This window comes from Sander vitreus, chromosome 14 (assembly GCF_031162955.1).
Source record: "Sander vitreus isolate 19-12246 chromosome 14, sanVit1, whole genome shotgun sequence".
In the NCBI taxonomy this organism is placed as follows: domain Eukaryota; kingdom Metazoa; phylum Chordata; class Actinopteri; order Perciformes; family Percidae; genus Sander; species Sander vitreus.
This window is the reverse complement of record NC_135868.1, coordinates 11,249,338-11,393,516: the sequence shown is the minus strand read 5'-3', so window position 1 is coordinate 11,393,516 and position 144,179 is coordinate 11,249,338. Positions and strand designations below refer to the sequence as shown.

The following is a 144,179-nucleotide window of genomic DNA, read 5'->3' as shown; positions in this document are numbered from 1 at the left end:
GAATGCTGCACATGTGTTGTCAAATTAATGAAGTTGTTTTCTTAATTTGCTTGTGTATTGTCTATTTGTGTGTGTTTTCTTAAGTTGCAGGGCATTTGCCCCTGTCGGCCACCATATGAAACAAATTGAAATTACTTTAGTCAGTTTATTGACTTACACTGCAATAATGTGATGCAATAAGCCCAAATATTGCCTAATTACAGGTAGGTAGCATTGCCAGAGGGGGAAGGTACAACATTACAACAAATCTAACTTACACTACAAGTTCTGCATTCAAAATCCTACTCAAGTCCAAGTAAAGAAGTATTATCAGCATACTTAAAGTATCAAAAGAAAAAGTATTTGTTTCACAGAAGAATGGCGCATATCCATAGGCGTAATTTACAGGGGGGATGGGGGGTTACGACCCCAAAATAATGAAAACTGGCCAGTGCAACCCACCCCAAACACCTATTATAATTTCCTTTACATAAATAAAGACATTAGCACCCTAAATTGATGCAGAAGCAAAGGCATTGATTGTTGATTAGATTGTTAATACTGATGCAACAATTACAGAGATGACAATGAAGATACAAAAAAAAAAACTAAAGGTTTGCTTCAAAAATTTGTTTTGATTTTTTTGATTTTTCTTTAGTTTTTGTTCAATATTGGATGATTGTGCATCTTTCTGACTTAAACTGTTATTTAAATGAAACCATTTGAGATGATTAGAGAGGAAGTCTCTTTGGTGGAAGTGTGAAAAACTCACAGACATCTGAAATGTCATAAAGAGACCCAACTACACACTGCCAGAAAGGTTGCACTGGTATTATCTGTAACAATGCATTGTGTTTATTAGACTGTAAATCTTAATCTAAAGAGTAACTATAGCTGTCAAATAAATTTAGGGTAGTAAAAAGTACCTCAAAATTGTATTTGAGTACAGTTACTTGAGTAAATGTCATTTGTTACTTTCCACCCCTGGGCATAGCTGACCCTGATTTCCACATTTATCTTGCTCTATCACTTACGTACAGTACATGACGGCTTCATTTGAATTGCATCACTGCATTTGTCTTACTTTGCAATTATAAGCATAAAAGTGGATACTACAAGTAGGTTGTCCATTGTTACAAGAGGTAGCAGAGTTTACAGCAAAGTGGTGAATGACTAAGGTGTTTTTCACCGGGAATGACTAAAGCAAAGCTAACAAATAATAATTTAATTAATGAACCTTGGTCTTGCCAAACAGACTGCAGTGGAAGGACATAAGGAAACACATAAAAAAAATGTTTGTTGTTGCATCACATCCATGGCAACTAACTGGGATTGTCCATTTCTTGAAGTGTTCTTTTCTGCATGTGAACGTAGGAGAAGACTTTTTCGGGGATCACCTGTGGACGTGCAGATTTTGTCAGATGGTAATATGTGCTGGGCTCTGAGCGGGGAACAGGAAATCCCTTTATCGCCATGACAACGCTGTGCACCTGCGTCGGAATGGCGTCAACCGAGTCCCTTCGTCTCACAGCAATATTTTTTTCCCAGTAAAAAAATCAAAGGAACGCTTGCCCTTAAGCTTGAGTCATCTAATAAACTTAGTGTCAGGAACAGGATGTGACACAGTACTTGGTGCTCTGATTAGACCACTTATCGGCAGTTGTACAATGACTGTGCCCTGGCATTTTCCAAGCTCCTGATGCAATCCTAATCAATAGCAAATAACACTCTGGCCAGCTTTTCAGTTTTAATTTCCAGAGTTGTCAGAATCCTTTATGGACTAACCCTGGAAAAGTCAGTTATATTTTCTCTTAATTCCTTAATCACTTTTAAAGTAATTTATTCCTGATGATCTACAATAGGCAAAATGTGTGGAAGTTAAAGTGAGGGAACGTGGATTTATGGGAGATGGTGATTTTCCACCAACTTCCTTCATTATCCATTAAATCGGTTCTCCCCCTGCTTACTCACTTTACTTTGTGGACAGTGACTGTTTACAGTATGCAGCGCCTGGGTAAAAAATGAAACTTGAACAGATCAGACTGATCAGAGACTGTTTACTCTTAAATGAGTTTTGGTCACTGACAATAGAGTCTCAGGGAGTCTAAGGTGGACAAGAGCCTCTGAGATACCTTTGGCTCCGTAAGCTCGGTCCTCGAATGGGTCCCTATTAATTAGACTCAGTGATGGCACAAAGAGACATCAACTTTTATCATCTTTGTACTTTGAAATTCATGCTAATCCCAACAAATTGAAAATGGAAATGAAACGAAAATCTACTAAGATACAACACAAAGGACATCCAAGACACTTTAATCATCATCTTCCTTTGAGAAATGTAGCTCAGTGTAAATTCTTTCAGGGAGACTTCAATAACTTTATCACTTCTCTCCTAAACTGATCAGCTGTTTTCGAGGGAGTCACTTTTCAGTTAAACCAATCAGAATCTGCCATGTATTTCCCAAGCCAATCACAGAATGACATCCATGTTTTAAATCTGTTCTCTCCTCTGTGGCTGTCAGTTGTCATTTCAGGAAAGAGTGCGACCCTCCTCCTCCGCTTCCACCTCCAGGCATCTTTACCCGCGGCACTCTCGGTCTTATTCCGGCTGACTGCTCCTTCAATCTGGTCTTCGTGCCCCTTTATCGCCACCACCAGTGTCTAGACTCCATCGGGGGATATGTCTGGGTTTTTTAACCCTTTAATTGAGTCTAATCTCCAAAGACTATGTACAATTCATATTTTGCATATGTAACTTACAAATAAATCTTACATATTTGCAACAAAGTCTCTCCTGATTGAAATGCTTGGACCTTTGAATGTCATGCAAGACAATTTCTAGATAATGTCAAGACAAGGGGGGGGGTGTCTCTTTCACAGTAACATCTGGACACTCCCACAAGACCTTCACACTCTGCCGGGTGACTAGAGCCATACGGCATATTCAGGAAACTCACCCTTCACACTCACTTGTAGAAGCAACACCCTTCCCACCCTTAGACTAACACTTAAAACTCACAGTTCAGGTCCCCTCATTCTAAACAGTAGATGTTTGCAAATGTGATCATCTGTCATAGTCCCTTCATTTCTACACCTCATGTCATGTCTGACTCGCTTGACCTCCGCTGTTTCATCATTCTCTGCCTTTCAAACATGCATACACACACACTCACACTCATGAACACAGTGTTTCCAAGGCCTGTTTACTTTTCAACCTTTGATAATGACTGAAGCTCATCGCAAAGTCTGCTCAGACTGTCAGGGTTTTGGTAGAGATGAACAGAGAGCAGATGGCTCAAGTAGAATATGAGAATCTCTCAGGCAACATGGTAAGCTGGTGGTAAACAAGCTCAGTTGGAGTACAGTATTGAAATATTAGATAAGAACTGGGAAGTGCAGTATGTGATGATTGACGTGGGAAAACCTTTTAACTTTGGTGAAAGTGTAAAAACCCTATGAGTGACCGAGGTAGAGATGGAGTGACCCTGCCCGGTGGAAGCCCGGGGCCCCTGTCTGGAGCCAGGCCCAGATGGAGGGCTCGTCAGCGAGTGTCTGGTGGCCGGGTTTGCCACGGAGCCCGGTCGGGCACAGCCCGAAAAAGCTACGTGGCACCTATCTCTCCATCCCATGGGCCCACCACCTGTGGGAGGAACCGCTGGGGTCGGGTGCGCTGCCATATGGGTGGCAGTGAAGGTCAGGGGCCTCGACGGACCAGACCTGGGCAGCAGACGCTGGCTCTGGGGACGTGGAATGTCACCTCTCTGTGGGGGAAGGAGCCAGAACTTGTGCGGGAGGTGGAGCGCTACCGGTTAGATCTGGTGGGGCTTACCTCTACGCACAGTCTCGGTTCTGGAACCATACTCCTGGATAGGGGTTGGACTCTTTTCTTCTCCGGAGTTGCACAGGGTGTGAGGCGCCGGGCGGGTGTGGGGATACTCACAAGCCCCCGGCTGAGCGCCGCTACGTTGGAGTTTAACCCTGGTGGACGAGAGGGTCGCCTCCCTACGCCTGCGGGTTGTGGGGGAGGAAAACTCTGACTGTTGTTTGTGCATATGCACCAAACAAGAGTTCGGAGTATTCGGCCTTCTTGGAGACCTTGAGTGGAGTCCTGCATGGGGCTCCAGTCGGGGACTCCATAGTTCTGCTGGGGGGGGGGACTTCAACGCGCACGTGGGCAATGATGGAGACACATGGAGAGGCGTGATTGGGAGGAACGGCCTCCCTGATCTAAACCAGAGTGGTTGTTTGTTGTTGGACTTCTGTGCTAGTCATGGATTGTCTATAACGAACACCATGTTCGAACATAGGGATGCTCATAAGTGTACTTGGTACCAGAGCACCCTAGGCCAAAGGTCAATGATCGATTTTATAATCGTTTCATCTGATCTGAGGCCGTATGTTTTTGGACACTCGGGTGAAGAGAGGGGCGGAGCTGTCAACCGATCACCATCTGGTGGTGAGTTGGGTCAAGGGGGTGGGGGAAGACTCTGGACAGACCTGGTAAGCCCAAACGGGTAGTGCGGGTAAATTGGGAACGTCTGGAGGAGGCCCCTGTCCGACAGACTTTCAACTCACACCTCCGGCGGAGCTTTTTCGTGCATCCCTGTGGAGGCTGGGGGCATTGAACCCGAGTGGACAATGTTCAAAGTTTCCATTGCTGAAGCTGCGGTGAGGAGCTGTGGTCTTAGGGTCTTAGGTGCCTCAAGGTGCGGTAACCCACGAACACCGTGGTGGACACCGGTGGTCAGGGAAGCCGTCCGACTGAAGAAGGAGTCTTTCCGGGATATGTTATCCCAGAGGACTCCGGAGGCAGTTGCAATGTGACCGAAGGGCCCGAAGGGCTGCAGCCTCTACCATGAAAGAGGCAAAGCAGCGGGTGTGGGAGAAGTTCGGAGAAGACATGGAGAAGGACTTTCGGTCGGCACCAAGGTGCTTCTGGAAAACCGTTCGCCACCTCAGGAGGGGGAAGCGGGGAACCATCCAAGCTGTGTACAGTAAGGATGGGACGCTGTTGACTTCAACTGAGGAGGTAATAGGGCGGTGGAAGGAGCACTTTGAGGAACTCCTAAATCCGACTAATACGCCCTGTATGGTAGAGGCAGAGCTGGAGAATGATGGGGGATTGTCGTCAATTTCCCTGGTGGAGGTTGCTGAGGTAGTTAAACAACTCCACAGTGGCAAAGCCCCAGGAATTGATGAGATCCGTCCAGAAATGCTTAAGGCTCTGGGTATGGAGGGGTTGTCTTGGTTGACACACCTTTTCAACATTGCGTGGAAGTCTGGGACGGTGCCTAAGGAGTGGCAGACCGGGGTGGTGGTTCCCCTTTTTAAAAAGGGGGACCAGAGGGTGTGTGCCAATTACAGGGATATCACACACTTCTCAGCCTCCCCGGTAAAGTCTACTCCAAGGTGCTGGAAAAGAGGGTTCGGTCGATAGTCGAACCTCAGGTTGAAGAGGAACAATGCGGATTCCGTCCTGGACGTGGAACAACGGACCAGATCTTTACTCTCACAAGGATCCTGGAGGGAGCCTGGGAGTATGCCCAACCGTTCTACATGTGTTTTGTGGATCTGGAGAAGGCGTATGAATGGGTGACCCGGGAGATACTGTGGGAGGTGCTGCGGGAGTACGGGGTGAGGGGGTTCCTTCTCAGGGCCATCCAATCTCTGTACGACCAAAGCGAGAGCTGTGTCCGGGTTCTCGGCAGTAAGTCGGACTCGTTTCAGGTGAGAGTTGGCCTCCGCCAGGGCTGCGCTTTGTCACCAATCCTGTTTGTAGTATTTATGGACAGGATATCGAGGTGTAGTCGGGGTGGAGAGAGGTTGCAGTTCGGTGGGCTGGGGATCTCATCGCTGCTTTTTGCAGATGATGTGGTCCTGATGGCATCATCGGCCTGTGACCTTCAGCACTCACTGAATCGGTTCGCAGCCGAGTGTGAAGCGGCTGGGATGAGGATCAGCACCTCTAAATCGGAGGCCATGGTTCTCAGCAGGAAACCGATGGAGTGCCTTCTCAAGGTAGGGAATGAGTCCTTACCCCAAGTGAAGGAGTTCAAGTACCTTGGGGTCTTGTTCGCGAGTGAGGGAACAATGGAGCGGGAGATTGGTCGGAGAATCGGCACAGCGGGTGCGGTATTACATTCAATTTACCGCACCGTTGTGACGAAAAGAGACCTGAGCCAGAAGGCAAAGCTCTCAATCTACCGGTCAGTTTTTGTTCCTACCCTCACCTATGGTCATGAAGGCTGGGTCATGACCAAGATCCAGGGTACAAGCGGCCGAAATGGGTTTCCTCAGGAGGGTAGCTGGCGTCTCCCTTAGAGATAGGGTGAGAACCTTAGTTATCCGTGAGGAGCTCGGAGTAGAGCCGCTGCTCCTTCGCGTCGAAAGGAGCCAGTTGAGGTGGTTCGGGCATCTGGTAAGGATGCCCCCTGGGCGCCTTCCTAGGGAGGTGTTCCAGGCACGTCCAGCTGGGAGGAGGCCCCGGGGAAGACCCAGGACTAGGTGGAGGGATTATATCTCCAACCTGGCCTGGGAACGCCTCGGGATCACCCAGTCGGAGCTGGTTAATGTGGCTCGGGAAATCTAGGAAACCCATTTACTGACATTATCCAAGTCTTTCCTTTATAATTGCCAACGCAGCCATTTCAACCCTGAATCACAGAGATGCCGATTCGCACGGGACTAATGTTATCATTGTTATGTTTGCTGAAATATGATAGGTCATTTGCGGCAACATTTATTTATTTTTTTTATAAATTGCAGACATGTCAGATTTCACAGGATTAAGATCACAGACGACCTCTGCAATTATTACAAATCTCTAGAGGTCCCCAGGTAATACTAGTCCCGTGCGAATAGGGCTTTAGTTAGTAAAGTGCTTTGAAAAAAGATTCAGATGTCAAATAAAAACAAGTCTAAAATTGTCAGCAGGAAGTCAGTCAGAACAGACAAATGTCTCATCAAATCAGCAAGCAAGCAGCAGGCCACAGGCAGAAAAGAGGCACACACACTAAAGCAACTTAGCCACATAATGAGCAAAGTAATCTGTGAGGAGCAGCTGGGCATTCAGGTGACTGGGTCAGGTGAACTCTAGAAAAGGAAAAACTCAGCAAGGGCTCTGTTGTTTCACCATTATTCTTTAATCTTTTGTCCATTTCCAATAATTATTCATACATTTATAGAATTTACAAAAATGCAACATCATCAAACTGTCAAATTGTGTTTTGTTATCATGACAACCAATATCCACTCCTCCCAGTCTTCAATAAATCTAAACAATCACAAGCTTGGGTGTAAATTATTGTTTGACAAGTTTATTATCACTAAAAACATTTTCACACAGCTTCATTTAACATTATATTAAGTCATTTTCTGGTGATATCTTGCCTAAATTTAAGAAAATTAAGCAGCTATCACCATTTTACAAAATGAGAAACAACTGTTTGATGACATTTCTGATTTGAATGTTGCAAGTACAATGGCAATCAGACAACTGGATTTCAGCTAAGTGGAGATACAGCTGAGTGTAAACGCAATGGGGTCAAATCATATCAGGATTCAGACACAAGTTGCATAAAATAAATGACTAAAAGCAAAATGGTGCCAAACTTGTGCCTCAACAGCTTTCAGTTTACACACAACAGCACATTCAGACTGCAGAGGTGAGCACATTAGATCCCATTGAAATGGAAAAGAGTTTGTTAAAGGAGTTAGATGACGCATGGATCACAAAGACCAGGTTCAATGTCCGACGCCCCTTCCCTTTTACATACTCACTGGCCTGACAAAACAAAACATTAGACAACCTTTGTCTTCTTGTCATTAATATGTGTGTGTGGTCAGCAAATGCAGTGTGTGGGATAGATGGGCTACCTTAATGTCTTTCACTGCAATTTATATTCATTATGCCATTTTTCCTGCCTAATTATTATTGTGACAAAGGGGGCACAGAGTGACTAACACTTTGTCTTAATATCCATCTCTTCCTCTCCTGTCCTTTCAAATCTAAGTGATGTATTTTTCTACCAATCTTTTTGGATCCCTCTTTCTCTCTCTGCCTCTTTTTGTTGGTCTCTCTCATTATCACTTGCTGCCCAGCTTGCTGTACCAAGGCCTCACCCAGAGGGACCCATCGGTAATGTCGCTGCCTTAGGGTCAGCCTCAGAGTAGGCAGCCATGTGGACTTTGTTGATCCTTCGCTTGACAGACACTTCATATGCATACTCCCTACTCGTAAGCGGGGGGAACAAAGTGCCCTCAATGTGGGTGAAGTGGACAGAGTGGAGGAAGGGGACAAGAAGGGCTGCAAGATCAAACACTGGGAAGGTGATACCGAGATCAAAGCACTAGAGTCTGAATGGTTGGCACATGTGTGGAGTACAGAGGTAATATAATACCCATAGCCATGTCTACAGTATGTCTTGGACTGTTCCTTTGCACTGTATCTGAGGGGCTGCTGTCCTTGTGTCAATGTCAAAATCAATGTCTTCTACTTCTTGTCTACTCTTATACTTGGTTAAAGGAATAGTTTGACTTTCTTGCAGAGAATTAGATGACAAGATCAATACACTCTCATGTCTGTATGCTAACTATGTAGCTACAGCCAGCAGCTGGTTAAAGACTTAAAACAGGGGAAAACAGCTAGTCTGGCTCCGTCCAAAGTTTACACAGTCTACCTACTAGCATCTCTAAAGCTCACTAATCAACATGGTGTATCTGGTTGCCTGGCAACCTCACTGTTCCTGGCCAAGAAATAGTCCTGCACATAACCACCTGTAAAACCACAACTTTTCATTAAAGCTTCATCAAGCATTCATGCTCAGCAGAGATTGTGTTGTAAGATACCTTCCCCTCAAAGGATCATATTAATGATTGTGCATATTTTAGTTCAATGATTACAAATCACAATTGCTTTATATTACTACCAATGATTTTCCAAAGGTTGCAATAATGTAGGTTTTCAGAATAACCTCCCACCTTCCAGGCATCTGTTGGTTTCCATTTATTTTAGTTTGCCAGGAAAGTCAACATGACATGTGGTACTTTATCACAATGAACAGTTTGTAATAATACGGATTCCTTTTACCAGCACTTCACTGCAAAGTGTCACTCTGCAGGAAGTCACACTTGCAACTGTGTATTAAAAGGGAGCGTATGAATAAACAGGTAAACTGTGGGGTGCACTCAACATTATCCAACTCAAGCAGGAAGCATTCGTCACCATGGATACTGATTGATGTGTTTTTTTTTTTTTTAAATGCACAGCATAATTTGTTAAAAAATGCTGATACACTTGATTGCATATTTAGACTTTATTCATGAAACAAAAATGGCAGCCAGATTTACTTTACTAGATTTACAACTTATTAGTTAATATGGTTCAAAGCAGCTCTCAAACTGAACATGTTTTGATCATTTGTTATAATTATATGTATAATAATACAATTATTTACATTTTATTCTTATTCTTTTGGTAATCAAATTTTATAGTTTTATATATACAGTATAGGCACAGCTTGAAGTACATGTGCAATCTAATAACTGACATGACATACCAAGTTAATTATGTCCAAAAAGATGCATTATGGATTAATTTCTGGGGATTAGACTAGATTTTTCAATGTGTTGGATTTCTTTTTGAACATGATACACAGATCAAAGAAGGTTTTTTTGAATGAAAGGGGAAGAATAATGCAAGCATCTGGCACATATTCCCATCCTGTGTTGCAATGAATAGAAACTGATAGCTGCTGGGGGAGTTATTCTCCTAAGTATAACTGTGGTATGCTTTATACAATTTGTCGTTTATGGGTCAGAACAGAGATTTCCTAAAATAAAGCCTGGTGCAGACCACAATAATCCTGGTAAGTATTGATGGTATGACTGATATAGTTTCAATGTCTGGTTCAGAGAGAATCATGACAGTCCTTAACCCCTGACACATCCACCTCGGTTTGTTCCTTGATTTAGGAATTTAAGAATATTTTATTGTCTCACACATTTTACGTCACTCTGGATGAGGGTGTCAGGTACATGCTTCATGTGTTATTCTGTTAAACTTATTCTTCTGAGCTATATAAAGCTGACAGTAAATGATGGAGTGCAGTTCCAGTTACAAGATTTGTAAAATGAATAATCGTCTGACAGCATTTTTGTGTATCATCTACCAACCTTATGATCCATCCTATTTACTACTTAATGTCTCTTTCAAATACCAGCCAAGAGGATATTGGCTTCAACCAAGAACAGCACGTAACATTGTAGCACACATTTTTATATCATCTCCCTTAAACCTTCACACATACGCACTTTGTCTGAGTTTGGCGACTGGAAATAGCGTCAAATTTTAAAATCTGGCTACCACTTACAGCCTAGGAACCATCAGCCTGCCAACACCCTACTGCTCTATAGAGCTTACATGCGTCATAGAGAGTACTGGCATGCATCTAAGCGATATTCATAGTCCAATGGGAATGAAAAAGATAAGTGAGACAATAACAAATCATTTTTTAAATAAGTCGTGTTTAAATTAAATCTATATTTCTTTTGCTATTGCTTATAACTGTTGCTAATAAAGAGCACTTTACAATAAATCATACTGTACTTATAAATTGTTTATATGCTCCTAAGGACACCTTTATTAATGTTAAGATTATTAAGTCAACAGCATTGGTTGCTTTTTAAAACAGTCTAAAATAATCCATAAGGGACCGTTCGGTATTTATGGAATGGACCACCGGAGGAAACTAGGGGAGGGTCATGTCTTTTTATTCTTTGTTGATGGGAGGGTCACCCAACTTTTGTATTCATGAGAACAGCAACATTTCAAAGTGGCTTGTTTGGTGCATATTTATCCATGTAGCTCCATGTAACTCTCTCAGTTTCGGCCCCTATCGCTAGCAGATGGATCCCTCCTTGTTTAGTCAGCCAGACAATTTGAGCTGTAGCTTTAGAGACCGTCGGATTTCACAAACTGAATAAATCCCGCTTGCACATATAAACACAAAACTGCTTTGCTAGCTCCATCATATTGTAACTAAGACATCTGCTGAAAAAATAATTGTATTCATTAGCATGATTGCCGTACAGCACCAGCCGGGAATGCATTAGACGGAAGGTCTCCAGGCTGCAGCCATACCCGACTCAAATATCCTTTCAGTCCCGGTGATTATTTGTGAAATTGTGCAAACGACAGCCTTTTCAAGGCATTTGAAAAGGAAGGAGTGGTAGCATGCAAGCTCCCAAATTGACGCTCATCTGAGAAATGGAGTTTTGGATAATGTTCAGCTTCGGCAGCTTTACCTATGCTAAAATATACAATGACGATGATGAGGAAGCCTAGTGACGAGTCCATAGCAACCAGTGTTTTATTGTGTCTTATTACCCAGTGTGCTTTGTTGTAACTTATTATTTGAAATAATGCAGTAATGCAGAAAGTGTGCATTTAGTTTCCATGCTTATTGTGTTTCCACAACAATGTTAGTGAGTAAATCTACTGAAATGGCCACCACACCATAACAGAGGAGTGTGATGTGTAAGATGAGAAAGCAGAGGTTAAGGCATGTATGTCATTGCTGTAGAAAAACAGTGGGCATCTGTACATCTTTGGCAAGTGCAAACCTGTACAGAAGGCATCGATACATTGTTGGGAAGGGTCATCCAAAATTTATTGCAGGTGAAGAGAGGGTCAGGTCTATTTTGACTAAAGATCCCAAAGCTCCTCCGGTGGCCTGTGAAATAAATAACAAACAGTCCCTAATTACATTTTCTTGACAAATAACCTTGCAGCACAGCGAATAGTCAAGTCAATAGTATTCTCTAAAGAAAAACGACATAATTGGCCACTTTGTTAGATTGAGTAGTAGACTCATTATTAGGCTCACACTATATATTTTCCTAGAATGTTTGTCTACTTGCCTAAACTTGAAAAAAGTACTGCTGGTGTGTCTTCATTACATGAATATGGGACCAGATCAGCAAATTCCTATTATGTCAAACAAGCCAATTTTGTTTAGTTCAAAGGCTATTACTGTAGGTCATGTATGATCCATATCAATGACCAACAACAAGAGTTGCAACAAACAAGAGTTGCAACAAATCAGCAGCATTTTCTCCTTCTACACAGCACCAACCTGTCTCATCTCTCACATTAGTTTAAACGACAGTGGACTATGATTGACATCTTAAATCCCATTTGCTGTATCAGTTTTAGCGTCTGGCTGAAATGCCAGTGAATGGGGAACTTTCGTTTCAAGAGAGAGATTTCACTGCAATATGAGTTTTGACAGCTAATGATGTGTATAAATAATTAATAATCAGGGTGCGATTTGCCGGGGGGAATGTGTGGGACTTTCTGGTCTATATATCCCTGCCTCTGCTGAATTATTTTTATCCCCTCAAAGTGATCAATGCTACTTCACCAACAGACCATATTTTATATACCTACAATAGAAGTATTTTAAACCAAGTAAAGCGCTGTAATGTGAACAGTCTATAGTAATGTGAACAGTCTATAGTGCGATAGAAGGATAAAATCCGAGCGGCAGTTGATGGTCGTATTTAGCCGCTACAGAGCTCTGGGAAACCAGCTACAAGCGGCAGTTGTTCTGCCGCCAATAGGTGACTGCGAGCCGGCTACAGGCACTGCCTTTCAAGGCCATGGTAGCTGAGTTTAGCTAGAAAAAGTGAGCATCATGCAGCGATTGGAGTTAAGTTTAGGCACCAAAACGACAAGTTAAGTTTAGGAAAAAAGATTGGTCAAGGTTTGGATTAAAACAATCCCGAGGAACGAACAAGCGTTTCCTGGGTGAAAGTATTTGGTTTTTGCTGCGAAGTGAACGCTCCGGCTCGAAAGCGCTGTATTTTCCATTGAATATTGATTTAAGTGTTACGGCATACCTGGCTGAGTGGCACTATACCCATGGTATTGCAAGGGAGATTTAATTATTGCATGTTTTCTTTTTCAAGCCCGGTCAGAGTTGTTTAAAAAGGCTTTCATGTTTGCTGCACCTTCTACTTGGAATGACCTACAGAAAACACTCAAACTACAGTGTCTAATTTCTTTAAATGATTTTAAAGGTTATGTTAAAACCATAGAACATGAGTCCATCCACACGTGCAAATGTTTTAACTAATGGTACTTTTATTTAATTGAAATGCACTTGAGATGTCTTTGCCTCTTTTGTGATTGTTTTGTGATTGTAAATTGTTTTTATATGTAACAAACTTGTTCTGCTATCTTGGCCAGGTCTCTCTTGAAAAAGAGATTTTATATCTCAATGAGACTAACCTGGTTAAATAAAAAAAATAAAAAAATAATGCATGATCAAAAAACATCCCCCCCCCTTTTTTCACAGATCGCACCCTGTTAATAATATAAAAATGTTCACTTATCTGACATGCCCATGAAAGTGCACAACACACTAAATTGTGCGCAGTAAACATGCTAGACAATAACAAGCTTTCACTACTATTTTTTGTCACTGACATCGAGGGACATCATATAGAAAATATTAATAAAGTAATAAGGATAACTTAAAGATAAAGTAATTAAAACGGCTTGATACAATGCTCCGGGTAGAGACTGACACATGCTTGCAGTTCTAGTCATGCCTCTTGAGTTGTAACTGATTTGAGAACTAAATTATCCAAGAGTTCCATACTGTTTTGTAATCTATTTTCATTAACATAATCCCTGCAGAGTCTGCCATGTCTCATTTTTCAGCCGGATACCTTTAGCTGTGTTCCTTCCCATCACAAATAAAGGTTGCATATTTTAGAGAAAAGCATCTTTTTTGTGTGCAATATATTCAAAATAGCTCAGTGGAGCATTACCACCACGTTTAATGGGATTACTCCCTCATAAATATGCATAAATAAGCATGAATCACTTAGGGAGTGGGATATGGTAGATTTTCCCATTGTCATGGCTTCTAAAATAACATAGGAAGGAATAAATGTCGATGACACTGTGGAATTTCAGCAATGCAGCCTCTAAAACGTCACCTTCTGTCACGTCTTGTCTCGGTCAAGTTTCTGTGTTTAGCTGGTTTCATGTTTTGTTAGTTTTCCATTTCCTGTCTTTATTTTGAAGGTTCTCAGTTCTCCCTTGTGTTGTTTTATTTTACTTCCTGTCTTGTGTTTTCCCACCTGTTTGATTGTTCTGCCCCGCCCTTATGTGTTTCACCTGTTGTATCAGCTGTCTCTTGTTAGTCCTCGTTACCCTGTTCTGTCTTTGTCTTTTGTCGGATTCTTAATTTCTGTTGGTGTGGTTCATGTTGTGTTGTGTACTACCCTGTGGACGATTCTCATGGCAAGTGTTTTTCCTGGTTGGAATAAATCTTGTTGAACCTCATTTTAGTCCAAGCCTCCTCTCCCCCCCCACCAAGATGGACCCAGCAGTTGTCAAGTTTGTGCTGTTTTTTTCATCCTCTGGACTCTGTCTGTTTCATTCTCTGGAGAATTGTTGGTGGAATTTTTTGCTCCCTGCATGAGGAGGACCCCGCCTTTTCTAGGCACCTTATGGAGGTGCGTTGGCAGGCTACGGCGCAGGAGTTTGGCTTCCCTGTCTCTACGCCTATTTTTCATCCTGAGCCTCAGCAGTAGCAGCAGTAGTGTGGCGCCTCAAAGACTGTGCCGTTCCCCGGTGTCCCACAGGCTCCTGTCCCCAGTGTTTTGTCAGCAGTCAGGCCGACTCCTGCCTCCCGTGGCCTGTCAGTGGACTCGCGGACTCCTGATCTTGTTGCCTGTTACCTTGTTGGCCGGTCTCCAGCCCTGCTGACCCGTCGCCGGTCTCCAGCCCTGCTGACCCGTCGCCGGTCTCCAGCCCTGCTGACCCGTCGCCGGTCTCCTGTCCAGCTGACCCGTCGCCGGTCTCCTGTCCAGCTGACCCGTCGCCGGTTTCTCGTTAAATGAGTTGGTGAGTTATGCGGAAATATTTCTTAACTGAAATCATGTTGTGTTCTCTGGAACACTTTTTAAAAATAAACTTAACATGAATGAGCAAAAAGGGCAGATCTCTAACATCCCACAATGTTAACGAAAGTAAATTTGAATCTGCCAGTGATTCAGATCCACTCCTAAATGTAATGGGTTCTTCCTGGGCCCATGCTACACCCTTCGATTTCATGACAATCGGGCCAGTAGTGTGGTTTTTTTCTTTTCGTAATCCTGTTGACAGACAAACTGAACCGAAAACATAACCTGTTTAGCAGAGGTAACAAATGTGTTGCATAAAGGAACTGAAGTCTGCCACTGCAGACTTTTGGACCACTGTGCAGGATTGAGTGTTCTGGGGAGGATAAGGCCATTTGTGTCAGAATTAGCTGCATATCCAGACATGCTCAGTCTGCTGCATATCAAGTTAAAATATTGTACTGATCAGCTCATACATACTGTACTTCCATACTACATTCTCTACTCCTTTTCCACAGTAGGTGTGTGCAGTCCTTTGCTGGAGTGGCTTTATATTACAGCAGTGCATCTAATCAAAATTCTAATCGTGAGTCCAATTTTGGCTACTTATGATCAGAAAAACGGAATAACTGAAACAATTATTTTGCACGCTACATTTTGCAGATAAACTTGTGTGCTGAATGAAACAGAAATTCAAACGGAAAGAGTTAACGGAAATGTCAGTTCAAGGTGTTTTCAATGTTGATTTTTTTTTTAAGTGTTTCACTCAGTTGCAACATCTTTCCAAAAGTCAATGAGTAATCGTTAAATTGTGATTTCAATATTGACCAAAATAATCGTGATTTTTTTCCATAATCGAGCAGCCCTATTGAGTTCCACAGCTGATTTTAATATCCTGTTTGTTTTTAAGATGTTAAATAGTTTAGGCCCCTCTTACATCGCAAAATTCCTGTTCCTCTTGATCTCAGAAACTTTCATGAACAAAAGGTTACAATTTTGTCAAACATGCACTGCTATAGTGGGGATAATGGTGTATGTGAAAGTGCAAATGTATGTGTGGGAAGGTATAATTTATCCAGTAGCTTGAACATTGATGTGAGTGAGAGTATGATTGTACATGTACTGTAAGTAGAGTGTGTGTGTGTGGGGGTGTGTAGCGAGATTATGATGGTGTATGTGAGACCAAGTATGAGCCGCTCATGTGTGAACATTCACATGTGCAGACCTACACGTGCACACACACACCCCTCTAACCCAATCTGCTCCCAGTGAGTAACTCTTTGCAGCTCTCAGGCTGTACTCTGCCTTCCTTATTTGTAAAAGTTCAGATGGACCATATGCGAAAAGTCTTGACTGCTTACTACGCCTTCTGTTCTGAATCACATACTTGTGGTTCTATTTAGCAAATATTCCCTGCTACACCAACAAGTACAACTTTGATCCATAAAGATGACATGCAAGATCACAAGATGAATCCCAAGTTTAAATCCTCTACAAAAAAACAATACTAGAACTGCAAAGATTAATCAATTAGTTGTCAACTATTCAATTAATTGCCAACTATTTTGATAATCGATTAATCGGTTTGAGTAATTGTTTATAATAAAAGAAAGTAAAAATTCTCTGATTCCAGCTTCTTAAATGTGAATATTTTCTAGTTTCTTCACTCCTCTGACAGTAAACTGAATATCTTTGAGTTGTGGACAAAACAAGACATTTAAGAATGTCACCTTGGGCTTTAGAAAACACTTAACATTTTTCACTATTTTCTGACATTTTATAGACCAAACAACTAATCGATTAATCAAGAAAATGATCATCAGATTAATTGACAGTGAAAATAATCATTTGCAGCTCTAAACAATGCACAGTTAACTCCTGACACACAGAACAAGAGAACCTTGAGTTTACAAAAGGTCAAAACAGCTTGTTTATCAGTTGATTATTCATATTCAAACAGCAGCCTCAATCATCTTGTCAAAGGTTGCATTTAGTCAGACTGCCAGCCTACTCTACAGTACATGTGAGCAGAGACAACAGAGACAAAAAGATATTTGACATTTGAATAAGCAAACCTTCAGTCTTAGCTAAGCCAGTACCATTTCAACAGGACATTGTTTACACAATCTACCAGACCTTGTTCACACGTGGACTTGGTTGCCACTGCCAGTGAGAAAAACAGAAATTAATGGATTTTGCACATATTCCACTCCAATCTGAAAAGTGTTTTTTGGAAGAAAAAACAAAACAGTTAGAAATTGTAACTTTAAAAGTTACCTTTAAAGTGGAATATATTTACAGTACCCAACAATCTGATACAACAATCAATCTGTATCTGTTTTACAGTAAGTCACTTATTGCCAGAAATTGCATTACATACACAGTTCCTATTACTGTAGATACACAAACACTTCTACTCAAGGCAATATGTCAAAAACTGTATATGCAATGCCTTACTGTCAATATAAAAGTACCAGGGGGCAGATGTTTCTAAAAAGGCAACTTTGGGACTGATCAATAAGTAAAGGCAGCGTCACAGATTCACAATAACCCTGGAAATTGTGTTGCTTTCTGTATCCACTTATTCCAACTATTTAACTTTTTCCCCTAACAAAGCAAAAATAGTATACAATGCTATGAAAAGCAAAACTACTATGACATTTTAAAAACATTTCTTCTGTTAGACATGCTCACCAGGGAGGAAATGTTTAATATTTGCAAGCTATTCTGGTGAGCTGTATATATTCACTTTGAGTAAACACACTACAATTTCTCAGATAAATTAATATGGAAACCAGTTTTAATATCACAGGTATGAATAAAGCTATACTCAAATGAAAAACACAGTTGATCACTTGTAGCTACTAACTTTATTAACAACATTTAGGTTATCAACTCATGAATTTTACCTAATGTAGGCTACCAGGGGTGTGGCGAGACACTCCGCTCACAAGACGAGACACGATATTGGGTTCAGAAGAATGAGACAAGTGTTTTTAAAGAAAACTTAAATGAAGAAATATGACTTGAAAAATAGTCTTTCAATCGAAAGTCACAACATGAAAAATGAGCACTGTGAAAGTTTTTGCAACAAACCTCTTCAGACCTTATAATACACCCTCTCCTCCCAAACCCATCCCTACAACATATTAAAATCAAATAATTATGTATTTCCTACACTGCGTTGTAACTTTTATTCTTGTATTTGTATCTTATTCTATTTTAGCCTTTTATTTTCATGACCGGTCTGTCTCGGAAGTGTAGCCTAACATTAACTGCACGGCGATCTCGCCATTATACTATATTGCAGCAAATGCTGTCTGTGTGAAGTTTTGAAAACTAACCGCAGTGTATCCACTTTACCGGCATTTCAGTGACTCACTGTGACTTTAACAATGTTAACACAAAAAGGCGACCTCTTGCGTGTGTGTTGGAGCTGAGCCCCGCTCTCTGTGAAACAGAGAAGCTCATGCTTACGCGCTCTCTGGTACCGACATTTGTCACTGATTGACACCTCTATGTCGTCATCATTATTTTATATATATATATATATATATATATATATATATATATATATATATATAGACAGACAAGTGATTGACGGTAGGATTTTTAGGTTCACAGTCAGAATTTTTTTTATCACAAGCTTAACAGTCAACTTTCATTCACAAGCTACACTGATTTGTTTTATCATTACATATCCATAAGCAGCACTTCCAGAGATCCACACAGGGACTAAATAACTTTGAATGTAACTGCAATACGTCACTGAAAGTGAAGAGGTGTTCTGAGACTCAACTTATTATAAAATTATGGCCCATGTTCAGGCCAAAAGTAATTATAGCCAATGGGATGAAATATCTGATGAGTGAAATTGTTGTGGGTGTTTGTGTTACAGCCGAGTTGTAAATCTTCCAGTTTTAGTATTTTTTCTCAAGGTGGAACAGAGTCAACAGGAAAAGATTTTGTGGGGAGAGGGTGTAAACCCTTTGCGAAAAGGCCTGCATAGTTACAAGGGGAATAACTGGGGTATAAATACAGTTTATATATATATGGGCTATAAGTACAGTTTGTTTAGCTCATTAGGTGGTCAGTGTTAGTAATATCAATAAAAAAAAAAAGTAAAGCTTCAATTGATAAAAAAAGTAGTTTTTTTGCTCATTGCCTGTGTTTGGCCTTTCATCTAGGAATGATTGATACCACAAGATGATGTAGTCTCTGTATCCGATATTGTGTAAAGTGTTACCAAAATGTGTGTCTTCTCTGAACTAATAAGGTGATTGCTGTACTAAGAAGTTGTCACGGGATACAGGAAATGGAAGACCCAAATGCAGTTATATGGAATAAAGAATTTAATGGCAAAACTTACAAAAGGTGTCCAGAGGTTGGCAGGCAAATACAAAAACAGGTACAGGAAAAACATAGAACAGCAGCAAGCAATCCACTGACAAGGATAAACACCGAACAGAACACACAGCAACAGAATACAAGCAACAGAACATACAATGATCCAACAAGAGACAAAGACAGAACAGGAACTAAATACACCAGGTAACAAGGATTAACACTGGACAGGTGACACAACAGGTGAAACAAATCAGGGTGGGGCAGAACAATCAAAAAAGGTGGGAAACAAACAAAGACAGGAAGTAATCTAGACAAGACAAGGGAGACAAGACAGACTACAAAATAAAACAGGAAACAGAACATAACAGAAAAACAAGACTACCACAATAAGACGGAACAAAATACCAAAACCCTGACAGAAGTATGTTTACAGGCCCAAAAAGATATCTAACGTCACAGTCTTGTCAGAAGATGACATTACATTTGCAAAGACAGTTTTTCTCTTTGATTAGGCTAAATAAATATGCGCCCAACATATTTATTATTTTGTATCACTGTATTGGACACTGGTATTGATACTTGTAATTGTTGCAATTACATTATAATAATGTATAATTTGTTTTCAACCAATGTCATAATTTAGAATTATATAAATTGCATTTAGTATTATTTAGTGATTTTATTTGGTAAGAGTAAAGTGCTTTTATTTTGAAATCTCCGCGCAAGGCCTTTTGGGATGCTTGTGAGTGAGAGAGTCGGCGAGCTAACAGCAAGCAAAGCAGCAATTTAATGCTCCGATAAAGTTTTAAAATCGTTCGATGTCAACGATCTAAGGAAACCTCAATTCCCTTGTGTACAGCATGCAGCCAATGAGGTATGTTGTTTTGTGTCTGTATTTTACTTTACATGCTGTGCATGTCATTGTATGTTCATATTAAGCTAATGTGGTATTTATTTTCTTGTTATACTGTGTGTTTAGTTTTCACGGTGGATTTGGAGAAGAAGCTTCAAAGAAATCTGTAGCAAGAAAACCACTTGTGTCTGCCAGTGCTTCGAGGGAATTATAATACTTAAAAAACAAAACTTAGTATTGGTGATATCAATATTTTAGATATTGAATCAATCCCATCCCTATGTTGAGCAGGACATGAGAGGCAGCAAGCTATTTGGGATTCTGTCTGATACATTTTTTATTGAGATTTAAGATATGCATTGAAACAAATGACAACAATTAATTAGCAGTAAACATAACTTAAAGTGCTCATATAATGCTTTTTGGCTTTTTCCCCTTTCCTTTATTGTGTTTTATATCTTTTTGTGCATGTAATAGGTTTACAAAGTGAAAAATCCCAAAGTCCACCCCAATGGGACTTACCATCGCCAACAGAAAACAAACTGCTCCAAACAGCTCTATTATATAGATATCTCCCAACAAAGATGAAGAAGTGAGATGCCTCACTCGATAGCTAAAACCGAGAGCTCAACACACAGGGTGAAAAGAGGAGCTGCAGCAATGTGCAGTAGGGCTGACAAGGCCCGAGCCCGACAGAATTCGGCCCGAGCCTGACAAGTATATTTTGATTGACAGCTTTTTAAAAGCCCAAACCCGTTTACACAACTATTTTGCCTTTTGTCATGAATGAGTCATTTATTCATTTTTTTAACATAATTTATTCATAACTAGTGTAAGCTATAGGCCACTTGGAAGTTGGAACAAAGAAATAAAATAAGTCCTCCAGAGGCCAGCCTCCGTTTCACCTCCTCAGCATCCATTTTTGCACTAATTGAAACGCATCACCTGACCGCTCATTTACAGCGCAAGCCCGAGCCCGTGTAAAATAAAATAAATTAAGACCGAACCCCACCGAAGATCTTCAGCTCTAATGTGCAGTACAACAGAAATATAGTGTTTTTTGAAAATTAAACCATGTAAACATATTCTGATATAACCTCTAAATACAATTATGAACCTGAAAATGAGCATAATATGAGCACTTTAAATAAAAATAAATAGCTAACTAAAAAAAGAAGAAAAAAAAAAGAACTACTGACTACTTCTACCCATTAGCACTGGACTGTATTTCGTATGATACTTTGGAAATGAAGTGATGAGTCAACCAAATTATCCTGCTTGTTTAAACACATTATTTCATCAATGTATTCCTTAGGTGTGCGGGCTAGTTGGACAGAAATAGAGGTGTAAATCTTACTGACGTCAGCTGGGCTCAGTTTTCCACTCGTGAACACTCACAGAGACAGAATGTGGGTTTTGTTCTCGAAGAGAAAGTGGGGAGCGACAGAAGACATACAGTACACAACGATCACTGACTCATCTTCAGATGCTTTCTCAAAATAGTTATTTATCCCCCCTTTAGTCAGAGAGAATGTAAAGCATAACATATAAATACGGAAATATGGTGTCATTCATTTACTCTCCTCTCCTACATTTCATACTGTACGGAAGCTATTCATAACTTAAACAAGCCAACAAGTAGCTCCATTATACCCATTCAGCTCATGTGATCTCTTCTGATCCTTCTTTTCCCCATTTAGCAGCTTGGGGAAGTGGCTTGGGAGGTGCAACTGTGTTATACACACCTTGTTGAGATCCATTAGGACATCTCTTCTGAAAATAGCGCAGAGTAGGGATACAGGGGAGTGGCCTTACAAGTAGATGTATTTGAATGAAAAGCACTAAAGACTGGAGGTGATGGAACACAAATGTCTGGGGGTAATATGTCTATATAACCCACTACTAGTCCACTTGAGTTATGGTTGGGACTTTTTTTTCTTATTTTAATATTCATATACTATGTAGCTGACATAACAATGCTGTCCCAACACAAATAAATCCATTTCTTTTTACTCCTGCTAGCCATCGTATTTTGCCTGAATGAACTAAAATATTTGCACTCTATAATTTTAAAATATTTCTTTCAACATATAATAAATGTTTTCTATTCCTTTTAAATTTTGCAACATTCATATGATGGTGATGCATTAAGGTGAAATTCATCCAGCAGACATGTTAACCAGACAAGCCAGATGGTTTGTTATACAGAACTAGCTGAGAAGCCGTCATTGGAAACTGTTTGGAAAAGGGCAGGCACTTTCAAAACAATTCCTGGCAGGTGATTGGATGAACCATCGATCTATCACGTCCGTTGTTTTGAAGGAACAAACACCATCAACAAAATCCGTCAAACACCTAAACCACAGTCGCAGCTGCAAGCAGCTCCTCACCGGATGCTGATTGGTCCGGTAAGCTGGTAGTTCAGACACAAACGCATTACTTGAAGCCTGACTAAATGGATTTTTGTGTGTGATCTCACGTGATCAAGTGATATTGCGAGAATCAAGCTGTCGTGCAAGTGACTGTTCGTTATTTATTTAAGGGGCTACCAGAGGAGTTTTGGGATCTTTAGTCAAAATAGACTTGACCCTCCCTTCACCAGCAATACAATTTTCTATGACCCTCCAAAATGATTGGGAAAAGAGCCATGACCCCCAACCCCCAACAACTTATTGATGCCTTCTGTACTGGTTTGTGCTTTGCAAAGATGTACAGATAGCCACTGTATTTTTACGACAATGACATACATGCCTTAACCTCTGCTTTCTCATCTTACGCATCACACTCCTCTGTTATGGTGTGGTGGACATTTCAGTAGATTTAGTCACTAACATTGTTGTGGAAACACTATAAGCATGGAAACTAAATGCACACTTCCTGCATTACTGCATTACTTCAAATACTAAGTTACTCCTCTAGTAAACTAGTATTCACATGAAATAAAACAATAAAACATTGAGACCATTCAGCAAAGCACACTGGGTAATAACAAATTCAACACATGAACTGGTTGCTATGGACTCATCACTAGGCTTCCTCAGTCATTGTATATTTTAGCACATAGGTAAAGTTGCCGAAGCTGAACATTATCCAAAACTCCATTTCTCAGACGAGCGTCAATTTGGGAGCTTGCATGCTACCACTCCTTCCTTCTCAAATGCCTTGAAAAGGCTGTCGTTTGCACAATTTCACAAAAAATCACCGGGACCGAAAGGATATTTGAGTCAGGTATGGCTGCAGCCTGGAGACCTCCCGTCTCATGCCCTCCCGGCTGGTGCTGTCCTCGAGCTTCGACTTTTCAAAATAAAAGCTTGCGTCTGGTCCGCTATGTTTTTGTACTTTGGTGTTTTGGGTGTTTTGGAACTAAACAGTACGGCAATTATACTAATGAATACAGTTACTGTATTTTTTCAGCAGATGTGTTAGTTACAACACGATGGAGCTAGCAAAGCTAATGACTGCTCGGGCAGGATTTATTCAGTTTGGTAAATCCCATGGTCTCTACAAAGCTACAGCTCAAATTGTCTGGCTGACTAAACAGGGAGGGACCCATCTGCTTGCGATGGGGGGCCGAGACTGAGAGCTACATGGAAAAATATGCACCAAACAAGCCACTTTGAAATTTTGCTGTTTTCATAAATACAAAAGTTGGATGGGTTAGGGTTAGTGTTGACTGTATTATGATATTTTTCAGACACTCTATTCCACTCTATTGAAAGCTGCACCCAATAGCCAATAGTTTGTATCACTGTCTGCAATTAGCAGAGAATAAAGTGGGAATGGGAGGCCAAACTGTTAATTTTGCAGGATTATGCAACACAATTTCAAACTGTAACTTGCAGGATTGATTTAGATCATATATGTATTTTTGATACTATTCCCCCACATCTGTTTTATTCTTTATTAGAATCCAAATTAGTGGAAACTTAAGGACTTTATGTCAGAAAAACCCTCTGCAAACACAAACCATCATTGTGATCTGTAGTGTTGTCCAGTATGCATGTGCATGGCACGTGCAGGGATGAAAAGAGTACTACAACATTGTACTCTAGTAAAGTACTTGAGTTAAAATGTACTTAGATAAAAGTTAAAAGTAGGTCAGTTAAAATGTACTTCTTTGCCCTTATACTGTATGTCCAAACCAATAGTAAATTCCTTTAGACTGCCCTTTGCAGCCTGTTCATTCTACTAATTATCAGTATACAACCACATTCCTCACTATTGACACCAACTTCTTAAATGTGAATATTTTCTAGTTTCTTCACTCCTCTATGACAGTAAACTTTTGGGCTTTCTTTTTACCATTTTCTGACATTTTATCTGATCATTTTATAGACCAAACAACAAAATAATCGTTACTTGCAGCCCTAATAGAATCAGTAGAATAAAACATCACCAAAAGAGCTGCACAGTTTTCACACACACACACACACACACACACACACACACACACACACACACACACACACTTAATGAGTTTGTTGTACTAACCTGTTTGAGTTTTGTGCACCGCGAAGTTGACCTCAATCTGCTCCAGATTTTACTCTGCTTGTTCATTCTCAAAGCACAATGTACCAGTCCACTCGGCCTCTCTGTCCCAGTATAACCAGTCCACTCGGCCTCTCTGTCCCAATACAACCAGTCCACTCGGCCTCACTGCCCCACTGCGCTACTCAAATTCAAAATGTTTTGAGCTGAATGAGGCTCAGTCACATCAGGAATTAATTCCAAACAAAGTTTCATGATGTTGTGGTTGTAATGCAAGGGTTTGGGGTTTAACCTTAAGCCCTTTCACTCGTAGGGGTTTGGGTTTGAGTATCAGGTTGACCAAAAAGAAAGGTTTTGAACAACTCACTTTAGCATTGTTTTCCCCCTCGTCACCATCTTGCCAGTGAAGCAGTGAGTTGTTCAAAACCTTTCTTTTTAGTAAACTATGTGTACATGTGACAAGTTGTATATAACAATGTATTAATACATACAATTTATTTTGAGTTAAACATATTTCATTTAAAAAAGCTAATTTCAGTTTGATATTATCACAGTACTATACTATCTATTTTCAAAATATGTATTTTCATATATGGTAGTTAGGGTTAGGGTTAATGTAAATGTATATGAAGACTAAGCAACTAGTGAGTAACACCAAGAAGAGGAATAGCTAATTCAGATCTTTAACTGTGTGGTTTAATGGTTCGTCGATCTGTTGGTAATGCCTAGGGGCTCCAGTAGGGGGATCGCACTCCTCTTCCTCATTCAATACAGACGAGTGAAGGAAAGAGCTGCGTGTGTGTTTTCCTCATCCTTCTCCCGTTACTATTCCCCTTTTTAAGGGCACAACATACACAAACAATGTTCTCAATGCTGAGTTCATGTGTAGAGACCGTGTGCCGAGGCCATTTGACCCGAAAACGAGAATACATAAAATCTTAAAAGTAGCGCTTCCGTCCTAAATATGCTTTTAAACGAAAGTTTGACTCGGGTACATTCACAAAATGGACTGCATATATATATATATATATTGCACTTTGCATATATATTGTGCTTTGTTTAAAGGAGAATTCCGGCCAATTTTTACGTTATTCTTGATCACTATAGCTATGCGAGTACTTTCGATATTAAAAAACCCGACCTGAATCAGTGCAGGCAACACGGAGAAGCTGCAACTACATGTACAAGAGTCCCCTGAGCTAAAACGGCAGTTGTCGGGGCAAGTTTTAGAGTGCCTTTGTGCCTCTTAACAGACACAAAATGCAATTAATATGTCTGTGCCACAAGAACAGGGTCCTTATGTGTCAACAAGATGCGTTTTCAACTCAGACATTGTTTAAATTCACCTACCCTGTCTTGATCCTGCCGGTGGGTAGCTTGGCCTGTTAGCTGTTAGCTGTTAGCTGCTATCTGCCGTCCATGATAAATGTGTTCAGCCAGGCTTTTGTAAAAAATCAGCACACAGCAGTTCCGTGTGTATTTGTAGCTCATCCATTTTGTTTGTGGTCGATGTGGTGTTGGTGAGTAGGAGGCTTGTCAGTGTCGATCTGTGTGGTAGTTCCCTTAGCCAGGCAAGCAGCCTTCGTCCCCCTCCCGCAGCCGACAAAAATCCCCAGCTCGCCCGCTTGTCTGGTGGATGTCCTGCAGAGGATGCCTTCACAGCGAAAAGTTTAGTTTATTTCCCCCTCAAAAATAGGTAATTGAGCACTGTAGTGGTTATGACCATATCAGTGACTATGTAACTGCATGGAAACGGGATAAACGATGTCTGTGGCTTGCACAGTAATAGCGTTACTGAAGCTTAACTGTAGCATTGCACTGTCTCCTGGGAATTCAGTTGTAGCAGGAAAAGGTAAACAATAGTGTGCAGATCGGAGTGTAGTGTGTGAAGAGTGAAGAGCGGAGTTGTTTACAAGGGAAGAAGCTTGGAGTAACGTAACTATGGAGAATATAGCAGATATACAACACACGTAAACAGTAAAAATGAGGATGATAGCAGTTAGCAGCTGACCTGATGACAGCAAGGGTCACAGGTTAAGCGGTAACTTTGCTTCATTTTGACTTCTACTCTAGCGGCCTCCCAGAAAAACTTCCCCACGCTGACTGCAGCAGGAGGACCCCCCAGTATTTTTTGTATATTATGTGCCTATATGTATATTGTTGTCTCTATTGTACAGTATGTGTCTATATGGCCAATAAAACTGATTCTGATTATTATATTTAATTTTTTGGTACCATGATTCTTAAAGTTAAGTTACAACGCTAGGGGAACGTTAGCGGAACGTTCCATAAAGACTACAACGTTAGGGGAACGTTCCCTAAAGGTTGCAACGTTCACAGAACGTTCCGGAACGTTCGATGTAACCAACGTTAAGAAAACTTTCCATGGGAACCAAACCTAACCAAAACCATAACCTTCAGAGAACGTTCCTGCAACGTTCTGGGAACCATAAATTGTTAGCTGGGTTATCGTCCCAAACAGAAGCATGTTAGCATAGCAAAGCATGTAGCCTACCTGAGGACGTCTCATCGTGGGTGGGTTTGATTTGGGTCACCTAGCATGCTGTCCGGGTGGTGCATTAAATGATCAGTTAAGGTAGATGCAACTTTTCTTTTAACTACAGTGGTGTGAAAAAAGTGTTTGCCCCCTTCCTCATTTCCTGTTCCTTTGCATGTTTGTCACACTTAAGTGTTTCGGAACATCAAACCAATTTAAACAATAGTCAAGGACAACACAAGTAAACACAAAATGCAATTTGTAAATGAAGGTGTTAATTATTAAAGGTGAAAAAAAAATCCAAACCATCATGGCCCTGTGTGAAAAAGTGATTGCCCCCCTAAACCTAATAACTGGTTGGGCCACCCTTAGCAGCAACAACTGCAACCAAGCGTTTGCGATAACGTGCAATGAGGCTTTTACAGCGTCCTGGAGGAATTTTGGCCCACTCATCTTTGCAGAAATGTCCTAATTCAGTTACATTAGAGGGTTTTCGAGCATGAATGGCCTTTTTAAAAGGTCATACCACCACATCTCAATAGGATTCAGGTCAGGACTTTGGCTAGGCCACTCCAAAGTCTTCATTTAGTTTTTCTTCAGCCATTCGGTGGTGGACTTGCTGGTGTGTTTAGGATCATTGTCCTGCTGCAGAACCCAAGTTCGTTTCAGCTTGAGTACACGAACAGATGGTCGGACATTCTCCTTCAGGATCTCTTGGTAGACAGCAGAATTCATAGTTCCTTTTATCACGGCAAGTCTTCCAGGTCCTGAAGCAGCAAAACAGCCCCAGACCATCACACTACCACCACCATATTTTACAGTTGGTATAATGTTCTTTTTATGAAATGCAGTGTTCCTTCTCGCCAGATATACTTGGACACACACCTTCCAAAGAGTTCCACTTTTGTCTCATCGGTCCACAGAATGTTGTCCCAAAAGTCTTGGGGATCATCAAGATGTGTTCTGGAGAAATTGAGACAAGCTTTGATGTTCTTTTTGCTCAGCAGTGGTTTTCTCCTTGGAACTCTGCCATGCAGGCCATTTTTGCCCAGTCTTTTCCTGATGGTGGAGGCATGAGCGCTGACCTTAACTGAGGCAAGTGAGGCCTGCAGTTCTTTGGACGTTGTTGTGGGGTCTTTTGTGACCTCTTGGATGAGTCGTCGCTGCGCTCTTGGGGGTAATTTTGGGCGGCCGGCCACTCCTGGGAAAGGTTCACCACTGTTCCATGTCTTCGCCATTTGTGGATAATGGCTCTCACTGTGGTTCGCTGGATTCCCAAAGCTTTGGAAATGGCTTTATAACCCTTTCCAGACTGATAGATCTCAATTACTTTCTTTCTCAATTGTTCCTGAATTTCTTTGGGTCTCGGCATGATGTGTAGCTTTTAAGGATCTTCTGGTGGACCTTACTGTGTCAAGCAGCTCCTATTTAAGTGATGCCTTGATTGTGAACAGGTGTGGCAATAATCAGGCCTGGGTGTGGCTAGAGAAATTGAACTCAGGTGTGGACAACCACAGTTATAGTATGTTTTAACAAGGGGGCAATCACTTTTTCACACAGGGCCATGATGGTTTGGATTTTTTTTCTCCTTTAATAATAAACACCTTCATTTACAAATTGCATTTTGTGTTTACTTGTGTTGTCCTTGACTTTTGTTTAAATTGGTTTGATGTTCCGAAACACTTAAGTGTGACAAACATGCAAAGGAACAGGAAATGAGGAAGGGGGCAAACACTTTTTCACACCACTGTATGCCGGCGGTACAAGTACTAATGCTGCTGCTTACCATACACCATAAGGACGAGAACCATTTGATTGCATTGTTTAATTAATTAATTATTTGTACTGTTCACTAAGTGCTAGCCCCGGCCCAGCGAGACTGCTGTTGACAGTTGGCCAGTGAACGTAAACATTTAGCAAGGACTAGCCTGCTCGTGCTATTCTAGTAGGTATAGACCACCATGGGTGAAGTGAAAGTGGTGAATGCAGTGTGGAAGACAGCAGGCAATCTGCTGTAAAGCTGCAGTTCTCTGATAGCTACCATTTACAGACTCCAAAAAAAGTCACCTGCTGCACAAGATTCTATCAAAAATCTCTAAATGCAAAGTCAGTTTTTTTATTGCACAAATTTTAATAAATAAATTCTTCGAAGGGTTGTCTGCTTTTTTATTTTGAGAATTATTGTTATTGATATAAAAACTTGGGATATGTAGGCTATGCTTGATTGGCACATCTTAGTTTTGTGGCTGCAGTAGCTGTAAAGATAGTGGCAAATTGAGATAGCGTGCTTTATTGTTGAATGTAATATAATTTTCAGATGATGATCTGCTGTTTTTCTGTCAGTGTCTGTCTGGCTGAAAGCAATCAGTGTTGACCTGAATACAGCTTGATAGTCACTGTGGCCTGAGGGAAGAAGGTTTCTCATGTAAATATTTCCAATGGAGAGACTGTGAAAAGGGACTGAGAGACAGTGGAAAGGAAAGCCTCAGAGATAGAATGGTAAGCAAGGCCAATATCAAAGAGAAATGGTAAAGCAGAAAGAAATGGATTTCAGCTGTGGGTAGAAACACAACAGCCTCACATTATGCTGACGTGAACCTGGCTGTGAGCGAAGAGCCAAAGCAAAAAGAGAAAGATGCAGGGAGAAAGGGAGGGAGGGAGGGAGGGAGAGTAACCGGGAGCGAGCGGAAGTGGTGGGCGAGACAAAGGCACACAATATGTTGAGTTTGTGCAAGACTGATAGAAAAGTAGTGATACGAGTAAAGTTGCTGCAGAGGAGGAGGGAGCAACATGCAGAGATAGAAAGCTATGTAGTGAGAGGTGATGAGAATTTGGTGTCTGGGGATCAAAACAAAGAGCTCATCAAGGTTGAGAGAGCAGCTCACTGGCAGAGAGGTCAGTCTCTGTAACAGATGTATTATGCCCGGACATCAATTGAATAAAGACGAGATGGGGAGGGAATGTTATGTTTTGCAGGCGTGAAAGTCTCTAAACCTATTTAAGGGTGATTTTGATGTTGCCAAATTACATTATATGTGGTTGAAGGAATATTTATTCACTGTGTAGAGATGACACTTGTGTCTACCTGCCATTGTAGAAGTAGTCGTTGAGTCTGACAATGAACAATTGATTAAATGACTGTAATGTCAAACAAGACTCCACAGCGAATTATCACTCAACGCTGCAGTTCCCTTTAGTTCTATGGAGTAATACAATACTGTTTTAGTTCACTCTTATCAGACTCATTTGCCAGTAGAGCAAGCAGCTGTATTTAGCAAAAAGGCTCCGATAAACCCACTGTACACTACAAGCTCAGCACCAAACAACAAACAGACTAAAGTTAGCGACTAGCTAGTGAACACAGTGGAGCAGCTGGAGAGCCAGATCTTTCCCTCAGGAGGTGGTGGAGACCAAAACAGAGATAAAAGGAGAGTTGATAATGGACTTATAGAAACATGACTCCAAGTAAATTTTAATGTTGCACAGTGTCTGCAAATGTTTGCTTAGATATTCGCCATAACAACTTCATCTGGTGATATTATGTCAGTGTTGTGTTTACAGCTTAGTGTGCAGCCAAAAGGGCTAACAAAATCTATCAATGTAATTTTTACTTTTAAATTTAGGCAGAAAAAAATTAAATAAATAATAACACCCATGGTGTACATAATGGTACATTTTTTTAGTATAATACAAAGTACATTGCTATTTTATCCAGACTTTACAATTACAGTGTGGCACATATCATTCATCTCCTTTAAAACACAAACTTAATTTTTTTTTTTACACAAATCTAATCAAAAGGTAGAGATGGAGGAGTTTTCATAAAACACAGACACTAATGCATTACTTCCTTCTAATTAGTCAAATACAATAAACCATGCGTTCATCATTCTTTTCACTCAATACTGTAACAGTCTGAATTGATGATAATTGAATTAAAGCATGTCTGTGCTCTCCTCACATCCCATAAACACCTTCACCTTTCTCCATCTACCTCTCTTTCATCCTCTTCGTCTTGCACACTGTCTGTTTCTGTCACTCTCTCAGCTGATTAGGTTTCCATCGAGACAGAAAATCATTCAGGCGGCAGGTGGTGAATTCTCGAGGACTTGTATTAGCAGTGGATTTTCCACTTCCGACAGGTTAATCGGATCTCACAGGAAATAAAAAAAGACAAAAGAGAGAAATTCAAAGAAAGTTCGAGCTGGAAACAGCTGTGTCAGTCAACTACTTACATTAAAGGAGAACTCCAGGCAATTTTTACGTTAATCTTGATCGCTATAAGTATGTGAGTTCTGTCGATAACAAAAAAAAAAGAGCCGAATCGGTGCTAGCAATATGGAGCTGCTGCAGCTAATGCCGAGAGCTCCCACTTAGCTAAAATGGCAGTTTTGGGGGCATATCATAAAGAGTGCCTTTGTGCCTCTTTAACAGACACAAAATGCAATTAAAATGTCTGTGAAACATAAACAGGGCCCTTACTTGACAACAAGATGCATTTTCAACTCAGACGTTTAAATTCACTTACCCTGTTAGCTGCTAGCTGCCGTCTGGGATGAGTGAGTGTGTTCAGCCAGGCTTCAATAATTATTATCACGCAGCAGTTCTGTGTGTATTTGTAGCATATATATCCATTTTGTGTACGATCCATCTGGCGTTGGTGACTCTGCAGTGGCGAATTGTGTGTTAGTTGCCTTAGCCAGGCTAGCAGGCCCGACCGGCATCCTTCTACTTCCTCCCCGCCTTCCCCGCCTGCCGCGGCCCGACAACAATCCACAGGCGCCCGCTGGTCTGGTGGATGTCCTCCAGAGGACAGTTCATGCTTTCGTGACGAAATTTTTTAAATTTTTTGAAAAAAAGTTTATTTCCCCCTCAAAAAAAGGGAATTGAGCACTATAGTGGTTGATCATGGTATGATCACATCATTGACTATGTAACTACACCGAAACGGGCCAAATGATGCCTGTTTCTTGTACAGTAATAGCATTACAGAAGGCTAGGTCTAGCTCCATAGTTACGTTACTCCAAGCTTCTTCCCTTGTGAACACCTCCGCACTTCACTCTTCACACACTACCCTCCGATCTGCACACTGCTGTTTACCTTTTCCTGGACTTCAGCGCAAGACTACAGCCAGCCTCCTGTAATGCTAAGGAAGTAGAAGGATGCCGGTCGAGCCTTGTTAGTGAGGACTAGTGTAGGACTGTATTTAAAGCTGATTCTGGTTTCCAACTTCGCCCTAGGTGTGTCTGTTAAAACACGGACTGAGACAACTTCTCTCTTTTGACGCTTTATTACATAAAGCAACAGTACAAACATGGGCGTGGTTAGCTCTGTTATGGCTGTGTGGTTGTGTGTGGTTCTGCAAAGAAATAAATAACACTGTAAAGGCCACCATTCACAATGCATAGGAACTATACATATAGGCTAGCAAACAACAACAACAAACTCACTATTAATCACACTATATAAATGCAATGTAACTACTGCAGCATAATACAATACAATAATAATACAATAATGTAGCTAAATACAAACATGAGCAAGGGCTTCCAACAATCGGCATTATAAATCAACAGCCACGTGCAAACTAGCTAACAGGTGAATAACACAAACATCGAAATCACCAGCTAACTGACTTTAAATTTGCAAGAACTACAGACAATACAACAACAGGTTCAAATGAACTGACAACATAAGTTATGGGACTTTCAGTTCTCAAAGACGCACACATGAGAGCTCAACAGATTATCCTCTGGACGCACACAGTCTCTTTTTTCCTTCTCTCACTTTTTTCTCCGTGTGGCGCGTGCGCCCGCTCGCGGAGTTATGTGCGTGTCCGCACTATCCTCTGACATGCACTCACAATCACTCCTCATAGACGGCCTTTTGTACAGGCTTGCTAGCCTGGCTAAGGCAACTAAGACACAGTTCGCCACTGCAGAGACTACTATTCACCAACGATAGATGGATCGCACACAAAATGGATATATATGCTACAAATACACACAGAACTGCTGCGTGATGATTATTACTGAAGCCTGGCTGAACACATTCACTCATCCCAGAAGGCAGCTAGCAGCTAACAGGGTAGGTGAATTTAAACAATGTCTGAGTTGAAAACGCATCTTGTTGTCATGTAAGGGCCCTGTTCATAGTGCACAGACATTTTAATTGGATTTTGTGTCTGTTAAAGAGGCACAAAGGCACTCTTTATGATATGCCCCCAAAACTGCTGTTTTAGCTAAGTGGGAGCTCTCGGCATTAGATGCAGCAGCTCCATATTGCTAGCACCGATTTGGCTCGGTTTTTTTGCTATCGACAGTACTCACATACTTATAGTGATCAAGATTAACGTAAAAATTACCCGGAGTTCTCCTTTAATGTATGCTGTGCTGCATCTCATCGCTCTAACGCTAATAGCTCAAGTAAATGTGCACTGCTGTCTCTGCTTGGTCCATGGCATCTGTGAGGGACTTAATTATGCAATCAGTTACTACAAGTTGGTTAAAGGACCAGCTCATCAGTAACCAGTTAATGCAGACATGCATTTTTGTGTCTAACCTTTGTGTTTTGGCTTTACTTCCTAATTGTTTCCTCATCGTCACAGACTCCAATACTGTATGTATGATAACAATAATAATAACTGCAAAATCAACAAGTTTTCCTTTGAAATGTTTGTTCTTTTCTTCTGACCTTATTAAATTCCAATATGAAGAAGAGTATTGAAATGATGGCCATTTTCTAGCTAATGCCAGTTGGGTTCATAAAAAAAGAAGAGAACCAAAAAGTAAACTGATCCAAAGCTGGAGCTCTGTCCTTTCTGCACTTTTCTCTGCATTTTTTTAAGCCTGTAAAGAAAAAATGTTGGTGTTCGATACTCAACAGCAAATCCAATACCTACTGTGAGAAAGTATTGACCTTTATTGTCAAGCTAGTAGCTTTTTTATGTCTCTGGGTCCATTGACTCACACTAACAAAGTGCAACCTACAGTACGTATTTATGTGAAAGGGTAATAACTCCTATTACAATTCTTCAGTGGTGCTGTAAATGTCTGGCTATTATAATATCCAAATGTCTGCACTTCACTCTATCAGAACCAAACTAGAGAGAGTGCCCCTCCTGGTTAAAGGAAGGACACAAAATCAACCTATTTGACATTGCAAACAACACCAAATTGCTCTCAATGGTTATGGTTATATCCAAGTGTTGGATAAATGCACCTGCCTTATAATGATGGTGATATTTATGCATCTTTGAAGATGGAAAATGAGCCATGTGGCGCTATAATCTTAGAAAGCAGAGAAACATGTTTCACCCCCTCAAAAGTACAGTCTCTAAAGCTTTGGAGCCATGTTGATCAAGAATGCTGCTTTGAAGTAAGCAACTGCAGAGATCCAAGAAACACTTATGCAAATGTCAAATTAAAGGATACACTAAAGAGCACGTTACATGACAGCTCTGCAGAACCTCACACCAGTCATTTCACCTTTTGCCTCTCATGCTCTCTCTCTCTCTCTCTCTCTCTCTCTCTCTCTCTCTCTCTCTCTCTCGCAGAAGAAGTTAAAGAAGTATTTCTTGAGGTGTTTTGACACAAGAATTTGGCTAAGGCTGCATCCAGCTGGCTCTTGGGCCTTTTCTTCTGAACAATTCCTATTGGGTCTTTCCCATTTGTGCCACACCAATGGTCCACAAAGTCTCTGTGACTCATAGTGCTCATTTTGCTACTATGTATCCACCAGCAAATTACACTTTGATCCTGATGTGATACTCAAGGCATCACAGAAAAATTTGCCTCCATGTAATTTGTGCCGGATTTAGTCCAAATCTAGCGGCTTTGATCAGATTCCTGAGAAGAAAAAAAAGATGGTTGTTTGCTTTTAATGGGAACCAGAGCATGCTTGCACAGGAAATGTCTGAACTGTCTATCACTAAACTCTATTCTTGGATGACACAAAATGATCTTGCTTGATGAGGACAGTCATCGATTTTCACTGCCAATCTTGTACCATAGTGGCAACGGAGCAAAAAATAGAGTTCATTTACCAAACCAGGTTTTATAGGAGAGGGATTTAAAATTCATGACATCCAATTAACTCTCAACAAAGGGACCTCTTATTTGAAGAAAATAGTCTGTTGCATATATATCACCCAAATTTGACTTTAAAAAAACAGATTGATTGAGCCACTTTTAGAAGCACTAGCCTGACTGAGATCTGTAATTATTTTCATGGAGCATCGAACAATCTCAGCCAAGATAGATGTAACATAATTGATTGTGCTCTGAAAATTGAAATACAAAGTGCTGCCCATAATATGAAAGCTATTTTTGCTTGCATGACCAATTTCAACATAACACCAGAAAAACAAGACAACGGCGAGTGTTTGGAACAATTTATAGTTGCCGCAAATAGACATCAATTTGAACTCAAATTAGTTATTTTTTCTTTATGTAATATGTAAGAGTTAATGTATTTATATGAGAGCGTTTTGTTTATTTTGCTCACATGATGCTTGTTATTCAACCCAAACATGTATTACAGTAAAACAATACTGTTGTTAGGTCTACATGGAGCACAACAGATATTGACTGCAGCTGATAGGACTTGAATTGAGGGAAATATATTTATAAGTACTTTTTAAAGCAGCATTAATTGATTTATGTCACTTGGAGGCAGCAGAACAAGCTGTAAACACAACACTGACATATAATGAATGACCTTATAAAGTTGCCAATGTCTTTGCAGACAGTTGCGTATTTACACATCCAGCAGATACAGAGCTACATCAGCATTTATTTGTAGTCGTGTTTCTGGGCACCTGATGAATGTAAGTCTCATTTTAGCTATGTTTTGGTCTCCACCAAAACCAAATCAATGAACTAAAACATGTAATAAAGCAAACAGGAATTGCAGAGTCAGGCAACAATTCTCTGTGGGTTAATCACTACAGGTGACTCCCTTCACTTACACGTAGTTATTTGATCCATGGTTAATATTAAATATTGACAAGTGCAGCTTTTAATACTAGATTTAATTAAGAAATAATATGTATTTGTTTTTACAGTACTGATACAAACATCTGTTAGAGCCAACATGAAAGATTTCACCAAAAAAGGAATAAGTTCTGAACACAGACAGACAGAACCATTCGGCTAATTTTAGCTGTCAGGACCCATGTAAACTGAAACATGTTTGTTTATTCAAGCTTAAACATATGCTTCATGAACGTATGACTCCCATATGTTATAGAAACATATGGGGCATCCTGCCATTCCTAAATATATGTACAGATACAGTATACTGTATATATAACAGGATATTTATAGAGATGTTTTGAGATTATAGCTTTAACATCATGCCTGGATCGAGAGGAAAAGCATTAGGGTATTCAGTAATGTTCAACATAATTTATTATAAAACATTGTCGTGAGGCTAAGTGAGCAGTGACCCTTCAGAGAGATGAATGTGATGGGTTGTCCATCACCCCTTTTGCTTAGCGTCTGGCACGGATAGTATATCTCACAGATGTCTTGGAGGAGTTATAAACCATCTGTTCCCATATTGAGCATGCCTCCAGGCACACGTGTGTGTGTGTGTGTGTGTGTGTGTGTGTGTGTGTGTGTGTGTGTGTGTGTGTGTTTATCTTCAGGCTTATTTCACATTATGTCATGACAGAGAACCAGTATGAAATAAAAGTTGTTATGTGTTCCTCTTGTGTGTATAAATCAGTTTTCAACATGTATCTAATCCAGATCTGTCAAGACAACCATATGCACACTTACCTCAATGTGAAGTGTGTTCTTTTATGCTTTACTGCCAATAAACATGAACATTTTAAACAAGACACTTCAACTGATCTACTGTATCTTAGTTGTACATATTGCAATATTCATACAAGACAAAATGGAAAGGATTAGTAGATAGTTGGCTATCTATAGTTGGCTTACCTAAACATATTTGATTGCATTTTAAATTGCATGTAAACTAATTTTAAAAGTCATACATTACTTGAGATTTACAACCTCATTCCTCACATACAGTACTGTACATATGACAAAACAATGCCACACACAATGTCCTGTGTAATTAGGTAGCTGTTGTGTAGTTTCCAATGATTCAATTCAATTCAATTCAATTTTATTTATAGTATCAAATCATAACAAGAGTTATCTTAAGACACTTTACAGATAGAGTACGTCTAGACCACACTATAATTTACCAATATTTCCCCCAAGAGCAAGCATTTAGTGCAACAGTAGCAAGGAAAAACTTCCTTTGAGAAAGAAACCTTGGACAGACCCAGGCTCTTGGTTGGCGGTTGTCTGATGGTGCCGGTTGGCAGTATGATGAACAGTGGCAATTATAGTCACCATAAAGATAATGGAACTATGACTAGAAATAGTAGTCGTAGTAGTTAATACTGTAGCAGGGCACTGCAGGGCGTAGCAGGGTGTAGCAGGGCGCAGAGCAGGACCATGGCGGCAGCAGCAACCATGATTTAGGTGCCACACTAATCCACGAAAAACCGCGAGGCTAGAAAATATAAGGACTGGGGGGAATAAGCTCCCCAGAGCGAAGTTAGTAACAAGCATTTCTGGGGCATGAGTGCACACAGATGGAAATAGAGAGGAGAGAGGAGCTCAGTGTGTCAAAGGAAGTCCTCCGGCAGTCTAAATCTATAACAGCATAACTAAAGCTATGTTCACACGATCCGATTTTTTTTTTGGCTGTTCACATTACCTTTTAAAAGCAAGGGTTATTGAGGTAAAAGTCGCATCAAATCCGCCTTGGTTGTTCACACTGCGGCCGCATTGAAAAAAATCTGATCTGGGCTAGAGTGTTGACACTACTTCTGAAGAAGGATTTGGGCCACTTTTGCCAGCAGTCTAAATGTAGCCTAAGAGCTGGTCCAAGGCAAACCTGAGCCAGCTCCAAAAGGGTTGGTAGATGAATCTGATGATGAAGAGAAGCTGAGAAGAGAAGGGGTTCCGTGTCTGTGGCTATACACCCTCCCCCGTTGGTCGATTATGTGCTTTTATGTTATAATTAAAAGCTCAAAACAGCTGCCAGTTAACGTTGTCAACTACTTTTTCCAAAGTCAAAAATAAACGTTCAATCTCAGCTTTTAATGCAGCATGGACGAGGAGTCCTTAAAGTGCACAGAAAACTGGAAATTCTATAATTTCATGACATTTATGATTGAAACGTCCACAACAGCTGCTAAATGGACCTTGAGCTGAGATTGTTTTGTCGCATGTACAATACTGCGATTTTTGCGATTTTTTGTGTTCCCCTGCTCCTTGATCGCCCTCTTTTTATGAGGCTGTAATGCCACTCTGCAAGGAAATGCTCGTTACCTCAGCGTTTGCTTCTGTGAGGTTCTAGCACTGTTAAGTAATACTCAGTACCAACTGTAACAATGTGCCAAAACACCAGACAGTTTAAACCATACGTTGCCACGATTAACACAAACATTACCACTACCACCAGCCTACTGTGTGATATCTAACTGCTAATGATATCATAGCAGGAGATGAACACAGTTAGTAAAATAAGACAACCAGAAGTCATGTTTCTATTTGATTATTTATCCACCACTATAAATCCTAGAATGAGTAACCACTGACACAACATCCACTCCCACCCCAAGCCCTGGTGTAGGCTGTGGAATGGGCAGGTCTGAAGCACAAGGCTCCTGGGCTGAAAATGAGTCCCACATGCTGCCCAACCAACAAAAAACTGTCACACCCCCCCACACACAAAGACTGAGCAGCCTTGCACACTCACCACCATCACACACTCACTCCCCCACACTGTTACCGCCCTCTTAAGTTAAAACCAGCTTTGTTTATCTGCAGGGAAAGAGGCCTATGTTACCAAAAGAGTGTAACAGTTCAGGTATTTTACATTAACTGGCAGATATCTGCAAAGATAAAATTAAATAAATTCAGATCAATGCAGTAAAAGTTTAAGTTTTATTCAAGTGATTATTATATTTAAACAAGTTAGATGAACTGCTTGAGCATACAGTACCACAGTATTGGAGAGGGTATTGAAAGCTGAAAGAAAGCCTTTTATCTAGTTTTCACTTCTGTTCTGATTATTGAGAAGCCCTTAATGTGATGAATCACTGTCAGACCAGAATGTGACTTAAAGGTATTGATGTCATCCTCAATATGGAGAGATATGTGTCTTGGTATGAATGTTTTACTCAGAAGCATCTGTCATGAAGTGTGTTTGCACATGTCCTTACATACAGCCCATGTGCAAATGAAGACAAAATACATATGTACACTGCATGAAAAAGTTCTCACTCTCACTTACTAAACTGCATTACTTAGACTTAAAGCCATGTTGCACTGTCTCAGTGTCTGCTTAATTACAGGCTGACAGTCGCCTCTGTTATATGAGAGTTTAGAGAAACCTGAGGAAACTCAGTCTAGAATCAATGCATGAATTGTATTTATATGACTAAACAGCTGAGATGTCCTGTAGTAACCTACACAACCTATACTTTTCTCAGTCAGTGTGCTCAGAGAGGTCATCTCCAGCTCTCTTCTACCCCTCTCAGGCTGAACTTGGAGTAGCAACACTTCCGGTTATCCTCATGTTTTGTATTCCTCTGGTGGTGCAGTCCTCCTCCCTCTCTCAATTTCCCAGCTTTCTATTAAAGAGACATCTGCACACACAGGCACATAGATACTTGGTTATATTGTGTGACTTGAATGTTGGTTAAGAAAGAAGGCATATTTTGTATAGATTTACATTTTAGGGACTTCAGAGCTAAATAAGCAAAACAGTAAAATAATCTTACTTGATTACCAAAGTCATACATTTGTGTGTGCACATGGAAATGCAGCTGTCATAGCAGAATGAAAGTTAATATTGTATTACTCTCCCTCTGGAAGATCATATAGAAATTGAAAAGGTCACAAAAGCCTCTGACAGCAGCAGCAGGATCACTGGATTTACTAAGGCAGACAAATGAGAATGACTATATATGCATTTTTATAAACAGTCCATTGGATTTAAAGGATGTTAAAAATGTGCTATCCACATCTATATGTACAGTGCATGCAGTCCCATTATGCATAGAAACTCAGCATTAAGTAAATAAACGTTAATAATAAGAGAATATAAAGTATATATATATATATATATATATGTAAAACATCCATAGTATAACTCATCCATGCTGAGGCTGTCTGTACAGGAAGTGTTACACAATCTACATCACAAATGAATACTTAAAGCACTCCATGTTGCACCTTGAGGGGAATAACACCAAGTCTGATGATGAGATCTTTAACTGCAGCTTCAGCTTAGCTTAGTGGGCGGAAGGTGTTTTCTAAGATGGAGTTTACTTTCCTCCCTTCTGTGCTGTGGATGTTTCCAGGCTCAGCACAGTGACAGAGCAGCCTCCATGCCTGCCCCACTCTCATGCTGCATCCATAAGCAGACTTCTGTAAACACAACAGACATCATGTCAAGCACAACAGCTTGATGTTGTTGTGTATAAAATAAACAAGAGGACCTGGGAGGAAAAAGTTGAAGAAAAGTTTATTCTGCTCTGACTTGTGAATCCCTCTGGTATACTTAGCTGCTTACATATGTGCATCCCCAGGTACTGGTAGCTCCTGCATCATCTCCACCTCCTTAGCCCTGGATGTTGACAGTTGTCAGCAGCGTCTTGCTGTGTTGGGAATCCACAACCAGCTCCTTCATTGTCTTAAACTGCACAAGTTGAAGCTATCCACAGGATCATGACATCCCTCCTCCCCTCCCTAGCTGATATACGTATACTTCAACAGATAAATTGTGCAAGAAAGGTGACTGTAGTGGGTGGATGGTGTTGCAATTCACTGGAGAATAAAAGAAAATGAAGTAATGAGACGGACAGACAAAGAGAGGAAGAAAGACAGAGAAATAGTAGGAATAACATGACTATAATGAAATATCAGATACATTCACCTATGTTACTTAAGTTAAATATGATACGTTAAATATTGTTGATATTCATACTAATATTGAAGTTCAAGTAAGTTACAAGGCTATTGTGCTCACACTCTGCCAAGTAATTCAATCATGTCAAGTTGTAGCAGTGTTTAATTGTAAGATTAGACTCCCTGCCTCTGTGGAGATAATGCTATCAGCACATGGCTGGTGGTTTTAAAATAAGAAAGAATTTTTTTTTTAAATGAAATATCTCAACAACTGTTGGATTAAATGCCCTGAAATGTGTTACAGACATTCATGTCCCCCTCAGGATGAGATCACTTTGGTGTTACTCTAACTTTTTATGTAGCGCCATCATCAGGTCAAATTCGTCCAATACCAATAACATTTCTATCAGCCACATCTGTATTCATCTTAATGCAACTAGATGTTTGCATGCTCTAAAACACTCTACGCTAAGATGGTGAACATGGTAAATATTATACATGCTAAACTTCAGCATGTTGGCATTGTGATTGTGAGAATGTTAGCATGCCGATTTTAGTATTTAGCTCAAAGCACTGCCGTGACTAAGCACAGCCTCACAGAGCCAGTAGCTGTGAACTCACTTTTTTTAAAACATGGCTTTAAACTGTAGGATATTTGTAATGTTTAAAATCTTGAGCCTGCTGGCGCACCCTGGTGGTTCAAGGATTAAGGCATTGACCATAAACCACAACTTCAAGTTAGGCCAGTTGCATGTCATTTCCCATCTCTCTTTCTTGTTATCTCTCCACTGTTAGATGTCTAAAGGTGTTAATACCTAAGATCTCCTTCAAATACATTCAGTGTATGAGAGGTTGGACCTACATGTAATCCCAAAAAGAAACCCCAAATGCATTTGTTCCTTAGTTGAACTCTCCATGCGCCACCAATACTTATGGAGTTGGCCCATATTTTATCAATGATGAGAGAGTCAATATTTAACTAATATGTTTAGCCTGGGAGAAGAAAATTGATTCATTTAGGCTTTCACTGACTGGTTAAATGCAAAACAAAAGTCATGTGGCGACACAAATTTTTCTTTTATTGAATATAATAATTTTGAACACCAGCAAACACAGTAAGGATAAACAGCTGATGGTATTCAGTAGTAATCCTGTCAACAAATAACAAATAATAGTATCATTTTGTGCTCTGAAGCAGAAGAATTCCCACTAATTGACACTTTAATTAGTAGGAAATTATCATATTTGTACAGTATACAGTGTTCATTGTTGAGCTGATTTTATCACGTGCAGAAATGTCAAAAGGGACAGCTGTAATGGCTGATAGGTACACAGAAATGATGTGCTTTTATCTTTTTCTTTTCATTTCTTTTTTCACTTTTATGTGTTATTGTTTTTATTCATCCATCTGTAGCACAAATACAACAAACACTAAATAGATACCCCACTCAAAATCGTCTTTGCAAAGGCTCACCCCCTGCAGATTTGAAAGGTGGTTGTGTAAGGTAACGGTTTCCTCTTTTACAAAGAAGAGCGACTGTAGTTATCTTGAATTCAAGTCATTACACTGCACTTCACGCTTTCACAGCTGAACAAAAGTATAAAGAGGCGATAGAAACAGCTGCTGCTTAATTCTGTTTTCTGCTGCCAATCAAGTTTGCGCAGTTTTCTTTTTTTGCCAAATTTACTGCTACTATGCATCTTGTTTGGTGCTGTATCTTGACTCTTGAACTTGCAAAAAGGTTTGAAATTACAGCTTTCTGTATTTGTTGATAATCTCCCTGGCTACCAAATAAATGTATGATGTGAGAATAAATGACAGAATGCAGTTTTTTTTTAGTTTTTTTTTTTTACTTCAGATCTCTTTCTGTGCTCTTTCAAAAAGAAAAGAAAATTTTATTTCCATAGACGTGGTTCTAATCGGTTAAGGATCAAAACTTGCTTCCCTCAGAGTATCAAAGTTGGTGTTGGACCCAAAAGCAGGCAAGACAGCAACAGACAGGGCACAGGAACTGAAGAGCAAACTATTTAATTCTCCAAAATGATAAACAAACTGGAAAACTAAAATAGACTGAACACAAGGAGCAACACAGGGAAACATGACAAAGAAACTGGCAAAAACCGACAAAGAACTCAAAGTTACACATGTAAAAATACACATGGAGCTAATCACAAGACAAGGCACAGCTGGAGTGGGCAGGGAACAGGAATAACGAGGGAAACACTGATTGGGTAAAAAGACAACAAGCACTGGCAACATAAAGGCAGGCTGGCAAGGCTAGACTCAAAACAGGTATTTAGGGTGCAAGATACAAGGGAACAGCAAGTACAAGGGAAGACATGCAGGGGCTACAGACAACACACAGGCCAGGCACAGAAAACTCAAAATAACACAATGAAGGAAACAAGGAACATGAACAGAAAACCCCAAACCCTTAAGAAATAGATACTCGAATAAAGGCAACTAAAGACATACTATCATACTGACACAAAAAAGTCTAAAACCACTTGGCACAAAGTAGGACTGTGACAGAAAGGCCTATTGCTTTGATTGCCTGGTCACTTGCAGAAAGGCTTTGCAGAAGAATTTCTTAAATAAGGGATCTTCTAGACGACTGACAAGCATCAAATATTCTTCATCCTCAAGGGTCCTTTGTACATCATTCATCTTTGGCACACCAACTTGTTTCTCCTTTAATGACCATAAACTTAAACAGAAGTCAGCAACCACTGCAAACATTATTAAATTATTGTTATAACTATTTCCCCCCCTCAGGTTGTATCACTACGCCTTGCTGAACACTTACAGCTGCAGGCAACAGTATGTATATAAGAATAAGGGCATTTTAAGTTACTGAAAACACAGAATTCCTATTCCTTAAATAGTAATGTCCAGCATCACAGTCTAGTCAGTTAAGTGAAGTGATATCTGCTGTCCTAATCTGTGCAACTGTCCATCATAAATAGAAATAATGCATTAAAGGTCGGAGATGGACATAGTGGAGCGTAGGAGTTATAAGATCGCCCAATTGTATAGAGTAGAGCTAGTATAATGCACAGTTTAAAACACGGAGCTGGCTTTAGTTGTTTATAAAAGACTGCTCAAAAAGATGAAGCATGATGACAGTGACAACAAAAGCTTAGCGTAAATTCAGTCCTTCAATCCCAGACTCCTCTCACTCTGCATGACAAGAACATCACCACCACAACCAAACAGATAACAGCAGGAGGAGACAGCAGTCAGTCAACACTTCATTGACTACATGGATGTCGGATGTATTTCTGTGTGTGTTCTGCACACAACATAAATATCTGCATTGCTATCACGTAGACAGGTTTGAAGGTGTTATGAAACGGCTGCCATGGGATTGAAAGAGCTTTCATTCTGCACTAAAGAGGATACTTAGCCCTTCCTGCGAATGCAAAAGTGTAATTAGAGTCAATAGGTATGCCATTTCAGCTTAAATTCCATTTCCCTGACTAATCAGAGTAGCCCAGCTAATTTTCTTTTGCCTGTTTCAATGAAGAGTTCTTTAAATTGTGAGTGCTGTTTCAGAGGTCTCTATCTTGACTTTTTTATTTTTATTTTTTAAAGCCATTGGTATATGCTAAGATCATTGAAAGAATAATCAGCTACAATCAGCTAAGCTTGCAGCATCTTGTTACATTGTAAGATTATTGTAAATATTATTCATTAGCGCTGGTTTTCTCTCTCTCTCCTGTATTTATTTGCATTCAGTTACAGTGATTGTCTGATTATGTTTACTGTGTTCAAAATGATCTGGATTCATGAATCTCTTGTCAGTGGCATGTTTCTCGGTTTACATTTTTTTTTTAAACATTCACTGTAGCTGGAACTCTGGAACTCTTATTTACGGTGTGAGATAAGTGATGAAATCGGGTTTCAGCATCTTTCTCAAGGTCAATTTGAACAGTATGTACTGCAGGAAAACATCACAAACATTGTTATCTGACAGTTCTAGATCATATTTTTGATTTATGATCTTTTCCAGCATCACAACATTGACCTTTGTTACATAAACTTCCACTTCCAAAAGTGTCTCTATTACAGTTGCAGAAATGCTATTATTCTCTTAAATCGTGTCATGCATTAGTAGGTGTTTATTAGTTTCTCATTTATTCTGCACATTTAATTTTGACAAGTAGAGGCCTGAGTATGACTGTCTGTGATGTCCTCTTCTATCCTGAACACCGGGGGAGCGTCATCCTCTGTCCCTCTTGGGACCATGAAATGCAGTCATTGCCATAAAAGTTCATGAAGCTCAGAGGAGCATACCCATTTCTAAAATCAAGTCTGCTTTGCCAGATGCACTGCGCAAGAGAAAACAATTACACAAAAAGTTCTGTTGAAATGCATTGTTTTAAATGCAGCAAAAATATAGCAAATCAAGAAATAATGAAAGAAAATTGTCTGATTGATAATGCTTTGGTTTCTTTATTTTGCATGTTGCTTATTAGGATTTTGTTTCTGGCCTAGAACATATCTTGCTTATTTTTTCATCATGACAAGCTACATATTCTTAGGAGCAAAGGTCCAATATGTTGGGAGGATGTGAGGTTTTTGTCACATTTCACGTGTACAGTAAATGATGTCAGTGGCCACTGGTGTATTTCAATGATTCTGGACACCATGGCAACAACACTCTGCAGCTCAGATGGCTGATTAACTATCAAAACCATACAATACACTATGTTTTACCCCATTTTACTTGGATATTGCAATGATGATGCTAAACTACTCTTTTTACTACTTCTACTACTTTTTTTTTTTTTTTCAATCTTGTTTTTTTAATAAACCAAAACCTTTCATCATACTCTTGGGTAAAAAAAAAACAACAGATTTTGGAAATCTGTAGCCAGGTCTGGAGGTCAGAATTTATGGAGTTGTCGATCTACATTATGTATATAAATGGTCATACACTACTAAAATAGTACACAACAAAAATAATCAAAACAACAGCTCTCCTCTTCTTCATCTGGCATCAAAGACAACCAGTCTCTTTGTTCTCTTCTTGTACATGATCCTGTAGCCGCTCTCTGCATCGGATTGGATCACAGGCCTTAATTTAATTTTCAGTGTGGCATTCTCCACATATGTAGATCATGCTGCCTACGCAGAACTATCGTCCACCTCAAAAAACGACTCATATTTACCCTATCTCTGATTGTGTCTACCCCATATGATACACTGTTATATCACCTTCTAGTAAATCATTGTAGTATCTTTAAAATCTGTAATGTTTGCTCCTAAAGAAATGTAAGAGGTTCAACAGTTTTACATTGAATTATTTTTTATAGCACAAGTTGTCTTTTGTTTTCTAAGTTTATTTTGACACATCAAGTGGGATCAACTTAGAACAAAAAGGAAACTTCAATTCAATAATATTCCATCACCACCTTCAAATGTGTCATCTGTCTGTTTTTTTGCTGTCACCCTGTCAGTCACAGAAACAGTGACCCAATCCTTAATGAATGAAACATGATTCACAGAGAGGCTATTTAAAGACTGTGGAGGATGAAATGTTATTCTTGTTGCTTTTCTGTGGGCAGAATCTTTCTTGATTTATATATAGTGTTGCTTAATAAGGCGCACATACAGTAGTGGCTCTGTGATTCACAACAAAGTAAGAAGGACTAATAATAAAGGTTCTAATACTTCAAAGCGTTCTGTGTGGAGTTTGCATGTTCTCAAAGAGTTGTTCCTGGTTTCTCTAAACTTTCCCAATACATTAAAGCACAGCAGGAGGATTGAGGCTAAATTGCTCCTGATATTGCACACACTACAGCATGTGAATTATGTTATGTTGATAAATGTGATGGATTTGTACAGGATATTTACTTTAAAAATGTAAAATAATGAACCATCACCTTATCGTGGTGGAGAGGTTTGTGTGTCCCTATGAACCTGAGGGCTGTGTTGTCTGGAGCTTTGTGCTCCTGGTAGGGTCTCCCAAGGCAAAGTGGTCTCAGGTGAGGGGCCAGACAAAGAATGGTTCAAAAATCCTATGAAAAGTCGAGGAAGGGATGAAGTGACCCTGCCTGGAGGAAGCCCGGGGCCCCCGTATGGAGCCAGGCCCAGATGGAGGGCTCGTCAGCGAGCGTCTGGTGGCCGGGTTTGCCACGGAGCCCGGTCGGGCACAGCTCGAAAAAGCTACGTGGCGGACATCCCTCCATCCCATGGGCCCACCACCTGTGGGAGGAACCGCTGGGGTCGGGTGCGCTGCCACATGGGTGGCAGTGAAGGTCAGGGGCCTCGACGGACCAGACCTGGGCAGCAGAGGCTGGCTCTGGGGACGTGGAATGTCACCTCTCTGTGGGGGAAGGAGCCGGAACTTGTGCGGGAGGTGGAGCGCTACCGGTTAGATCTGGTGGGGCTTACCTCTACGCACAGTCTTGGTTCTGGAACCATACTCCTGGATAGGGGTTGGACTCTTTCTTCTCCGGAGTTGCCCAGGGTGTGAGGCGCCGGGCGGGTGTGGGGATACTCACAAGCCCCTCGGCTGAGCGCCGCTACGTTGGAGTTTAACCCGGTGGACGAGAGGGTCGCCTCCCTACGCCTGCGGGTTGTGGGGGGGGGGAAAAATCTCTGACTGTTGTTTGTGCATATGCACCAAACAAGAGTTCAGAGTATTCGGCCTTCTTGGAGACCTTGAGTGGAGTCCTGCATGGGGCTCCAGTCGGGGACTCCATAGTTCTGCTGGGGGGACTTCAACGCGCACGTGGGTAATGATGGAGACACATGGAGAGGCGTGATTGGGAGGAACGGCCTCCTGATCTAAACCAGAGTGGTTGTTTGTTGTTGGACTTCTGTGCTAGTCATGGATTGTCTATAACGAACACCATGTTCGAACATAGGGATGCTCATAAGTGTACTTGGTACCAGAGCACCCTAGGCCAAAGGTCAATGATCGATTTTATAATCGTTTCATCTGATCTGAGGCCATATGTTTTGGACACTCGGGTGAAGAGAGGGGGCGGAGCTGTCAACCGATCACCATCTGGTGGTGAGTTGGGTCAGGGGGTGGGGGAAGACTCTGGACAGACCTGGTAAGCCCAAACGGGTAGTGCGGGTAAATTGGGAACGTCTGAGGAGGCCCCTGTCCGACAGACTTTCAACTCACACCTCCGGGCGGAGCTTTTCGTGCATCCCTGTGGAGGCTGGGGGCATTGAACCCGAGTGGACAATGTTCAAAGTTTCCATTGCTGAAGCTGCGGTGAGGAGCTGTGGTCTTAGGGTCTTAGGGTGCCTCAAGGGGCGGTAACCCACGAACACCGTGGTGGACACCGGTGGTCAGGGAAGCCGTCCGATTGAAGAAGGAGTCTTTCCGGGATATGTTATCCCAGACGACCCGGAGGCAGTTGCAAGGTACCGAAGGGCTCGAAGGGCTGCAGCCTCTGCCGTGAAAGAGGCAAAGCAGCGTGTGTGGGAGAAGTTCGGAGAAGACATGGAGAAGGACTTTCGGTCGGCACCAAGGTACTTTCTGGAAAACCGTTCGCCACCTCAGGAGGGGGGAAGCGGGAACCATCCAAGCTGTGTACAGTAAGGATGGGACGCTGTTGACCTCAACTGAGGAGGTAATAGGGCGGTGGAAGGAGCACTTTGAGGAACTCCTAAATCCGACTAATACGCCCTCTATGGTAGAGGCAGAGCTGGAGGATGAGGGGGGGGATTGGCATCAATTTCCCTGGTGGAGGTTGCTGAGGTAGTTAAACAACTCCACAGTGGCAAAGCCCCAGGAATTGATGAGATCCGTCCAGAAATGCTTAAAGCTCTGGGTGTGGAGGGGTTGTCTTGCTGACACGCCTTCAACATTGCGTGGAAGTCTGGGACGGTGCCTAAGGAGTGGCAGACCGGGTGGTGGTTCCCTTTTAAAAAAGGGGGGACCAGAGGGTGTGTGCCAATTACAGGGGTATCACACTTCTCAGCCTCCCGGTAAAGTCTACTCCAAGGTGCTGGAAAGGAGGGTTCGGTCGATAGTCGAATCTCAGGTTGAAGAGGAACAATGCGGATTCCGTCCCTGGTCGTGGAACAACGGACCAGATCTTTACTCTCGCAAGGATCCTGGAGGGAGCCTGGGAGTATGCCCAACCAGTCTACATGTGTTTTGTGGATCTGGAGAAGGCGTATGACCGGGTGCCCCGGGAGATACTGTGGGAGGTGCTGCGGGAGTACAGGGGTGAGGGGGGTCCCTTCTCAGGGCCATCCAATCTCTGTACGACCAAAGCGAGAGCTGTGTCCGGGTTCTCGGCAGTAAGTCGGACTCGCTTTCAGGTGAGAGTTGGCCTCCGCCAGGGCTGCGCTTGTCACCAATCCTGTTTGTAGTATTTATGGACAGGATATCGAGGCGTAGTCGGGGTGGAGAGGGGTTGCAGTTCGGTGGGCTGGGGATCTCATCGCTGCTTTTTGCAGATGATGTGGTCCTGATGGCATCATCGGCCTGTGACCTTCAGCACTCACTGGATCGGTTCGCAGCCGAGTGTGAAGCGGCTGGGATGAGGATCAGCACCTCTAAATCGGAGGCCATGGTTCTCAGCAGGAAACCGATGGAGTGCCTTCTCCAGGTAGGGAATGAGTCCTTACCCCAAGTGAAGGAGTTCAAGTACCTTGGGGTCTTGTTCGCGAGTGAGGGGACAATGGAGCGGGAGATTGGTCGGAGAATCGGCACAGCAGGTGCGGTATTACATTCAATTTATCGCACCGCTAGACTTTTAAAAAGAGAGCTGAGCCAGAAGGCAAAGCTCTCAATCTACCGGTCAGTTTTTGTTCCTACCCTCACCTATGGTCATGAAGGCTGGGTCATGACCGAAAGAACAAGATCCAGGGTACAAGCGGCCGAAATGGGTTTCCTCAGGAGGGTAGCTGGCATCTCCCTTAGAGATAGGGTGAGAAGCTCAGTTATCCGTGAGGAGCTCGGAGTAGAGCCGCTGCTCCTTTGCGTCGAAAGGAGCCAGTTGAGGTGGTTCGGGCATCTGGTAAGGATGCCCCCTGGGCGCCTCCCTAGGGAGGTGTTCCAGGCACGTCCAGCTGGGAGGAGGCCTCGGGGGAGACCCAGGACTAGGTGGAGGGATTATATCTCTAACCTGGCCTGGGAACGCCTCGGGATCCCCCAGTCGGAGCTGGTTAATGTGGCCCGGGAAAGGGAAGTTTGGGGTCCCCTGCTGGAGCTGCTACCCCCGCGACCCGACCCCGGATAAGCAGATGAAGATGGATGGATGGATGAACTTACTGACCAGGAGACATACACTGCGTTATATTACTATGTGCTAGAGCTCACTTCTATATTACAATATTATTCATGCTTTGGTGAAATCAGATCCAGTTTAAATGTTTCTTGCAGCCACAGTGTCTGTTCTGAGAGTATCACTGGCACCAAAGTCAGAAATGTTCAAATGTACACGTACAGTACAGTAGTGGCTTTAGGTTACAGTTGTGTATACTCTGCAATAGGATTGAGGACCCAAATGCAAACCGAGGCAGAACTGGTCAAAGAAGAAAAGGACTTTACTAAAGCAATGTTAAAATTAACAGACTTACAGTCAGGCATGAGAAGGCAGTTCAAAGAAGCAAACAAATCCAGAGGGGCAGTGCAGGCAGGGAGGTCAAAACACAGGTGGCAGATTTCACAACAGGAACACAGGTGCATATTGTTAATCTGTTGAAAAAGCTTGGGCCAAAAAAAAATAAAGAAAAATACAGACTGACTGCAATACTGTAACAGACTATGGTGATGTGATTAACATACATGCAACTTCATAAAAAAACTGGATTCTGCATATCACCATTACACCATTACATTTTGTACCAAATACATGCTCATGCACTCACCATTGCATTTTTTATGAATCTTTAGGATGGTCATCTCTGTACCAGAGGAGAAAAATGCACATGTTGCCATTAATTACCAAGACATTGTTGGGTAAACGACCTACTTACATCTCCAGCCTTCTACTCTTTCATACCAGCAACTATAGCACTAGATCTACAAATGAGATTCTTTTAAAGGTGCACTCAGAGCTTGGTAAAACAGTTGTCTCTTTTCATGCACCCTGAGCATTGAATGAGCTGCAAAAATCATTCATTACCTCAGAAGTACTCCCTTCTTTGAATACATTTATAGGTCTTTTACAAACTGCCCTGAAGGAAAATGTAGCTGTTTTACATAATCCTTGATTTAGGTGGAACGTGTTATGCATATTGCTGGCATGGCCTGTATACCTCTCTGCTTTTACTATTTCCCTTGAAAAAGGAAAAGGGCTGGTGATGCACTGATGAAAAGAATGAGAGGCATGTGTGTCAGCAGGTAGGGGGGATTTGGGAACGTGAACAGGGGCACGTTCAATCTCAGAGCGATGTGCACGTTTTGCTACGGTTTCCGGGTTGTATGACATATTTACTGTGTTTTATCTCAAAGGTGTTACCCAATCAATCAGCAGCAACGTGTATGTAAAAGACAGGCAGACAACAGTGTTCAACACACCACTGTTTCAGTTTAAATAAAGTTTCAGACCCATCTTTTGTGTTAAGCTTGACAGGTGTTCTCATATCATTCATATGAATTGATTTCCTGAAACTGATCCCAGAGGTTAACGGCCTCTAGCTAAATGTGCTGCCACAATCATGAGGTGGATCAATTTCCTGTACTTTCACATTGCATTGAGGGCAATGAATTTCACCATGTATTGCTGATGGCTGTGGTGTGTCACTGTTTTCTCTTACATGGAAAGTAATTGCCACCTAGACGAGTACGTGAAAAGGATCAATTGCACAATTATTTCTTCTTCATTTTCCTCCAGGCACTTTTTTATTATTATGCCAGAGGTGTGTCAGAGTCCTTAACCAAAAAGACTCCCAAACTTCAAAGCAATTGTTGTGTGAATCATGCACTAATATTGCAACATTAACAAAAATGATTAACAGAATTTGCGTCAAACGTCCTGCTGCATTTAATTTCATCTATGTCTTCAGAACCAAAGATGAGGTTGGTACAGTATCACTGCTTTATCATTGCTTTTATTCACTCTGAATTCATCTACTAGAGGAAGTGACACATCAAATGACCTCAGTTCCTCTGTGGATGAATCAGCATTTATTTTGTTTGTGTTCCTCATTAAAGCCTGCTCTAGCCTTTAAAAAGTCTGCAAGACTCATTTAGTTTGGAAGGGATGTTTCAGTTTGGTATAACAATTTCTTTGGTACAATTACCCCCGTAAGGGTTTGTGCCATTTAGTTTATTGCTTTTACAATAAATGGTTTGTGTAGTATTCAGTGCTGTTGCCTGGTCTTTCACATTGTTATTGGTGTCTTTGTTACTTTGCAACAAACTAAAGCGCAGTCTTTTTCAGAAGTTAAACAAAATAGCTACTAAAATCTGCTCCACTGAAATACTATATGTGGTTGTCCAAAGTCCGTAAGATTTATTGTTTGGGAAACATGCATATCTGGACCAAATTTTGTGCCAATCCATCCAGTAGATGTAGAGATATTTATAGGTGGATTTTTAAACTTTGAACAGAGCCAGGCTAGTTGTTTCCCCCCTGCTTCCAGTCATTATGCTAAGCTAAGTTAACCACCTCCTGGCTGTTGCTCCATAACTGATGCACAGACATGAGTGGCATCAATCTTCTCATCTAACTCTCGACTAGAAAGCGAACAAGTTTTATTTTCAAAGACTGAAAGAGTAGAGAGACATTTTTGAGTCAACCCAGAACCAGAATGCTTAGAAATCTCATCATTGAAAGGAACAAAACTTTTTGTGAAATACATTATCCCTAGCATACATAGTCAGGCTGATACCACATGTGTTTCTTGTTTCAGATTATGGAACACAACCTGTGTTGACAGAGCCTTTTTGGCAAGTGGAGGTAGGAAAAATATTAATAATAAATAATATATATATATATATATATATATATATATATATAAATTATGAAATATTAGTGATGAAAATCTTGTTAACCACATATAATAGAATTCGTAATGAGAGCAGAAATGCACTGTGAGAAATTCTGAAATAGAAATAACGCTGCAGTTTTTAGATTAAATGGGAGGGGACACAGAGTACAGAAATACTTGGCTTGGCACAATTTGCTCTTACGTACACGATGATGCAAATGCATATATACAGTGCAGTTAAGACTATTCTTAACAAGTCATGTGCCACATGGAGCACACACCCACATACTCACAGAGAGGACTCTGGGTTTGCACAAACAGACTTTGAGGCACAGAAAGAGTATCCCTTCCAACCCCCTCCCCACCACAACTAAAACACAATTTGATCAACAATGCATTAACACCTGCTCATTAAGACAGATGGGCATGCAGAGAGACATCTACGCACGTACAGGCATAAACACATTTTCCAACCTACGACAGCATGAACTCACAGTTGTGCTGCAGGGTTACGTTTTTCAGTGTATGACGTTATTCTCTCACCATTTCACTGTGGGCCACCAGTAGAGGAGCTCTCCTCTGTTGAGGGAGGGGGTCAGGGGTGACTGTGAATCACTACCTTCTTCAGTGGTTTGCCATTATTGGCTCCGGTTTCCAAAGGCTGAGGGGGAAGTGGATTACTGCTTTTTATCTCTCAGCTACCAGAAGGGGTGTGGGTTCAATTGCTTACTCATAGTGATTCCCTGAATACGAGAAATACACTGTATACTAATGGCAATTATAGTTCTTATGTTCAATTAGTCTTTGTTTTTTTTCTTTATTTTTAAAACTTTTTTTGTCTAGCCTGGATCACTTCCCAAACCTAACTATTTTAAACTGATGTCAAAGTGGTTACAGAGGGGGGCGACCTCTAGCTCACCCAGTAAGAGCCTGCAGCGGCGCAGGGTTCAAATCTGACCTGCTGCCCTTTGCTGCGTGTCATCCCCCATATCCCTCCCCCTTTCATGTCTATCCACTTTCAAAATAAAGGGAAAAGCCCCAAAAAATAATCGTAAAAAAAAAAAAAAAGTGGTTACAGAGAAAGGGGACTAGTTAAGTAGAAATGTGTGTAAAGCAGACATAAATACAGCCCCGAATTAAAGAACGATGGTGAAGACCTGTCAAGACATGTCATGTTTTACACTGTTGTGCTAAGCTAAAATAACCAGCTAGCGGTAGCTTTGTATTTACCTAACCGACATGAGTGGTATCCAACTCCTCATCTTCCTTATAGCGGACAATCAAATTTTCCAAAATCTCGAACAATTCCTTTAAAAATCTAACTTAATTTATGGCGAGAAATTCAAAGAATACTGGGAAAAGAGCAATGTATAACAGAGAAGTCATAATTTTCAAAGCCTTCCCTCCTACCTCTCACCACACAAACGCTGGCATGATCACTAGTTGTCACAATCAAAATATTGATCGCGCATCACAAAAACTATGGATTTTCAGTGTCCTGCTGTGACACCTAACAGGGTATTTGCTTATCAAGCTTTTAAACTGGTGTGCACGAGTTGCTCCCAGCAATGATCTTCACTAACCCTCCCAGAGGCTTATGAAAGTTACATCCACCTAGAGTGCTTCACGTTGCCACATCCCTACTGAGACTTGTTCTAACGAAAAGATGAGGCAATGAGGTCCAAATCAATGATTTTGAAGCAATTAAATTGTTTAGATAGGTAGGCCTATGCTATAATGTTTTATGGAAGAAAATAACGAAATGTCAATATTTAAAGTTGGAGAGAGAATTAACTATCATAAAAAAACAGGCTATATGCTGTGGTTAGCAAGAACATTAAATCCCTATGAACTTTCGCTCAATACATACAAAGCCAACCTTGTCCGTCATTGAATAACTTGTTCTGCTGTTCTCTATAACAAGCCAACAAATCATCATTTGTTGGTCTTAAGAATGTTTTTAGTTGAGAATTGTTGAATGTCAAAAAATGTGTTTGCTTCTAGTGAGAACAGTATACCTTAAAGTTTGTGTTGCAGAGAGTTATGATAATGATAAATATCAACACATACTCTGTAGTCACACTAATGAAATATTCCATGTGAGTTGGCTGGGTAAATTATTGTTAATAAAGAAAAACATATTTGGCTGCAACAAAGATACTGCAGGAGAAACAAAAACAAATAAAAAGCAAGCAAAGAAATATACTGAATTCAAACATCTCCACTTTATGTCCTTGTAAGTCTATATTAATAATGCTGTATTTGTTATGTTTGAACAATCCAAATCCTCATTTGTTTCAAAGTATTGAATATATTTTCCAACTTTTTAATGTCTGTAAAAAAACAATTGCTTTGGGAACATAACTTATTTATGTATTAATAAAAGACAAACAAAATGTATTTCTCTATTGGTAAAACTTTTGATTGATTACTATTATAAACAAGAATCCAATTTATTTTCTTATTGTTGCTGTGCAATTAATTTGTCATCAACTTATGAGGTAACATAAACATGAACATATAATTTACTGAAGTAATGAAATAGTCATTAATCAATAGTCATATATACATACATTTTTAATTGAGAGATGCACCATTTCTGAACAGCGTGGTGCGGAGACAATTATCATGGTCCCCATTTATGCCCCATTTATAGTCATTCACTACAGGCACACTTAAAAGGTTCAACCGTGAACCAAATTTAAACAAGGGTAGCCACAAAATTTTAAACAAAGGGATAAAACCTGCCAGACCCTTTGCTATGACCAGCTTACTTAGAATTCTCATATGGCATCTGCCGATTTGGGGAGCTAATGTGATAAAATGGTTGCGTTTCTGGAAGGTTGACGCTTGGCGATGGTGGGAAACAGGACAGTGGTGTAATCCTGACTTCAACCAGTGATGATGTGTGTCAATACCCCGCCAGTGTGTGTTCCTCTCAGCCCCCAGGAACAGCACTGAGCCTTTCCACTGATTTTGTATTGCAATGGAAAATCCCTCTGCGACCCAGAGAGGATTTTTTCCCACAGGCCACCATTGTAAGAAGAGACGTCTGTAAACTTTTGCCATGACACCTCAAAATGCAAATCATGTCAGTTATGACTCTTCCTATTCTGAATTTTTAATCCATGGACTTTTTACATTTGAAAAAACGTCCCTCTAGTCGAGAAAAGCGGTTTAAAATCCTATGACGTCACCACAATGTAAAGTCTATATGGGCAGAGGGGAAACTTGGACGGGGCCACATAGAGAAACACTACTGTGCATATTCAGTGGGTCGCATGTCACGGAAGTAAACCCGGAAGCTTAAAAACCTTTTGGTGTATGCGCCACTGAGCTCTGCCCCGAATGTTGTATCCAGGTCTTATAGCCTAATACATCCACTACTATTTTATCATATTAGCATACTTAGGTTTGTATGTTTGCAAAGTACAGGAATTTGGTTATTAAAGGTGTCCTGTTGTGAACTAAAGTGTTTGACAAGTGGAAATTTTGACCTGTGGGTGGCATTAGGCAGGAGATCACCAAAGTCATTACGATTCAATCCCTCGCGACAATAGGTGCGTTTCCATCCACCTGTTTTAGCCTATATGTGCATTTTTAATGAGAAAAGAAAAAAACTGAATGAAAACCCACAATGGATGGGGGTCGACATGTATCCTTTAATTTAAAGCTATAGTGCAGAGTTTCTGTCACCCCTATGAGGAATTCTAAATAATAACAACAACACTGTCGATGCGTCCACATGATACAGCCTTCCGTGATCGTGCACACGCAACACCCCTCCTCCCCCCCCAGTTGCTAGTAGCCAAAGACGACACGGAGGATTAAAAGAACATGATGGACTTTTCAGAAGAGGTAATTATCTTCACTCGAGCTTCTGTGCAGGAAAGTCACCGGATGACACAATCTTCTGAACATTGCCATACAGAGAAATACAGAGAGAGTTGTGTGGAGCTGATAGTCTTAATTAGCTTTGTAGCAACTCACTTGGCAATGGCTTGAATGTTCTTTTCAGTGGACACTCATCATTTAATATAGTTCAAACACATTCTTTAAGGCTGAGAGATTGAACTTGTGCTGAACACAATAATGTGTGTACAATGGGAATTATTTTTTCTGTATTACAGTACCTGGCCACTAATATGTAGAACTGCATGTAAGACAGGCACTGTACCTTGATTCAAGTTAACCTTAATTAATAACCATCAGCAACTTCATTAAATGAATTCCACTGGAGTTTGTGGATTTGGTGAGTGTTAATTGACTATGGTAAACCTGTTTCTGAAGTCAGCAGCAGAGTTTCGAGGAAAACCGCAGAAATCATAACATTAAATCAATTACACAAGCAGCCGTGGGGATTGTGCAAATGGTAGGTTAAAGGTCCCTACGTGCACTGATGCATTTTTCTAAATACTTCCTCGGAATATTGATGAAAGAAATAATGTCTGCACACTGACTCCTAACCACAAATTAATTTAGATTAAAGTTTCAATCTCAGTCAGATCTTTGTCAGGTTAAAACGGTTAAATGGTTAATACACACACCAGTGGTGAAGGACATGTTCAGATCCTATATATAAGGTTAGGTTAGGTTAGATTATAAAGGTTACCCTAGCCAATAACATAAAAATCCCTCTGTCTCCTTTTCCCTACATTAATTGTTTAATGTAGGGAAACTAAACTACTGTACTAAACTAATCTACATTAAAAACATCCTATTTTACAAGGTATATGTGTATGCCATATGTCACATATTTAGTGTGCAAAAATCTTAAAGTAACTACAACTGTCAGAAAAATGTAGTGGAGTAAAAAGTACAACATTTTCCTCTGAGATGTAGTGGAGTAGAAGTATAAAGTGCATGAAAGAAAATTCACAAGTAAACAAGTAGTTCACAAGTACCTTCAATTTGTACTTGAATAAAAGTACAGTACTTGAATAAATGTACTTTGTTAATTTCCACCACTGACAGACACATATATACAACGTAGGCTTTATTATGACAGGTGGGGTTAACCAGACCAATCAGGACCTTGGATAGTGTCACGACATGCAGTCTGGTTGTTAAAATGTGCAAGTAACTGATGACAAAGCACCCATTCAACTTACATTTACCCATAAATAAGATGGCCAGGTACTTGAACTCCCTCACTTGGAGCAGCATGTTTTTGTTTTTGTGACCACACACCACAGAAGTTTTAGTCCTATTGGCCTGTCGATTCCAGAAGTTCCTGAGATGACCAAACCCAAAAGACCTTCTCCATTACTGGATGTTTACCAGTAGTTTCTTGATTTGCCACCAAGACAGACACTTTCGACCTACTGGCCAAAGCTTTGAGCAGTTGCCTCAAGAGCAATGGATGCTTTAAACATAGCACACTTTCTTTGATGAAAAACTAAAATGTTGTTATCCATCCTTTGATGGTAAAATGTTAGCTAGTTGTTCCCTCTCTTTGTTACAATATATGTTGTGTGATATCAACTACTGCAAGGAAAAAAATGTTGTCCTAAGTCCCATCTGGACCTCATTAAAACCTAAAATAAGTTCCATTATGATTCAGCAATAGTAGATCTACTGGGCTCCGAGACCTACTGTATTTACAAAACCCGATGACTAGTTAGTGTCATGCTGCTGTACAATGCCAATAGATGTACTACCAGTTATAATGTCGCTCTTATGTTCATGCTCTTATGTTTAAAAATGAGTCAGTTACGCCTGAGATGCATGTGTGTGTGCATTTATACGTGTGTGAATGTGTGTGTAGGCAGCTATTGTAGAGCCATCAGGTGGTCGCATGTGTCAGTGATCCAAACTGTACATAAGTGGTTGCAACCTCCTAAATCCTCAATCAAACCCAAAGAAAAAGAGGAAGATAATGATGCACACTCACAGGCCTTTCCCATCACTATCTCCTCCATATTCATTATGAGATCTAGCAATGCATAATTAAAGACTTAATTGGCACTTGCAAGGAGATGGGGAGATTCATATTAATATGCCAATATAGGGCAATCAGGCAGAATATTAAAATGTATTTCCGGTTCCTCTGAGAAGTTATGGGGCAAGCATTGTTAAGCGACAGCTTAGTGTTATTGGTTCAATGTTTAGGAGCTTGTTCCAAAAAAGAAAAAATAGTAAATAAATTCAAATTAAATAGTATCCTGCCCCATCTGTATCCAGGCTTCTGTTCCACTATTCTCTACTCCACAATTTATTTTTGCAGAGAGGGTTTCTTTCCTTGATCCTTCTGAAAAACATAATACAGATATGCTGTTTATCATTTTAGCCAAGCATAGCCATATACATTGAGTGCATATACAATATCAAAAATATCTGTGGGTTTATTTCTTTCTATTTTTCAGGGCTTCTGTGTACTTGTTTCAATTTCACTGGAAGTGAGAGCATCTGGCAGTGACAGATATCAGTCCACTAAAACCCAAATAGAAATCCAATAAGGCTGTTGACGTCAAGCCCAGGTTCAGAAAGCACATGTTGATTGAATCAGCAAGGTTGTTTTAAAATGAACCAACACAGTAGCTCTGCGCTGCTTATTGTGATAATGATTGGCTTCAGGCAGCAACACTGACAATGAGTTATTTGAGAATTTAAATGTGCCAAGCTGAGTACTCTAAATTAGCCAGGATATGTTCTTGCAAAAAGCTTTCAATTTGCATTCTTGGGATTTTAGGAAAAGTGCTGGCATGTATTACATGCATGTGCAGGCATCTTCTAGGAAATAGCAATAAGAATCTGATGTATAGTTTAACTAAATGAATAACTGAGCTTTATTGCATGATGAGTCGTCTATTTTTCCTCCACAGCGGAAGTGACCATTAGCAGCTGAAAAGAGCTGCTCAGTCAGGAGTTGTTTGACAACACAGCATCAGATGCTTCCTATCTGTTACACAAAAAGGCAGGTGGAAGGAGATCAAGGCAGTCTGTTCAGAAAATTGTAAGCAATCATAATGGGCTACTGAAACCTTTCAACCGAAGCCGCAGGCATTAACCTGCCGGTTTGTGTAGACAGTATAGCCCTGAGCGATTTTTTCACCTACTGTGCAGATTTAAAATTTAACCCATTTGAAATAGATATTTTTCATTCATAACTAAGCCAAAACCTCCGATTTCCCACTGTTCTGGTATAAACTTTTTTTTGACGTTCTGCTCCGTATGATAACATAACGAGCCTGTGTTCTAATGTAGTCTATATATGGACATGTGTTTATGTTACAGACAGTGCCACATGTAGCTACATGCTAACGCCTGTAATCTTGGTTGCAGATTTTGTTATTTTCTCCCCAATTTCATGGCAAAAAAAGTGATGCTATACTCCATTACAGTGTCCACTGCTAACTGTAAACTGTAAAAACTGCCAAAGTTATATTTTTCTCCACAATTACGGATCACATTCCTGCTGGACCATGTCTGGTTGTGTAATATTTGAAGCATTGCTTTGTGATTTTTCACGATAAAAAAGTATACTCTGTTGCATTTATTCTCCTGCTGCAAAAGACTGTGGAGAGGCAGATACAGCTGAGCCTGAGACTCCAGAGATCCGGAAACGCTGACCAATCAGAGCACTATAGCTGTGTTCCCTAGTGTTTATAGTGAACTATTTAGGTAACGACCAAACGACCAAAGATTTCGGACAATCACTGAAAACACATAGTTGCGTGACTTGCGTCATGTAAACAAACCGAAACTAAAATACTTCTAATACATCCCTGAAAACAAACACAGCACTCAGGAGAATAGTAAAATGTTGTATATATGTTGCATGTTACATTTACACCGTTTAGAAACGAAAGTCGGCTCCATTTTTCCTTTTCAGTTTTCGCGGTGACTTCTTCTTCTTCTCCTCCGGGAAAACACAGCCGCGTTGCATTGCGGTATACGGAAGTAAAATGTAAGGTATGTACACTCAAATTAGCAGTGCATTGTTGGTATTTTATAGTGGACAAAATAGTGAATGAAATTTACCGTGGAGAATTCGAACACCACTAAAAAATGGCGGACACACTATAGAGTGCACTATTTTCATGATAGGGAACGGTTTCAAACACAGCTTAGGAATTGTTTTGGAAGGGGCTAAAAGAGACAGGCGCTCTAATAGAGCATCTCAGGCAGAGGGGGAATACAGGTGCAGCAGCAATGGGCAGTATGAAATAAATAAAGTATTTTGATCATAAAGCGTGTAAACAAAATACAAGCATGAACCCGAAAACATATATACTGTATATGTATAAAAGGCCTCCCAGGCTGAGACCTCAGTTTGATTATACACTTGGGTAATAAAAGATCTGAGTCAGGTTTTTGTGTTTGCCCTAAATCACTGGTGTTCAGTGACATACAGAAGAATGCAATGACCCTCTATGCGGTTTTCATTTCCAATGGAGCCTAAGGCTCTTTTCAGCAAATATTTCCAAACCGGAAAGAATGAATAATGACACATCTTTTAGATCTTATAGAAAATATCTGCTGATGCACAAACTAGCACATGCATGTTCTATTAAATAATGATGTACTTGCAGGAAGTACTTTTACCTTCACATACACTATATATGTGTATTATGTATATAGCAATGTGCCCTCCACCCTCTCGATCTTGTAATTACTTTAACCTTCGTTCATACTGTATAAAAATTCATTAAAAAAATTAAAGCTGCAAGCAGCGTTGGACGGGCCCTCACGCCTCTGCGCGTGTCGGGGTTACTGGCGGACGCCGCTCCTTGCGACCCTGCATTTGCGCGGCACTCAGACACTGCAAATCGTCACCAATGAAAAGGGAATTTCCTGCTGAGTTCAATGATATCTCACACAAGACTCTACATCATACAGTTCATTAGCTGTGAAAGGGGCCGTGGCCAAAGCATAGGGGTCGGGGCAAACCTTTACAATAAAAAAGAAAGTCTCTGCTGAGTTCATTGATACCTCACACAAGACTGTACCTTAAACGGGTCACCAGTTATAAAAGGGGGTGTGGCTTAGGTATAGGGGGCGGGCCAAACCATCACCAATGAAGAAGGAACTCTCTGCTGAGTTCAATGACACCTCTCACAAGACTCTACCTTAAACGGTTCAAATGTTATGAAAGGGGGCGTGTCCTGAGTAAGTGGGCGTGGTTAAAGTATAGGGAGCGGCTCAGTATCACATGTAGATCACACATTATAAGTTTCATGTAAATCGGATGATGTTTGTCATATAAAGCTGATTTCCTATGACCAAAAGTCAATTATGGCCTATAAATGTCCTCAGGCCTGGACCCTTGTCAATCGTGAGAAATTTAGGCCAAATTGGACAATGTACAATAAAGTTACAACAACTTCTTTGTTCATTGATAAATGCTCAAAATGGCCACTACACCACGCCCACACAATTGGACAAAAAGTTTTGCTTTTAATAACTTTTCATTGTTAAGGTCTTTAGATGACACGGACCGAATTTGAAGTCGATTGGATGAAATCTCTAGGAGGAGTTTGTTAAAGTATAGCACCTTGACTTTTAGGCCTACTTCCTGTTGCCATTAGGGGGCGCTATGACTTTGAGTAAATATCGGCCTTTATATGTTCTCAGGGTTGGACACTTATGATTCTTGAAAAGTTTTGAGCCAATTACACCCACTTCCTGTTTCGATGGCGAAACGCACAAAATGGCCGCCCTGCCACGGCCATGCCCTATGACGAAAAGTTTTTCTTTAATAACTTTTCATCACTAAGGTCTTAAGATGGCACACACCAAATTTGAAGTTGATCGGATGAAATCTCTAGGAGGAGTTCGTTAAAGTACGACATGTGGAAATGGCCAAAATCGCACTAATTTTGAACTTTCAATTCAAAATGGCGGACTTCCTGTTGGGTTCAGGGTATGGCTCCAATGAGCTTTTTTGTACGTCTTGACATGATACAAATGTGTATGAAGTTAGTCTACGTTAAACATACTGCAGGGGCTGAATTTGTTTAACTTTGTAGGGGGCGCTAGCGAGACATTTTTGTGCGCCTATTCCCGAAACCCTTAAAATATGTAAATTTTGAGTTTTTGAGTATGTTATGCCCCTCAAAAAGGCGATTCATTTGCCGGAAGAAAGGAAAGGAAAGGAAAGGAAAGGAAATCCTTTTCAATAGGGCCTTCGCCGCTGTCGGCATTCGGGCCCTAATAAAGGGATCTCTTCTAAAGTGTCATGATGAGCTGACTTGTGGGCAGGTGAGCTCCCTAATAATATGTGCAGCAGAATTAGCAGTAGTGTTTGCAAATTTAGCAGTGAAACAGCAACATAGGGGAACAAAAAGTCAGCAGTGGATTGAAATCTTATTTACTCTTGCTAAGCCATGATTTCTGAGATGTTCATGAAATCACATCCTGTTTTTGATATAATTTGCGTTTGGCATTTCTTCAGCAATACTCTTCAGTATATTTAGATTAAGTAATTACCTCTCTCTATACAGTATTAGTTTTTGATGTTTGTGGCGGAGTCCACCATTCCCACTCTGGATTAAAACGAGGTATTCATCAATATCAGTCTCACCGTTTCCTGTTTCCTATCCTACAGAGCAAAGAGCTGTATTTAGTCATGCTTTACATTAAAAACATTCAAGTGGTGAAACATGGGGTGGCTTTTATTGTGATGCAGTCACAGAAAATTAAAGGTTAGCAATAACTGTGATTATTCTACTTCGTTTAAGAATGCTTGATTCTGATTGGCTGGGAGGAGGGCATTAACCCGGCAGGTTGCCCACTGACTGAGCACAGCGTCATCAAATAGTAGATCAATACGCCACTTCTTTTGTCATTCCGTCGTCCTCGTCGCTCTTTAACCAGTCCTCAAATGTCTTTCCTACTCCAAATATATTAAAATTGACAAGGAATTTGTCCATTTTTAAAACACTGTAATGTTTAGAACTACGGCGAATAACGTTAGCTCAACTGTAGCTAACGTTAATTAGTTTCTATAGCAACCACACAAGGCTGCATCTGATCACTAACGTTAGTTTAATAACGTAGTTGCTACATTGTATCTCGCTTGCGAAACTATGTACTGACCCTCCGATAGATTTCCGACACATTTTAGAAACTTTTTTAAACAAGGTTTATTTTTACAATGGACCTCATGTTTGAAATTTCTGTGACAGAAAAAAAAAAGACAAGGCCCAGGGTACCCGTTTCAGAGATCTGACAGATGAGGAGCTGCGTACAATTTAAGACGGGGCTCTTGAATCAAACACGAAAAAGGCAACTGCCTTTGCTATCAAGGTTTTCATCGAGTGGAAGAGCCACCAGAAGGATAGACTGACAGTGACAACTGACCCAGACTGTGGTTGCTATAGAAACTAATTAGCTAAAGCTGAGCTAACGTTATTCTCCTTAGTTCTAAAGGGGACTACTTTTTGAGGGAGATGAACTCAAACAGAGTATACATTTAATAAGCATGCAATACGAATAAGAAAAAGCATAATTATTAAAGTATTTGAATTGTTTTGGCTTGTGGAAGGTTACCGCCCTCCACAAGCCAGGCATATCAATTAAATAGACCACATTCTTGCAAATTCATTGCAAACTGCATGTTTGCAGTGAGTGTGAGTCTTGCAGTGCAATTCAAGTTTTCTGCTAAGACTGGCTCACAGACAATACCTTGTTTGCTATTAAATTCATTTGAACAAAACAAGCATGGACAAACATGCTTATTTCAAATAGTTTAGTTTCAAATAATGTGCAACAAGTCAGGGGCTTGATCTGGAAGCAGAGAAGCTGGTGAAATGCTTTCTGTGTCTGACAAAGATGAATGACAGCAGGGTACTACCTTGCATACAGGAAATCCTTTAACCAAAGGAAAGTCACCCACAGGTGTTAATGTCCGGAAATGCCTTCTGTTAATTTCTTCTAAAGGTCTGGTCCAAGCATTTAACAATTCATTCTAATTGCCTAGGTGAGCGGATACCAAGAAAATGATTGCTGTAGGTGCTAATTTTCTGTGGTTGCCGTCTCCCTTAAAATGTCACTGACGTCATTGAAGTAAGAAACCCATTAGCCTCAACAATTTCTTGCAGACCCTTTCCATTCCTAGTCAGACACAAATTAACCATGCACGCATGCACAATCACGCACATATACAGCACAGAGAGCAAGATAGGGCTGATTGCAGTTTTTAAACACATTGACAATATGAATGACAGCACTTCAACAGATTTAAAAGGAAACAGACATCATTGAACACTGATGGTTATAAGAGAGAGGGAAAGACAAAGACAGTGAAACAAAATTAAAGATTCATTGAATTTTCAAATGCAGGGGGAATTTAAACACTACTATATGAAATCTACACCGAGAGGTGATCAATGAAATGCACAAAATGATGTCAGTAAAACTGCACTCATTACTCACTCTGCAGGAAGTGGGGATCAGGAAGTTTTGTATTATTTACATTGTCTCTGATCGCCCTCTGTGATTTGGTTTGAATTGATCTAGACCACCTGTCTGCGATTGCACCAATACGTTTCTCATCTTTGCCTTTCTGCAGTCACTGACTGAGATCTGAGAAAACAGGGGTGGTGGTGTTTACAGAGCGAGTGGGTCTGTTCAAATGATGGAGAAAATCTCCAGAGGCCAAGGATGTGTACATGTGTTTGGCACTCTTCCAGGTTGTGTGATGATCATATGCTTGAGGCAACTGGTGGATTTTCAATTTTTCAGGTAATGTCATGGCACCTTTGCAGAGGGCAACAACTGACATGTGAGAACCACAAATCCTTTTTGTCAAATCATTTTCATCACTGCATGACTGAGTCAGAGCAGTTCTTTCAGTGTTTGCAGTGTGATCCTTCTCCCACAGGAAATGCAGAAACATAGACATTTTGAAACGTTGAAGTAATTCAGTTACTTTATTCAATAAAACAACAAATGGTGACCAAAGTTTGGAATTGAAAGTTCAGTTTTAATAATATGGACCTTATTTCATTCCTGAAGACAAAATGTACCTAAAGAAATTGGTATGATTTCATAGTCTGACTTTGAGTTGTTTTTCCTGACGTGTTCTTTTCTTTTGTTCCTTCTGCACTGAGATTTTTTTGAGTTTTGAGTTTTACCTTTTTAGAGAGCTTGGCCTGTGTCGATAAGCTACAACAGACCTACACCTTTAACATCTTCCATAAGCCTTCTGTTGGGTTAAGATTTCCTACATAACCACAACATATGGTTTTTATAACACTGATGCTAAGTTACCATCAATGCTTTGCAAATCACAGCATGTTTACCACTTGTTGGTTGCTTTGAGTGGATTTGCCAGGCACTGTAATTGATTGCACACTCTAAACACTAAACATGCCAAAGAAATGCTCCTCACAGTATATATATATATATATATATATATATATATATATATATATATATATATATATATATATATATATATATAACATTACAGAATATGTTTTTCACCTGTAAATATTTCATATCAGTCTGCGTCTTTCATTCACACTGAGATGCAGAATATGACTTAGTCATAAGAACCTGGTGACTCCACCTGATTGAGGCGAGAATGTTACTGCAGTGAGCTTAGCCTCACACAGGTCTTATGACGCACATAACCCTGAAAAAAAGGTATGCTTGGTGAGACAGAAAGGCAAGTGAACAGCAGGAACGTGAAAGCCATGCTCTGCTGGATTAATGAAGCTTCCTTCCGTTTTCATCCATGGGATTACACTGGAATTGTACCTACGACTGATTGATTGATTGATTGGTTGGTTCACATAACGTGTGAAGCAGCAAGTTACGAAATAAACTTGCTTGTTTATGTCTGATAAATACCTCACTCTCACAATGACATAAATCCTCCAACTGCCTATGGCCAGGTCAGGGAAAACGCAGGCTGCAAGAGATCTTCTGCGTCACTGAGTGAACACCAACAACTCTGATATTTTGAATGACCGCCCACGCCTCTGCATGCTGCCACTTCACAAGCACATGCCATATGCATACAAACACCACTCTGCATAAGCACATGCATGCTCTATTTGACACAGCAGATCGCTACCGGAAGCAAACACCAAATTCAGAAAAATATTTTTTTCACATAAAAAGCCTTTTCTTTTTTGCATTTTATTATGAGTATTCTTCATCAGGATACAGGGAGCTCCTCTGTGCAGGAACTTCACCATGAAACATGTTGTCACGGTAACTGAGCACGACATATGGAGGAACCCTGAGCTTGTGATAGCCCTGTTGCTGTGGTGATGTCTTTTCTCTGAATAAATTAAATGAATTTGACAAGAAGAGTGGGAGCTGTGAAGGCAGCAGGGCATTAAATGAACAATTAATAACATGAGATGCGCAAACACAGAATGTCACTGCAAACAAGTTTATGATATAGGATGATAGACAAGATGTAAATGGAAGTTAATGTAACAAAAGGGAAAACGATGCACAACTGATAATTGATCGTTTTGAATTAAACTCAATATCTAAAACTATACCTGATTTCATATTGCAGATGGTACAGCTATGTCCTGCTGCACACACTAAATTACTATTTCTTTAGTGGCACTTTGCAAACATACATTTAATCATTTTTTATGACTTGCAAGATCAACAGGATTGCATCAAAAAGAACAACTCCTATATATATATATATATATATATATGGTCTAAAGAGGGCAAAAGGAAAGTAGAGTCCATGTACCTCTTTAACTGAAATGTCAGGATAAGAAATGGGAAAGCAATATGAATTCAGTCGAAACTGAAGCTACATTAGTTTGAGAAAGTCAGACAAAGAGTACAGAGGGTTGTTGTGGTATTGTAATTACAACGGCTTGCACTAGCCATCGGTGTCTAGTGGAGCCTCAGCTTCCGGCAGCAGCTCAATACAGAATACTAATGCTGCAATTAGTGTAGCCCAGCAACAGGAAGTTGGCTGCCCTTGAGGGGAGAAGAGAGAACGGAGCTGAATGTATCACTCTGATACTGACAAGCTCTAGTGGCTGCTGTCGGGTGGCTTAGACTCTAGAGGAAGGCTGGAACAGTAGGGCACTGGGGGCTGCACTGACTGCAATGGCTGCAAGGAGGGGGAGGTTAAAGCGCCATGTCAAGGTGAAGTGATGCAGGATCATTACAGATCATATGACAATCGAGAGAAAAGCCTCTTCTGAATGTTTCCACATCTGTCGAAATGCTGTCCAGGCAGGTTCTGACCCTGCCATTGCATTCAGAATATGTAATAAGAATAAGAAAAGTTGTGTACTGTAACTAGGCTGAGTAGTCTCCTTTTGCAAACAACTAGGAGTGGCACAAAGTGGTTTTTACCTAGCAACTTAAGAGGTATCAGCAGTAGGGGGATGAGGGGGGACGCCATCCCCCTTGTTAGTAAAATGACCAAAATGCATCTCCCTTGTTAACCTGTCCCCCCCCCCCCCCCCCCTCTCCATCCCCTAGTAGCAGAGAGAGTGCAGGGGCAAAGGGGCGTTTAGTTAAATATGGCAGTCTAGTCTGCCTGACTCATTGATCCTTTATCTGACTGAGATTTGTGCAAGTTAGAATCTAATACCCAACTATAGCTCTGAAATATCATTAGCCCAACTGTGCTGTGTATTGATACATCCATGGCGTTCTCCGTTGTGCTAATGTAGCAGACAGATTTGTAATTGCTACCTTTGATGTGATGTGATGTATTTAAAAAAATACAGAACCAAAAGAGTCGTTCATGGGGCGGGACGCTAATCGCTGGTGAACGAAACAAACCGGGTCCATCCCCCCAGGGGCGCAACTACCTGGTGTCAGAGGGGTATGCAGCAACAATTTTGGCGCCCCCCCCAAAAAAAAAAAAAATTATAAAAAAGTGTTGCGGACATCATCATGTATGGGCTTTAAATAATAAAGGTTTATCTTTCAAAGTATATCAGCAACGTTAACAGTCGCCCGGTTTCCCTTGGCAACCAAATTGTGACAATTGGCAACCTAATCATCATCCCTGGTTGATGTGAGTTGAGTGGTGAGTGGCTTTTCATCTCTGTCATTTTTTTTCTCACACTTTTTTTCCCCCAAAAAGGACACAGTGAATAGGTTGGTCAACAGAACTTCAAACCATACTGGACATTTAGTTTTGTGTGGTCTAACTAATAGAACTCCTACCTGATGTCATCACTGGTCTCAGCTCTACTTGATGCCATCGCCGACCTCATGTCTCATTCACTCCTTGCCTGTGTTCTTCTCCACTAAGACATATTGTCAAACAAACATTATGTAATAGATTTTTCATTAGTTTTTCCATATTAATAATAATTAGAAATTAAATCAAGTGCCTATCCATGTGCAGTTATTCCTTCCGAGGGAACACAGCAAATATTACTGGAATATTGGATTGTATGAGTTCGACATCGACTAGTGTGGACTTGACCGGAAAACAGGAAATAAACAGAGGTATGTGCACTGGCTGGATTAACACAACTTTTATGCCTTTCTGTCACATCTACTGCAGTCAGATTCTGTGTGTTCCCTCGGAAGGAATCATTGCACATGGGTAGGCACTTGTAATGACATTTCAAGCATGTTTAGAGGCTTAAAACACGTTTAAAACTTGCCCTATTTAAGCCTGTTGGGTGCTAACGTTTTTTTTGCTACTGCCAGCACTCAAACAACAGAGCTACGTGTTGAAATTGACCGGAATTCTCCTTTAAGTTAGCAAGCACTAGCCATTCTGTTATCATGGATATTTTTGGTAGCAAATCTATGCATGATTCCATGGTAGACCAGAGTTATTGCATTAGTTATGTTTTCCAGATTCTTGTCATTTATTGCACATGCTACCTTATATTTACCAGTTTTCAGCTCAGCAACCTCGGTTTTGCATATTCTAAGCTAGCTGTAAACCCCCATTTGGCTGCTACATTCCCAGTGTTAGCAAACGCTAGCTAGTCTGTTAACATGAATATTTGCAAGCCTCCAAGCACAGACGTCACACTTTAAATCCTACCTGTTGCCTTTCACCATCCACTTATTTAACTGCTGTCACATCCCTTAACATGTCATCTCCTTTTCCCTTTTTCTATTTTTCGCCCCAACAGCTGTTTTGCTTTGCTTTGTTCACTACTTCACTACTCGTACCTGCTTGCTCTGCGCTCACGGCGTTCACCCGCTCCTCGCCCTCTTCTATGTCAACATTCTATGATGGAATCTTATGAGACAGGGCATCTACTCTATCCTGTTAGTCCTCTAGAATGTTATATAATAACATTGAGGAAATGCAGAAATGATTTAGAAACGCACAACAGCAGCCACATATAGAAAATACTAAAAAAAGAATATATATATATTTTTTTTAACCATGGCTTTGGCACCCCACATGGTGCTGCGCCCCTATGCGCCGCATATAGCGCATACCCACTTTTTGCGCCACTGCATCCCCCTGTTAAAAATAAATCCACGGCCCTATTAACATTCAAATATTTTTTTTTGCAAACCATCACCTTTATTCGCCTGCACCCCTCATTCCCAAGTAATCAGATAAACAGACTTGCAGATTTGCTGAAACAATTGGAGGTGTGTCCAGCAGGTCTGAAACCAGGCAACCCTCCAAGTATTGACCTACAGGTAAGTCAGTTATATAGCATGTAGTTAACTATCAGATAGACAGTGGTAGTCTGTGGTATAAAAGACCGTTAGGGCTACCTATCCAGATGCCTGCTAATTGAACTTAATGGTGCCATTTGTGATTCTGCAGAGTGCCTCAATTCAACCTGCTTGAACCCCCTCTTTCAAATGGCGAGTGGCATTAGAATACATGTGTCCTGCATTTGGATGAACCTGTAGCTATGGAAACTCGTCCTCAAATGGCAACTTGTTCAATACAACACACTTTGAGCATTGTACAGCACTTTCACTTAAGTGCAGCTTTCCACTTGACTTGCTTATTGCACAGGCCTTGCACCCATTATCCCAATATTGATTGACAATACAATTAAAGACACAGAGTCTGTTTTCAATAGTATATAAACGCAGCTGCAGGTTTTTTTTTTCTGAATGAGTAGCCAAGCCCATTGACAGTGCTGACATGTCTGAGTCTGTACCTCCATGCATGTTTTGTTTCTTGGCTGTTATTAAAAGGAGGAGGACTAAGGTCATGCCTCACACAACACACTTTTTGCTTAATTTTATTTTTGCCTTTCAGTGGGATGACAGAAACCACGTTTATTAGCATAATATTATTCATTGAATCAAACTGGAGGATAACAAGAAATGGCATGTGATTTAACACTAAATGTAGTTATACTATACAAGAACTGCAGTTCATGACAACCCTTGTGCTTCCTGCAGTGAGGACTAATGAGCGGTGAAAAGAAAAAGCTATTTTAAATTGACCATGCTTATGATTACAGCCAGAGACCCTGATTGCACCGCAAGAGCAACTAGACTACAACTACAAATTGCCCCCTAAACTAAGGAACATGTCATGTTCACAAAAATATGTATGCAAATCAAGTGATCAGGAAAAGTCACCCCCAAAATAACCTGTAACACTCATTTGCCAATGCTCTCTATGCTAAACTAACCATATAGTCACACTTGCTGAAAATGTGTTCAAGTAAAATGTCCACATTGTGTGCCTGAGATGTGCAGTATTACTGATTATTCAAATTGAATGAAATTAAAAAAGAAGGTATTTCTAGTTTATTTACTTTATGATCAAACCTTCAAAATTAATCTTGAATAATGCCATCATTAAGTTTGTCAGTTTTACTGTTGATGTTCTTAAGTGGGTGGTAAAACAAAAGTTATCGGGAAGAACAGAACATCTATTGTATTTTAGTGGGCTGAACTGTCAAATGATTTTCCACCCAATATCCTTAAAAGTATCCTTGTCAACATCACTGCCAATTCTGCAAATATCTAAATTAATATTGTTTTGAGCTGGAAAACCTTTCAATCTCTCTCTCTCTTTGCTTGGGGTTATATAAAAAGATAGTCATCTGCGTTTCCTGTGCTAAATTTAAATAAGACACCTACTTTATGTTTTTTCTTACAAACCGTCTGGTGATGCAAGTAGTTCATTTTTTGTAAGTACTATTTCAAGCAATCGCGGGCTCTGTTTTTAGATCACAGTTTCCTCTAAATAGCCTACATTTCTTAACAATGAGCCACTGGCTGCACACCACCAGTGATTATCGTTAATGCTTGGGAGTGGATTCAAGGAACTATTTATAGTTGGTGTAACTAATAATTTACCCACGTAGGGAACCATTTCTGATTACAATGTCTCTGTCAAGATGTTTCTGTCTGAATAGTGCATGCCCAGTGACTACTGAGTACACAATTCATGGTTTGTACGGGACCATTAGGAGCTTGCCAGAAATAAAACTAACAAAAGGCAATGTTTCATAGACCCATGACGCATCAATGATAGTCCCTTTTTGGAGGCATGGCACTGGGTCATCATGCCTGTGATGCGACCTAACGAGCCACCCCAAGATGAAAGAGGAGACAAATACCATTTCTGTGACTTAATCTGCAATTTACCTTCCCATCTTCACATTTTCAGCACTAGTGGAAAGAATTTATTTTGCCAAATAGCATGCAATTGACCTTGGCTAATTTGTAAATGTTTCCTTCCTGCGGACAAAAAGAGCACTTACATATAGAGAAAGGACTGAGTCATTCTTGTTATCTGATGGCTTCTTGCTGGCACATGTGGAAAACTTAAGGTGTAATGATTGTAACGCTAACAGAAAATACCTCAGTTGTGTGATGTTGGCAGTAGTCATGCGTCAGTTACCATTTTCAAGGTATACAAAACCACTAACATTTTCCGTCATACCGTTCCTAAGGTATCAGCTGTTTTTTATGAGTGATCAAGGAGAGAAACTGCAGTTTAGTAATCTGTCTCCCTGCCAGTGTGCAGTGTGTTTCAAAATAAAATACATTGTGTTCAATGGAGAAAAAAAAATTGGTTTTTACCCAGACTGTAATTGCAATACCACAATACCATGAAACCGTGATATTATTGCTGAAGGTTATCATCAGAATTGTATACCAGCTCTTGCCTAGTTGGCAGGTGAGTCATAAGATATACAGCCAGGTGAAACCAGAACTATTATAACAGCATTATTTATTTATTTATTTATTTAGTATTTTCCTCTCTCCCTCTCTTTTTTTTCCCTTCCTCTCCCCACTCTCTATGAGGAAATCTGTTATGGAGCTCCCGCAGATAGGAAACCTGTTTCCATTATAGACTGACTAGACGTGTGCGTAAGACAGTCATGTAGCTGAAAAAGAAACGTTTTTCACTTTGATACACTTAGCTATTGACGCACAATGAAATGCTGAGGGTAATCTTCAAATTTTACTCCAATTAATCAATGGCCCTATTACAGCGTAAAAGCATCAATTGAGAGTTTAAACTGTAGGACTGCAAGGGGCTTCAGAGTGGATCAAAGTGCACAAGGTTAAGCCTGCTGTAACAAGAGATACATTAAATGCAGTCAGTGTCAATGGAACATCAATATGACTGAGCAATATGTCTATTTGAAAATGACAGCGATGCATTCATTCTTTAGACCCACTGATGCCAAATTAGGGTTTGTGCATGCATGTGTATAAAGTTATACTGCACTTTTTAATAGACACCTTGCCAGAAGAATTGTTAAGAAACACAAGTCACAAGTTTCATGGTTCTCTGTGTACATGAATGTCATGCACTTGATGTATTTGCATTTTTCAAACATGAGCATGGAAATATAGTTGTTGAAATGTGTCATATGTGTTAATTAGCCTCTTAGTTTCAGTGTAAAAATGAATGCATACTGCCACCCAGTGTAAGCAACAGGTTTGTGGAAAGATGTGAGTTTATGACTCATAAGTAGCTATATTTGTACAACAATACTTTGACAGCATTATGAATTAGGTTGCATGTTATTTCATTTTAATGATTTTGTCAGTGTGCTGTTAATTACATTTGTATACGTTTGTGCTATTACAAAGCCATATATGTATATGTGTGTATGTATATATATCTAAAGACAGCAAATTACACAGTGAGCCATTGAGGTGGCATAATATTCCAGTAATGGCCCCAAACAGTGAAGGAGCTCTACTTATCATTATGGCATAATTAAAGGTTTAAACAAACTTGACATGGTCTTTAACACAGTCAAAACCGGAGTTAAGGCATGCAGTTAAAGCCTCCTCCAACCTCAACCGGTGACTTTTTCCATACCAGTGACTCACTAATTGCAGACAACCATCAATAATTATACCGTGGGGCACAAGGGCTTTAGAATATATTCAGCACAATACAAATGGAAATACAAACTGACAGCATTGGCCAACAGATAACTGCTTTCTTTTATTTGTTGTGACAAATGATATTTCAAAGGGGGAAAAGGTCAAGACAGCAATAAAGCTAAAACATTTGAAAAACATTCCAAATATGCCCAAAGGATTTGTCAATGCTTTTTTAATTTAATTTTTTATTTAAAATCATGAGCAATAGCTAAGTTTCATACCATGTCATGAGTAAATAGATAGGTAAACTGGATAAAATTCAATTTACTTTACTCCATGGTTCACAGCAGTGAAACATCAATCTCAATCAATAAAAAATAAACCATACATAAACATACTCATTAAATAAAACCTGTGAGCGCCATCCATTCACAAAATTTACAAATACATTTAAGCTTCGCTGACTGGCACTAGAAATGCACACAGTGTAACATCCTAATGGCATTATAATAAGCAAGTGTAGCTCGCCCTGTACTGCTCTTTAAATACCTAGACCAGAGGTGACCTATATACAGGAAGCCCAGAACAGACAGACCTTGAACTCGTACGAAAGTGACAAACAAGCAAGTTTCCCTGAGCGTCTCATTTACGACACATCATACACACACATCTCTCTCATACACAGTACTGTACATCATTTGTCAAAGGATGACTGAAATATTTGACTTTGGCAGAAACTTTAACCAAAGCTTCTGCCTCAGCAAACTTTACTTGTTTACTCATTTAATCTGTTATGTCATGAGTCAATACTTAAAGTGTAGAAAGTGGCAAGGCCTTGAAACAAATAGCAAGAAGAGGACCTAGTTTAAATGGTCGCACTTTATTTTACGGTACATAAAAAAGACGTAATAAGCGTTTCTTTTTATCAAATTAGACCAAAACTAGAAATTATGTGGTCTTTATTAGACAGAAAACAAAGACGCCATATGTATGCTGTAACTAGAAACTGCATATATTGCTGTATTAAAACCCAAAATGTACTATACTTGGACACTAAGATACCAAATTACACTCCATTTAGAAACCAAATATCGGGCAGAGCCGTGTCATTTGATGCTTATTAGAGGAAAACTAATGATGTCAAACCACGTCGCGGTCTACTTTACACAGTCGCTCATGCCTGGATACTCTCCAGTGTCCTGTGGAGTTTGTAAGTGGTACATACATTATATAAATATACTATTAATACATGCTCCATCGACAGTACACTCCCATACCAGTTAAGACATCAGAACGTGTAATGCCCTTATTATTATTCGACCACATATAGGCTGTGGAAGCTACCAGGACATTGCATATTTATTTCCTAGTTACATCCTTATTAATGCATAATTAGGGACACATAAGAACAGAACTGTACTGTAAACTAAAGTGTGATCTGTCGTTATTTCCCGTTGTTATATCTTATTAAAAGGTCATGTGTAACAAATTACAACAGAACTGTACTGTAATCTAAAGGGATATCCGTCGTTTCCCAGTTATATCTTATTAGAAGGTCATTAATAACACATTACAACCAAAATGGCTAATTGATGCACATATTTGAGTATTAAAGACTGGCCAGTACACAGCGAGGCTAGTTTCCAGCATTTCTAACGTTACTGAAATGAGTCTTTACCAGCATTTCCGTATCACAATGAATACACTAAACACTGACTAAACATTGCAACATCACAAAATACAGATAAACTAGTAATTGTTCTACGTGAGGGTTTGGCAGTAGTTTACGGACGGATGGATGGAATATGAGTGTAATTCAACAAACAAAGAAAGTTAAAGTGCATTACAGACCTACTGTAGTTGTAACTGCTTAATTAAAATCTGTGTCCTCCAGCTTCCTCCAGCTAGTGACCTTTTCACACTAGTGACTCACTAATGAGGACACTCATTATGAACAGAGCCCCCTCTGTATCTGTTCAGTTCAACAGAAAATGTACTTTCACAGAACTGTTGAAAAATTAAGAGGTTTTCATTTGCTTTGACTTATTTCTCGTATTGCAGAAAGAAGAAATGATCCCAGCTCAGTGTTATCTATAGACACTGCCATGCCTCCTAATGGCCACTGAGGGTACTTCCTATCATTCAATTTTGCCCAGTCTGATTGTGTAGTTGTGAAAAACTTGTGTAAGCATGCTCAAAGTGCAGCTTCATGTTAAAAGGGAATTTGCCCCTAACATATTTTCTTTTAAATTGCATTCTCTCTCTGCAGATGGAAACCCCCTTTAAGAAAGAGTGGCATGACATATGGGGTGACCTCTATAAAGTGGCGTCCTTTTTTGCCAGTATAACCACAGGAAGTTCTCTGAGGGTTGTGTAAATAGGCTGACATTTTACAGGATGAGAGAAATGGAAGAACAAGGTGAAGGAAAGATCATTTCCCTCACAATTCTTCGCTGTAGTAAGAAAATATGCTATGTTAACAGTGATGATTACCCATCATCCAAAATCAAAAGGTGGAAGTTAGGTGTTCCGTGTGGGCAGTTGCTTGTACAGTAACAGATTACATTACATTACATGGTATTTAGCTGACACTTTTATCCAAAGCGACTTACAATTGATAGAGATTATATATATATATATATACACATACATACAGTTCTGTTCTTTTACATCTTCTACTAACACAAACACAGACAAATCTTTATTTGTGTACCCAACTGAGCTCCATTCACGTTTTATTAAAAAGGGTAGTGGGGCTGCAGCAAGAGCCCATTGAACAGGCCGAGAATAAACACAATGACAACAGCAGCAACAGAGACACAACCAATGGGGAGGAAAGAACCATCTCCTGGTATCACACCAGTGTATAAGATGATGCATGTTATTAACATTATTTTCTATAGGGGTTGGAAATTACATCATAATTTAGGTTAATGCTGGCCTAATATCAACCCTTTAACAACTCACAAACAGTGGCAGCAGGTTGGAGGTGTCCCGTATTACAAAATTATCCACTGCTAAATTGAGGCATGGTGTGAAAAACAGTCCTTTGTGAAACAGGGTAATAAACGGATACACACACAGGGAGAGGAACATGAAAGAAATTGGCATGCGTAGCCTTTCACTGACTTACTGACTGAATCACCTTGTAAACACGTTGCATCCTCTGAGAGAGGGTGATCCGTCATGTGTTAACATAGTGAAACAAACATGATTGATGGAATTCACATGGAAAGTGCTTCACCCTCCTGCTGAGATTCAGGAGGTTCTGATGTGGTTGTGTAACTCCGGAATAATGAGAAAATAACTGTTTGCAAATATGATTTTAAAGAGCAAGCTTCAAGAGAATGCCAAAAGATATTTGAAAAAAAGGAAGAGCATTGGCAAAAGGAGCACCAAGAAACTGCCCCAGATTCCAGTGCTCTAGTTATGGTGCATTCCAGTTTAACTTGGAAGTCAGAATTTCCATGTTCCCTGTCGAACATTTCAACTGGAACGCCCCCTAAAGTTGGATTTCCGATTTGGAAAGTCAGGAGAGCCTCACAAACCTTGAAACCACAATCCAAAATGGCTACTACGGGCATCAACAGTAGTAGCCTACAGTCCATCTTCTGTGGACATGTTGCTAGTGTTTGTATGTGCAAAATACCACATAATGCGTTGTTATCACTGGCATTGCTAACAATGGCTAACCTGGCTGTGTTCCAGTTCTAGTCAAAATTTTCGAGTTCCCAGGAGGAAATGTCAACACCCCGTAAAGTCAGATTTCTGACTCTGAAAGTCGGGAGAACCTCACCAACCAACCCCGACATCACAATCCAACATGGCTGCTCCGAGCATCAACAGCAGTGAAAGCTGTAGACTATGTATATACTTTTTTGAGCTCTTCTGTCTCATTTGTGTCTCATTAAATCAGTCATCCACACAGTACTGTCAGTCTTCTATCCGTGGATATGTTGCTATGGTGTTTGATCGCGCAAAATACCACATAATCCTAACAATTTGTTGTTAGCACTGGAACTGGAACACAGTCAACTCAGGTGTGACGTTATTCCAAGTTCAGACCTCAGACTTCCAAGGTAAATAGAACACAGCATAATCCATTCATCCATCTTCTGCTTCATCCTATTCAGGGTTGTGTGAGGCAGCAACCAATCACAACGCACACAATGGGCGAGAATTTTTCAATTCACTTCCCCTACCTGTGCTAGGAAACTATAGTACCTGAAGAAAATCTGGGTCAAGAAGTGGGCTAAAAATAGGTCAAATCACATAAGCCTCAACCCAGCAAAAGACATTCATATTTTGGATTTACTGGTGCAATTAGCTGTAATTTGGTATAGTTGTGATTGATGTCAAAACTATTACACTCTTGTCTCCCCTAAACGCCCAAATAGGCTGCAATGACACACACACACACACACGCACGCACGCACGCACGCACGCACACACACACACACACACACACACACACACACACACACACGTAATGCCATGCTCTTGTCTACTCTAGGAAATAGTAGTCTGGAAAGTCTGTAGGTGGTGCCAGATTTTTTTTTTTTTATTACCTGCTTCATGTAGTTCTACTCGAACATAGGGTCAGTTTCAGCATATATGACAGAAAGTTAGTTTTATAAGACTTACCTACTGCACCTTTAATGGTATTTTCACTACATACCATCAATGACTGGCATCATTTAGTGTTTTGAATGTGTGACAAGTTACTTCTTTTTCTGTAATTGACGTCACTTGCCTGTTGCCTGCAAAGTATAATGCTTACTGCTTTCCAGTTATGGGACTTGTATTTGATTTATTGTAATAAACAAACAAAAAGATGTTATCATTTGCCTTGATGCGTACAGTGATGATTGAGTACTAGTTATCATCTTGAAATAGGCAAAAAAACAACAACATACAATTGCCCAAGCAGAGCGAAGATTTTGTGTGTTTTATAAAATCAGATAGGGAACTAGAGTGAGGCAGGGTGTTATGCTGTGCCACCACCAGATGGCAGTCAAATTGAATCACAGAGCTGTGGAGATATGGCAATGCAAGACTACTTCAACTGCAACAGACCTTAGCCCATGGGCCCATCACAGCACTAATCAATCACTTGTTTGTTCAGTCAGTGATTCAATCTTTGTGCAATTGATTAATAGTCTTGTGATTTTAATGTTTCCAATCTTTTCCCTGATTTAAGGCCATAATCAAGTGAATAGATTCAGAAAAAAATGTCTATAAGAATACACTTAGCTGTCAGTTTATTTGGTACAGATACAGAAGTTAATTAATACAGTAATACAATAAATTGTACCTCACTAGCGTTCGACGGTACGCGCTAGCGTCTTTCAAGCTAAAAACTCATTCGATTAGCATGAACACATGTCCCAGAGAGCGACAGAGTGGGTACACATCTGTTAATAACCCCTAGGTTCGTTTTGCGCCGGAATTGTCCTTTAATCATAGCCATTGTACTGTATATAAAGATATAAAGCCGACACTGGATTTTATCATCATCATGTCTGTTGAACTCACACGTCTGAAGCATGTGGGCTACTAGTCCACTGCAAGAAGTCCTCTCGTTAAAGGAGGAAACTGTTTAGGAACCTGGGAGCAACTGGAGAAATCTACGCACTCTGCTTAATCAGTTGGAACAAAGAAGAAGAAAGTGATTGAATATCTAATACTAGTTTATATAAAATAATAAAGACAATTGATATTAACAAAGATGTGAACAGCAAACAGTGGCAATACGCACTATGGGAATGTGAATACGCAACAGCAATACGCCGTAAGTAGGCTATGCCAAATATGGGGGTGACTGTAGCTCAATCCTTAGGGACATGGTTTTGGAACCGAAGGGTCCTTGAGCAAGGCACTGAACCCCCAATTGCTCGGGGCACCTCACCTCGCCTGTTTGTGAATGTTTGTGTATTTCTGGCCTGGGTGTAATATGTAACAACAGAGTGTAAAAAAATATGTAATTTCCACTTGGGAATTAATAAAATAAATGAATTAATTCCTTGAATAAAGGCAGAAGAAAAACTCACACGTCTACCAGTGGGTGGCGGTAACGCACCATAAACATTACATGTCGACAACATCCTGAAGTGCAACGAAGAAGACCAACACCCAAGTAGTCAGGGCTTGGAGATATCAGTAGGCTTTGTATTTCGGTCACTGGGGGTAAACAAGGTAGGCAAAAAAGATATGTAACTCCTCTGTGTGAGACTAACACGTTTATAAAACAAGATCGTTTTAATTTGGCTAGCTAAGTATGCTAACAACTTTTTCGGCTTGAGTTGACTGACATTAGTAGCAGAAAACCTAGTGAGGCTAAATTAGCTTAGCCAGTTGTTAAATACTCCTAACCAGGGCTAGCTATAGGCAAATGTTATTATAATTCTATACATGCCGTTACGCCTCTATAACGTTACATCTGTACGAGCTCTTTATAACAGTGTCAGAGTAGCATTCAAACAAGTAACAGTTAATTATTTCTGAAATATTATTGAAACGTAATGCCAAATTTCTCCTTGCATGACAATAGCACAAATAACTTGTCTGTAATAAATCTGCCTATTGTTCACGCTATCACGGATCACGCTAATCTCAAGTCCCCTTTCTGACCTTAGGTTCCAGCAGTTCCAGTGAGCCGTCTGTACACAATTACAGGAAACACCTTGCAGACGCACATTAGCATTCTCAGACTTTATAATATTAAAGCTTCGCTCTGATGTCAGGAGAAAACTTTTGGGAGGACTGTAGCCAGTACCTCTAACAGGGCAGTCCAGAGCTTCTTCTTTTTTTTGTTCACCACTGGAGACAAATGGTTTTTAGTCATGGATCAAGGTGTTGTGGACAGTCCTGCTGTTACCCTTGTCATCAGGGCACCCAACCAGATGTACGATGACCAGACCATCAACTGTTGCCAGAATTGGACTGTGAAGAAACTTAAAGCACACCTGTCAGATGTATACCCATGCAAACCAGTGAGTATTTTGGCTCCAGTCCACTTAAATCTGCTGAGATGAGAATATTAACGATGTATTAATGCCAGTTACTTTACTCTGTCATAGCTGATCACCTTTGTTGAATCACAGGAAAGAGTTGTATCCTGTGTGTTGTTTTTTGCCTTTATTGGGCAGTTTGACAGCATAGTGTGGCAAGAAACATAAAGTGAGAGTGAAACTGGTGACATAAATAAGTAAAAAGTGTTCCCAGCCGGACAAAAACTGTTAACATCAGTTACTTATGCATCGTCAGGTGGGTCCCTGCGTGTGATGGTATGTGTGATGTTTGTAGTTTAAACCCAAGAAGTGAGTTGTATAAGATACGATCAAACATTGTTGCCTGTTGTTGAATGTCAGATTTCCAGTTCCACTCAGAAATAGTGTAGAAGAAATGGATTTGGCTGGTATTGTAGACTTTTAACTGTATTTGAGTCCAGGACTAACACTGTCAACATGTTCAGATCACTGTTTGAATCATTGTACACTTCCTCTGTGATTCAAATTACTGTTGAATTATCACAAAAGGGACAGACCATTAACCTTGATCTATACTCTAAAGTGAAAGACGTTCGATTTCCAGAGTCATAGTAGCTGTAAGAGCCTTGGCGTCTGTAGATTTGACATCACAATAAAAGGAAGGCATTTAGATTCCTGCTGTATTTTGCTGCTAGTGGGACTTTGCTCCTTTTCCATTCTTTCCTGGGACTTGTTTTGATGCAATCATTGTAAACACAAAGGGACAAACTTCTCCCTTGTAAAGCTGTGGATTAATCTCTATAAGGGCTCCACTTAGTCTTTTTTAGTGGACATTAACTGTGGCATATTTAACAGTGAGGCATCTTGAACCCAGAATAAATGGTTCTCCATTGCAGGTTGGCCAGGATTGGAAATAGGCAATTTAAATTCCTGAATGGTCGTACAGTGAATGCAGGCTTTAAGAGGACACACCTGACCTTGTTGCGATGCCAGGTTAATCCACTGTTAAAACCCACTTATTCCAAATGAGGTTATTATAATCTCATCCACTCACTCACTCACTCACTCACTCACTCACTCACTCACTCACTCACTCAGTTTGCTATTTTACTGCTTATTGTTGTTTTTGTCAATGCTTATACAGGGCAAAAAAATTAAATGAATATGAATATTATTAAAACTATATTCTGTACATTTTGCTAATATACAATTATCTCCGGTGACCCCATTATCCTAATCATTTTGGATTTCTAGAGCTCCAAAGACCAGAGGCTGGTGTATTCTGGGAAGCTGCTTTTGGATCACTTTACCTTAAAAGATGTGCTCAGAAAGGTAGGCTCCCTATGTGTTGGATTTCATATTTATAAGAGTGACTCAGAGAACGCAGACCTCCACCAACGCTATGCCCTATCTTACATTGTTAACGAAAGTAAAACATAATTGATGTATCTGTTCCGTGATTCATATCTGCTCCAAAATGTAATGGGTTCTTCCTTGGCCCATGCTACACTCTTTCACCAAGTTTCAGGAAAATCGGGCTTGTACTTTTTCTGTAATCCTGCAGACAAACAAACCAAACCCAAAACATTGGTTGAATAATTCTAAAGCTAACAAGAAGCACACAAGCTGCTTGATTCTCTGCTTTCACCAACTGCATACTGTTAAGTATCTCATGGTTTTTGCTAGGTCCCTTAGTTTCAGTTAAGAGAAATCTTTCTGATACAATGACATTTTAGACAGTAGTGTTTTTCCAACTTTGTGGCAACAATTTATGGAAGTCCCTTTTCCTGTTTTAACATGACAAAGTCCCTGTGCACAAAGTGTGGTCTATAAAGAAACATTTTTTTCCAGTTTGGTCAGGAAGAGTAACTTGACAGGCCTGCACTGCTCTGACCTCAACCCAATCAAACACCAATAAAACTGCAACATGGACTGTGAGCCAGGCCTTTACGCCCAACAGCACTGGCTGACCTCACTAATGCTCTTGTGGCTGAAGGGAGAAAATCCCTGCAGCAAGGTTGTGTAAAGCCTTCCCAGAAGAGTAGAGGCTGTTATAGCAGTATACTAAGAGCTATGTTTTAGGAATGAGATGTTCAGTTGCATAGGGGTGTAACTTTGTTTGGATGTCACACATCTTTATGCCTTATGCATTGTTTGAATATTTTTCTTGCTTTTGAAATGTTTTGATAGATCAAATGTATTAAATTTGGAACACACACCTGACAGATTAAAACTTGGCATATGTACATACCATGTTCCTATAAAGGCATCCATCTCCAACATTAAAATGGGCTTTGTATTTGACAAATAGACAGAAATATGCAAACATGCTATCCACTTCTAAATATTATGGCAATATTCACTATTAAAGTAATGCATTATATCATGTTGTGTATATGTATGTATCTCAGGTTTTATTGCAATTTGGTGGTATTTTACTGAGAAAATCAATTGGGCATGTTATACTCAGCAGTATAGCATTTATCAATATTACGCAGATAATATGAATTGTGTTAGTGTTCTCCATCCATCCATCCATCTTCATCCGCTTATCCGGGGTCGGGTCGCGGGGGTAGCAGCTCCAGCAGGGGACCCCAAACCCCTTTCCCGGGCCACATTAACCAGCTCCGACTGGGGGATCCCGAGGCGTTCCCAGGCCAGGTTAGAGATATAATCCCTCCACCTAGTCCTGGGTCTCCCCCGAGGCCTCCTCCCAGCTGGACGTGCCTGGAAAACCTCCCTAGGGAGGCGCCCAGGGGGCATCCTTACCAGATGCCCGAACCACCTCAACTGGCTCCTTTCGACGCAAAGGAGCAGCGGCTCTACTCCGAGCTCCTCACGGATAACTGAGCTTCTCACCCTATCTCTAAGGGAGACGCCAGCTACCCTCCTTGTTGATCTTGTTCTTTCGGTCATGACCCAGCCTTCATGACCATAGGTGAGGGTAGGAACAAAAACTGACCGGTAGATTGAGAGCTTTGCCTTCTGGCTCAGCTCTCTTTTTGTCTAACGGTGCGATAAATTGAATGTAATACCGCACCTGCTGTGCCGATTCTCCGACCAATCTCCCGCTCCATTGTCCCCTCACTCGCGAACAAGACCCCAAGGTACTTGAACTCCTTCACTTGGGGTAAGGACTCATTCCCTACCTGGAGAAGGCACTCCATCGGTTTCCTGCTGAGAACCATGGCCTCCGATTTAGAGGTGCTGATCCTCATCCCAGCCGCTTCACACTCGGCTGCGAACCGATCCAGTGAGTGCTGAAGGTCACAGGCCGATGATGCCATCAGGACCACATCATCTGCAAAAAGCAGCAATGAGATCCCCAGCCCACCGAACTGCAACCCCTCTCCACCCCGACTACGCCTCGATATCCTGTCCATAAATACTACAAACAGGATTGGTGACAAAGCGCAGCCCTGGCGGAGGCCAACTCTCACCTGAAAGCGAGTCCGACTTACTGCCGAGAACCCGGACACAGCTCTCGCTTTGGTTGTACAGAGATTGGATGGCCCTGAGAAGGGACCCCCTCACCCCGTACTCCCGCAGCACCTCCCACAGTATCTCCCGGGGCACCCGGTCATACGCCTTCTCCAGATCCACAAAACACATGTAGACTGGTTGGGCATACTCCCAGGCTCCCTCCAGGATCCTTGCAGAGTAAAGATCTGGTCCGTTGTTCCACGACCAGGGACGGAATCCGCATTGTTCCTCTTCAACCTGAGATTCGACTATCGACCGAACCCTCCTTTCCAGCACCTTGGAGTAGACTTTACCAGGGAGGCTGAGAAGTGTGATACCCCTGTAATTGGCACACACCCTCTGGTCCCCCCTTTTTTAAAAGGGGAACCACCACCCCGGTCTGCCACTCCTTAGGCACCGTCCCAGACTTCCACGCAATGTTGAAGAGGCGTGTCAACCAAGACAACCCCTCCACACCCAGAGCTTTAAGCATTTCTGGATAGATCTCATCAATTCCTGGGGCTTTGCCACTGTGGAGTTGTTTAACTACCTCAGCAACCTCCACCAGGAAATTGATGCCAATCCCCCCCTCATCCTCCAGCTCTGCCTCTACCATAGAGGGCGTATTAGTCGGATTTAGGAGTTCCTCAAAGTGCTCCTTCCACCGCCCTATTACCTCCTCAGTTGAGATCAACAGCGTCCCATCCTTACTGTACACAGCTTGGATGGTTCCCCCTTCCCCCCTCCTGAGGTGGCGACCGGTTTTCCAGAAGTACCTTAGTGCCGACCGAAAGTCCTTCTCCATGTCTTCTCCGAACTTCTCCCACACACGCTGCTTTGCCTCTTTCACGGCAGAGGCTGCAGCCCTTCGGGCCCTTCGGTACCTTGCAACTGCCTCCGGAGTCGTCTGGGATAACATATCCCGGAAAGACTCCTTCTTCAATCGGACGGCTTCCCTGACCACCGGTGTCCACCACGGTGTTCGTGGGTTACCGCCCCTTGAGGCACCTAAGACCACAGCTCCTCACCACAGCTTCAGCAATGGAAACTTTGAACATTGTCCACTCGGGTTCAATGCCCCCAGCCTCCCACAGGGATGCACGAAAAGCTCCGCCCGGAGGTGTGAGTTGAAAGTCTGTCGGACAGGGGCCTCCTCAGACGTTCCCAATTTACCCGCACTACCCGTTTGGGCTTACCAGGTCTGTCCAGAGTCTTCCCCCACCCCCTGACCCAACTCACCACCAGATGGTGATCGGTTGACAGCTCCGCCCCTCTCTTCACCCAAGTGTCCAAAACATATGGCCTCAGATCAGATGAAAGCGATTATAAAATCGATCATTGACCTTTGGCCTAGGGTGCTCTGGTACCAAGTACACTTATGAGCATCCCTATGTTCGAACATGGTGTTCGTTATAGACAATCCATGACTAGCACAGAAGTCCAACAACAAACAACCACTCTGGTTAAGATCAGGGAGGCCGTTCCTCCCAATCACGCCTCTCCATGTGTCTCCATCATTACCCACGTGCGCATTGAAGTCCCCCCAGCAGAACTATGGAGTCCCCGACTGGAGCCCCATGCAGGACTCCACTCAAGGTCTCCAAGAAGGCCGAATACTCTGAACTCTTGTTCGGTGCATATGCACAAACAACAGTCAGAGTTTTCCCCTCCACAACCCGCAGGCGTAGGGAGGCGACCCTCTCGTCAGAGTTAAACTCCAACGTAGCGGCGCTCAGCCGGGGGCTTGTGAGTATCCCCACACCCGCCCGGCGCCTCACACCCTGGGCAACTCCGGAGAAGAAAAGAGTCCAACCCCTATCCAGGAGTATGGTTCCAGAACCAAGACTGTGCGTAGAGGTAAGCCCCACCAGATCTAACCGGTAGCGCTCCACCTCCCGCACAAGTTCCGGCTCCTTCCCCCATAGAGAGGTGACATTCCACGTCCCCAGAGCCATCCTCTGCTGCCCGGGTCTGGTCCGTCGAGGCCCCTGACCTTCACTGCCACCCATGTGGCAGCGCACCCGACCCCAGCGGTTCCTCCCACAGGTGGTGGGCCCATGGGATGGAGGGATGTCCGCCACGTAGCTTTTTCGGGCTGTGCCCGACCGGGCTCTGTGGCAAACCCGGCCACCAGACGCTCGCTGACGAGCCCTCCATCTGGGCCTGGCTCCAGACGGGGGCCCCGGGCTTCCTCCGGGCAGGGTCACTTCATCCCTTCCTCGATTTTTCATAGGATTTTTGAACCATTCTTTGTCTGGCCCCTCACCTGTTAGTGTGTTAGTGTTCTGAATTGCTTAAATGACGCCCTTTACACCCACAAAGTTCAGAACATGCCTTACTCTGTTTACTAATGAGCTGTATTTGTATCTACAGCAGGATGAGTACCATATGCTCCATCTGGTGTGCGCCTCACGAACCCCTCCCAGCTCGCCGAAGCCCCCCTGCAGCCGCAGTAACAAGCCTGAGGAGGACTCAGTCGGTCCCACGGTGTGTGACCCACGCGCTCCTCACACCTTTCCATTCATTTCATAATCAGCACATTTCCTTTCATCATCCAGCGCTCACTGCTGTAATTTACACCTCCTTGAGGATTTGAGATTTGCCACTTGCCATAAACCATAACCTGCAATTTATCTTCTGGTTACAGCCCCTTCAAAACTCTACTAGTCCTTCCACTGGTCAACATAGCCAGTCATCTACAGGAGAGAGCAGTGATGGACTCAGACAGCGATCTGGACCCTTCCCTTACCACCAGATGTATCCACAATTTATGGTACACAGGTAAGCTTTTGGACTGGTAAAAACTTAACTGCTGCAGTGCAGAGTTAAAGAGTATTTGAGTAAGCTGACTTACTGCAGCAACTAAAGATTTTTAGAGCATAGAAAAAATAAAACTTTTTAAGCAGATCATTCCTGACCGATAATTTAGATGCCAAATATCACACGAGCAAGAACAGTCTTGGAATGACTCAAGAAAGCCTCAAGAACACAAATATTCACATAAAAGACATGTATAAATGAGAAGTCAAGAAGCTATCACTTCCACCATCCATTTATAAAGCAAGCTGTTCTGTAGTCCATGTCTGAAATAGGCTATAGTAATACAGAGCTGTTATCGGATTGAAAGAATTAGTTTAGCAAAGTAACATTTTCTCTCCATCTCAGCCTCTTTGACAATTGTGGTTCATGTTAAATTGGCCTGTTTCCTGATTATAATCCTGGTTGACACCGGTCAAATGTTTTTTTAACGCAATGTCTCTATTTCCAGCTGGAATCAGTACTCCTCACAGTCAACTCCTCCCACAAACATGCCCGCCTATTACAACCCCATGACACTAATGTGGTGGCAGCAGTTGTATGCCCGGCAGTACCACATGCATTAGTAAGTCCCTTCATGTTTCTGAATGTTTACCGGGCCTCTATTCAGGCAGCCAACTGTGCTTTTATACTTTCTGTCCCTCTTCAGTCAGTTACTGGCTGCCTCCTCTCAACACCTCAGGCCAGACCAGCCCTCGACTCACTCTAACCAGCCCGACCCTCTGACCCAGCGACCTCAGGTGGATCGGGCCCGTGGCAACCAGGAAGTCCAGATGAACGCCCAGGGAGGGGAGATCATGAACGAGGAGGAGCTGAACCGGGATTGGCTGGATTGGGTGTACACATTTTCACGTGCTGCGATCCTACTCAGTATAGTCTACTTCTACTCCTCCTTCAGTCGGTTTGTCATGGTGATGATGGCCATGCTAGTGCTTTACCTGTGAGTCCTGCTGTATACTGACTTGGTATTTTGGGCTTTTGGTTAATATTGTACATCATGCCATCCAGCTCCCATAATGATAGAGGTTCCTGACAGCAACTACATCAGTCTGTTGAACAAGAAATTAAAATTTGGTACTCCTGGCACAAGTTAAAACACATATTACGCAAACGTATAATTAATAATGAATTGTTAATGTTATTAATTGTTATTGGCAGGATCTAAAAACTTTGTTTTTTCGGTCACTGCAGGCATCAGGCCGGCTGGTTTCCCTTCAACCTGGAGAATGAACTCCCTGGAGACAGAGCAAATCAGGACGATATGGAGGGAGAGCTACAAAACCACGACTTAGAGGAAATGGTAGCTTCCTTTCATCCATCTCAGCTTTACCAAAAACATTACCCAGGGCTAAAGGGATTTCTATCTGTAACCCATCGTGGTTACAAATACAACGTAGATGCATTGAATAGCTGAGTAAAAGCGACAAGTAGGGCTGGAATATCACATCATAATCATAATCGATTAATCGTTTAAACAATTTATTAAGAACAAACGCCAAACATTTGCTGGTCTCAGTTTCTCAAGGTGAGGATTATATCATTTTAGATTTAATAACTTTGTGTTTTAGATTGTCTGTCTGACAAAAAAAGGCAGTTTAAAGATGCCCCCATAAGCTATGGGAAATTGTAATGGGCTATTTTCTGACATTTTATAACCTAAATGATAAATAGATTAACTTAAAAAAGAATTAACAGATTATTTAAAGTGCTCATATTATGCTTTTTGGCTTTTTCCCCTTTCCTTTATTGTGTTATGTTTTTTGTGCATGTTATAGGTTTACAAACTGAAAAAGCCCAAAGTCCAGAAAACACTGTTCACCAACTGCTCCAAACAGCTCTATTGTAGTCCAGCCTTTACTTCTATGACGAACGTGCGTCACTTTGTATCACACGTTATAATGCTCGCCTAGCTGCTAGCGTGGCACGCCCTCATACTCTGCTTCTGATTAGCTAGTGGTCCTTACCTAGCTACTCTGCAAGTGTGACTCCCAACAAAGATGGAACAGAAGTGAGATGTCTCACTCTGTAGCTAAAACAGAGAGCTCAACACACAGGTTGAAAAGAGGAGCTGCAGCAATGTGCAGTACAACAAGAATATGGCGTTTTTTGAAAATGAAACCATGTAAACCTATTCTGGTACAACTTCTAAATACAATTATGAACCTGAAAATGAGCATAATATGAGCACTTAAAACAATAATGAAAGTAATTGCCATTTGCTGCTTTAGGGACATTTTAGGTAGGGATGAAAAGAGTGCGATAATATTGTACTCAAGTAAAGTATTGTTACTTTAAAACCATTTTACTTAAATAAAAGTACTTATGTAAAATGTATTTGAATAAAAGTAAAAAGTAGGTCAGTTAAAATGTACTCTGAGTTAACCTTACTTTTTTGAAATAGAAATAAGTAAGTAGTTTACTACTGTTAATGTTACAAAACAAATTGCTTTCCTCGCAACATACACACCAGTGGAACATGAGCCAACATGACCACTTATGTCCAAATCAACAATAAATGCCGTCATATATTTATAATTGATAATCAGTTGATTATCAATTATAAATATACGACGCCTTACTAGAGTTAATCAGATAAGAGGCAAAACTCAGATGATTAAACAAAAATAACCTAAAATAAAAATGTGTGTGTGTGTGTGTGTGTGTGTATGTATGTATGTATGTATGTATGTATGAACAGCACGGCAGGTGCAACAACCATTGTTAAGTCACAGTAATTAAATAGCCTGACATTCAATCTACAGCAGAACAAAACATCACCAAGTTAGCCAACACAGAGATGTATAAACTCCACAGCGGCTGCTGCCACAAACACACTAAGAAAAGGTGCTGCTTTGCTGCATGTCATTCCCCCTCTCCCTCCCCTTTCAAGTCTAAGCTGTCCTATCAACAATAAAGGCCTAAAAATTATAAAAAAAATCTTTCAAAAATAAAAGTACACAAAAAAAAGTCTTTGTTACAGTACAGATAGGTCTCAGTTGGTCAGACCTTGACAGTAACTTTGCATTAGGGAGCTATTGCTCAAGTTTACATAGTGGATATCACATTTCACAGTCAAATATGTGTAATGAGTGCACTGCATGTTACTGTAAACATGCTGTATCTTACCTGATTGTCCTCCTATAATTTGACTTTTTCCTGTATAGGAAGGAGTGATGGATGACGGCTCGGACGATGATGGGGAAAGTGGAGAGGAAGGAGCAGAGGATCCAAACAGCGCCCCCCACACAGGCTTCCTGTCCTCCACGTGGTCGTTCATCATAACCTTTTTCATGTCACTCATCCCAGAGGGACCGCCAAACGCTGCTAACTGAACCATGAGCCGCCACAGGGGCACATTCTTAAGAAGACGAGTATCCTACCTGCTTAGGGAAACTGTTTTCTGTTGCAGTACAGTGTTGTAGTTTCCCAATAGTGTACTTTACTACATATGTAAGACTCTGAGCCAAAACACAAATGACTGATTTTAACCCAAAAAGTGGTCACTTCATGGAGTTTTTGTTTTTTTTGTCTGCACAAAAAAACCCATTTTGAACTGCCCAATGACACGAAGATTAGTTTAAGTGCTATATACAAGGATTGGTAGGGATGCCTCATAAACATAGTCAAAATAATAAGTGTCTGTCAATGCATTCTGTAATTTTTAAAATAGGGACAGAAGGCATATTTACAAAGGAAATTACTGACGGCACTCCTTGTGTTTAACAACCTGAATCTCTTTTTCCTTTGTGAGAAGTTGCGATATTTGTTAGTTTTGTTTGAATTATGTTTTTTTGTAATTGTGGTTGTATCCAAACGACATTTTATTTTAGTAAGGGCCACTTCAGTCCAAAAGCTAATGCAGCGCCTGTGATAATTTAGTGATTTGGGCCTGAAAGCTCATAAAATGTGTCTGAACACATTACTGTGTACTGTGTTGAAGTGTATCTCAGAGTGATGTTGGCTACAGAAGTGTGATTTTTACTATTGAAACAATGTATCACTAATTCTCTGACAGCCTGAAAGAACTGAGTGAAGTAGAAGAATTAATCTTCCAGAATTAATGGAATATCAAACAGGACGGTTGTTGTTGTTGGGATTTAAGTTATGTGGCATTGAGCGGAGAAGAGACACTTTCAAATGTTTTACTGTTAAATAAAGCACTACCACAATTCAGAGTTCATGTAGGAGTAGGACAAAGCTACACCTCTTGAGTGTGTGAAAATGGCTACTGCTGTATCTTTAACATGTGTACCATAATAATCATGTTTATTAAAGGTCCCATGGCATGACATTTTCACTTTATGAGGTTTTTTAACATTAATATGAGTTCCCCTAGCCTGCCTATGGTCCCCCAGTGGCTAGAAATGGCGATAGGTGTAAACAGAGCTCTGGGTATCCTGCTCTGGCTTTGAGAAAATGAAAGCTCAGATGGGCTGATCTGGAATCTTCCCTATATGATGTCATAAGGAGCAAGGTTACCTCCCCTTTCTCTGCTTTGCCCACCCAGAGAATTTGGCCCGCCCATGAGAAAGAGAGAAACATCATGGCTTGCAAACGAGCGAAGCATGGCAGTTGGTCAAGGCCACACGTCCACCCTCCACCTCTCTCCTCCTCAATAGCATTTAAAACATCGTGCACAGCTGTCAGTTTTCAGAAAAGTGTTCGTTTACATGTACCCGTGTATATATGCTGTCAATGCCATCAAGAGCATGCCAAACCTGTAGGTGGCAATGTAACGAGAAGCTCAAGCCCACGTTAGCAAATCAGAATCTCGAAAATAGCAACAACAGCAACGAATCACTTCCTCTCTCTTTTCCTCACTTCCTCAGCTGCCTAAACCTCCATTTGTCTCAGGTTACATGCAAACGTGCAAACAAAGTTTTCCAAAATCTCCACTCTGGCCGGAGGTTTTAGAAAGACTCGTTTTCAGAGGCAAATTCTCCGTTTGCGTGTAAACGAAGGGCACAAACGAAGGGAAATGTCTCAGTTTTTCAAAATAACCATGTACGTGTAAACAGGGCCTAAAGCTACAAACACAGAAATGGCACATCCTAAGGAAAGCTCATTGTGGGACTGGATCGTAGTGGCTGTAATTCTGCACCAAGGCTGAATTTCGGGAAAGAGACTTCAGATACAGTATTAGAGGACCACTGAGGCCTATATAAAAACATCCAAAAAGCAGCATGTCATAGGACCTTTAAACCTTCATTCATGGTAATGTAGTCATGTGGGTAACACTTTGTTTTTCTCCTATTCTCACTAAAGCAAAGTAGTTACAAAGTAGGTACATGAGCACAACAACTGACTTAATTGTACTGGGCCACAGAAAGCATTTTGAAAATATTCAAATATTTAATGTTGTTAAATTGATTACTTTATGGAATCCGTTAACCTTTAGCTCTACTGTGCAAGCTCAGGTCTGGATGCATGGGGCTGAAGCCGGTGCTGCCTCTAGATCAGAGCACATGCTGCTCAAAAACAATGAGCAATCAAGAGCATCAAACTAATTAGGTAGGTATAATTACAACAGTCATAATCAATCATAGTCAATGTTTGAACAGGTATAATAAACATTTAAGGACATTTAAGTTGAATTACACTCGTGCAAGAATTCATTTCTTGCTTTTACTCTCTCAAGCTAGCTACATTGTCAAACCAAGGCCTCCCCATATCTAGACAAAAAGGTTTGCATAGCATTGATACTTATGTGAATTCATCTTTTGTCGGTAATTGTCATGTTTAAAGACCCCGCACATGCACACAGGTGTTTTCACTTACTCTGGCTGATTAGACCTCTGCTCAGGGTTAGTTGCAAGTTTCCCGCCCCAACAGGTTACTACCTACAAAACCAAACGGCTGCGGTCAAAAAGTCAAAAAATTACCTCCTATGTCCTTTACTAACCAGTTTCCTTTAACCCCGATGGTAAACGTCATGAAGTCAAGAAATCATATTCTCCATCACTCGTGTGCAAATCTAGCTTGCTCTAGCTTCTGATAATGCAGCCGCATTGTCAAAAGACATGTAAACAATACGCGTTGCTAGGCTACCAGCTGTGGTCAGCACAGCGGTTTTTTGTCATAGACTTATTAATGAAGTGAGAGGACGGCTCTCTGTGTCAATATCGCCGCAGATGGGATTACATTGTTGTTAGTAGTTGAAACGCCAAGTAGAACTTGTAGCCTAAAAGTAATTGTGTTGTTGTGTTTGTACGTGTTATGGTCGGATGTATGATGTTGAAACAAGGGGGCAGAAAATACAACTGAGTGGGCAAATCCTCCTTTCCCCCGTCTCGTGGCGCCGGGTGCGTGTGGTGTGTAAGACAGATCTCTGCTGCCACCTTTTGCCTTAACATGGAAATGTTAATGAGTCAGTCCCACAGTGTGTATACACTGGTAACATGTTCCTCTTTTCCTTGAGGACCCAGTTAGTACGTTTTGATGATCAATCAACACTGGATTTTTTTTGGGAGCATATACCAATATCACTATTTAAGAGTTTAAAAGATCTGATAACGAAAACTGAGATTATTTAAAATTATATAAGGACTCCTTTGTAATTGTGACCAAGATATGTTTGAGCAGGGCAGTTTACAGTTGAAAATGAAACCTTTAACTTAAGTGCTCCCTCTGCAATGTAGACATAGTTTCTAAATAACCTCAAACTTTTTTATCTTTGGCATTTCTGTATTTCAGTGTATCATAACGATACTGATATATCTGCGATAAGCTAAACTAGGAAACATGTGCCTCGCTAGTGAGCCGTTAGTAATTATAGACATGACTTGGAGTAACAAAAAACGAACCATGCCAAAAAAAAACCCTGTTCACTCCAAGATATACTTCTTTTTCACAAAACTAGTCAAGACTCAGTGTGGTTTTAAATAAAGACACAAGAAAATCACCATGTATTCTTTTATTGCTTTGCACAATAGGTCATCATTCAAGCTAACAACAGAATGCTATGTGCTTCACTGATGTTTTACTACGTGATGGAGTGTAAAATAGTCACACTTTTGTTCTTTACATGGTTGACTCACCTCTTTAAGCTAATAAATATATATATGTTGAAACTAATGTCATGTGAAAATAGGTTATTTTTTCATCAAAATAAACAAAATTGTTAAATTATAAGTTGGTTGGTGGATGTTCACTTTATTGTGATGATTCCACTGATCGACAAGTCACACATTTTATATGAAATGGTCCATATGTGTAAGGAAATAACTTGGGAAATACTTGTGACTGAATTAAAATCTAAGCTTTTTAGAAAATAGTTGGTTGGCAAAATGTCACCAAAATCATTTCTGATGTTGACGGTACAATACATTTGACATTCACTGAAAAAAACAGTACCTCAATATCGATAAAAGAGCTTTTAAATGTGAGCAGATACAAGAGCTGAGTAGCGCGCGCACACACACACACACACACACACACACACACACACACACACACACTTAAGAGTAAAATTTGTAAATGGAAGAAAAATCGAGTTACATCGTTTCAGTCGGTGGCTCAGGCTACGATGTTCACACAGACGTGGAATAACACTACAACAGACATAAACCTCTGCAAATGAGCCGTGTACTACTTTACTCTTGTATAGTATTGATGGTCCATCTTTGGCGTTTGTGTGCCATCACGCGTGTTCCTGTATATCTGTTCTGAACACTTAAATGATCAGTAAAAGACTTGCACATAAAGAGCTTCGACAAGGCACGTAAGCTATTGTCCGTATAGTCACTGTAGCTACACACAGACAGAGCAGATGAAACAGACACAGAAATCATTTCACCAATTATTATTTGCCTGGATATTAGCTAGGTTCATGAGTCCATACATTGCACAGTATGGAATACTTATTGCTAAAACAGGACCGCACTTTAGCGAAACAAGAACTTAATAGAATATAATAGTTTTTACATTTACTGTAGAAATATTTTGCATAAAATGACTTGCAACGCTAAACATACCAAATTATCTTTACACCATACAGACATACACATTATTACCAACAACAACAACAACAACACAGCCAGTATAAAAACCGGTGCATCTAACTGGGTCACAAATATTTTTTTTTTTTTTTTTTTTTACCTTGCAACTTACTACATTTTATGATTTACAGCATTTATTAAAATAGTGGTGATGACAGAGATGAAAGGACATAAAGTGGACAGCTAATTATCACTGCCTTGAGACAAGAAATATCAAGTGACCACAGTCAGAAATCATTCACGATTCCTGAGTTGTTTAACTGACATTTGAACAACCGCTCTATAGATACGGTGGGAGGAGAAGTATCCTTTTTATTAACACACTATATTCCATTTTTAGGTAAGAAACTATACTGGCAAAGTGCTTACTGTACAGTACAGACTTCTTATGGCCTCTGAAGTAGTTCTTTTTTCTAAATGTTTTAAATTAAAAGAACACACTATAAATACATACATACTTAATGATATTTAAGATAAGATCAAATAAAAAATAAAACATTTGAAGTTTACAGTGAAAACTACTGACCAACTTATGAACAGCAATATCAATACTGAGTGTTCCCCTGCAGACAGGAGGATTCATGAGCAGATTCTACAAAGATATATGTAGTAGTGTGGTGTAGTAGTAGTAGTAGTAGTAGTAGTAGTAGTATCTACTATATCTGAATGCACCTCTGTTTTGGTTTGTGTCATTTACGGTGCCATACAAATTATGAAATATAATCAGCTGGCACTGACAGTACCTGAATGGCTTTAATCAACTACAGTAAGTTGTGAAGCTGGTGTAGTTAGGTGAAGGTTCTTAAGCCAACCTAAAATACATGGAAACAAACAGTGCAGCGCAACTCATGGTGTATGAGCTACAAAGGACATCAAATGTCCAGTACTGTGATCAGCTAAAACAATAACAGTAAAATTAAAACACACAATCCAAGATCCTCACCGGTGAGGCCCCTTCCTTTGGCATCTGTGGTTTTAACGTGTGACACATTGCGACATTGAGAGAGTTCCTAAACAGTGTGCGTTGGTGGGCAGTAACATAAGAAATCCTTCATTCCTCTGAGATGTGCGCTCTACAGTGCATCGTGGCAGCCATTTGTACATATGCTGCACACTTCAGGACTTGTGAAGAGTGGAGTAGGACTCACAGCCCTGGGGGAGCTTGCCTGCTACCCCAAAGAAGAGAACTTTGCAGGCAGGTTGTGCTGCTCCAGTTCTATGCCCCCTTTACCACTATGATGGTGCTCGTCAGCAGGGTAAAGTGTTGTGTGGGGGAAGGTAGCAAGAGGGGAGGAGGGCCTCGGTTTATCACAGGAAGGACTCCGTAGGAGAACCCCCTCCTGGTGTTTCTGGGCTGACGTCGACTCTAACGCAGGCCACCTTCTCCTGGCTGTTATAAAAAGATGAAGAAGACGCACACAAGATTAGGTGGTTTATGCTAATATATGCTGGTAATGTGGGTGGGGAGCAACTGCAAATGTTAGATTTTGTCAGGAGGAGTGATAGTGCTCAATTACCAGTGCTCTTAGAACAGGATTGGACCACCTACAGTACACACTGTTGATGACGGGGCTTATGTGAAGACATACGCAGCTCCTAACTGAAGCAATTCTAGATTAAATGTCAGCTTGTGTTAAGGTTTGTGTATTTCCTAGTAAAGTTTAAAAGTATTCCTGCCAACATACTCAAATGAAAAGCGTAAGGAGCTAAAGGAGACTGTCACACTCAAGACAGAATTTTTGATATGGACTTTTCAATTCTGCTTTAAATATCACACTGATGTTTATGCTGTACAGATGAAGCAAATCTGTGATATTGGGCTATATAAATAAAATTGACTTGACTTAATCTCCTAGCTTCCAGGCAGCAATAAGCTTCAGTTTATTTCACTACAGTATGAAAATAACCTTGCAGAGTCATAACATGCAGTAGTCCCTAAATTAGTTTTAGTCAACATTATATCATCATATTAAAGTGATGCAGTTGGGAGGGGAGGGGCTCTGGCAAACTCCAGGAGATGGCATAGCTACCTTTCACTACGCTTTACAGGTGGGACACATGACTCTGCACTCGAGTTCACGGCTGTCCACGCTGCGGTTTTGTCCATTTCATCAGAGATATTTACAACCAAGGGGTCAGAATCAGAACTACATGCCAAAATGCACGCACACACACACACACACACACACACACACACACACACACACACACACAAAGAGAAGACAGGCATGTAGACATCAAATCAGCGAGAGTGGTTCAGTGCAGGACAGTTCAAACAAGCAGACACAAACATGCATATAATAAAAAAAAGATTAAAACAAATTAAAAGCACAAAATGACTGACCAGACCAGGCCACACGCAGTATGTTCCATGTTACCATGTATCAAGAAATGTGGGCCTTTTGCATCGGAGGCAAAAATTGATTGTGTACACATTATTAGTTAGTTAGACAATGATAGGATTATTTCAACAAGACAAACGTTTGGCCACAAACTGTATTACCCTCAAAATAATAATAAAAAGAATACAAGAACACACAAAGCAGTGTGTTTTAAAGCCAGTGTTTCTCTTTTTTAAAGAGCGGAGGATCGACAGTTTTGGCCATGCGCTAACTGTCTGAGTATCAGTGAGGAGGGTTAGAACGCAGCCATGTGGGTCAGATGTTTTCCATCAGACACACAACCCTGCTACCTCTTCTTCCATTGGGAGGCTGTGGGTCACTAGTCCTATTCTGTATGATCTGTTCAAGATGGACATAATAACACACAGCTGACTACCAGTGTCAGAATTACCATTACAAGTTGTACATGACATCATGATAAATCAGAAAATGTGCTTACAGCTCCAGTTTATTTACTATGATCTACATCTTTCCTTCAGGTTTCTGGACTAGTCTTTAGCCGTTAAGGCATTTATTTATGGATTAGGAAATTCTTTTGGGAACTATTTATATTAGGTTTAGTCTGTAAAGCATTTTCAGACATAAAAATGCATTTAGCTGCCTCATAAAAGTCAGACCATAAAAAAAAGAAAATACAAAATCGTAAAAGATGAGATCTACTGTATAATTAAAAAAAAGAATACACTTGATGCCTCACTAAGCAGTTGAAATAAAATTCTGCTCTTCATCCCAGAACTGGGCATCAAAATGTGCTTTATTGGCTGCACCACTCACCTCCCTGAAAGTGCTTTCACTGGGATTTTGAGCCGGTCCAAGCCGTCAAAGCTGTCCTTCAGTGCCAACGCCTCCTCTTCGTGCAGTCTGGTCTCTTCTTCCTGATTGAAAACAGCATTGAAGGCCTAAATCACAAAATAGCCGTGACTGCAGTGAGGCAGGTCTTCTTAATCATGCCATTTTTAACTCTTTAGGTTGGGTTTTATGAGATTACATGGCTTTATGTTTACACATACTAAAATTGGCTGCTATGAGTCTCTTCTAGTTATGCATTAAAAATCGCATTCAAAAGTTCATGTTTCCTTCTCCTTTACATAGTAATGCTTGCATGGCCTTTATACCTCTAAAGCAGTGGTTCCCAAACTGGGGGACCCGAAGTTATAACAGGGGGGAGGGCTGCTAACAAGGCAAGGCTTAACATTTGTATCTACAAAAGAGGGGCCCGGCAGGAACCACTGCTGTATAGTGTTCAAAAAGTTTTTTGTTTTTTTTAAACCTTTATTTATCCAGGTAAGTCGATTGAGAACAACTTCTCATTTGCAATGACGACCTGTCACATTCACACAGTTACACATTCATACTTGGAAGTTGCCCAGTACAACCACAGTCTGATCTGCTGGCCACTGAGCAGCTCCACTGGAGCGGTTGGGGTTAAGGACCTTGCTCAAGGGCACCTCAGTGGTGGTGATAAGGGAGGGACAAGCGCTGCTCATTCACTTTCCCCACCCAGATTTTATCCTGTCGGTCTGGGGATTGAACACTCCACGATTTATGCACCCAGACCCACCACTTGTGTCCTAGCACTGTCACAATGACAAGTGACTGTATCGAGTACATGATTTGTGAAGCTTTGTTTCTGGGAGAAATGGAGGATTTTGATGTCGTTGTAATATTATCATATTTTTGTCAATTCAGTGTCGGACTGCAAGTACCTGCAAGGTACTACAGTATTGTTGAACATTTACTCATCTAGCACACAAATACATAAAGTACAAAGCTAACCACAGCAATATTGTTGTACTGTAAGTTTGAACATTTAGCAAAAACTAAACTTCTCTTATCGTTCTGCTTTAATTACAGTTTGACTTCATTTCACCACAAAAAACAACAACAAGTCAATAACATGAGAGGAGTTTTACCAGCTTTTCTCGTTCTTTCTTCTTCTTGTCATCCTCTTTCTTCTTCTTGCTTTCTGGTATCAAGTCATCCAGCCAGCTCAGCTCTCTCTTTGTGAAGAAAAAGTCTAGGAGCTTTCGGATAAAGACCAGCGCCAGAACCTGGAGACATGTAGACAAGGGATTTATTATCACAGATTCAACATCACAAAATATACATAAAATGGAATAAAACTACAATTACCTCCTTGCGGTTGTATTCCTCCGCCAACCGGTGGCGTTGTTCCTCAAATAACAAACTCTAGCTGTGTTCCAATTCCATACTACATACTGTATACAGTATGTATACATATATATGTTTTGTTGCAGTTAGTATACAGTTTACATCAATGTCTGTCCAGACTTGCATAATATGTGTAGTGAAGACTTTTAGGACTTTGAATTTAATAAAAGGTATTAAGTGTATTTTTTGCCGAAACGTAAACACTGCACACACACCTTCAACCCAGCAGCAAAGAACAGGGTACCCCCAGGATTATTTAAGTTAAATTTAAGACTTTTACCTGCAGGTACCCTGGAAGATGATCTATACAATCACCACAGTTTCAAGATTAGTGTCACCAATTCAGCCATTTGTGACATTTTGTCATAATTAGCGTATGAATTCTTGAGTTATGGCCAAAAAGCTTGAGCTTTGACCTCCAAAATCTAGTCAGTTCATTCTTGAGTCCGAGTGGACATTTGTGCCCTGAGATATCGTGTTCACAAGAATGAGAAGGACTGACGGACAATGCATAAACACATCTATTACACTGAGAAAACATTTAATATCTTCATTTCATCTGGCACCACAATGAACATCAATTATGTGTCATGGTGATATTAGAAACTTTGTTTAATCCTATTACTTCTGAACACATACTCTACTGTGTTGTGACAGTTAACAGTTGTAGATCTTAAAGCTATAGTGCATAGTTTCTGTCTCCCCCATGAGAAATTCTAAGTAATGACAACAACACTGGTGTTGCATCCACATGACGCAAGTCTTCCATGATCTCGAACCACCCCCATGCCTACCCCACGCAGTTGCTAGTAGTTAAAGGAGGACACGGAGGATTAAAAAAATATGGACTCTTCAGATATAGTAATTACCTTCACTCGAGCTTTTGCGCGCCAAAGTCGTCGGACTACACCATTTTGTAAACAAAGCCATACTGAGAAATGCAGAGAGAGTTTTGTGGAGCTGATAGGCTTTATTTGCTTTGTAACTCATTTGGCAATGGCTTGAATGTGACGAATGTTCATTAATATAAAATAGTTGCGCACCCTAGCGTTAAATTGGTGCGGCTGAATCTGTATCTTTAACTTATCATGTAAATGTGAAGTGACTAAATGTGTGACAGTCATCGAGGTTTGAGGTCATTACCATCATGGGGAATACAACAGCTGCTGAAGAGGCCTTGATGACCCAGAGCAGCACCAAACAGGTGAGCTGCACCAGGGTGAAGATATGGACCTTCCACAGCGGCACATAGCGCAGATAGATCAGATCAGGCTGGTGCTTGGAAGGCATGCCGAATAGCTTGATTCTGTCAAAGAACTACAAAGAAAATGAGAGGCTCGGTGAGGGTGAGGAGAAATGTTAATGAAAAAGACTGGGAAGATGAGGGGTGGCGAGGTAAAGAGAAAATTCTATACATATTTCAGAAGAGGGAACACATTTAACAAAAGCATTTAAGGAATCTGAATTACGATCAAAGGTTTGGAACTACACGGGACACAAAACGTATCTTTACAGACAGCTTATGACTGCCGTTGTGTTCAGAAAAAAAGGCATATTAGATTCAAAGACCAGCAGACTAGAGTCTTACTTGAATGCCTTTGAGGGAAGAGACACCCATGTAGAGAAAGACTCCATATAGGACTGGCATAGGAATGAACTGTAAAGAGCACAAAGCATAACCCCAGTGTAAATGATTCAACTAAAGTTCAGGAAAGAAACAGCTCATGGAACATGGCACTTAGTGAAAACACGTTTAATACATAACCACTTTAGCATGTTTGTTACTTAGATGAACTTCTCATTTTGGGTGATTCAAAGTGAGAGGCCAGTATTATTATGGAATCTCACCTTGAGCACCGATGTCATGAAAACAGAACAACCCATGAGGACAAAGATCATGAATCCAGTGACGCGCTGCTCCCTGATGCCCAAAAACTTGGGCTGCTCTCCTGGAGCGGAGCAGCCAGACTCCACCTTCAGGCTGTTAACGTGGGAGATGGAGAGGACGGTGGCAGCCACAAACCATGGCAGGCCCATAATGGAGCACACGCCCAGCATTACTGCCACTATCAGCAAATCCAGGTGATAGCCACAGCCTTTCTGTAAGAAAAAACAGGGAGAGTTGGAGAGCCAGAGGGTTTGTTTCTGCAAATGTAATCCTTAAGTAAAAACAGAATTAAAGAAAACAAGATTCAGGAGCATACTCTCTAAAAATTGTAATTTGCTCATCCATACTTGAAATACTGAGTTTCAAATGTTTGCTCTACAAATTTTCAAGGTGAATTACATTTTTTTTTTTTTTTTAAATAGTAGCACTGTGGAACCCAGAGGCATAAAAATACCTAAGAAAAAGGTGAAAGAGATTATAGTTGAAGCAATTCTGTGAGATGAGAAGGACAGACAAGAGAAATCTGTTGTCTTCAACCATAATTAAGGATGACAGAAAGGGAGAGAAATGAATTAGAGCTACAGAGGAATAGAGAGGTGTAAAGGGAGCAAAGAAGGGAGAGTTCAGATAGAAAACGCTGGAGGCGACACAAATAAGTACCAAAGTAAAAAGAAAATTGAAATGAATTATATAGTACATTTGGTACATTAATACATTTGTTTAAACATCAACATACATTCAAAATACCACATTTTTATGAAACTGCTGGATATTAAAGAAGGGATAGATACCAAAGACCTATTTGTAACTCTAAGGATATAACACTGCCAAAAGTAAACCTCCAAAGGCCGGTCTGACCTGGAGCTTGTGCTCCTTGCGGTTGATGATGACTGCAGTAATCTGCTGGTCCATAAAGATGAGGATGGTGCAGAGCAGGGCAGGAAGTGCTGCCACCAGCAGTGTCCACCAGGGATTTTCTCCTAATGGGTCCATCAGCCAGCCTCTGTTCTTTGAAGTTGGCTGCAGGGAATAGTCAGGGATGGGCTGCATTTAGTATATTAGGCATAACATAATTTTTTTGAGAATAGTTGATGATGTGAACACATATTTTTTTATATAAAAAAGGTACTGGATTTAGACCTTTGCTGACATAAGAACGTCCTTACAGAGGAAGTAATTATGTGTGACATCACCTTGTCATTTGAACAATCATGCATAAAGATAGACATAGATGCTGGAATAGATACCTACCTCAAAGCGGTCAGGGACGTTAAGTTTAGGAGAGGGGATCCCCATTAGATAGTCCACCAACACCATGACCATGATGGTTATAAACACAGCAAAGTCGCTGATAGTGGACCGCACCTACCCAACACACAAGCAACGCAGTTGTTTTTATCGACTTATTTAGGAATTGCAGCTGAGCATGCATGCCATTTTCTACTGTCACTCATATACACAAAGCTAAAAAATAATAAAAAGAAGCTGCTCCAATACAACCACATTCTTTTAATTTAGGTCACTGTTGAGATCCACCAAAGTAATAACTACATTCATGTTAACAGTAAAAGCATGACAATTCAAACCAGCGCCTGCCTGCATAGAACACCAAGTGATAACAGGCTAGCTGGGACTGTGTGGGAGGATGCGAGAAGATCTTTTCTTTCTGTACACGAGACTGATACAGCATACGAATGACTGACACAATGTAAACATTTACATAGCGTGAGAAGCTTTAAAAAGGTCCAATGTGTGGGAATTTCTCCCATCTAGCGCTGAGATCATATATCGCAATCAAGTCTCTCGCGCCACGCAGTTCAAAGTAAGTATTACAGCTACGGTAGCCTTCACTCTTTTTTTCTGATGACGCTGGTCTCTTGCTCTTTTCAATATCCTTTTTCTTTTTCGGGGCGAAGAAGAAAACTCCTGTTCCTGAAATTTGGATTTTGAATACGTGTGGTCCTCCATGTTTCCTTCTTCAAACTTGCCGGGGCCGGGAAGCTACGATACCCATTAGCAGCACCTGTGAGTTTATCATGTGAGAGCGAAAACACAAAAGGCGGAGCAGTATGTCCTGTATGTCCCTTACCGGCTAACGTATTTCAAGATGGCGCATGAATAAGGAGCGTCTACCCTAGTTCATGCGAATGCAAATGTGAAATTTCAAGCCAAAAGGAATACTTGGAATTGATGGTGGTGGTAAATATTCATGAAAAAGGACAAGTTTGTGAACGGGCAACACAGATTTTGATAATGACTAAACTAAACACATTACACACTGGGCCTTTAAAGCTTTAGTGCATAACTTTTTGATATTAATGAACGTCCGTTACATTCAAGCCATTGCCAGATGAGTTGCTACAAAGCTAATTAAGACTATCAGCTTCACACAACTCTCTCTGTAATTCTCAGTATGGCTATGTTCAGAAGACTGTGTTGTCCGGCGACTTTCGCGCGCAGAAACTCAAGTGAAGATAATTACCTCTTCTGAAGAGTCCATCATGTTTTTTCAATCCTCCGTGTCCTCCTTGGCTACTAGCAACTGCATGGGGGAGGGGTGGGGCCGGTGTGCAATCACGGAAGGCTTGTATCATGTGGACGCGGACAGTTTTTGTTGTCATTACTTAGAATTCCTCATGGGGGCGGCAGAAACTACACTATAGCTTTAAGCTAGATCTACACACTATTGCATGCACAGAGATGTAGAAAAAACACCCTGTTTAAATATGAGTTTATAGTTTTTTTTGTTTGTTTTTTAAATTTTAACCAGTGATATAAAATGGTATTGTACTTTGAAGTTCAAAGCCACATTTGTGGTGTTAAGAGTAGTATAACAAGAGTGCACATAACAAATCTAGCAAACATCTCACCCTGGTGGGAAAATATCTCTCTGTCTTGAACTGCTTAAAAAAGGAAGACAGAAAGAAGGTGGTGAAGAAGAGGATGATGGACCAGAAGAGAACATCTGGGATGTAGGGCCCATGATGACCGCAGGCAGGACCCACAAACTCCCCATGGAGGGTTGTACACATCTAAAGAAAACATGGGAGTCTTAGGTTAGTATTGTAATACAAAATTTTGATAAGCTGTTCCAGTACTGACAGCAGTATTGGTAGCAGTTTTTTGGCAAGCTAATCCTAGCTCTAGTAGTGGTTCCAGTTGTTGCATTAGTCTTAATGTGTCCGACTTAACGCTGGATTTTGGCTGATGATGTCTGTTTGCTCAACACATCATAGACATGCGAGCGTGGGTGTGATTCCTGCACATCACACTGGAGATCACTGTGTGCTGGTCTCACCGAAACATTGAGGTTGCTCCACTGGATAGAGTCTGGGCTGTATCCTGTCCGGTTCCACTCCTGCATGAGCTGATCTGAGGCATTGACTGGTGGAGAGCACTGACACCTGGGGACAAGACAACAAATGCTGAGCAAAGTATGTATGCTTATCTTGAGGTGAAAAAGAGTTTGGCTCAAGTCAATTAAAAACATCAGTTATTTTTAAATGTGTTATTTTGCAAGGGGGTAATTTTCCTTTTAGCTCTAAGGGAAGCCAAGTACTGGGAACAGATCAAACCACTACAATTTTTAAAGCTTTAGTGCGTAACTTTTTGATATTAATAAACGTCCGTTACCATGGTGGCTACTAGCAACTGCGTGGGGAAGGGGTGGGGGGCACGCGTGATTACTTAAGGCTTGTAACATGTGGACGGGCCAACAGTGTTGTTGTCATTACTTCAAATTCCTCATGGGGGAGACAGAAACTACGCACTATAGCTTTAAACAAGAGATCGACAAAAAAAAGATGATATGAAACTTAAATATGAAAGTAACTTAAATCTCACTACTCACGAATACAGGGTAAGATTGTCCAAGTTGTTGTGCGTGTTGACAGGGTAGTGTTCTCCCAGGTGAAAGAGCTTCTCTAGAGCCTCGTAGATGAAGATGATGCAGATGAGCGAAGCAAAGGCCTCCTCTGTGAATCGGGTTATGTAGCAGACCAAGGAGCTAGCATCTGTGGCCACCAGGACCAGACACAGGAAAGCTGTCCACAGACCAATGCTGGTCCGCAGCGACAGGTAGGACAGGCCGTAGTCACTGGGAAAGATAGACAAAGGTGACATGGAGGAGAATGGATACAGGTATACACATGCACATTAGAGCCATGTAGACTTTTGGAATCCATACTATGCAGACTATTTAGTCTCATCGGTATTTTGACCAAGTATCATGTCAAGCATGCTTGAACGTACGTGCAGAACCTGAAGAGGATCTTCTCAAACACTAAAACAGGGCCCGTGCTGCCAAGAATAGTGAGGGGCTGGCCTGCGAAGAGGGAGTATGCCACTCCTGTCAGTGAGGCCCCAAACAGAGACTCTATGGCACTCTGTAGACACATAGGAGAGGGAGGGAGTGAGGGAGTGAGAAAGGGAGGATGTGGGAGGTGAAACCACCCAAAGGAGGATAGAGTGGGAAAGACTGAAGGAGAAAAGAGAGAGGTGAAGAAGAGACCCCCCCGACCAAAACACAGAGAGTTTTGATTAAACAGACATTCTTATCTGACAGGCTAGACAAACTGTTTGAATGTTTCCACCCTGCTGATTTGTCCGAAGTCATATCTGTATGTAGCGCTCGCCTGCTGAGTTTACTCAGACGCATCACACACACCAGCACACAGTCTGTGCCTATGCCAACAGTCCCTGTCCTAGTAAGGGCATCTGGGTAAAAAGGAGAGAGAGACAGAGAGACAGAGAGTGAGAGAGAGAGAGAGAGAGAGAGAGAGAGAGAGAGAGAGATACAAAGAGAGACACTATACAGCTTGCAGTATAATAACAGATTATTGCATGGGAGGCTGAATAATCATCATATCCTATTTTGAACACTGAATAAAGACCTCACAGTGAAACATATCCACCTATATGAGTATGTAATAGCATGGTGAAGTAGGTGAAAAAAAATCAGCTGCTTTACAAAAAAGGGTAGTCAGAAAACAGACTGACTACAACAAACCCTTGATTAACAGTAGCTCATGCAACTATGACTGCATCCATCTGTATTTAACCTCTACATCATGGACTGTATGTGCGTACATAAACATGGGTGTAACATGTTAAATGGCATGGTGTGAGAAAGCATTTGTGTTGCACACAGTGGTTGAGGAAAACATTTTAGTTACTTTAAATCAGAAGACTTCTTTGATTTAACTTTAAGGATTCTGGGGAACTTGAGGTTTCACTGTCAATCAGTCACCACACCATACATTTTAAGTGCCAGCACAAGACACAAAATTAAATTATATACTCACATATGCTAGCCAAATTGTTCTAGGTTCTGTATACCTCATTTGGTACAACATGACACTTAGACAACCTGGGGTAGGGGTTTGATTTCCACTGGGTTCATGAAAAGCACAAGTATTGACTTTTAAGTGCCAAGCTTTCAGACTCACTATGTTGCCTTTTGTTGCCTCCCCAAGCAGACCTCCAAATGTGATGACAGGGGACATGCAGGCGCAGTAGAGGAACAGGACGGAGGCTAGACACTGCAGACTGAGGGAGTCTCTGATGTCGCTCCAGTAAAACGGTAACTTCCGCTTGATGTCCAGGACCAGACCTCCAAATAACCTGCAAGAGGGGAGAGGTAGTTTTTTTTCCCCACCTTTATTTATTCAAGGGGGGTGTACACGGAGAACACTGCTCTCTTTTCAGGAACACCCTGATCACATTCACACAGTTACACATTCACACCTTTTAATGAATTTTCTAGTAGGAGCGCACAATAATATGATATAATAACATAAAATAATTAATATCAGTGAGACACTTAATTTAAACGCTATTAATATGAGGCAGTTAACCATCTATCAATTCCTCAGATTATTTCAGAAATCCAATAAAATAAAAATAGTGTAGGTAACAGGCAACTGTGCTTAGTGAATAATAAAAATGATAAATGTTTGCAGCCATTTAACCAAAGTGGTTCTGCTGGTTCTTACCACTAACTAACTAATTAACTGTAAATTGCCATTCTTGTTATGTGTTTATTATCTTCCTGTTGAAATGCATTGATTATTAATTTAATGTGATTCAAACTGTAATTTAGAAATCATGATTATTTACTAGGTGTTGAGGCCATTTTACACAGTTAATTGGTAAGAGTGTTTGCTTGAACACTAATTGCACTGGAGAGGGCATTAACACTGCCGAGTGCTGAGGCTTGTGAATGCGAATATGCATTTTTATGATATTCAACCCCAAAACCTAGATAGCACTGGGATCTCGCTGCCTTCTCCTCTTTTGTGTCTAACCCTTTACTTTGAGGGATTCCTTTCTCACCTTCTATGTCTTCCTGTCTTTCCTCTGACACCAGGTCCTATCCAATTGCTCTGCTGTGAGGTCTTTCATTTTCTTTTCCCCCACACCTCTGGAATAACCTCTATTGCCTGCTTCCACAACCCCTGCTGTCTCTTCTATACAGCCCCGGTATCTGATAGCTGTCCTTACATTAGCCTATTATACTTCCTTACACTCATCTGACCCCCAGAACTCCCTCATAGCATGAGCCTTTTATAGTAGCAGTGAAAAGCAGAGTGAATCTGTAAATAATACAGTGCCTTTGCAACTGATGTGTATGTGTGCAGAGTGCGTGTCTGTATGAGGTTTCAAATAAACACATTCTCTCTCTTGCTGTGTGGTCCAGGCTCCAGAGACCCAGCATGAGTTATTCATAAATGTCAGCATCCGAGTTCACAGAGTACAGTAGACGTATCAGCTAAAACACATAGTGGTGTTGAGTTTATACAATTTTACATCCCATACATTGGCATTTTAAAAAAAATTGCAAAAGCTTTTACGAAACACTGGCTTACAGATCACATACTGTGAAAACACTTTTGATAATATCTTTTAATTTATCTCATCTTCATTTTAGAGTGTTTGCAGCAAGGACATTCTAACTATTGTAACCACAAATAAGTCTCTCTAACAAAAGAGGATAAAATGAGGTCCTTAGTCTCTTAGATGAGTTTTCTTCTGCAGCTCTTGTTAACAAGAAGCACTTGTCTCAACATAATCAACATGATATATTAATCATGCCTACTTGTGCTTATAAAGTTTTGAATTCAACTGGGACACACTTTAATTATCAAATACTTCTTTATCAATATATTTGCTAACACTAACTGATATTAATAGAGATTCCTGGAGTGAGTATGTTCCAATAATCATTTGAACTCAATGGTGTGCCACGAAAAGGTGCTAAACTCACCTCCCGGTCCTCTGCAGCTCAGGCCCTGAGTGGTGGTCCTCATCCTTTTCCAGCTCTCCAGCTGGAGACGCAGTGCCATTGGGTTGGGACGGTCTCTTCCTCTTCATCTGCAGGTCAAAGGATTTAAATACAACATAGTTGCACGCATATACATTCCTTTGCTGTCATGATGCTTTAAATCAATAGTCGGGCCCTCTCAGTGTGATTGGAAGTAAAGAGTGATATACAGAGATACACATATGGAGAAGTCAATATAAACATTGCAGGTTTTGAGACCAGACTAAAATACAGTACGTGAGGTCTAGGGTGTCAGTATGCTGGTTATCAGTTAGTATGCAGCTGGTTAATGATCTCTGCACCAGCACCTCCCAGGCAAATTTCTCAATGTTTGTTGTACATGGCATTTGATATTCATGTCGGTAAGACACACACCTTTGTCTGCATTATTCACTCAGTACACATTAAACAATCTTTGACGGAGAGAATCTCTAACCTGAGATGGGACATTCTTGGGGGGCTCAATCCGGATTGTGGGGTCCCATTCTCCAGGAGGCAGGACAGTCACTTGATCAAGGAACTCGTCTATCCCCGAGAGGAGATCTGTTCTGTCTTTGGCCTTGTATGCCACATCATGGAAAATCTACATAATGATTATTAGGAGTTATTAAATGTCTCTGCAATAAATAAATAAAAATACATCCAAACATGCATCTTGCATAAAAAAAATAAAAAAACTGAACCAGATAATATTTTGATACAGTTTTAGAACCTGTCGAAACTGAAATAACAAGTTACAAAAAGGATCTCTGTGTTTCTCTCACCTCATCTGTCATTAGTGTGGCCATGGATCTGCCAATCTCATGGTACTGGGGCCCTTTGCCACGAGGACCCAAAAGCAGGAAAAGAAACCTTTGAACAAGACAAATACTCATGAATGCACCATGAATTACACTGACCTCAATACTAATCACAACAGTACATATCCACTTAAAAAGGTACCCTGTGGATTTTTCTGGTCAACAGTTAAATCACCAATCAACATTCATTGTTTCTCACTAAATTGCATTGTAGGTATCCTTGAGGATAATAAACATGTTCAATATGCATTCCCTTCCTCATATAAAACTTTAGCAAAGTCAATGTTTAAAAGATTTTGATACCTACATATCCCTGCTAGCTAGACATCTTGTTCCCTGCCTTTGCTGGCACATTGCTAAGTTTCTTGGTGTGTTACCACCATTGTTGATCAGCGGAATAAAGTGAAACCATCTGCAGTGCTCATGTACCATGCTGAGGCCAAATGTAAGAGTTTTTACCCCAATATATGCAAAAAAAAAAAAAATTTGTAAAGTATAAAAGAAAACCAAAGTTATGTGTCTATTTTCCAAAGCCACTATATTATGTCAGTTGTGTAATGAGCATTAGACTCTCACAGGACTACTTGCGTGGCTACTGACTCTTAAGTCTTGTTACTGTAGAGATTACAGACATGGAAAACAGACACTGTACTGAGAACCACAGTAAATCCCCAGGTTATATTAGTCCCATGCGAATAGGGCTTTTACAAATTACTTTGTCAGTTTGCTTAAATTGCTGCCAGAGTATAACTTGTCAGTTGTCAGAGGCGACTTTTAATCCAATATCAAATTTTTGGAATAAAACTCCTTATCGTGACATCATTCAGTTCCAAAATTATTGTACCTCGTGGGCACAGGCACCTCTGTGAGGCCTGTGATAAGGACTGCAGGGGACAGTCGTACAAAGGCAGTTATGGGCTTCTCCAGGAAGTCCACTTCTCCCACCAGTACGTTGGAAGCTTCAGCACCTGGAGGAATCTTTTTCATGAAATTCATGTCCACCTGAGACCAATAGAAGAAATTAAAGAATCAGATAAACAAACAAATACTAATTATAAACAGAGAGAAAGAATGAGGGACTAGTTTACAAGGACACACATGCAAACGGAGATGAAGAAGTGGGAATGTAAGGGGTGGCAGCAGGTCGTTTGGATACCATGATAACGAATGAAAGATAACTCAAGTTAGTAGCTACATAAATGACTACATAGTACTGAGCAAAGATCGTCTGTGGCTGTGAAGCATTTCTTACCATGTTTCTGAACAAATACTTCTTATGTGCAATGACAAATATAGATCTGAGCATTGCAACAATTTCTTTAACTCTGTGTAGTGTAGTAGAATGTGCCTTCATACCTCTTTTGTATCCTCTGACTCATATAAACACTGCACCTTATTTTCCATTAGTCATAATGGATGGTTTTATAATGATAGCTACTTATGGCTGCCTGCCATTTTATTTAATGGATGAGGTACAACATGGTAGGATAAATGGAGGCCATGCGAGGGAGAGTTTTACTTTGTTGACCAATTCTTAGCCCATTACAGGTGAAGCAATGACTGAAAATGCCTCTTACTGGGCCCAGGAGAAAATGGCTGATGGGTAATTGGTATTCTCATGCGGGCAGTTTTCAACACAGACCATTTAAATGTCTGTGGAAGTCCAGAAACTCAAGAAAGACTGATGAACTCCTGGGCCCTTCCACCAAGATGGACTGTTTCTGTGCTCAGTACTGTGGTTAGGTTACCTTGCTGAAGTCGACACTGCTGCTTTCTCTACTGACCCCTACTTTGGATGGTCTCCTTTCCACTGCTTTGCTGCCATCCAGGTTGTTTGGGACAGAGTTCGGAGACACCGTTGAACCTAGGAGGGACAGGGGGAAAAGAAGGGCAGGAGAGATAAAGTGGTGATGGACACTGTGCAAGTACTTGGAAAGCAAAAACTGGTCAGGATTTACAGCGTGGTTTTGCCATGAAATGCCATTTCTGATTTCATTATTGCTATTTATTAAATGCCATTTGTCTTACATTTTTTCTCTCTACTCGGTTTGTAATTTTAAGGAACTGGGAAAAAATGTTCAAGGTATTTTTTTTATCTGTGATGCACCACTACTTTATGGCATGGGCTCATCAAACAACAAACATTTCACAGGCGTTAACCTCATTTTTGATCAGAGGTGTGCTCTTGGCAAACAAAATACAAAATCCTGAAGTCACATTGCTGCCCACACAGGTTCATGATGCAATGCTACAGCCTAAATACAACTGTTTGTGTGATATTTGCATTTTGTTTTGGCACTTTTAACAGAAAAATGAAACACTGGATCAATGATTTGCAGTCGCTTATCCTCATTAGCTAAAGTGGCCTGTTTTTAAGCGGCCGCATATGCAAGCGCCAGAATGTCACCAGTATATTTCTCATTTTCGTAGGTTAGCATATCAGCTCTGAGATATTCTATTAAATGATAGTTCCTGTACCACTCCAGGTCTAGATCATCATTATCTATTAGGTTGCTAAACTTAAAGTCATAGTAATGGCGGTCCCAAACACAAGAGTTGGGATCCACTGTTCTACAATGATCAAAGGCTAACTGAAATACAAGATGAACAAGATCAAGCTTATAATACACACAAGTAGCTAAAAAATGAAATTGAAACAGTAGCATTTAAATTTGCAGATCAACATTTCACATTTTTGGCTGCAAGTGAAAGGATTTCTTTCACTACAACCATTACTAGATGTGTTTGGTACAGAGCTGTAACACTGATGTCTCTCCACAGGGAAGACAATATTTTTCACAAAGCACTGTTCCTATTTGCTCGCCGTCGGTTAAGCTCATTACTTGGTGCTAAATCAGTCCTGCTTTGCTTAAATTCATGTCAGCTGTGAGTTAAATGCGAGGGGATGTGTTTAATGTGCCTGACATTTCACCTTCCTCAGACTTCAGTGCCTTTAAGTGTTGAAGCGTAGGTATTTCTGTGCATAATTGGCTGCACACACTTCAACATTGCTTATGAGATTTGAGCCATACCAGATACAGGAAACGCTAGCACTTGAGGTGACATGAGAGTGGGAAATGAAATGAGGGACTCGTGTATTTGAATCAAAGGATAGCATTTGCATACTATCCTCTGAAATTCTGAAGTAACACTTCTTTTACCAGGTTTTCTTTTCTCATTTTTCACATCTACGTCAACACATTTCTCATTTCGCCATCAGAAGGTAATCAAGCCAATGTCAAACAAAATGCATTTATAAAAAGGGCTTAAGCAATGTGCCACATTCTCACCTACAATAAATCAAAATTAAAATGTGCCATTTCTACCAGCATGTGGTTTGGCCAATGATCCATACCCTTGAACTGTACCCTGAAGTAACCCCAGTGGATGCTGGGCAGCTGCGACTGCTGAACAGGAGCATGATTGCTCACATACCTGACAAAGCCTCTTGGAATAAGGGAGGGATTAGTTTAGGTTGCGTTCGCCAACACACTTCATTCAGAAGGCTAAGCCCTGGAATGCTGCCCCATACTAGCCTTTTAAACAGTGGCGTCATAGCGCTACCTCATTCATATGCAAAACAGTAACATAACTGAAAATACGTAAAGCTGGTAGCACTGGGACTTTTCTGATAAAGGTGAAAAGATGATATTAAATTGTATTGTATTGTATTGTATTGTTATAGTATTTGTACAGATGTATGTATTAAGCTTGGTCTTCTGCTGGAAATCTAGTTCTTCCCACAATTTACATTATAGTGTACAAAGACTCGGAAAATACAAGTAGTCATAAACATACTGGGATTATGTAATGACACTAGGTTACCATGAGTCTAGATGCGGCCATTATTCTATTTTAAAATGGCCTATGTTTCATAAAACTGACAAATAAAAAGGCTTAAGATTTGAAAAGCTCTGAAATAGGGTTTAGAATAACATGAAGCAAGTGTACTAGTGATTCTCCACATGCCCTGTGTACATGTATTTCACCAATGACTTCATAGTCAATGGATCCATGGCATGTGTATATATTAATAGCCTGCAGTCAACTCAATACCATTACAATATATTACAAAACTGCAAGAACATATAAATCATTGCATCAACTAGAATTATTTTATTACTCCTTATTAACCTGTAAACCAGGCTATTCTCAACAGACTCATATAGACAAATTACTCTAAATGACACATTTTACTGTATAACACTATATCTCTGTTCAATACACAGTCAAGACGGTTTAGCTATTTTAAGTCAACATCGTACAACATACAGTGTTATTAAACTGAAAACTTGAAACCCCCCTCTGAATAATAACCTAACCCACGCACTGTTGTCAGGACGTTTGCTTCTTTGGAGATACTGTGTATTTTCCTAGAAGAGGGTACAATTACAGAAGCTCTTCAGCTATAATAAGACCACCCCAACCTTTCAGATTCAGCTCCCACCAAGTCATTGCTGGTTCTAATGACCCATACTTTGAAATGGAGCCATTCCCAGATGGAGAAACACACAGACGCACACACGGAAACGCAAACAGTCTAATAATAAACTGACAAGGCTTGGTTTGGGAAGAACAAAAAGTCACTGTTGGTGCCAGTATGAAAGTACATGCAGTACCTATACACCCACCCTGGTCTCAGGCTTATATTTAGCCATGCTGCTGGCACCCGCTACCCTCACCCTCAACCTCACTATTCTTATTCGGGTAAAAGAATGTTTATACTTAGGAATTGATGAAGAGGAAGAGCATGGGCGCCAACAGATGCAAGGGGGGCAAGCACAAGTTGCATGACATTTATATCTGTGAGTGTTCAAAATGGGATGGTTACCCGGGGATAAAAAGCGTAGTACTGTATGTCAGTTTCTGCGTCACACAGCATAACAAAAAGATAAGGACTTAACAGCTAGGGATGTCCCGAGCCTATCTGCAGGATCTGTATCTAAGACAGGTTTTTTGTTGTTGTTTATTTTATTTTTTTTACATTGATTGGTGTCAGCGATTAAAAACCCAATCAATTGTTCTTTATTTAATCCTTTATTATGATAAACTGTGCTCTAAATATGAAACCTATCAAAAAGGCCCCGGTGCACTCTACTAGAACAAAAGGAACCTATTCCAAATCCAATGTTGTGAGTGAACAGCAGAGCGGCGTGAAAATAAACAGCAGCCAGTAGTTCCAGTTTGTGGTATCCACACTAATAAGATAATTTGTGCTGTGATAAAAGTAAAAGCAGAGCAGCTTTGGGTTAAAAAAACCCAAAAATGTCCTGGATTTCTTTCAGTTATCCGGCTTCACCTAACCTAACAACCGCGGTCCCGCATAAGCGGTGTCACGACGGTGGTTATCAACTAGTTCAATCAACCCAGGGTTTCCCAATCCAGCAGCGCGCGCGTTCACATAAAAGAGTCGGTGTTTGCGCACCACGACCAATCGCAAACAAAACGCATTTTAAACAAGAAGAGCAAACTATAATTCTACATAAATAACACAGACACAGAGACAGACAGAATAAAGAACACAGACACGGTTTTAATGCAGGAAGGAAAGCTGGCAAAAAAAGCAGATGCTGTTTTGCGTAAATCACAACTCTTATCCTATCAATATCACTTCCAGTGGTGTAGTCTACGTGATAGTAAGCTCCAGGATGTCTATATACCCACTTAAAAATGCCCAATGACACGGAACATACTTTCTATTATATTTTTGATACATTTTGAATTGTCATCCGTGCTTTTTTCTAAGGTATTTTTTTTTACCGTAAATTAAATTAATAAAAGTGTATCGGAATGCAGGAAATGAAGTCGTTGATGCTTAAAACTTCCCTGGGGGAGGACACCCAGGCCCCCCCACTATGATATGCCCCCCTCCTCCCCCAAAGGCAGATGCTGGCCAATATACATTGGCCAGCGTATACAACACACGGCTGAAGATGCCGACAAATAGCCTATATGTAATTCCCTCCGCTTCAAATCTATATCTTTCATAAAGATACCCATCAGGGAATGTTAACGGGGTTGCCGGTCTCTAAATGTTTTAACTTTTATGAGCGCACCCCTCTCTCCCCCCTCTCTCTCCGCGCACCGAGCTCCGCCTGGTCTTCTAAGAACGGTGACGCCGTTATCAATCGAGCACTGATTGGTCAGTAGGCGGTGCTTTTACACCAGTTGATCTCTAATCTCCAACATAACCTGCTCCCGACCAGGTTAGGTGTTCAGCATGAGTTACCACGGCGACTGAACTCGATAACAACTAATCCACCGTCGTGGTACAGAAAACCCTGGGTTGAACCTGAAGTTAGCTCGTTAACGCCAAATCTTGCTTTGTAGTACAGGCCTCAGATCCATATTGACACAAGCACTGATGCAAGTTACATTTTCTTGGTGAAGATATCAAGCTTTCTTTACCTATCTGGATTGGCTTTTCTGATTTTAACATAGTTTGTACTGTATAACTGTATAAGGTAGCTGAATTAAACATATAATAGTATTAGCAGATACCCAATATTAAATGACTTAGACTGATCAGTGGCAACAAGTAAAATTAAACATGTTCGGGACATCCCTTCTAACAGGTCTTACGTAAACATATTAATTGAGAAGAAAGATGGGGGAAGATAGCCTGGCAATAAAACATAACAGGACACATGATGCAGTTTGGGAGAAACACAGACCAAAACATTATGGAAGGCAGCCATGAAACCACAATGAAGGAGGTGTGAATGGGGACAGGGCCAAGCAAGGCATAGATGCTGAGGAATGTCTTGAAAATGTGTAAGGAGAAAGAGAAAAGTTTGAATTGCAAAAAGAAGTATAAAGAGTTCAGAGAGTAGCAAGAATGAGATATATTAGTAGGAAAGAATAGGTGAGTGGAATAGATTGGAAGGGAGAGAAGCAAGACTCATGAGGCTGAGAAGAGAGTGGTGTCAAAAACGTTGTGGATAAATACAGTGGGAAGAGCGCCTTAGCAAGTGAGCCTTGCTGTGGGTTATTGATGAGATGGCCGCAGGGTTGGAAGTTAACAGGGAGCAGAGCTTTCATGCTAGTGCTAGTGTTCTCTGTTCAAGCCGTGACTCACACTGGCAGGCTACACAGATATTTGCCTTCTAAGGGCAGCAGCTCGAAGCCCTGGGATGCCGAGGATGCGCGTCGGCTGAGCTCAGGTGATGCTCCCTCGTCTTCTGCAGAGTTTGGTGGGTCGTCATCCTCAGGAGGGGATACCACCACTTCAGGGATGCCTCGAGGGCCGAGGCCTGCACCAAGGGTTTGGGAGGAGTGCCGGAAGGCAGAGGGGGTATTTTGAGGGGTGGTGAGGAGTTGGGGGCCTGGGGCTTGCCCAGTGTTGGAGGAAGAGGAGGGCAGGAGATGGTTGAACAGGATGGAGACTCTGGACTCTCGTCTCTGGGAGAGGTTGGAGACAGAGGAGGCGGACCCTGGCTTGTAGAGAGAGAGACGTGAAGAGGACAGGCCCTCTCCTAACAGAAGAGACAATGGCAACAAGGGGAAAGAGAAGGGAGAGAGAATAGGGGACAAAGGAGAAGAAGGAAAAGGAATAAGGGATGGAGCAGAGGAAAAACATATGAAGTAGGAGTACATCACAGGGGTGGTATCTGGAGGATACACAGCAAGAAGGGGTGGGCAGCAAGAGCAGGGTAGAGGTGTAGTTAGAGATATCCGTGCTTGCATAAACATGAGCGGAAAGCATGGTTGTGTGCAGAAGACACTAAGAATGATTCAGTGATGCATGTAGGAGGGTCTGCAAGGGCCAAACAACTTGTCTCATTCAACTCCAAACAAACCAACCGTTCAACATGTCAGAGGTAAGGCAAAACTCTTCAGAGAGGCTTGCATGCAGGAGAGGATTAGTTAGCACAATGTTGGTGCATTGTAAGCAAACATGTGCTCTACCACAGCAGACCAGTCATAAATCCTACACAGTGCACACAATCATTTGGCACAAGACATCGACTTTCAAAATACAACTATTACCATCACCAACCATCAATGTGACATATATAATTTTGACCTTTCACATTTGCATTTTAAATTTAATGATATGGAAATGCAAGCCCAACAAGAACCATAGGCACAGAAGTGGAGCATGTGATATTTCTTTTATATTTAAAACATCAAGCTGGCAACCAAGATCTTAAAATGCACACCATACATTAACACTACTGCAGCCATGCCCAGTCAAAAACACACACAATGCTGACTCCGGTTGCATGTGAAGCAATATTTCCTGAGTGTCACCCTATGCAGCGAATACAATCATTAATTCAAAACCGCAGGCCAGCCATACAGGTTAGCACAGTCAGTCGCACCCAGATTTCTTTTTCAATAAAGTGGCTGACTGCTTCAATATAGATCGTTCTCTAAATTTGACTCACTTTTACCTTCTACGATGGCATTGAGGGATTTGAATAGTGGATTTTTAGGAACTGTTCCCCAGTGGTGGAAAATATGGAGGAAAAAGAAATACGAGTGCGTCGTAGGATCTCACCGTTTCTTTCAAGTAAGAGTGGGTCTGAATGTTTCTTGCCTATGTCAGCAATGGAGCGCACCAGAGGGATGCGATTGCTGAGTTTTCTCTCATTCTGGTGGTGGTGTTTCTTCAGCATAGCTTCCCGCACCTTTTCACGCAAATCCTCCTTCAGCTGGCCTGATGCCACCATGCTGTCTATCAGCATGCCTAAATCATACAAAGGCAGGGACATAAACACACAGTAAGAAAAAACTGAAATTATGTATAGGCTATTCAAAACGATATTACTAGAGTAATGAATAGTTATTTCCTTTTTTTATTTCATACTTTTCACCACAATGCTACAGAACAAATACAATAAGATGGCATGAATACAGTAGGTTATGCATCTTAAAAAGTGATTTCAATGAGTATTGAAAAATGTACCCGCAATTTCCTCGATGCTGTTGGCCCTCATATCCAGCATGACTGTGCCGTTGAGTATGCAGCTGCGCAGTTCAAATAAGCTGTGTAGTGACAACGTAGCCACATAGGGCTTACTCCACCTCTCCCCACCGTCTTCCACATCTTCTTCAAACTTCAACCATCTGTAGATAAACACAAAGAGCACAAACACACACAATGGTTTACTTGAATCCACAAATTATAATTAACAAAAAAAAAAAAAAAAAAGCTGTTATATCAGTGAGGGAACAAAGCATTTACATTTTACAATTTAGTTGTTAGTAAAATAACACTGTTGACATTTTTGACCTGAAGCTGAGTATGAGCCTAGTCTATGTCTCTTCAGATCTCCAATTGAGACTGCCTTATTCATCGTATAAGTCATTTTCACAGTAATGTACACATGTACTATAATGTAGCCACTAAGGCTAACAGTTGTGACTAAGCCATAGGGGTGGGAATCGATTGGCACCTCACGATTCGATTCCGAGGCCAACGATTCGATTTTAAACCGATTATCGATGCAACCATTTTTTTATTTACATTTCCATGCGTGTTTTTAAAAATATACATATAAATCTGAGTTTGCTAATCACTTCCTAGACAAAGCAGCTAGACAAAGCTTAGATTTTGACATATATTTGTCACACACAAGTTTTAATGAAATGTTTTGTCTACTGAGGTTTTTGTTTTGTAGTCATTCCATGCTTAAGCCTTAAACATGCTTGTGAAAGTCCCCTTCTCTCCCAGTAATATTCCATGTCAGAGGCTCAGTCATGTTTAAAGGTGGAGAATTGGCTTCTTAGAACATGAAACATGAGGTGGTCAGATGTAATGTGATAAAGTAGATGAACAGCCTATATGTGTTTTGCCAATTTATTTTATGTATGGCCTATTAGATCATGTGTATATACAAAATGTGATTATTTTTTTTTTTTTTGGCCATTTTTGCGTGGTTTTTTTTTTCTGCACTCTTGCCTACACTCTAAGTTGTTGTTTATTATCCCATCCTCACCCCTCACTCCCATCGTCACTCTGTTTTCTGATTTGTACTTGTCTTGAGACAGTAACTTTTAAATAAAAATCAACACATATAAAATTTTTTATTATATATATATATATTTTAAATCAATTATTAACTTATCAGAATCGATAATCGAGTTATTCTAGAGAGAATCGCGATGCATCCAAGAATCGATTATTTTTCCCACCCCTACTAAGCCATGATCACAATACCTAAATCAGGGTTTCCAGTTAACTCCTAATTATGTTATTCCATGATTAATGTATGCTACAAAACTATAACACAGATGCATTAAAAATCCTGTCAACTAATATTTGTTAAAAAAAAAAACAACAACAACAACAGATCTTTGGAGTTCTGTATTGCTTTCACTTCATGTGGTTGTCATCATGCTGTTTGCCCCTTAAGTTGCTTTCTGACCTGGCAGTCTCCTTCCATTCACTGGCATTGCCATCTCTGAAGGAGAGCTCGTCCAGCTCGGTGAAGAGGTCATGGGAGACGTGCTCGAGGTCATCGTCCTCTGTACCTAAAATAAACTGGACCCGCTGGGATGGTGTGTCTGCACAAAGAGTGGGCAAAGGCCAAAAGTTGATGTACAATGTTTACAATAATAACAGTAACATTCTCCAGGCATTATTAGTGTTGTAAAAGTTACCCTGTGGAGTTTGTGACCTATAGTAGCTCTATGGAGCAAGTTTTTATGAGTGGGTTCCCATTGAGTTTGTTCTCACTTGCACGTGCACACAGGTGACGTGATACACAGTCCTGCCAACGGTTTTACACTTTTCTCACTAATCTGGAGGTGGCTGTAATTTGCCAAGAAATGCAGCAATGTGCCAGCAAAGGCAGGGATGAAGAAGACTACAAGCTAGTAAACACAGGTGTAAACGATGCATGTTCCAAAAATCTTTATGAGGAAGGAAATGTATTTTGTTTTTTAGAGCTCAAGGATACACACAATGCATTTTGGTGTGTAATGCTGAATGTACACATAACTTGTCCATTTATGAGAAAACTCCCCAGGGCACCTTTAAGGAGATGTCTTAATCTCAAACACATTTCCCCCTGAGTTTCCCCTGTAGTACCATACTATTATGGGAGTTCAGCTATAGAGCATGGCGGAGAAAATGTCTCATAGAAGCAGAGATTAACTCTGATCATAACATTCTTTGGGATCTGTTTGAGAATGTGTGTGTTGATGGCAAGTACAACTGCACGAATGCCTTCTGAAGCTAGGGACAATGCTTTTTGGGGTGAGACCAGTGCATCACTGTAACTGCTTTTGATTATACTACAAGAGAAGGAATACATCTGCAGGCACGATGCTGAGGAAGTGTGCAAGAGAGCATAATGAAAACCTGAATGTTCTCCAGCTAATTTATGTTTGTGTCTGATTGAATTAGAGGGCAGATATCAGGACATCTGGAACCAGAGAGAAAACGGAAATATAAATGGCAGATTACAAGACTTAACACCACAGGGAGGTAGAAATGGAATGACTAGCAGCAAAAATATTTTCTGTTCACACATGGGTACACTGTGTGGGGGTCTGGTGTGTATTTTGCACAAGTTGAGTACACTTTATATTAGGGCTGTCAAACGATACATTTTTTCTTAATCGCGATTAATCGCTAATTATAATACAATTCTATTATTTTGCATTTCAGGATGGTTTTTAATTACATATTAACAATGGAAAGCAATTCTTACCAGTGTATCTTGATTTGGAATCAAATGAATGCAAAGAAAGTTACTTTATGAACTTGACTTTAAGATTTGTATTTGTTTATTATTTATTTATTAATTAATTTACTGTAAACAAAAGAAAATTGTGTGAATCTGTCATTATTGCACAATTCCTCCAAGTACCTAACTTAAAAAATAAAAAAAATCCCTATCCTTACACCACAGCACTTAACTGAGATGTAACACTAACACTTTGCTTATACAATCAAAATGGTCCAAAAACCGGATACCACAGCAGGACATTTGTAACCTTTACATTTTTCTAATAAGGAATGTAACAATTCTTGCTGCTGTCTTTCTCCATCATGCTTGCAGCAGTAGGATGTGTTACAAGGAAGTATGGCAGCTTGATGATAAGTAAAGGTGCGGAAAAGGGTCAAAATAGTAGCCTAGCCCCAAGAGGCCGTAGATTCTAGTGATTTTAGAACAGCTAAGGGGCGCTGTTAAGCACGACGTGAAGCAGAGTGAAGTGTAAAATAAATTAATAAATGGCGGCATGCGATTAATGCGAGTAAAAAAAAATGAATGCGTTATGCTCGCATCGCTTATCGTTAATACTTTATATTGATTTTGCTGCTGCTTACCGTTACGCCAGACCTGTGTATGTTTGTGTGTGTTTCAAGTGGGATATATGATGACATTTTTAGGCACAACAATTAGGTCAAACTGTGTAGATGGGCAAAGCTTTTCAGAATATCCGTCGTATAAATCGTGACGCTGTGTGCCCTCAGTCTTGAGTCGGTGCTTAACATGATAACAGGACCAATACAGTTTTTTTTTGGTGTTGCTGTCATAAAGAACTTGATAACACTTCATAGAGTTCAATGCATTGTTTGGGTGCTTAAGAGTCTGGCAGTTGACAGTTGCACACAATGCTTAAAATGTCATAGCCTTCAATCAGTGTCAGATGCTGGTTCCCAGTGGCCTTTAATGCCTTTTAGAGCTGAAATGTTTTATTCAGAACTGTTTATAAATAAACAAAGTTGAAGGCTCTAAAAGTAGACATTAATGGCAAGGTAGAGTACTGTGTGATAGAAATGCAGTAGAAAGAGGGATTTAGAGAAATTGAAAAAAAGAGCAGTGTGGGGTTTGGTAGTAAATGGGGGCATTAAGATATTTAGGATCAGTGTTTCCAACCATAAGTGGGGGATTCCCTGCCATCTTCCTTCCCCTCCTCAGAGTCTCTCGCTTTCTTCTTTCGGTGGTGTCTGTGTCCCCGGTGGCGATGCCTCCGTTTGCTCTCCCTTCCAAGAGGAACATGGACGCCTACGTACACTGCTCTGTGACCTTGGGTAAAGAAAAGCACAATACCAATTCAGACACATTACCTGTACACCGACTTTTACACAAATTAGAAAAAGAAAATAATGAGGAAAAAACAGGAAGGCATTTTGTAAACATGATACAGGGTAAAATAGCACAAAAGAAGGAACAGACATACAGTTCACAATTTGAGTTACATATGCAGTATTATTATACAAACTGACTCCGCTAATAAGGTGGTAAAGAGAAAAAAAGTAATGTTATTTGAAATAAAGTACATCCACTTTGTTTTTCACATTGTATGTACTTCAGATACACACACATACATACATATATATATATATATATATATATATATACATATATATATATATATACACACATACATATACACACACATATATATATATATACACATATATACACACACACTATATATATATATATATATATATATATATATATATCATATATATATATATATATATATATATATATATATATACATATACATACACACACACACACATATACATATATACACACACACATATACACACACGCACACATATACATACACACATACATATATACACACACACACACAACAGGTTCCATTTATAACATTGTAAAATATGATGGGCAGTTTTCTGCTGTAAAACGTGTTTAACTTGACATCTCCTGTCTATTTCTTGTCCATCACACACAGCAGATTTCTGCCTCTGTTAGCAAGTAAAGCTAATACACTGACAAAGAAGTGCTATGTCAGATTCTTCCCAGAAGAACCACAATAATATAAATGGAATTCTAAATGCAATGGACTAAATTCAATTTCAAAATCCAACAATCAACAATTAAAGCCTACAAGAACAGTATCACAGTCCCAGTCGTTTACAACTGAAAAGACAGACGCACTAACATTTGAGACAGAAGACAGAGAACTTCTTTCCATTTCGTTTGAGTGTTCTAGTTAATCTACATGAAGGAAACCAGAGTACGGCATTTCACTTTTTCAACCCTCTTCTTTCTCCCAAATATTTTATATACTTCCCCTCATTATTGTTACTGCCACACAGGAACTGTGTTCTGAAATGCAAACGCCCTATTTTCGGCCTACACTCTCTGCCAATACTCATTTTTCGTGGATGAGTCATCTCTCTTTGATTTGAGAGGAGAAATAAAACCAAGATGCAACACTCAGAAGAAAGGCAACCTACACATGACATACACGTGAGCTGAACAGATGAAGAAAAACAGATGGAGAAAGGGGGAAGAGCGAGAAAAGACACAGGTGAAAAAAGGTTACAGAAAGCTGGACAAAAAGCAGAGGCCTCCAGGGATGTCACAAAAAGGAATAGGATAAATTGAGATATTATTGAAGAGACGATGGAGGATATGAAGTGTATTGGGGGGACAAGTAGCAAACACCTGAGGGACATATTGTGGTGGTAATAACATTTATGATGCTGCTAGTTACTTACTTTTGTGTGAACAGCATTGACACTTTATTAGATGTTACACTCTATCCACTATCTGATCTTATCAATTATTTTATGATATTCATCAAATCACATGGTCTATAAAATAGTTTCCCTATCCATGTACATCACAATATAGCACATATAGAGAGAAGAAAACCTGAAAATTCTTCACACATGTAAACCGTTTTCAACAACTCATTGTGTTAGTTTTCAATTACATTTTGCTTGGAATCAATAACTGTGATTGTGATTATTGGGATTGTACTGAAAGTCAGTATGCGATAATATCCAATAATTCCCCACCCCAGCCCTACTACAAAATCTCAAAAGCAACAATATCCCAAGTGTCTCAAGTTTACTTAGCCTGGTGTGTCATAGATTGTCATTATTGTATTTGTCACATAGAAGAAAAATCTTTTAGTCTGGTTGGCATTAAACTTACTTTCCAAATCTTCCGTTTCATAGTCTGTGTGAGTGGTGAAGCTGGTCTTCCCATGGTCAACTAGTGCCTCCTCATCTAGACCCTGAGATCGACAAGAAAGAAAGAAAGAAAGAAAGAAAGAAAGAAAGAGAAGAAAGAAAGAGAAGAAATATAAAAAGATACATTAGTATCATATACAAATTGATTTTTTAATTCCAATTTTCACCTTGAATTTTTTTACTGGTTTATATAACTTTATATACAATTTAACTTTACAATGCCAGCGGGCCAGCCAACAGAGGCTGTAGCAGGCTCCGTGTTAGATGAGTGAAGATACAGGTATAAACTAGACAACCTAATTCATTGGGATCAACCACGATGCAAGCTTGTTGAAAGGATAAATAACGCTCCAACGGCTACATTTTGGAAGATTGGCTTGGCTGTGATAAGACTTGCATGGAGATCCTTACATTTCCTCTAACACTCCAAATATCCAATTAGTTTTTTCATTTTTATTTTCTACCCATACCAAATCACTCCATAGCTCTGGGTTTATGTGTTGGAGTAAATCAAGTACTTTGGTTTTGCAGATGGCCAACACAGACAGACAATTTCCACGCCACTTAAACATTGGCAGTCAAGAGAAACAGCTCAGACTATGATCTAAAAGAAAATATAATTACGTGTTCTTAATGATAAGCAGTCTGTGATAATTCATGTAGCCCAGAACACAATTACATACTCTGACAAACAGATGTGATAACAGCATAGCTTATCAAGCAGATTAACCTCTGATGGTTTTCTTAATAACTTGAAGTACTGTATAATGCCGCAAGGTATCATTGGAACTGTATGGGGGTTTATATATATGTATATATTTTTTCACAAACTAATTGGTCTGTATTGGAAAATGTATTCATTTTTATGGTCTATGCCATAAAAGGTGGAGTTTCATGGCAACGTCAAGGGGCTGGCCACAGTCATTAAAAAAGAGGTTAATATGACCTTCGTGAGAATAATTAGCCTGATATCAGCGTCATGGAAACATCAGGAGATGGAAAGATAAAGCTTACAGGATGCATAGCAGCAAAGGTGCATATTAGTTATATTCTTTATTAAATGATAGTGTCTTGAAACAATAATTACAGCACCCAAACACACACATACACACTCATACCCCAGCCCCAAAATGCAGCCTTAACCATCAGCAGACATGCTAAACCTCAACATTTAAGATGAACTTAGCCCAATCCTAACCATAACCTTTAAACTAAACCAAACCTTGCTCAGTTTGAAAATCGGAACTGGTTCTCACAAAGACAGAAGTGTAAGACAACACTTAATCACACAGAGACGAAAACCATGAACCCTTTTCAACCCAAACCCGGTTTGGTCCAATTACCAACCTCGTTATTAGTGAGCCCCTGACTCCCTACCCTCAAAACATTTAAGGCAGCCACGGAGACACCGTCTCCAATTACTGCTGCATGGGTGGCCAAAACAGACTTAAATGTGCTAGGAGAAGTCACTGTGGGGTCACCAGAATACAGCAACTGATGTCACCCCAGGTCACAACCACAGAAAATTAGTTAATATAATGACCCCCCCCCCACACACACACACACACACACACACACACACACACACACACACACACACACACACACAGCAGGAAATTTGAATGTCACACCTCTAATACCCTTATTTCTCCCAGCTGTTCTCTAAAGCCCAGTTGAGACCAAAGATTTGTGTCGAGACAAAACCGTTTTAGAACGCTGCAGGGAAAGGTTGCAGTGGTCTGAACTGGCCCGTCTCTACAGTTTCTTTTAGTCCAGTTTTTTGACAGCTTATGTTTTAATAACAGGTTGGGACAGATTGCAGTATACTGTTATATTTTTCTGTGTATTTCAACTGAGCCCAAAGTAATCAAAGATAAAAATTTTAAAAATATCCGACATTCAGTCTTTTACATATGCCATATAACATGATCAAACACCGCATCTCAACAACTACAAATGTGCTGTTCTCCTGCCACGTGTTGTGTACTTTGATGCAACACAATCCACAACTGGATAATCCTTTCAGTCCCTTCAACCAATCACAGAGAGGCACTGCTGCCAAGCAGGAGTGTGTGGAAACAAAAGGTGACGATGACAGCCACATGCTGAAAAGATACGCGATTCGTGGATGATATCAGGGCCTTGTGTGTTTTAGCCCCAACATGCCAGTCACCTCCACCCGTCCACACTGAAGTTACATTTCAATAGAAAACACGTAATCTAGTCTATCTCCTGCTTTCCCTGTTTCAGTACTGGCTTACTACTATGAATATGTCTTCAATGGCATTCAGATTTCCACACATATATTACCATAATCATTGTCCTGTTAGAATGCCACGTACGATGAATGATGCCATCTGTGATTGTGTCTGTGTGTGCACTTGTAAGCCTGTCTGTGTGTGTGTGTGTGTGTGTGTGTTTCTCAGTTGCTAGTGGATTTGCATGATAATGAGCCTTGTTGCTCTCTGACAGTGCCTTGATGAGGAGCTGTATTAATTCAGCTGCAGGGAGAAGAGCAGCAAGAAATGAATCACTAGTAACTGGAGTTCTTTCCCCCAAAGCACAACAAGGGTGACTAAAACTGGACTGGTTCCTCATGGTCATGTGGAGGTTCACTGGATGTTCAGCTGCAATCGTCAGGACAGATAGCTAACATTTTTGTCTATCAGTCACACTAGCTGACATATTTCGAGAGTAAGTACAAACATTTGTACTTGATTTCTGTATTGCAGTGTGGTGTAATGTACTATTTAAACAACCTTTTAACTTACTGTATATTTAAAACAAAGATTAAAAAAAAGATTAAAAGGGATGTGTAAAAAACACTTCTTTTTTTTAAAACAAGTTTATGTACCATGTATGCCTGTTTAGTTAAGTATGCACATGTTACAAGTTTGTTGTGCCCTCGACCTCACATTGCTTGGTACAATTTAAGAACACATGATGCAACCTGTCACAGCCTTGTCCAAAATAAACCCCTAGGCTATCACCCACAGTCCCAGGCCAGGGAGGCAATTGGCCATTATGGCTACAAAGCACAGCTGTGGTTGGGCTACAGGAGCATGGGGGAGGGCAGAAGGATTGCCAGCTGAGTAAAAAAAGCTACTATATAGTGACATCAATAGATGATGTTGACAGAAGGCAGATGCGTCTCTGGCTATATCTACACAGTAATGAAAGCCAGACAATATATGTGCCTAGCACTGTTCTCTTTCCTGTGTGGATCCAGATTTATGAGAGATCATTTATGTCTAGTAATGACCATTATGATGCTATACTGTTTGTTTTAAATATGCCACCAAACCTGTCTGAAACTAATGAGTGATAAGCAAAGCTGCAGGTCAATTTTTTAAAGTAAATCTGGCTCATTACAACAGTAATTAGACTGCACAATAAATGCCAGATAGTGATCAAGATACAAAAATAGATGGAAACATTGAAATAAAATGTAACCATGTTATGAGCTTAATCCAGAAAACTCTGTAGGTGTAAATGTAAGCACAGTGTTTACTGGCCTGTCAGTGTCCACTGAGACGTGTGCAGCCACACAACAGAAATATTACTCATGGGATGTGCCACATTCTGCTCCACATACCACTGACAAAACAGATGTCTAGCACAGTGGGGAATTCTGATCAGAAGACCCTCAATGTCACCAGGGAACATAACGTCACCTCTAGTCTGAGTTCAGAAGAACGGAAAGCATGCATGGAGTCTGGTGCGGGATAAGCCCTGTCTGGCTTTGCTCAATACACTTTAGAGGGGGAAAATGTGCACAAGTTGAGAGTGGATTCAAAATAACAATCAAAGTGAGGTAGTGCCAACACAATCAAACCATAAAAAGTGTCCCCATTCATAATTTCTCATCTTTCTGGTGTTCAATCCTGCCCCCTCATCCTCTATTCTTTCTCACACAGGTGTCATGTGGCAATGCTGTTCACAGACAACAATAATAAAACAGTGTAAAATCTGTGGGGGGAAAAAAATCACTAATATCAAACACTTTTCTGTCAATGTATTCGCAACAATCATGGAATGTGATTTGTATAACTACTCTTATATGCACCCAACCAGATCAGTCAGCAAACATCAATATGATGTCCAATACGATTTTGAAAAGATTAATGGTACCAAGTGGGCCAAAATGACCCCAGTTGCTCTTAATTTTATTTGTTCAATTGTTATGTTTTGTTTTGATATGCTGCTGTTTTAAAACTTACAGCATTCTAAATTCTAAATGTAATTTGGCTGGCTAATACTGGGGGAAAAGTCTTTGTATGACTGCTCATCAGAGACAAAGGCTCAATAATTTTTGTGTGCTCGATAGTACAAAAATGAATTCATTAATATGAATTAAAAAAACAAACAAATAAAAAATGTTGCACCATCTACAATAGTTTCCATGCTGTATCTATGAAGGGCTGGCAAAAATCATTACTGAAAGTGTGTCAGTGTATGAGGATTTCCTCTGGCTGTTACAGCAATTACGTGGTAAAATCACCAATGTGTTGGGTATTATGCAGGGGTGAGGATGTATGATTCACATTTAAGAGTAAACACAAGGCTTACCATGTGTCCATCCAATAGCAAAGAAAACACTCCATTTGAACTAACAATTGAACTACTGTATTTACAAGAATGACCAAAGAACACATTACCTATTCTCGATTTCAGTGATGTTATTTACAGAACTGCCTCAAACTCGCTCCTGAAAAAACTGGATGTTCTTTATCACAGTACCATACGTTTTGTGACCAGAGCCCCTTTTAACCTTCACCACTGCAACCTCTATGCATTAGTTGGCTGGCCCTCGCTACACACTCGATGCCTAACTCACTGGTACCAACTCATTTACAAGTCTGTGCTAGGCAAAGTCCCGCTGTACCTAAGCTCACTGGTCACAATAGCCCTACCCACCCGCAACTTCCGCTCAAGCAGTTACATCTCCTTGGTCACCCCAAAAGCGCACACCTCCTTCCAGTTCTCAGCTGCAAATGACTGGAATGAGCTACAAAAAAACCCTGAAACTCCAAACCCTTATCCCACCAACTACCTTTAAAGCACATCTGACCAAGCTCCTGTCCGAACACTGAATGCACCAATTGTTCTCCATCACTCATGCATTGTTTTTATACACCCTATCCCACTGTCTGTCATGCCCCATTGCACATTTGCACATATCTGTTTACGCGCTTTTGCACTTTGCATCTTGCCCTGGTATGCAAAACTGTATTTTCTCCCCACCATTGTTGCAATACCTTATTGTCACACCTATTGTCATATCTACACCTACCTCACTATTTAGACCACTACCTGCACTAACTGTATACTGACTTACTACATTTCAGCACTTAAATAGTTCTATCTATTCATGTATATTGTGCTACGATTGATCAACATCACTATCGAGTCCACACTTCGCACAAACTGTACATTGACTCTTTACTTCATCTCAGCTGTTATCATTCATATAGACTGTCTTTACATGTATGCTGTGTTATTCCTGATTCTACTTCACTACCTAGACAAATATATATTCAGCATTTAGACAGTCTGTTCATGTTTACTGCGTTATTACTGATCCACATCACTAACTAGATTACATCTTGCATTAACTGTATATTGACTTCACTACTTCTCAGCATTCATATATACTACCTATTTATATATACTGCGTTATAACTGATCACTGGATCCACATCACTATCTTGACCACAATGTAATTTGCACTAACTGTATTCTGACTCTTTACTACATCTCAGCAATGTTATAGATTGTCTATTCATGTTATTATATTATCACCATACCACTTTCGCATAGCCATCGACTTACTTATACCCCACTTTGCGCCGGCTTTGAACTGCCTACTTAATCTGTACATTTGTAGCCTATTGTATTCTGTTTTCTTGTACTATAGTGAATGTTGTCTTATACGCTTATGCTTTTCTTGGCCAGGTCGCCGTTGCAAATGAGAACCTGTTCTCAACAGCCTACCTGGTTAAATAAAGGTTAAATAAAAATAAAAATGAAGGTTGTCATTAAGATATGAACATAATATCTAACTCTGACATTTGTTGGGGCTAGAGTTTGTTGTGTTGTATCAAATATTTTATGTTTTACAATAGCTTACACCATAATGCAAGTATAGCCTCAGTAATTACCAGAGAGTTGAATTAACACATAACAGTTCAGGTTGTTGTGTCCAAAATCTGCCTTTCCACAATAACAAGAAGGGATGTTACAATACCAAAAATCTAGTAGTTGGTACCGATACCACAAAAAGTACATGATACTCGATATCAAAGTCGATACCACGGTATGTATACAAATAAAATATAAAAAAAAAAAAATACTTAAACATTAATTCCGTTATTTAAACATTTGAACTAGGGCTGGGGGCGATAAAACAATCTCGAAACGGGATCACGATGAAATTCAGGTCGATAACCATGATAAGCTTTAGACATATTTACCCAATAACACAACTGCCAGAGTCTGGCTTTTCGGCTTGGAAGTGTGTTTCCCCCGTCAAATAGTGTTTACTTTCTGTTGAAATGCGTAGCGCCCCCATCCATAGTTATTAAGTTCAGGTTTAGGTATGGGGAAGAAGGTGAAGTTGGAAAAGGGAGACGAAATGAGCGAAAGTGGAGCCGAGGGCAACGAAAGAGTCGTTGAGGGCATGAACGTGAACTCACGTTATCCTAAGACGTTGATATAAAAGGGTTATACGACATGCAAAATATGTCACCTTACCAATCGTGACGTTTTTTTTGCCAGAAATTAGTGTGTTCCATAGACTGTAAAAATAGCATGCAATGAGTGCCATCAGCTGCCAGGCAAACCAGTGCCCCTGTGTTGGTGTGGAGAGAAGGCACCACGATGGCTGTCGTGACATCACGATGGCTTTTGGCCATCGCCGATAGGCGTCATCCATCGGACCAACCCTAAGGTTAACCTCACTTCTGTTAGTATGATTGTGTGGGAGTAATTTAACCACACAGCAGCCAAACACCTTGTCAGCCAACCATACAGTAAATTGAACAGCCAGCCACCCAACCACCCAACAGGCCTGGTTCCTTCTAATCTCAGTTTCTTGCCAGCCTTGCTTCACTGGGACCGGATCCAATCGACAGAGACTGACGTAAGAGACGTGTTACATAGTGAGAGACCTGTCCCTTGTGATGACTGAATATCTCTTGGTCTCACACTGCCAAAATGCACAATTGCACACTATGGATGAGAATATTGACATATATTTAATGCCAATTAATGTTAAATTGTGTAACAAATTAAATTACGTCTGAAAACAGAAAGATAATAGAAACAGACGTTTGAGAGATTATAGATGGCTGGTAACAAAATTATGTACATTACGTATGCTTAGCAGGGTGCTGGGGAAGGAACATAAACACAGAGATGATAATTATATAATTTGATCAGACAGCTATATTTTGCTGACTTCCCTTTCAATTATTTACCTCCCTGGAGCCTCACCACATTCACAGGGCAAAACTAAGAAGGCAGAGGCAGTCAGAAGCTTGTGTCCTGTATGTAATGTCTCCTGAGTGAAGATGTAGAGATGTGTATATGTATATATATATATATATATATATATATGTATATATATATATATATATATATATATATATATATATATATATATTTATATATATACATACATACATACATATATAGTTTAAACTACATTAACCTAAAGTTTAAACATCTGGTAAGAAATTTCATTCAGCAGAAACATTGGAAAACAAATAGATAATAATCATAGTCTCCATTGGACATAATTAATACTCCCAAACATGCACAGACTTTGCAGACAAACATTCACACAGACACAAAGATGGAAACCATCCCCTCTGTCTGCCTCACAAATATTTTCCTCCTGATTTTAACAGTCCCCCTTTGCACGTTGCTTTTACTCTGATCATACACATTTTTTGCACTTTGTCATTTTAGCTAGACTGAATGGAAAAAAAGTATTTCATTTAATTTCACTTCAGTCAATAACCGTCATCTCTATTGACAGCATGCACCTTGTTTGCATTCAGCTACCTCGGCAGACCCATTTTTCACCCTCCTCTCCCTAACACTCCTCATCTCTCCTTTATTTTCACTCCTGTTCTCCTTGTCCCGCTTGTTCAAGCAGCCATAACTGTCTCTGTCGGTTTCCTCTCATTCCTGCTCCTTGAAGCGATTAAAGAGTAGAAAGGAAACGTTTCCATTTCGAGAGACATGTCCGATGAGGCATCAGCTTCTCTGTACTGACCACCTGCTACATTCATGAGTACAGACCACAACACTCCAATCTACCGTAGATGAACACAAGAGGACAAACCAATATAAAACACAAACACACCAATAACGCTGCATACAGAGCCACTGGATCCTGTTCAAGTGTAGAACATGACAGTCCGGCACACATAAAACCACACAAACACACACAGACACACACACACCACACACACACAGGACCAGACGTACCGTAAGCACATGCTCCCCTTCACGTTGTTCGTCCATTAAGACTAAAACATCCGCAAAGCAAAGGCAGCAGGGATATTAGCCAGTTCCTTCTGACTTAGGGCTATCTCTGTTGTAGAAGGTGTGTGTGAGCTAAGCGCTAACAGAGACACTGTCGCACTCGTCTGTTCCCTCTTCCTCCGCTCATCTTTTTATACAGAGAGGAGAGAGAGAGGGAGCGAGCTGCTTCTGAACACACATTGCTCTGCTCTATCCTGTCAGCCCGCTCTTTGCTCAGCAGCCAATCCCACCATGCCACCATGAATATTTTATTTGCCCAGCCAAGAGTTTAAAAACGCACACATACAAACCACCACACGGTGGACATACACACACATTTGGAGGACATTCAAATGGTCACCCGCTGAGGTATTCAGGTCAAAAATAAAGACCCACCCCCAACACTGATAAATGGAAACAAGCACACGTTTGAGCTTGGCATTCCCCAGAGGGCGCAATGAATTGAAAAAGGACAGATAGCTGTGTATTCATTGAGATTCCAAATGCCTCTGAGCCTTTGACTGACATTCACAATCCTTATATCCTGAAGGTTGCACGTCTTTCAACAACCTGTAATTTTACAAAGAACTATGGCTCATTTGTTTTCTGTCCACAACAAGAATTCTTACATCAGTAGGTCAAAAAGAGCATACCGGTATTCCTGAAACCTAAGTATTAAATCTTTTTTAATTGGAAAATTGGATCTCAGTCCAGCCCAGAGATACTCTTTGGAAGATCCGTAACAGCGCCAGTCAGTTCCGACTAGACTAAACACAAAACCATCAAGGCATTACAAGTTCTCAGAGCCCAGGGTGATGTCTTAAAATAGCTTTTTTCCCCAGACTAACAGTCCAAACCCCCAAATTATACAGTTTATAGTAATGTAAGACCAGGAAAAGCAGCAAATCCTCATATTTCAGAAGCTTGAACCATGTAACGTTTGGCATTTTTTCTTGATAAATGACTTAGATCCTCTTTTAACGACTTTTTACAGAATTGTATACTGGCAAACTGTATAATTAAGAATACAGTATGTGTCAGCTTGTTTCTTTTCAAAGCAATACATATGAATAACGTATAACTCATATCCCTAGCATTAAATACATACACAGAGCTGCCCAGGACAACCATTATAAACTACTGGTGTCTGCAAGAGCTGCCCAAGTTAAGGTTAGGGTTAAATTTGAGTTAGTCACAATAAGAAATCTTTACAGTACTGTAAAGATGTGCAATATTAGCATGCCTGTTGAACAAAGCTGTACTGTACGTTACATCCAATGCAATGGCATGCCATTGACGACCACATGCATCCAGAGGAGAAGAGAAAAACAGAGTCATATTTGTAGAATGGTTAATGGAAAACTGAATCCAGTCTGTACTCAAACATTTACATTTTTTGTTCATGGTTCTTTGTGGTCAGCTACAGTAAGTTTACATAAAAATTACAATATATTTAACAGTTACGTAGTTCTGCATTATATAAAAATATAGCCTGCATCACAGTTTCCCTTTGATGGTTTTCTATAACATTTGGTATTGTGTCCTATAGTATGTTTGTAATCTTAGTTGAAAGGGCATTTAACATATGAGGTAACGATCGTCAACTGGCAGACGCGGGCCACATTCGGCCCGCCAAAGCTTTCATTCCGACCCACAGAATAATAATGACTTAATCATCACCCCTGGTTGATGTGATTTGAGTGGTGAGTGGCTTTCCATCTCTGTCTGCACTATTTTCCCCCAAAAAGGACACAGTGAATAGGTTGGTCAACAGAACTTCAAACCATACTGGACATTTAGTTTTGTGTGGTCTAACTAATAGAACTCCTACCTGATGTCATCACTGGTCTCATCTCTACTTGATGCCATCGCCGACCTCATGTCTCATTCACTCCTTGCCTGTGTTCTTCTCCACTAAGACATCTTGTCAAACAAACATTATGTAATAGATTTTACATTAGTTTTTTCCATATTAATAATATTAAGAAATGAATCTGTTGGGATCAAGTGGCTCCCCCTACACTGCCACCTAATGTTAGACCTACCTGTTGCCTTCCCTTGTCTTTCCTGATCCACCATCCTCACACCTGAATGAAATGAACTCACTGTTAAATATAGCAACCTAAATTCAATTCTTAAATCAGCCTAGTGATGGCATCAGATAAGACAACTATTAGGCAGTAAGGTTGTGCTGCTGTTGAAATTACATTCACATTTTGTATTTTAAATTTATATATATTATATATTTATTGTATATATTTATTTATTTTTCTTCTGGTCATTTATTGTGCATGCTAGCTTATATTTACCAGGTGTTATTTGACCTTAATAAAATTGAGATATGTCATGCATGGGATTGGTACCATAGGGTTTAACCAAAATCTAAATGTAGCTATCAGCAACATTGGTTTGCATTAAGTTAGCAAACACTAGCCAGTCTGTTAACATGAATATTTGCAAGCCTCCAAGCACAGACGTCACACTTTAAATCCTACCTGTTGCCTTTCACCATCCACTTATTTAACTGCTGTCACATCCCTTGACATGTCATCTCCTTTTCACTCTTTCTTTTTCTATTTTTAGCCCCCAACAGCAGTTTTGCTTTATCCATCTTTTTCCATAGACGACAACTCACTACTCGTACCTGCTCGCTCGGCGCTCACGGCGCCCACCCGCTCTACGCCCACCCGCTCCCCCCTCCCTCTTCTATGTCAACATTCTATGATGGAATCTTAAGAGATAGAGCGCCTACTCTAGCCTGTTAGTCCTCTAAAATGTTATATAACATTGAGGAAATGCAGAAATGATTTAGAAATGCACAACAGCAGCTATTATTTTTTACCATCGCTTTGCCGCCCCCCATGGTGCTGCGCCCCTATGCGCCGCATATAGCGCATACCCACTTTTTGCGCCACTGCACCCAGGTAAACCAGACAAAATGCCATGCAGCTTCAAGCACAATTCATTTGGATACAAGTGTTGCATTTTGGAAGATAGACGGGATTCTGAACGCAGATGTCCGTGCTTCACACACAGCAGCGCCGAGAGGTAGGCTGTGTGTGTTACAACACACAGCACATGTACCTAACTTGGAACGATACAGAGAGGATTATCAACGACCACTGGCACAGATGACAACTAACGCTACGGTCGTTACTGTAAGTAGGCTACAATACAACCTTTGTGAGTAAAAAGCAATACCCACTTACCTGTTCTACAGGCATAAACATGTAGGAAGAGATATTTCAATCTGCTCTGCCTGTGCAGTCCACTCTCGTCCACCGCGCTGTTTTACACAAACACAGAGTGCTACTCTGCAAATAGTGAATTTTCACAAACAAGCTAAAACGACAACTGTCAGTTTGTAGTCTAACTGTTTATCTTAGTTTGCCACAAATCTTGAAATTTGGACAAATTCTTGTAAACTTAGCTGCTGGATAAACAAGCCATCCTCTTCACTGGAGCGGTAAATCCATGGATGTGTTATAAGACCAAAACAAATCCACATGGCTACTTAATATGCACGGGAATGACGTCATCGTCATGTTTGCTTTCTTCATTCTTGATGATGATGCCTAAGGTTGTATACTTTTGCAACAGCAATCATTTCACTGCAAATCAGGCATACAGGTTTAGCGTTACTGAAAGTCGGCAAAACGAATGTGTACTTATCAGTCCATTCTTCATTAAAGCTGCGGTTTTCCACGTCAACTTTTCACTTCAGGCTCTTTGACAGTGGCATTTTTACCTGACAACAGGCTTTTCTTCCTGCAGTGAACTGCCTCCTAGTCTGGGATCATGTTCTAATTAAGTAGCCTAGTTATCAATATGGATTTTTCATGTCTTTTAGGAGTCTGTTCACACTAATACATGTAAATAAATATAGCATTAATTTAGTAAGAAAGTGAAAATATCAAACAAGGATAGGTTAATTAGGTATAAATACATTTTATTTTCTTTATTTGTGTGTCTGCTTAGAGAAATTCTGGCCCTTGGAAAAATAGTAGTTGATGACCCCTGGTATAAGGGGTCCAAAAGAAGAAGAAATTGAAAAAAAACATGTTGCCCCCAAAGCAAATGAATTCCCAGCTCTTATTATTTCAATAATATGCAGTAATTATTAATGCAATCCGAACAACAGTGATAAATAGAGGAAGGGCCAGGTTATGCTAAAAAACAACAATGTGTTGTTGAACCACGTCGGAAATCAGAAGTGTTTATAGCTGTTCCAAACAGCCACACTCAAAGGTGGGGTGAATAGCTGGTCGTCATAGATTGGGGGGAACTTTTTGGTCTAGGAACAAGTTTGTTCTACATAAAAAAGTAAAAAAATAAAATAAAAATGGCCATCTCAATTTCTTGAAGCCAAAGATGATGACATCAAACTGCTTGTTTTGCCGATCAACCTAAGAATTTAGCTTAGTATCATAGACAGAAAAAGCAGCAAATCCTCACATTTTAGAAGCTGGACTAAGAGAATGGAACATTTTTGCTTGAAAATGACTAAAATTATTAATTAATTATCCAAATAGTTGCATTCTTATTTTTTTTGTCAATCAACTCATCGATTAATTGACTTATTGCTTCAGCTCTAAACATATCCATGTTAGCCACCTATAATATCCGCTTCTCGTAAGGTAAGACAGAAAGATATTTTTGGTGCAGGGTTGCGTGTGCACCTCCCAGTGTTTACACACAAGAAAGAGGCTTAGGGAACAAAGATTAACTTCTCAATGTCTCAGATCCTAGATCCATCCAAGGTTATATCACCAACCAACAGGAAAACCATGCAACCATCAAGACTCAAACTGCACTTAGCAGCATAATGGGGTTGATGAGTTTTTTTCTTTACGTTTTCCTGTAATTGGATGAGCTTTCAAATCCTCTTTGTGAACATGGTAGACCAATGCATAATACCATGTAGATTAGTACAATCCTGGGAATCCTGGGTCCTTGATCTGCTGTTCTGTCTTTTACATTTTATAAAATTTTTACGACATTGTTTTGAGGAAATGAAAGACACTCTCCCCTACCTCCACGGCTTCTTTCTAATCTACAGAGCAGCTCAAACGTGTAAATGCATGCAAATTGTGTCGAGGTGAGGCACAGAGAAGTTAGAAAAGCTTGGTAACTATTTTGCCTCCAAGTGGACAAGCAAAATAATCTCAAAATCATATACAACTTTTTCTTTGAGTCAGAAATGAACAACAGGACAATACTAGCTGTGTCAATTTCTAATTTATGTAATTTTTATTAATCATTGCCTCCAAAAAGCACTTAAAAGCTTGTGGCCTATTCAATCTGTTTAATCGCATCCTACTTTCTAAAAGTACATTTCATTCTCGCAGAAAGTAGATTGGGTACAATATAAACAAACAGGCTCTCTGTTGTGTACACCAATAAGCCTATAGCTTGGTATAGTAGGAATTATTTTTTTGTTATCGTATTATCTTAACAGTATAGCTGAACAGAACACAGCAACATCAGACTAGTAAATAGCCTTCTACTGTGTGATTACACATTCAAAGCAATGTTGTACAGTGAGTAAGCTTCAAACAAACGCTCACTAACCCTGGTAGTAAGTGCTGAGCCAATAATGGTCCAGGTCATAGAGCCTACCGGCCAGATAAAACCCTCTTTCAGCAGAAATCCCTCATCTCCTGGCAAGCTGACAAACACCTTAAGTAAAATCCAATGAAAGCTCACACTGCAGAGCCAAATTAGAATAGTCAATATAAACAGAGTTCAGGACGTCAGTGACAGAAAGTGTGCATTTATTAAGCAAAATACGACACATGAACCAAATGCAAAGAAAATGAATCATTTAAGGTACACCTGGTGGTCCAAACTATAAAACAGCTTTTATAACCCCTCTGTTTTTCTTTCAGTGTCTTAAGATCCTCAGCCTTTCCACTGCCAACCCACCTTTACGGTATAAATTTGAAACCAGATGATCCATTAGGATAGACTGTGATACCAGTAGGGCCTAATCTTTGGCCACTAAGCACTCATAGTAAAGGTTAAAGTAACAAGCGGAGAAAAATGTTCATCTCCAACAATGAGGCTAATACAGGTCACAAAGCCCTCTAAGTAGCCTTCTCTAAATGTCACAAACACAGCCTAAGATGATATTGGGCGGCATAAAGGCAGCAGAACAACAAACACCACAACTCAATGACATTACATGGCATGTGTTTCCATTCTTGGTATGACTCTAAAACACTGGTTTTAAAATGGACAAATGAACAGAAGTCGGTGCCAAACTATAAAGCTTACTATTTAGTTGCAGTTTGAGATTGTCATTGTTCAAGACCATTTCTTAGGCCAACAAGGACAGCAATGTTTCACTTTCAAAGTGACAACCAACAAACATATACACAATAACAAGTTACTTGTGAAAACCAGATTTCTGTGTTTTAAACATGCACACACTAGCTGAATATCCAAGTCAAAGGTTAACAATGGTATGTACTTTGGGATGTGCATTTTGATGGTTGAATAGTTAAGGAGCCCAGAGACTTTATTTGGCATCAAGGAGTTGAATGTCTGCCTTGAGGGTCCTGTGTCACAGTGAATGCATTGACTGCCATGCCTGGGGAAGAAGTACATAGCTATCCAATAACTCCTTTTCATTGGGAAGACAGGGGTCAAGTTTCCACACACACACACACACACACACACACACACACACACTGAGAGAGAGCGAGCAAGAGAGAGAGAGAGAGTGTAGTGGTCAACCCTACACCAGCATTGATGTCAGACAGTCAGCAGGCATTTTAAACTTAGCTCTGACTGAAACCAGTTTCTTTTTTGGGCTTGTTAACACTGCTGTATGTTTGATGCTCATCATCCCATCTGTGACTGTAAAGTTACACCCAACAGACAGGATGTGGGTCTACTCTCACCCACAACTCACTTAAAATGTCACATTGAAGAGTTTGGTAGATGTAGCTAACCTACACCTCACGTGTCTGATATTGTGCATAACAATTTCTTTTCCAGTTTCGACTATTTCCCTCTCTAGTGGCACAATGCTTTCACAGTAAAATTAGCAGCATTTCCTGACTTGGAAATGTCATACAAGTAGGCTGATCTATTTTGGGCGCATTTGATATGCAAATTAGCCTTTTATTTCTGTAAATGTACCAGCAGATCTTATCAACTGACTAGCTGGGACACATATTATCAAGTAATGGACGGGTGGACCTGTTGAAGAAGGTGAGGGGAAGCTATGTAACGTTAATTCATTACAGGCATTATAAACTATTGTCAGATTTACTCAGGCAACACCAAATGCTTATATTTAGTTATGTGTAACTTACGTTGTAGTTTATTAAAGTGCGTGGACAAACAGCAAACGGGAAATATATTAATTTAACTACGGTTAATAACGTTAATAACGTCACTGGACAGGCTTGACTCCGCTCGTGCCCGGCTAACGTTATCGTTCTGAAAACGAGTGAAGATTAACAAAAAAAAAATTATAGGCAGGGAAACACATTTCTATAAAACATATGTTTGAATGAACGCTTTCGCTGACTTTAACAAGAGACCTTAACACAACTTGTACATATGCCACGTGTCAGAATTAAAAAGCCGGCTAACAATAGCAGCCGGCGGATGGTGCCTCACTAAATCTGACTCCCAAGCATCACTTGTACTTCTGCGACTGCTTGCAAACAAGGGGCAAACACGGACAAAGAGCCACACAAATGTGATGGTAGCTAACGGTTAACTGATGGGCGGGTACTTACTGTTCTCAAAAGGGGCCTCATTTGTTCCGAAGGTTCGTCCATTTCACCTGCCGCCGGTCTTCTGTCCACCGTTAGCTCTTTTATTTTTAACAGTTGATGTAGAGAGGCCGGGTGACACTTATGTGAACTGTGAAGACTGGCTGTCCTGTGTGCTTTCCCTAACTACACGGTAAGGAAACGCCTCTAAAATGATTGACAGTGATTGATTGCCAATTCACGTTCAATACCCGGCGTTCACAGCCAATCAAATCCAAATACGTAACGATGAGGGCGGGGGCTATTTTCCTTGTCGCCTCAAAGTCCCCAGCGAGCGTTTTTTGTTATGATTTTTTTTAGCTTCGTTAAACCTGCTGCGACGGCTAGTGCGTCTAATCATTTCAAATGTAAGTTGTACAGACGAGAATTGTTGAAATACATACAACTTTATTTAAGTTTTATATTTAAATGATGATTAATAACAACAATAAAGCCTGAATGAAGGCTAGAACAAGCAGATACAGGAACAGATTACTCATCACATATTTTTTTTTTTTTTTACTTTAAAGCTACTTGAAGGCAAAGTATGGGATGGAAATGTAAACCAAAATAGCCACCACCAAAAACAATAGATAATGTGCTGTTCCCAAACTGAGAAGGGCTAAGACAACAACCAAATGTAAGCTATTTTGATGATGTTAGAGATTTATTTTGGCTACACTAGCAGTATTTACACAGTGAAATAATACTTTCATTCTCGTTTGTGACAAACAGTTGACAAACACAAAATGTAATGTAGCCTATTTATATATACAATACTTACAATTTATATACAATATATCTGTAATGTATACAGTCAAAAAAGACCTGGACTTGGGCCTTTATTAGTCTTTAATAATCAAGTAGTAATAGTAGTATTAGTATATAGTATAAAGATGTTTATTGTGACCTAAAGTTGTTCATTTTAAATATAATGAAATCACAAATGTTTCATGACAGGAGATATGAGAGTAATGTTGTATTATTAGTTATTATTAATGGCTAAGCATTCACACACTAGATTTTTAAATCTACATAGACTTACTTTATATAGGCTTACTAAAATGTATGGGTTTACTGTAGATGTGGCCGCTTATTGTGACAAATAATAACATGGCCTATGCCTGCGCATCCTTGGATATTGGTAATACAATACATTAATATCGGTATGGGCTATTTCAGATGTCACATTTTTTTAAATGACTAAAAGCTAAATCTTTGTCTTGAAGTCGGAGGTCAACAATCATTGTCTGTCTTTTCATCTGTGGGGATTATGTTGGTTCAGTAACCTGATTATCAGTAGATAATACGTTTTTGCACAAATTTGAAACTACATCCTTCTTATTATCCTACACTCTCTTGACATAGGCTTATCATTCATCATCTTCCATAAAACCATCAAAGCTTATCATGTATTATAATTTGATATTGTGTAATAATTCATTTTCACCAGCAGATGGCAATGCTGTATCAACCATTTCTCTCACTTAAGACAGCAGTTGGCTGCCAGAAATAAACATATTTAATTCACTCTTTACAAGTAATACTTTCAGTTCTCTTTTATTTCTTGTCTTTTAGGCTACATAATTGATCAAGTGAAATCACCCTAGACACCTAACTGACTTTTTAAACCATCAAAAAAGGTGGATGGATCACAAACAAAGATTTAGATATATAAGAATGCATTTTGAGCCTTGGTTTAAATTTTGGTAGGTGAAGTTGGTGTGGATACATGATGGAATGCTCTTGGGCTTTGAAATAACCTGGAAGTAACTGTAGGACAACCTTTCTTCCAGATCCATGGAGTTTAGCACATACTTAAAAAAAATAATAATTACAGTGAACATTCTTAGTCACTAGCATTATTTCAAAATCACTTTGTGATCATGTCATACATTGTATTTCAGTGGAGTACAATTACAGTAGAAATCAGGCAGGTGCAAACAGTAAAAGTAGTCTGTTCTTTCAGAAGATGGGTGTTTTCTTCTAAATAGAGCCCGCTCCTCACCCACCAATCAACCTCCGGCATAATCACGCGGCAGCTCAGAAATAGAACTGCGAGGTGGGAGATCAAACTATCACCTCTTAATTGTACCCCGAGTCTTAAAGATGCTGAGAGCCCATTAGCGCACAAAGAAGAGTGCTGTGTACTGCTCCTGAAACATGCATCTGCATAATGCAGCTGGGAGATGAGTCAGAAGTTAGACAAGTGGAAGAAACACCACACTGACATCCACCTGTGCTGGGAGTAAGAGATGCAGACTGCAAGGTGAGGAGAAAGAAAGTTTTCTCATTTAAAGCTTTAGAGAGAAAAAAAAAATCAGTAGGAAGAGTGTAGATGTACTGAACTTACTGTAGTGGAAGTATTGTCAAATGTAATATCCAGAAGTAAAGGCTGCAGAACTTATAGAATCTAAAATATCTGTGCAAAAGTTGCACAGATATTTTTCATTAAGCTTTGAGCAGCAAGAGGCGACAGGTTGGAGAGAGTAACATGTCAGGCGCCAGCCACCAAATGAATATTGACTGTGTCATGTTTTGTCCCAGAAGCTGTATAAATTATGAGTCCCTCTTTCCCAGAAGGTTTAGTAAATTATGTTTTTTCTCCAGTGGTGAGGCCTTCTGACAGTGCCAGGAGAGAAAGAAGAGAATGTAAAATTCCCAAATCTGTTGGAGCTCTCCATCAAAGTGCCAATGCATTGATTTTGACCACAGATCTTTTCCATGTGGCTGCACACCTGCACGCCTTACCCAAAACATTGCTCTCAAGACTAGGGTCTTGGGGGAGCCTTAGTGCCCCTGAATCCTGTTCAACTCCTCTGGGACATTCAGAGGAGGGGGTAGTAGAGGCCAGTGACCAGCATGGTGTACCCAAATCGACTCAAGGATGGGTAGATGGTGGGAGGGGTAGGTTGGGGTGATGGTAAATGGTGGTGGTGGTCAGAAGGGGAAGGTGGGAAGGGGAAAA

General features: G+C 40.4%; 2 protein-coding genes across 8 annotated transcripts; one reads left to right on the top strand and one right to left on the bottom strand.

Moving 5' to 3' along the window:
• The first annotated feature begins 80,248 nt into the window (after positions 1 to 80,248).
• Positions 80,249 to 91,698, top strand: LOC144529104 (homocysteine-responsive endoplasmic reticulum-resident ubiquitin-like domain member 2 protein). Of its 2 annotated transcripts, none has more exons than XM_078268055.1 (9): positions 80,249 to 80,334; positions 80,775 to 81,131; positions 82,383 to 82,460; positions 86,967 to 87,077; positions 87,238 to 87,371; positions 87,859 to 87,972; positions 88,057 to 88,347; positions 88,599 to 88,707; positions 90,572 to 91,698. In XM_078268055.1, the coding sequence occupies exons 2-9, from the start codon at positions 80,982 to 80,984 to the stop codon at positions 90,737 to 90,739; spliced, it is 1,155 nt and encodes a 384-aa protein (XP_078124181.1). In that variant the 5' UTR covers positions 80,249 to 80,334; positions 80,775 to 80,981; the 3' UTR covers positions 90,740 to 91,698. The 2 variants fall into 2 exon arrangements, with proteins under 2 accessions (XP_078124181.1, XP_078124180.1); XM_078268054.1 differs by having other exon boundaries at positions 86,964 to 87,077.
• A 2,613-nt stretch (positions 91,699 to 94,311) lies between these two features.
• LOC144528444 (sodium bicarbonate cotransporter 3-like) lies at positions 94,312 to 141,339 on the bottom strand. 6 transcript variants are annotated; one of them, XM_078267011.1, is made up of 26 exons: positions 141,197 to 141,339; positions 124,873 to 124,954; positions 122,824 to 122,973; positions 120,361 to 120,499; positions 118,899 to 119,059; positions 118,491 to 118,679; positions 117,091 to 117,462; positions 111,736 to 111,851; positions 110,832 to 110,989; positions 109,952 to 110,039; positions 109,624 to 109,770; positions 109,131 to 109,237; positions 107,314 to 107,488; positions 106,118 to 106,251; positions 105,717 to 105,962; positions 105,165 to 105,270; positions 104,737 to 104,898; positions 103,118 to 103,231; positions 102,725 to 102,886; positions 101,827 to 102,078; positions 101,567 to 101,635; positions 101,122 to 101,295; positions 99,720 to 99,857; positions 98,581 to 98,681; positions 97,435 to 97,551; positions 94,312 to 96,794 (listed from the first exon to the last, which is right to left on the bottom strand). In XM_078267011.1, exons 1-26 carry the CDS (start codon positions 141,236 to 141,238, stop codon positions 96,713 to 96,715), a joined length of 3,783 nt encoding a protein of 1,260 aa, XP_078123137.1. In that variant the 5' UTR covers positions 141,239 to 141,339; the 3' UTR covers positions 94,312 to 96,712. The 6 variants fall into 6 exon arrangements, with proteins under 6 accessions (XP_078123137.1, XP_078123131.1, XP_078123132.1 ...); XM_078267005.1 differs by lacking the exon at positions 117,091 to 117,462 and having other exon boundaries at positions 98,581 to 98,705; XM_078267006.1 differs by lacking the exon at positions 117,091 to 117,462.
• Positions 141,340 to 144,179: the final 2,840 nt, after the last annotated feature.

Excerpts from the sequence above, each read along its gene's own strand:
- LOC144529104 (XM_078268054.1), top strand. The coding sequence starts at position 80,982 with ATGGATCAAGGTGTTGTGGACAGTCCTGCTGTTACCCTTGTCATCAGG. Across the intron at positions 81,132-82,382 it reads ATGTATACCCATGCAAACCA|AGCTCCAAAGACCAGAGGCT; the intron begins GTGAGTATTTTG and ends TTGGATTTCTAG. Across the intron at positions 87,078-87,237 it reads AGGACTCAGTCGGTCCCACG|CCCCTTCAAAACTCTACTAG; the intron begins GTGTGTGACCCA and ends TTCTGGTTACAG.
- LOC144528444 (XM_078267011.1), bottom strand. The coding sequence starts at position 141,238 with ATGGACGAACCTTCGGAACAAATGAGGCCCCTTTTGAGAACA. Across the intron at positions 110,990-111,735 it reads GCAGTGTCGACTTCAGCAAG|GTGGACATGAATTTCATGAA; the intron begins GTAACCTAACCA and ends TATTGGTCTCAG. Across the intron at positions 107,489-109,130 it reads GAGCTGCAGAGGACCGGGAG|GTTATTTGGAGGTCTGGTCC; the intron begins GTGAGTTTAGCA and ends CCCCTCTTGCAG.